This window comes from Caretta caretta, chromosome 3 (assembly GCF_965140235.1).
Source record: "Caretta caretta isolate rCarCar2 chromosome 3, rCarCar1.hap1, whole genome shotgun sequence".
NCBI classification, from domain to species: Eukaryota; Metazoa; Chordata; order Testudines; family Cheloniidae; genus Caretta; species Caretta caretta.
The window spans coordinates 131,300,599-131,416,166 of record NC_134208.1 but is presented as its reverse complement, the minus strand read 5'-3'; the positions used below and the strand labels follow the sequence as shown (position 1 = coordinate 131,416,166).

General features: G+C 44.2%; 1 protein-coding gene across 1 annotated transcript; it reads right to left on the bottom strand.

The window, feature by feature from the left end:
• Positions 1–11,755: 11,755 nt before the first annotated feature.
• PGBD5 (piggyBac transposable element derived 5) lies at positions 11,756–112,499 on the bottom strand. Its single transcript, XM_048843909.2, has 7 exons — positions 111,860–112,499; positions 64,092–64,519; positions 57,927–58,061; positions 37,800–37,980; positions 29,703–29,900; positions 20,922–21,027; positions 11,756–17,459 (listed from the first exon to the last, which is right to left on the bottom strand). Exons 1-7 carry the CDS (start codon positions 112,488–112,490, stop codon positions 17,264–17,266), a joined length of 1,875 nt encoding a protein of 624 aa, XP_048699866.2. The 5' UTR covers positions 112,491–112,499; the 3' UTR covers positions 11,756–17,263.
• Between the last annotated feature and the right edge of the window lie 3,069 nt (positions 112,500–115,568).

The window sequence follows — 115,568 nt, the reverse complement described above, 5'->3', positions numbered from 1 at the left end:
TGTGAAAAATGATATTCATATATTTGTTTAAATCCGCTGTGAAAAGTGATATTACTCAGCCTTGGCAAGCTGGGGGGAAAATTAAGCCCTGGATGAGGAGGTGGGTAAGGAGGCAGAGGGGTCAGGGGCAATGGGGGTTTGGAGGAGGCATCAGGGGTCGAGGTGATGGCAGGGAGTGAGGCCAGGGATGGTGCCCAAAACCCTGCGGCTGGGGGACAGAGCCTGCCACCGCATGGCCAGAGTCTGCCGCCCACCACCCTAGGGCTGAAGCCCGAAGCCCAAGCCCTACCGCCCTCGGGAAGGTGGGAAACTCTCACTAGTTGCCTGTTCCTATGGTGTTTGTGGCTCTGGAAGGGGGTAGGACCAACCCCTGCAGGCAGCCGCAGCGGAGGAGCGCACCCTCCTCCCCCCCATTACAGCCCAGGAGGCTGTGGCTGCAAGAAAAGCCCTTGGTGGCCACGTGCAGCCAAGGTGGCACTGTGGCAGCATTTGAGAAACGCTGTTCTAGGCATTCAATTATACTGTGAATATTTACTATCCTTGCCTCACCGTCTTTCATTCGAACTGCCCAGCTAATCCTGCAGAGTGCCTTTAGATATAAAGGTCTCCTTTCATCTACTACATCAATCCTGTCAACTTCATGGGCATGAAGTACATCATCAAGTTCCTCTTCCCTTTGCAAAACTGTACAGCTTGAAGATAAGAATAATTGTTAGATTTAATCATTAGTTTTTCCTATCAATGATTAGTCTGCAAAATATATAAATATTTCCTGAAAAGTTGTGAGGAAAAGGCCAGTCCGGATCTGAAGGTTTTGTTTAGCAGCATGAAGCAAAGCTACATTAATTGGATGTGCTGGGCAATGGATGTATGGTACACACACTTTGTATCCCTTGCCTGAAAGAGATTCTCTCAGTTTTGCTTGCAGTCCTACATGCGCTCTGATAATAACACTGGTCTCTTCGTATCCCGGTCCAGACATAATATTTGGGTTCTAATCCATACTTGCTAACTGGTCACACAAGGATGCAGCATCTGCCTCAGTTATTGCCACAAAGCTTACAACATGCTTTTTTATATCTACTTTTCCTTCAATGTGATCAATATTAACAAAGCAAAGCAAAATGCTCATTTGATCAACATAGCTAATATCCATGACTGCATCTGCAATCACAGGTGCTGACTTTTTTGTTTTTGCCGATGGGTGCTCCTCTCCGCCTCCTTCCCCTGCCATGCCAGTGGTGGGCGGAGCAGGGGCGGTGCTTTGGGGGAAGAGGCTGAGTGGGGGTGGGGCCTCAGGACAGAGCAGTGGGGCGGGGAAGAGGCTGAGTGAGGATGGGGCTTTGGGGTGGAGAGCAGGGTGGGGCCATGGTCCGGGCGCCAGGGCTCACAAAAGACTAATCCAGCCTTACAGGTGCTGAGCACCCTTTTTTGTGGGTGTTTAAGCCCCAGAGCATTCGGAGTCAGTGCTGATGTCTGCAATGACAGTAAAAAAAATTAGCTTCTTTGCAGCTATTAAGTAAGTGCCTCCTGCTTTCTGAGGCTAAAAGACTTAAATTCATCATTCATTGTCTTGATCAAGTATTTCATTCCCTTGGTGTCACTTATGTTTGCTAAAATTCTTATGTCTGTTAAAAGAAAAGGAGGACTTGTGGCACCTTAGAGACTAACAAATTTGAGCAAAAGGCTTTCGTGAGCTACAGCTCACTTCATCAGATGCATTCTGTGGAAAATACAGTGGGGAGATTTATATACACAGAGAACATGAAACACGGCTGCTATTCTGAAATGTCTGTTAAGTAGCTCAGTGATACTCACGCATATACAATTGTTGCTCTCCAGCACTTCATGGTGGTCATGGAAGGGGAAGACCTAAACTCGCTGAAGTTTTGACTGCATCAATCCATTTGTTAGTACTTCTTGCTGTGACCCTTCACGAACTGTAGAGCTTCCATATGTGACTGCACATGGTGGTGGTTCTGTCCACAAACCAACATTGACTAGCATATTTTTCCAAACACTGTTAACCCTTTTGATTTTTGAATTTCTCTATACCTGAACAACAAAGAAGTATGATAGTGTGCATAATCTGAAAGATAGGAGCATACTAGCTGCTTGATATGCAAATCTTTGTGTGGTATATTTTTCATTCTATAAAATGAAGATGAAAAACAGCTGCTTGTAGGAAAAAATGAAAACTCTCCATTTCGCAGATCTTTCAGTGGGCTGGCAGGGGACCAATATGTATATGCATGGAATCAGAGAAAAGTAGGGACCTTGATAGTCCTGCCCCAGTGCAGGGGACTGGACTAGGCGACCTAAGTATTATCGAGGCTGTCCTGGACAGGTGTTTGTCTAACCTGTTCTTCAAAACCCTCCAGTGATGGAGATTTCATGACCTCCCTAGGCAATTTGTTCCAGTGCTTAACTACCCTCGCAGAGAGGAAGCTTTTCCTCATGTCTAGCCTAAATCTCTCTTGCTGCAGTTTAAGCTCATTGCTGTTTGTCCTATCCTCAGCGATAAAGGAGAGCAATTTATCACCCTTCTTTTTATAACAAGCTTTTAGGTACAGGAAGACTGTTCTCGTGTCCTCCCTCCCACCCCCCCTCCCCCCCAGTCTTCTCCTCTCCAGACTGAAGAAACCCAATTTTTTTTCAGTTTTTCTCATGGGTCATGTTTTCTAGACCAGCGGCTCTCAACCGAGGGTCTGCAGTCCCCTGGGAGGCCAGGAGCCCTTTTGGGGGGCTGCGGAGCACCAGTGCTCTCCACGGGACAGAAGCCGGGGACCACAGAGCAGAATCCCAGAGCCCCAAACCCTGGTGCTCTCCATGGGGCAGAAGCCCTGAGATCAGGGGTGGAGTTGGGTGATCATGGGGGGCATTGTCTCCCCACCCCAATGCAGTGCCTTAGCCAGAGCCAGGCAGTCCTGGGAACAGCTCTACACCCCACCTCCTTCTCTTCCCCCTGCCCCTGAGGCCCTGCCCCCTGGCAAGGTAGAAGGCAGGAAGCTGGAGCTGGGCACTGTGGGGAGCTGCCACAGAGCGGGCAGGCGCAGGGTTCCCCCATCTGTGGCTGCTGCCAGTGCTCAGGACTGTGCCTGTTCCTCAACTCCCAGCCCCCTTTGACTGCTCATGCAGCCGGTAAGAGCCGCCTGGGCTGGCAGAGCCCTCCGGGAGCAGCGACTGCATAGGAGGCCCAGCACACAAGCCCTAGCTACCCCCCTGCCTGCACCCTGAGCTATCCCCCGCTTGCACACAAGCCCTAGCTACCCTGCTCCCTGAGCTACCCGCCTGCCTGCACACAGCCACTAGCTACACCCTGCCTGCACCCTGAGCTACCCCACTCCCTGCACACAGCCCCTTTGTTCACATGCTAGCCCCATCACTGACCTCCTATGTCCGTACACGCACTTGTGGGAGGCCACAGTTGAGTCCTGAATTCTAGAGGGGCCAGGAGTAGGGGTAGGGGAAAACCGGGCTCTCTTGCTCCCACTGGTTATAGAAAATTGCTAGAGCACTCTGGGACAGGGAAGCTAACGGGCCAAGCTGACCCAGACACGCATGTAAAACCAGATTCTGGACAAGTGGTGAGGTAAATTGGATGGTGGGATTATTGATGATAAGGTAGGGAGGATTGCTGGAAGAATGGAACGGTAAGGAAGGATTTGGAGGGGGGTGGGTGTTTGGAGGAGGAAAGTTCAGGATGCTGCTCCAGACTGAGCAGGCAGCATGAGAAGGTCGAAAGCCAAGAGTAAGAGGATGAAGGGAACAGTAAGGCAAAAGATTGGAAAGAACAAATGGAGATGACGTGGTGGGAAATTTGACCAGAGATTGGGGGGGGGGTATGGAGGGGGACGGGTGGGCAAGTTATGTAGGGCCCTTCTGGATATGCAGCTATCAGTTGGAAGACTGTAGATTGACTTCTGCAGGGATCAATGTTAAAATGTTGCTTTATTTCTGTAGTTTTTTTTTTAAGGCAAAGCAAAGCCTAATGCTCACAGCTAGTGTGGTGACTAGCTGGATGTGCATTTAGCATGTCTGGATACATTTTTTTCATTGTTTTCTTATGTTTCCCTCAGCGTGTGCATGCCAGGCATTGAGCAATGTGTTCTACCAGGGGTTTATAATAGTGACATGTTTCATTTTCCACTGATGACTTCATAAAGCTATGGACCCTTGGAGCTCCTCAGCAAGACCTGTAGCTTGGGTGTGTGCAGTGTGCCACTTGCCATGTTTACTACGCAAACAAGCAAGATGTAGCCTGGTTGAAATGGGGGCAGAAGCATTGCTGCTCACCAAGGATTTCATGCTTCTTGTCTCATCAGAGCAAAGGAACACAAGAGGCCACCTTCAGGTGGGTGTGGCAGTTGCCTCATGGTGGCCTGTGCTTAGACATCAGCCCTGTAAAGAGGGGGTGTAACAAAGACTCCACACAGGCCTGGGCATCCAGTGAGTTATATATCCAGAGTCAGAGACATCCCAGAGGCCTGGTTTTAGAGCTAATGGGCTGCTGATACCTTCTCACCATCTCCTTTTCGTTTCTACCAGAACTTAAGAGGTGCAGGAATGATGCAAAGCAGCCAAACAGGAAAATGAATGCTTGCTCTTCATTCCATTCTCTGGGGAGAATGTCTCCATTCCCACCTGTAATGTCTGCGAGAAGCTCAGGCAACAGGTCGAAAACAGAAGAAAACTCCTGGGTGGAATGGAGACAGGTGAAAGTGTTCCTGGCAAAGTGCCTTCTGGTCTGCTGACAAGGGTTCCTGTGTTTCACCCAGATGACGCAGAATCTACTCTCTGTATAGGAATAAACCGTCTGAAATTGCCAGCCACCCCCAAATTCTGCCAGTGCTTCTGTTGTGGATCTGCAGCGCCCTTTGGGGTTGGAATACAGTCCTCTCCTAAACAGAGATTATCATGCTATGATTTTCATGTTACAAACCATGGCCACTAGAAGCCTTGAAGAGGCCTGATTTTTAGAAAGTGTTGAGCACCTGCACTCTGAAAGTAAAATGTCTTTAAAATATCTAAAGTCGATCCCCTCAAAACCGAGGCACCTGCAGTCGTGATTCACCTTTTGAAAATCATGGCCTCAAATCTTCCTTCATGTGTAACTTCAATTCACAACTAAATCCCCATCTCCAAAAGTGGCCAGTCTAGTTCATCATACTCAGTCATCCATGTCTTCTGCCTTTTATCCCAGCCATATGATTTTAAACAACACATAGCTCTTGTAATTTGCTATTACTTATATCCATCCATATTCCCAAGGTATGGCCCGGTTGAACAACATGGAATGGAAGCCAGGACTAGCAGTCAGGAAATCTTGATGCTCCTTCTGGCTTCTCCAACAACTCAACTGTGAAATCTTGGGCAAATAATTTAGGCCCAGATCCTCAAAAGGTATTTAGGCTCCTAACTAAATCAGTGGAAATTAGGAGCCTAATTAGGAGCCTAAATACCTTTTGAGGATCTGGGTCTTGCTTTCACATTTCTAATTTGCACAAATGAAGATAGGATTTCCCTGCCTAACAGGGGTCTTATGAGGCTTAAGTCATTAATGTATGTCATGTGCCGTGAGAACCTAGGATGAAAGGTGACTTAGAAGTGCCTGAGTCTCTAATATTTAGGGATATTTTCTCTGCAGTATCTGTGCCTTGACATCTCCACTCCGAACCCCCTCTCTCTAGATGGGAAAGTAGAAGATGATCAAGTTGGAAAGCAATGCAAATGGGAATCTTCTATTTAGTTTAATCAAAATGTTAAATTGTGGAAATTAATTGAAAAATCTCTCAAGGTAGATTTGATGGGAGATTGAGTTAGCGCAGACCCCTGGTCTGCTATAGGTGGGTGGCGTTCTTTAGATGACAGTGCTGAGGTTGTGCATGTGTCTGGGTTTGTGTTAATCAGATTCTGGACTTCATAATTTCCCAAATTAAATTCCTCACTTTATTCAATTAGCATTTTAAACATTATTTGCATTGCTTCCATCTCTGATGATGCAGAATATTACATGCATCTTTAGCTGACGTCACTGTCAAAAGGTATGTGGGGAACAGAGAATAGGGAAGCATTATGGCTGCTTGGAGAGTTCTCAGATCATGATGGCAAAATGTAAACAAGGGAATTCTGGAAAAATGATTCCTGTTCCTAGAGCTGCTCAAGTATGTGAGATAATAGCAACCAAGATTGACTGGCCCAGAAGAAAATGGTTATGCTACCACTGCAGCTAATGGCTATTCCCCTCTAGCACGTTAAATGGCCCTACAATTTTCTTTCATGAAAAGAGTTTAACTTCTGTAGAAAATATTGACTTTGTTTTCACTATTAAAATACCTAAAAACCAAATACTTTTTTGATGCAGAAATGCTGCCATGGTGTCTCATGGTATCATTCTTCTCTATGGGGCATTTTCCCCTGCTGGACTACATCCCTCATGCAGTGTCTTTGCCAGGAGCTCCCATAATTCACCATGGTGGCTCAGCAAGAGGAGAAACTTTAATGCATCATGAGAAATATAGGATAGTCTCTCTGGCTAGACTATAGAGGAGAATGGGGGCATAAGGCACCATGATGGCATTTCCTAATTGAAATGTTCAGTTCTCAGCTAGAAGTTTTTGCTGTTCCCCAGACCCCTCCCCTCCCCCAACGTCCCAAGAAGTCAAATTTCTGTGGAAAACTTTGAAGAAAATTAAACTTTTCCAATGTTTTGAATTTTCCCATGGGGGGGGTGGGGTGGGGGAGTGCAGAATTCTGACCAGCTTTACTGCTAAGCTAGTGACCTCACAGAGAGGCACGAACCTTCACGTCAGCCCAACAAGGGTGAGGTGAGGAGCTAGTGACATTACATAAGTTTTGAGGGATGAATCGCAGCCTGTTACTGTACTTTGTATGGGACAAACCTTCTGTACAGTAGTAAGGCAATCAGGAGTATGGGGACAAAATAAAATCTTCCTTCATGGATTAAATTCCATATAGATGTAGGAGCTCAGGATTTGGCCCTTGTCCACAGTCTAATCGCTATCTCCATGCATTTTTCTTCCTGAGTTGTCTCCTGCACTGGGGGAGAAGCAGGGTTTCCACTCTTTGTGGGACAGTGTGTGGAGCTGGCCTACACGTCCTGTGGATCCCAGGCAGTGGGATACTTGGCCTGTCTGTATGGAAGCTGTGTGCCATTGGTGCTTCCTTACTCCCAGCTTCCCGGTACCCGAGGACATGCTGACACAGGGCTCATGCAGTCAGTGGTTGCCCTTGGTGCTCCTCTTAAAGGGAAGTTGTGGTGGTTGGTGTTCAACGATAATACAGATGAGCTAGCGTTTTTCCATGAAAAAAATCTGGGGGGGTAGTGAGGAGACAATGTGAGTCCCTCTGTTCCCTTCTCAGGTCCTTGGCTGTCAGGGAAAAGTCCTTGGGACAGCTAGAAAATGAGGCTGTGGAGATGGCCAAGTCCCCTTCCCATGGAAGAGGGGTGCGATCTTTGTGCAGGCCTCTAGGGAATGATTAGGCCCTCTGTTACTCATCTCTTTCTCAGGTAAAGATCCCATGGAGTTAAGTGAGTTTTGCCTGAGCAAAGACTGAATAAGGATGTCAGGCTTTGGGTCATAATCATTTTAAAGTGAGAGCATGGAGTACGGCTGGTGGGATTCTGTTGATCCCCTTTCAAATAGGAGACAGGAAATGCTACCAACTGTTTCCATCTCTTCCCCCCCCCCCCCCAACCATTAAAGAATGAGGCACAAAGAAGCAGCCAGTAATATTTTGACTGTATTTCAAAGTTGCTGATTGTAAACAAACTTTGTTGAAGAAATAAAATCACATGACAAGATTTCAGAGTGAGACTATAAATCCAATTTGTTGTTGTTGCCACACTTCACATTTTGGACCTCAGAATTTAGCTCATGGTGTACAAAATTTGTAAAAACTTATTGCAAGCGTGCCTTTGTGTAGAACAAAAACCATTGTCACAAAAACAGTTTCCTGCCACACTGAGAAATGCAGCTGTGGGCCTTACCATGCATAGGGACCACACACACGTTGTCTGAAAGATGTGTCTATTATAAAATTGCTCTGAGAAGTTTCAAACCAAAGAGAACAAACCACGCTGTATGTTTAATCAACGGTCTTTACAGTTTCAATAGAACTCTAGTTTTGGGAGAAAATGGAAGTTTGCAACTAAAATGCAATCGTTTGTGAGCACAGCCTGACAACAGTGGTGTACCAACTGCACTTACAGAACTATGGACTATCCTTGTGTTTCTGTACAGTCACTTCATTTGATGGAATGTAAGTTGCACAGGTTAAAAAAACATACCAATAAGGAATTATAGCTTGAAGGACTCCCTTGAAGAATCTCTATTGTTCCCATTACTACAATGTTGTTGTTCTTAATTCTCATCTTCAAACTATCCTAAGAGACTCAGTGGTGTTGTGACTCTGAGACCTATAACCGCTCAGCCTTTCTAGTCCAAACAGAGGCATAGAGTGCCACCCCCGATGGCGTCATTGTAGCTAGAGCAGCTGGATGCCTGGCTGTGTCAAAGAGATGAATCCCTGGCTTTTCTATTTAAATATGGGAGTGATAATGGGGTTGGGAAAGGGTCACAATATAAAACAGAAGGGCAGGTCGTAGAGCTGAACAGCTGGGATCTCTCTGCCCTCCCAGCCTCTAATCCTTTCATCTGATCTCTTCCCAATGCAGCAATGGGCTGCTGTATTACTTTTCACATCATTCTTTCTGGATTCTATTGATGATTTCCCTATAGGGGGAGCTAGATCCATCCCAGGTGTGACTCCATTGTTGACATCAATAGCCCTACAGCAGGCGATGAGTTGAGCCTAACGCTTTTAGTGTGCCCTTTTTTTTTTTCTTTAATAGTCAACATTTCTTCTCACTCTACTAATGTATTTTTATCTCTGTATTCCCCTACCAGATTCAAAGTTAGTTGGTAAATTGGAGAGTATGACCCAAGAAAACTAAACCAAGTTGTAAAATTAATTCCAACTGAATAATCAAGTCACATGCAACTTGTTGACCATCAAATAAGTAACGTCCCTCAGTGTTGTGGTAAGGTGTGAGCTGCTCTTTAATCACTTTTTGCACATACTTGGACACAGATTAATTGGAGGACAACACCACAAAGTTACTTTGACAGCAAGTGGGTTGGGATTTGGGATAGATGACCCCAGTGTGACTGTCTTGACTCCAAGACAAGTCAAGCTCCAACTTGACTGTCTCGAGGCTTTTTGTTCTTTGCCCTTTGAGACCTGTGAATACAGGACAAAATGATCTGCATAAAACTGTTTGTTCAGGAGGAGTCTGAACACTCTCACATGTGGAGATAGATGCAGCAGAAATGTTGAACCTCTGAGCCTCTTGGAATACTCTGTTCTTCATCTGCCCATGGCCTCACACTGGCCTCGTCTGTCCCCCTGTCCTTGTAGGACTGAGAGTGGCTCCTTCTAGAGCAGGGCCAGGACATGACACGGGTTTGAGTGTCACTAGGCACCCTTCCACCACTTGCTAATCCAGGAAGCTTGGAACCCCAACACTGATCTCTCGGTTCCTTGTTCCCTCCACCAGTTACCATGTCCTCCTTTAGACCAGCAGGCTCCAGGAGTTAGATTTCTTACGTCTACAATCAGGTTGTCCATCCCAATCCCATACTTTTTAACAAAGGGCCGTGTTCGCAGTAACACTAAATGACTAATTCTGCAGAGTGATGTTTACATTGTGACATTTTGACACTACACGTTGTATGAACCACCTTGACATCTAATACGAGTAGTTATATATTACCTTTTTTGATCAGTTTCAGTAGAGCTGCTGAGGACTACATGGGCATACAACAGACTATGTCAAGGTCCCATCTGGCAGCAGTCACATTTATGGGAAATACTGCTGCCTCAAAAAGTGCATTGGTGGATGTGATCCCTCTGATCTCTCTCTTGTCTTGGGAAGCACTGTTGGGGCTAGGCATGCAGTACCTTCCCAGTGACTGTGGTAAGTACGGTCTTTGCCAATTTTTTTAAAAAGATCAAAGTAAAACAGGATATCATTTGCAAAGTAATATAATAAAAACATAGATGGTCAACTCTGTCTGACCTCTCATCTTCCAGAATTAACTACTGCTCTAGAGAGGTGTATATCAAGAACTAGTAGGAAGATTTAATGAGATCCAAGGGCATATAACGGCTGAAATGAAGAAAAGTCTCTTTATTTTCTTATAAGGAAAAGCTTCCTAATGGGTGCTCTGTTAGCACACAGACCAGTTTCCCAAGCAACAAGGAGGAAACCCTAATGACTGGAACATTTTAAAATTAGATCAGCTAAAGTGCACCAATTCTACACTGTTCCCCAAGGAATAGATGATCTAACAGGGCCTTTCCATCTCTAGGTTTTAATGATCCCATGAACAAAAAACAGGGGGGGCTAAGGGTAGCCTTACATCCTAACCTGGACAAGGAGAAATGTAGTAAGGAGAACTGTAAATAGGATTACATCTGAGCAGATGATAGACTGATATTTGCAAAGATCCCTATTCAAAGGCAGGCCAAATATATACATATTTTAAACTACAACAAAGCTGCTTTGCTCTGTAAATGTTGTTGGCTCTTTGGAGCTCAGACTTAGATGAGCTCTTGGCTCCATGGGAATTCCATAGCAGAGAAGGATGGGAGATTTATTTAACCTAGACTTTTATTTTTTACTAGAGATAATTGTTAATAACAGTTTCTATTATTGGCTGGGTTGCACTACATTGTACATTGTTCACTGGATTACAGACCTCTCTTTCTATCCATGCTCTGGGCTCCCCCAGTCAAGTCAGCAGGTTTCCTCCAAAGTTCATTGAATTCAATGGGAATCTTTCCAGTGACTGCAGTGGGCTTTGGCTGAGGCTCACAATGCATTGTGAGAAATGAAATGAGTAAGGTGACTGAGTCATGTGGTCTTTACTCCAGAGGGGAAGGCCGGTTTTGTTAAGTTCCTTTCATTTATTTTTCTAGTTTAGAAAAATACATCTAGTTTGACCTCTGGGCCTATGAATAAAAACTATAAATCTCTTTAAAAATCACATGCAGTCCTAAGGACTGGGAGTTGGGAGAATCACCTCCACTTCCCAGCATTACCACAGACTTTCTCGTGTGACCGTGGGTAAATCACTTACCCTCTCTGTGTCTGTTTTCCCCATTTATAAATGGGGGGTGTTGATACTTCCTGCCCCCTTCACAGGGGTTCAGTGAGGGCTAATTCATGTTCATATTCTAAAGTACTTCAAGATCCTTAGATGGAAGGCATTACAGAAGTGCAAAATGTAATTACAGTGCAATATATTCCCGAAACCACCACTAAAATCAGCTCCTGACGTGACCCATATCTAAAGGAAGCATAGAATTGCCCTAAGAGAGGCTTCATTACCTGCCAACTCAAGAAAGCACCCATTAGGTAGCTGTTAGAAGAACAAACCTCTGTCCTAAAAGGAGCAAAGTAAGGGTTGCTGGAGGTCAGGAATGAAAATGCTGGTTTTGAGTCAGTGCCTTTGTGTAACCGTGGAAACAGAGAAATGTCTTTCTGTCCTTTGTGAGATGTATAAGAAACTAAAAATGATATCACTGAATCAATTATTTAGTGACACTGAGAAATCTGGGTTCTTAAAATATCTGTTAATGAAAAAGAGAGAGAGACCGGGATTAAAAGAGATGCTTAGACAGAACGTAGCCAGAACCACTGAGCAAAAAAGAAAACGGGAGAGATGTCTTTAAATCTTTCCTTTTCTTTTCAAGTGCACAAATGGGCTGAGATAAAAAGCAATCGGGTCAGAGTTCCAGTGAGCCCTTACAATACTTTTCCACGGTGGCGCAAGCTATAATACAACACTATTTGACACTGGCTTTTAGCTTCAGTGAACATTATATAAATGTTGCACACTGCAATGAGCCTTTTTTCAAATACTTGACTTGACAGGACATGAAAACTCCTTGGAAGAGGTGCTTTGCATAGAATGTTGTCTGCATATCCCACTGTCTGACTTTAATTCTTTGAAGCAGTCTGCATACGGCGGTGAACAAAGAATTTCCAATGCTAGGAACTGCACACTGAATGGAAAACAAATTTAACAGAAGAGGGACAACTTTTCCTCCCCTGATTTACTCCACTTTCAATGTCCCCTTCTGAGAGGTAGAGAGAAGCTGATCTCAGGTAGTTTGCATTTCCCTCAGTTTTTAATTAATGCTGAGCTTTAAGGTCTTTACCCAGAATGGCTTGAGGATACTTAACCTACCCAATCTCATGGTACAAGCCATCACACAAACCATGTTTACACAATGTCATTGGCATCCCATGCTCATACAAGGTCGTCAACAGTGTTCTTGCAATACTCTGACGCTTAGCCCTTTCCTTTTATTGATTTCTGAAACTAAGGAACAGCCATGTATTTCTGTGGTCGGGTGTGGGAAATTGCAAAATCTAATATACGGCAAGACTATGAGGTCTGAACTGCTGTGGACACTAAATTGTTTTAACCAAGAAAAGGTTTTTGTAATATTTAAAGAGAAACTGTGAGATGCTTTTTAACAACAACAAAACAAAACCCCACAATATTCCCCATCCTTCCTCCTGCCAGATAAATATAATGGGAAAGATACTGTGGATCACAGTCATTTTATTGGCATAGGCTAAGTTTTACTTTGGTGAATTTTGCTTGTAGGCTGTGAAACCTAGCTTTTAGTCATTTTATACAGGGTTGGGTGGGGGTATTTTGTTTGGGTTTTTTTTGGCTTATTCTTTTATTGAACATCTAGGCATCTTAAGGAAGCCAGTTCAAGGTCATGGGAGATGCTTAGGGGAGGGAGTGGGGGACTGAAACTCATTGCAAAGCAATACTTTGCTTCTGTCTGTTTCCCTCCTTTATGCAGGAGGGGAAAAATATAATTCCCTATAATAATCAGCTAGCCACTGTGTAATCGGTCCGTCAACACCAAATCAAGGGAGAACTACTCAGGAGCCAATCCCTGAGGTAAAACTAGTACCTGGTAAAATTTTAGCTCATGCAATCTGTATCGTGAGCAGAACAAGCCTGTGGAAAACTATTTTCCAACTATTTATTTATTTTAAAAGGCAGTTTCTGTAGTAGATGGGCCTGATCCACTGAAGTCACTGGAAAGACTGATGGTTTTGCATCAGACCCTGTGTTAGGCCCAAGCTCTGAGAGAATAGATGTAACGCATCTAGTTGGTCTGGAGCTTACTACTATAAAGTGCTGAGGACCTCCTGTGAGGTGCGGAAAGCCCTTAGCTACCACTGATATCAGTGAGAGTTGGGAAGCTCAGATCCTTATGGGAGATATTCAGCATGTTGCAGATGACGCTAAACTGGGAGGAGAGGTAGATACGCTGGAGGGTAGGGATAGGATACAGAGGGCCCTAGACAAATTAGAGGATTGGGCCAAAAGAAATCTGATGAGGTTCAACAAGGACAAGTGCGGAGTCCTGCAATTAGAATGGAAGAATCCCATGCACCGCTACAGACTAGGGACCAAATGGCTCGGCAGCAGTTCTGCAGAAAAGGACCGAGGGGTTACAGTGGATGAGAAGCTGGATATGAGTCAACAGTGTGTCCTTGTTGCCAAGAAGGCCAATGGCATTTTGGGATGTATATGTAGGGGCATTGCAAGCAGATTGAGGGACATGATCATTCCCCTCCATTCGACATTGGTGAGGCCTCATCTGGAGTACTGTGTCCAGTTTTGGGCCCCACACTACAAGAAGGATGTGGAAAAATTGGAAAACGTCCAGCAAAGGGCAACAAAAATGATAAGGGGACTGGAACACATGACTTATGAGGAGAGGCTGAGGGAACTGGGATTGTTTAGTCTGCGGAAGAGAAGAATGAGGGGGGATTTGATAGCTGCTTTCAACTACCTGAAAGGGGATTCCAAAGAGGATGGCTCTAGACTGTTCTCAGTGGTAGCAGATGACAGAACGAGGAGTAATGGTCTCAAGTTGCAGTGGGGGAGGTTTAGGTTGGATATTAGGAAAATCTTTTTCACTAGGAGGGTGGTGAAACACTGGAATGTGTTACCTAGGGAGGTGGAGGAATCTCCTTCCTTAGAAGTCTTTAAGGTCAGGCTTGACAAAGCCCTGGCTGGGATGATTTAGTTGGGGATTGGTCTCTTTGAGCAGGGGATTGGACTAGATGACCTCCTGAGGTCCCTTCCAACACTGATATTCTATGTTGGAGGATTGAGCCCATCCTTTCTCAGCAATGTTCTTACACTGCAGACAAAGGAAGGAAGGTTGCTCTGATCAGACGGTTGCTATGGGGAAGCTGTCTGTTTATGAAAGTTCCAACCAGATCTCATCCCCATGTTCTTTCCTTGGTAATTCTAGCTATGTAACTAGCACCAACTCTTCAGAATAAATTTTGGCAAAATTTTGACGTTACAGGGCACAATGAGCATGTCAACTACTCTTTACATGATCGTTTAGCCAACCATGTTTGAAAAATGTTGGCCTAAAGTCAGGCATCACGATGAGGGGCTGGATTTTCAGAGGTTGAGAGTGGTGGGTTCTGAGCATTTCTGAAAATTTATTTCTGTGCTGTGCTTTAGGCAGCCTATTTGAATATTTTGGTCTTTGAGATAGGTGGTATTTATTAGCACTCTATCAATCTATTTCTGCCAACTACGGCGTAGTATTAGGTAAACAGACTACCTCAATTTCTATGGGGCTAAGCCTGGTTTCCCTGCAAACAAAACAGGTCTTGAAATCTCTTTGGGGGTCTACAACCAACAGTACCACATGATGGTGCTCTGATGTGATAACACTAGAAAGCAAATTCATGCTGTGACACACAGATGTTTTTGCTGCTATGTGATGAAACTGTTAAAACCACTGCACTTTGAAAGGCCATATGTAAAGCCAATGTTGTAATGTAAATGTAGGGTTGTGCTGACAATGAGTAGGGAATAAAGTGGCACCACTGGGCATGGCCTGTCATATCACAAAACTCTTACTACTGTTAGATTGAAATACAGTGCCAGCCTGGATCAGACCCAAGGTCCATTTAGTCCAGTAGCCTGTCCCTGGTAGTAGACAATACCAGATGTCTCAGAGCAAAGTGTAAGAATCCCATAGTAAGAAAACATGGGATAATCTAATTTCCATTAAGATTTCATCCTAATCCTTAGAGATTGGTGTAAAGCCTGAGCATGCGGTTCTATATCCCTTCCAATACTCTTTTTTGTTTGCATTAACTTTTCTACCTCTATATCGTTGTCTTATCCCTGAGCGTCCAATTGCTCCTTTGTTCCATTTTATTACACAGAAAATGCATTGTCTTGTGTTATGATGTCCCTATACAACACAGGAACTAACTGGTCCAGTGTGGCTCTAGGCCTGATAATGGAGAGGAATGTTCTGCTAAAAACTTTTGGATGCAGGTGACTCTCCATGTGCAGATCTTCCTCCTACACAGAACTGGGCATTTGTCTGTCTTCCCAGAGGGCTGAGACTGGATTTAGAGACCCTTCTGAACTAATGAAGACCTCTCTGGTCAAGTAAAGTTTGTGTGAAACCCCCCCGCCCAAAATCCAAATTTTGGAACAACTACTTGTGCCCCATAAAAAACGAGCAATGACTAGCATGTAAAACTCCCATCAAAGTCAGAGAGCTTTTCTATTGCCTTCAGTGGGAGTTGGCCCAAACCATCCATAAAGAGAAGTTGCATATTATCTGTACCCTATAAATTAGTGCATTCCCATATGTTCTACCATACTAAAGTTTTAACTGTAGTATGTCTCCTAGTTTACTGGGTTGTGGATTTAATCAATCAATAATAATATGATGAAGGAAGAGCAGTATTTTACTCCAGTGCTGGGGTTTTGCCTCCTGCTATCAGATCTCTCTCTCCTTTCGCTTTCCCCACTGAAGCGTCCTGGTGGCAGCGAACCCAGTATTGTGTTGAAAACATTCAGCCAAGCAGTCTTGTCAATACTAGGCATTGGCACCAGGCTGCACTAATTCTTAACGGTTCTAGCTTCCAGAGAGTCCCTCAGAACAAGGAAAGCATTTGGGTTTTGTTCTGCTTCAGTGAGGTCAATGTCTGGTTGCACCTGAACTGTTTTTTACAATGACACACTATTTTTCTAAACATATAATTTGCAAAACTACAGCTACTGTGACGCATCTCAAATTCTAAGAAGGATTCCTACAGAACACCCAACCGTGAAAACAGAAAACGCACTGCTATTGGTGAACAATTTTTTCTTGCCAAAGGTGTGTTAATAGGAAATGAAGATCTAAGATGAAAAATATGTCTTGATATTTAAAAAAAAAGGGGGGGGGAATGAAAAATATCCATAGAAATTTAAGTAAAACAGTCCATTAAGGTAGATCTTAAGCAACACTTAGAAGAACCTGAAGCTACAACTGAAATCAAGGAAAATCTAGTTGTTTTAGTTGTTACACTCTGAGATGTCTCACCCTGCACGCAATATGGAAGCTATGGTGGCAGGCAGTATGATCATTTATTTGTTAAACTTTATGTATCAATTCAGCTTTCCCCATGATTCTTAAAATTTCACTCAGACTTTTTTTTTTAAAAAGTTTGCCAATATGATTAATTTTCCCCTAAACTTTTTATTCCTATACTGCAATTTGATTGCCTTAACACTTATTTAAAAAAAAAAAAAAAGCTCTTAATTGTTACTCAGTCTTGGTTGTCTTTGCTTGTTACAGGTCAATCTGTCAATATGTGTGTGAAGAACATATAAATCTGTTTCTCTTTAACCATGTCATGATTCCTTACAAGGTGTCAGACACTGTCATCCATGACACATTGCTTGTCCCAGAGTTAAAGAACTCCAGACAGGGCAGAGTTTTTGTAATGCCCACCTAGGACCACTGAGCTACATCCCTTTGTGGCAAGCTCGTGGTGAGCCCTATGGAAGCCTTACGAGATGACCGTGTTCAACAGATATGGCAGACAAATGGCTACTAACTTAAATCTTTTTGGATGGACAGGTACTCGCAGAGCATTCACAGATGCAGTTGTGTGTTGACTTTTCCTGTGCCTCTCTCTGTAGGACACTCAACAGCCAGCTGCTACTTTTAACAACGTCTCTACCCCTCTACTGGCATCACTGTCATTTTCCTACAGGGAGCAGCATTGGTGATGTCATGACATTCCCTGCTTTGACATTCCAGAGCTGTGGTCTCCTCTTCTGCTCCCCCTCCACCCCAGTCCTAAGCCACAAGGAATAATGCATCAATGAGAAGGTGAGGTGTCCTCCAAGCCCAGCAGCTCCTTTATAAGTCTCTCACCAAACTGTGCCCGGCTGTACCTTTTCACGTGATAGGCATCTGACATTTTGTACAGGATGTAGGCATTGTTTATGGCAATGCTGATGGTAAACCAGAATACTTGTTGCCAGGTCTTGTTTGGTTTATGAGAAATGAAATACCTATGAAAGGGGGAGAGAGAGAAAAGATAATCAACATTCAAACCCTTCTACGTATGTCCTGCTGGGAGGCAAGAAAAGTGACCTCAGACATTCTGCAGGCCCAGGAGCTCTCATTGGGACGCTATGCCAGCTGTTCATTGTTACTGTCTTAAGGGACATGTTCAACAATATGTTTGATAACTCTTTGTTGTAGTAGTTATGAGAGAGTCTCTAGTCTCCCTTTTTGGTGCAATGTTCGGTTGTCTGTCTTGCATTTTTCTGCCCTCATCAGAAAGTCCTACTCCAAGGTTGCCGATAGATCACATCATCAGGGCAAAAATGCACAATGGAAAAGCCCTGTTTTGGTCACCTAGCAGTGCAGGATTGGTCACTGCAGTACCTTCAGTCTCCATCCAGTTTTCAGTGTGTCAAGTGGTGGAGCTTCCACCACTTCCCTTGGCAACCTATGCTGTAGCCAAATATTTCTCACTTGCAGGAAACTTTTCCTGAGATTTAGCCTAAATTTTCCCTCAGTTAACTTCATACCATCAATCCTACTTCATTCCCTCGTACCACCCCAAATACTCATACACTGATGTTCACATCCTTCCCATGCTTGTAGACTTGTGATTCCCACCCCATTATTCATTGGCTTGCCAATTTGTATTAACGAATCCGGTTAATCCCTCTGTCCCAATGATTTCTCTTCTCTAAACTTCCTCCAGTTGCTCAATATCTTTCTGGCAATGAGATGCCCAAAATGGAGTCCACTATTGCAGTAATATACAATATGGCAATATAATAGTTTGCCCCTCTCTCCCAAACAAGTTCCCCAAATAGTGCTCAGCAGGCAGCTCTTCCCCTTACAGTACTCCACAATGAGGCATTTGGTCTAGATCCTCAAAGATATTTAGGTGCCAAACTCCCACTGAAATCAGTGGGAGTTAAGCACCTCAGTACGTGCTGTACTAACTCCCAGAGAAAGTGGGTAATGCTCTAAGAGCCGTGTTCTGGTTACAGTTTTCAAAACTGCTTCAGGTTCAGCACCAAATCACAACCAGGTCCACCAGCTAAAACAGCAAAAGCCAGAGGTCCAGATTTGCTGTACAGCACCAGTTGCTGTGAGTCTGGGGAAAGCTTATGGCTTAGTAAGCATTCTTTTCTTTGTTGAACCAAACCATGATGCGATTTGAATTTATCCAGAACCCATTTCCTTTGTTTTAAAAATGGCACATTTTACTGACTTCCTGTCTGAGAATCTGCATGTGTATTTGGAAGCAACAGACCTTAGGGATGGGGGAGGGCCCAGTCAGTCACCTTGCGCATTGTCGTCTTTGTGCAGAACTGTTTCCTTAGCCCTTATATTACTGAGACCTAATGCTAGGCTGGCGGTTGTATACAGGGATTAGGGGTGAGCTCCACAAAGGGACTTGGGTATTGCAACATTGAACACTATGGCATCTAACTTCTGGGCACCTAGAAAATCAGTGGAACAACCCTGTGATCTGCAAAACTGAGTTAAGCGCCTAGGCTCCCTATAAAAGGAATGGGGAAAGACCGGTGCCTAAGTATGTGATCCACAAAGCCAGCATGCTAGGTGGGGAATAGCCTAAGCTAGCCATTGGGAGATGCGTGCTAAGGGGTGTGTGCTAAGCCTCAGGCAGAGGAGGGAATTGAATGTGGGGGTCTGATCTCCCAGGGGCATATTCTAACTCCTGAACTAAAAGTTACAAGCTCACCGCCTCTTTCTTTGGCTGGATTTTGAATGGGACCCAATCCAATCGTGCTCAGAGGCTACCTATCCGATCAGATCTCTCACATGACTTAGATGGCTGAACACTTGTCTTTCCCTGGTTTGTGACTTACTCTAGGGCTTAGGCAGATGCCTAGAGGGAGGTACCGGCCTGCATGCCCAGAGGCAGAAACTTAGGCGCCAATTGAGTTTAGGCATCTACAAGGTTCAGTGGAAGTTTTGTGGATGGCAGTGGACCCAAGACTGGGACTTAGCCAGCTCAACCTGCGACTTAAGCACCTAATGCCTTTCATGGATCCCAACCCATGTATAGATGTAATAAAATATAGCTCATAAAATGGCTGCCATAACTGTGCTTCACTGAATGCTATCTGCCAAAATACACCTGTGATCCAGTGTACGACCAGAAAGGAAATACACGGAAATGTCTATTTAGGGTCATCATCCAAGCTGAGCAAAAAGCACTAACCAAACCGCCTAAATCGTGAAAAGTTTATTTTTAAAGAAGTCTCACGTAGTCATTCAGCCTTAGCAAAATGGTCATGTAAATTTGCCAAGTGAGGCACAAAACCTACTCACATATTCTTGCCATTAGGATTATCGGGGCAAAAAAAATTTTGCGAACCCACAGGAAGACAGCTACTTGTCCATGGCAAGAAAGCTTGTGTACAGCTGATTAAGGTGCTCTTAGTAGCACAGGTAAGGAACAGGGTTTTTTAATGGCCTTTTAGGCAAATAATATCCCTTAAAAATCAAGGATACAAAAACAACCCCAGATAGGCAAGGAGGAAATTAAGAATCTGTGAAAGGACCTGCCCAGCTCCAGGGAAAGTGCAGAGGCTGCTAATTATGGAGAGTCCTGCAGCTGATGCTCACTAAGGGTAGACCTAGAGAAGGCAGCTATAGCAAAGAAACAGAATTTCTCTTGCTCTTGTAGTTATGACCTGGATCAAAGCTGCTGTAACTGGTGCCTGGGTGCAGCTGGATTATAGCACGGTGAAGCTGGTGACTGACAGGGTGCTGGAAGGCAGTAGAAACACCTGGTAGTCTTAGGCTATGTCTACACTACCACTTATATCGCACATGGGTGTGAATATTCCACCCACTGGGCAACACAAGTTACACTGACCTAAGCACTAGTGTGTCTCCCACCAAAATAGCTTCTGCTGCTTGCGGAGGTGGTTTTATTAAGCCAACAGGAGAACTCTCTCCCGTGAGCACTGAGTGTTCACCAGACGTGCTGGTTTGGCCCTAAACCCAAACTTTAGCCTAAACCTAATGTGGATCCACCACCATCTTGGTGGTTCTCTCTCAAATGGCTCTCTAGCTATGTCATTTAAATACTCCAAGGATGCAATTCTCATGGTGTTTTGCCTGACGAATGGACAGACAGGAGTATTGCAGTGCTGTTTTGGATCTGGTCCAGCTTTGCTGAATTATGCAAGATGGGAAGCGGGGAGGAAAGGATATTCTGAGTTTAATCAGTACTGTTGTTCATATCTAACTCCTACACAAATTCCCAAGATAATGGTCAGCAGTGCAGCTTGCTCCCCCTAGGAAAATCATATGCAAAGAAATAGAGCCTGCTTCCACTTGTTCTGAAGTCTGAGAGTTTTGCCATTGAATTTAATGAGGGCAGGATCGTGCTCCTAGTCTCTCCTCAAAATCCAAGAAAGGTTCAAATGTCCCAGTAACAGGGGATTCACCCACACACCATCCCACCCACTTACTTGCTGTATTTGTCGTCATATTTGCAGATATAGCTAAGATGAGCAGCAAAAGCTTCTACTGCCAACGGGCATGGGATCTCGCCACTTTTTCTCTTAATTATAACTCCTGCATCAATTAAAAAAAAACAAAACACAGCCATTGAGTCTTAACTGTTGTGTTAGCATCAGTGTTACCCCCTATAATAGACTGTCTGAAAAGGGGATTTGAGACCAGCTACTTAGTCTGCCAGCACTAGCAAGAACCTTCTATGCCGAAAATAAACCTTGTTGATCCTGAATTTGCTTTCCTTCTCCCACCCCTCTTCTCAGTCCAACTGGCACCTGGAAGATGGTATCATATACCTTGCTAGTAGTGTGCAGGCCAAAGCAGCTGTGTGGAAGATGCAAGAGAGGTTGTTTTTTAAAAAAAAAAATGGTCAAAACACAAACTTGAACTCTTTCCAGAGCTCCAACTATGGGCCCTTCATGGTGGGGCACCTGTTGGTCAGATTTCATGTGGTGGTGATTGCTTCTTGATGCACCATTATCTTGTTGACATGCTAAATCCGAACTTGCAAAAGTTCAGCTTTGATTCACTGGGACAGAATGCTGTGGGTTTGGATTCTGGTGTGTACTGTTTGTCTAGCCCTTCTTCATGGACTGTGACGCTAGCAGGTACTGAAGAGCAATGGTTACCATGGGATGTGATGATCACCTCTGTTGCAGTTGTAAGCCTTAAAGTAGTGGGGTCTACAGGGAGCACTGCAAGCCAAGCAGCTGGTGCCAGACACAGCTGCAAACTGTCTTAGGCTGGTGTTATATGCTGCAGACACCACCTGCTCACCATGATTCATCCTTAGGGTGAGACACTTCCCCTCTTCCCAGCTGTACTGCCTCCACACTGTCTTTGCTACTGCATTTGTATCCAGATCTCTCTCACTCCTGCAAGGAAACTGATGAGACCAGTGGTCTGGAGAAGGGAAAGGTTCATGAAGCATGGTTAGAAGTCCAGTCCAGGCCTGCCTGGTGTGATGGGGTGAAGAGTCAGAGAAGCATTTGTAATTAATTTCCAGATGTCTTGTATGAAGTTTCTGCCGGAGGCACTTGTCTGTGCTCTGTTACCACCCCGTGCCCAAGGAAATGGGACTTGTGCTCATTTTGTAAATAAACCATACTAAAAAAATCCTGGACTCCACGTCACTGAGTTCTGCTTCAAGCAGGGACACTGACACACCTGTTGCTGCTCAGCAAAGGGGCAATACAATTTGCCAGGCAGCAGTAGGTTTGGGGGCCTCAAAGGTCATTTTCCTGTTTGGAGCAGAAATCTGACACAGAGTCTGGTATTTTCTCCATATACATTTAGGGTGGGATCCACAGAGGGACTAGGGTGTTGCAATCCTCAGCATCATGGCACCTAGAAAAAAAATCACAGGAACACCACCATGCTCCACAAAGCTGAGGTAGGCGCTTTATTTCTCCCCATTCATTACGCAGGGAGCCTAGGCACCTAAGAATGTGATCCACAAAAGCCAGCATGCTAGGTGGGGTGCAGCCTAAGTTAGCTAATGGGAGATAACAACAAGGGCTGGGTGCGAATCCCCACCCCTCTCTTGGAGATAGGGGCCTGTATATGGACTGCAAGGAGCTGCCTAACTCTGCTTCGGGATCCATGAACGGTAACCAGCCACCTCAAGTCAGGCGGCTTAGGCACCTAACTAATTTCTTGTGAGAATGAGGTAGGCGCCTGCCTCACTCTACACACAACACCCAGTGGTGGTAATGCAACCACCTACCCCGTAATCTTTAGCCCAGTGGTTAGAGCAGAGATGTGAGGAAAACCCAGGTTCAATTCCCCACTCCCTGCCAGAGGAGGAGAGAGGATTTGAACAGGGGTTTCCTGCCTCTCAGGAGCATTTGTTAACTACTGGCCTATTTGAACACGGGGCTCCCCCAATCTCAACCTGTTAAGGCTGTTTCACTGTGACTAAAGAATGATTAGAGCGAGGGAACGGGGCCTGGGGTCTTCTGCCTCCCAGGTGGATGCCTTAACCACTAGACTACACAACCATTCCCCCTCTTGTGTTCTCTCTGGCCCAATGTTCGTTCCACTCTGGATAAATACTTAAATAGTCATGGGGCCAGAGAGTGAGAGCCTGGGTGTGAGTGAGGGAATGGCTCTGTAGCCCTTTGCTTAGGGTACCCACCGGGGAGGTGGGGCTTCAAAGCCTGAGCCGTAACTTCCAAGCACTATCTACACAGCTATTACTACAGTGCTATTGTGAGCTTCACTAGTACGGTCACTCTGGGCTGGGAGGCTCACTGCTGTGGGCTGCGTAGATATAACCCCAGCGACTCCAGGGACTAATGTCATCAGGCAGCTTTTTTCAGTTTTCACTCAGGCCGGACTAGCCCCAATGTTGACTGGCTGTTTGTTCCATCTCCCTCCCTCCCAGTCATGTCACCCTCACACCACCTTGCCTCCATGCTCCCCTTCTTCCTGCCTTCTCCCTGTCTTTGTCTTTCTGTTTAAATGTATCCCCTCCTAACTAAAACCCTCCCGAGGACCCACTTTTAAATCAAGATAGGATGTTTTGCTAAAAGCTCTGCTCTAGGAATGATTGTGGGGAAGTTCTCTGGCCTGTGCTATACAGGAAGTCAGACTGGATGATCACAATGCTCCCTTCTGGCCTTGGAATCTATGAATCACTCCTTGGGGGGGAAAACTGTGGCACTAACATGCTGTTTGCAAACCATCATTCTATTCTCTCTGCTGCTGTTTTCTATTCTTTTCCCTTAGGCTTTGTCTGTCTGGTGTATTGAAACTGTAAACTCTTCGAAGCAGGGACTGTCTCTCTCACTCTGTACGGTGCCTAGCACAATGGAACCCTTTTCTTCACTGTGTCCTAGGCACTATCCTAATTCCTCCTGGAAGGCAGTTCTGCTTGGCTGAAGTTACTGAGACACATAGGATTAAGGTGCCTTGTGTTTGGTCCCACTTTTAGTCACTGTCTCATTTTGGATGAGATCCCAGAATCCTCCTGGCTCTCTGGTCTTTCCTGAATCTTCTAAACCATTACATTACTTCATAAGACATCCAGACCAAAATTGTTACTCATGTTTTGATTACAGGCTTGAGAATTAAATTCCTTTGGCTAGAAGTCCAATTCCCTCCATTATCTTTGACAAGTCCCTTATGACACCCTACTTGGCAGGCCCTGTTTTGAATGTAAGACTCACAGCACATACTAGGTGTCATATTTATGACTGATCCATATGACTATTTATTTGAAGTCTTTGAGTGACAGATTTTAATGAGTCCCAAATGTTGTTAGAGCAGAGTATGAGGCATAATAAGTGTAAATATAACATGGGGGACAAGGGGGGAAAAATCCTTAAAGCTGACAAAACCAATATTTCTTATTGCCCTAACATACCCAGTAAGGGTATTTTAATTTTCTTTGATGGAATAGTCCTTAAAGATCTGACTGACTGTGTGAAGAGAAGATTGTCTTTCCCCTAGTAGGTCTGGACAGTATAAGATCTGTTTAGTGCAGGTGTTTTTGGTGAAACTTTTTTTGGATTTTAGAATTTCCTTTGATTTGCCTTCCACCATTCACTTCCAGTAAAAATGTGTGATTACAGCTACATGGGCACCATGTACTCAATCTTATTTTCCATTATAGACTGTTTAAGTGTTTCTATTTCTGGAATGTGAATAGGTTTATCTTCTAGCACAGAGGTGGGCAAACGTTTTAGGCTGAGGGCCACATCTGGGTGGGGAAATTGTATGCAGGGCCGGGGCAGGGGGTTGGGATGTGGGAGGGGTGTGGTGTACAGGAATGGGCTCAGGGCAAGAGATTGGGGCAGAGAAGGGGTGCGGGTTGTATGAGGGGACTCAGGGAAGGGGGTTGGGGTGCAGGAGGGGTGTGAGGTGCAGCAGGGGGCTCAGGGTAGGGAGTTGGGGGGAGGGGTGCAGGAGGGATTCGGGCTCCGGCCCGGCACCGCTTACCTAAAGTGGCTCCAGGGTGGCAGCCTGCCCTGGCCCCATGCCACGCCGCTCTGGGAAGCAGCTAGCACCACGTCCCTGCGTGGCCCCTGGGTGCGGGGAGCACAGGGCTCTGTGTGCTGCCCTTGCTGCACCGCCAGGTACCTCCCCCGAAGTGCCTATTGGCCACGGTTCCCCGTTTCCGTCCAATGGGAGCTGCGGGGGGGGGGGGGCGGTGCCTGGATGCAAGGACAATGCACGTAGCCCTCTGCCCCCCCGCGCCACGGTGCCAGCCGCTTCTGAGAGCGGCACCACAGGGGACAATCCCACGGGCTGGATCCAAAGTCCTGAGGGGCTGGATCCGGCCCACAGGCCGTAATTTGCCCACCCCCTGTTCTAGCACTTCACAAGCTTGGTTCAAGCCATTGGTAGGAGGGGGCCTAGCAAAGTTCCCCAGAAGGAGGCTGGGGTGGCACAAATTGCTCAAAACTTTGGCACTGCCTTGGAAATCCCTCTGGTCAACAATGCTCCAGTAGATAGCCCTGGCTGGGAGGTGGCATGGCCAGGATACATGATGATGTGCTCAGTCAGCAGACCCTCATAAGGTGTCTTTGCTAACAGGGCTCCTATGTAGCCCTTCCCCTGGTGGAGCTCCCAGGGAAGTACTGTGTTGCAAACCCTGCTTGATCTTTCCTGGGTTGTGAAGAGAGGTGGGCAGTGCTGCTAACTCTTGTGATTTTTTTTTTTTTTTTTTGAAATCACAACTCTTATGATAGTGTATGTGGTGGTTTTCCCTTAATGCTCCAGCTCCTGGCATCATGTGATTGTGAGAATCTCAGCTTTTATTGGAAGGGGAGGGGGGAAAGTGAGCCACGGTTACAGAGAAGCTTGAAAATGTGACCCAAGCGCATGCTAAAGCTTCAGCCACCAGAAGGCAAATAAAACCACCCAAAATGTTGGGTTTTTTTGTTTTTAAACTATGACTTTAAGCCAATCCCTGACTCGTGATTTTTGAACAGTAGGGTTGGTAATCCTAGGAGCAGCTTTCATCTTCTGGGGCTGCTGTTGGGGTGCGTGCACCAAGAGGGGTGAACAGAGCACTGCAGGTTCGAAGTTCTGTACGGATATCATCTAATAAATCCTCAAAGTCCCATGATGTAAGGCAATGCGTAGACCTGAATTTCCATAGTTTTAAAAGGTCTGAAGTCTAATTCTACTGCAACGCCTTCCCCCATCAGTGAATTCGCGTGAAGGGCATTTGGAAGTTTAGGGCCAAAATCCTCAACTAGTGTAAATTGCTGAAGTCATTCAGTTTGTTTTATAATAAATTATTCTGCTTCCCTCCAGACTTTCAGGTTCTGGCCCTTTTATGAGCTAAACATTTCAGAGAACTAATTCAACGTAAGTAGCGAGGGCTGCTCCTCCGCACAGCACCCTCTGGGCCCAGAGCTGAGCAGGGAAGAGCCTACTTTGGGGGCACTAGTACCCATGCAGTGACTTTTTCCTCCTCTGTCCACTCCCATTTGTGTGGCATTTGGGAAAGGAGGGAAGACACTGCAAGAGGGAGCCAGCCAAAGACTCACGCCAACAGGAGAAGCTGTTAGAAGGAGCCGCACAGTGAGTGCTGGGCTACTTCCACAGTTTTGACGCTGGTCGTTCTCTGCCCTGCACTGATTGGCTGTTTGCCCCAACCTCTCCTGCCCCCTCCTATGGTCTGGTCACCTCAGCCTCACTCCATCTGCCTTCCACGTTCCTCAATTTCATCTCCCCTGCCCCTTCCCCCTCTCTTCAATGACTCCTCTCTTTATCTATCTGTTTAGTTAACCCCCCAAATACCTAAACACCACCCAAAGTTACACCCATAATCACCACCTCTCCCCCCACACAAATTGTGGCACTAACATGTCATTTGCACCCCATCACTCTGTTCCCTCTGTTTTGTGTTCTATCCCTTTCCCCCGCTGTTTGTCTGTCTGGTCTATTTAGGTTGTATGCTCTCCAGAGCTGGGACTGTTTAGTACATAGGCATGACCATAATACAGACAGTAAATTTTTAAACTTCTCCCCTTAAACTACTTGTTTAAGAAAACAGAATTTTGTTTTGTTTCTTAATGTGGAGACAACACTTAATGTCTGATAGCAGAATACGCAAGTTACTTATTTGTGCAGTACTGTAAATGAAAGGCTTTCAGTCTTTAGCATTCATGAGGATGATTTCTGACAAACTGGTTCAAAACTTTCATAATTCACACGCTACATCTAAAAATGGGATTCATAGATTGGTTTTGACGAGCATTTCTCTGCAATGCCTCTCCACAGACTTGAGTGGAGTTTGTAGTCAGGACCCAGGTGAGATTCCCTTTCTCTGTTTTTATTTTATGTAAAGTAAATAACTAGGTCATTACTTGTTGCCTCCACCTTTGCTGAAATCCTCATCCATGTCTCAACTCGCTCTTGTCCTCACTATAGCAACTTCCTTCTCATGTCCCCCTGGGTGTAGTAAGCTGCTGCCTACTTTTACAGGCAAAAAGCTGTGATACCATGGCTCCATTCTCAGACTGTTCCACTGGCCCCCATTCACCTCATGCTTCAGTTCAAAGCTGCCTTCCATTTACTTATTCCAGTCTACATCACTGACTTGTCTCTCCCTTCTTCCTTCCCCACTCAATCCACGTGCTCACCAATGGCTTTGCTACAGTCTTGCCACACTTTGTGTGAAAGACTTCTCTTCTGTGCTCCTGACATTGGGAAGAGACTTCTTGGGCCACATCCTTAGTGGCATAAACTGGCATTGCTCCGTTCACTTCAACTGAGAGATGCCAATTTACACCACCTGACAATCTGACCCTCTACCAGTCTCACTAAGTCTCTCTCCTTTTTCAAATCCCAAGTGAAGTCTTTATCTTTTCTCTCTAGTCTATATCTCACATTTTTTCTCACATTTTCTCTCAATCCGCTACAATTCATTTAATGTTCTTTATTAAGAACCCCTGTGAAGCATTTTGGTGAATATGTACTTCAAAGGTCTTGCATACCATACAGGCTAAACTTTGTAAACCATGATCATGTTCTGTAAATGTAATTACATGAGTTTATACTGGCTGAGGTTCTGGCCTCATCTATGTACCAGTGTGAGACTTTACAATGAGATGGGTCCTAAACATGTGCAGATTTTCACACCCATGCATAAAATTTGTTGCCTGTGTCTGCTCTGCTTCTGCTAAAGGGACATTCAACCAGTTTATTTGTAAAGGTGGTGGTGACTGTTAAGCTTTATAAATAGATTTTTCTTTTCTGAAACTTGTTTTTAGTAACTGTAGCCGAAGACAGCAGCTTTGTGCTAGTGCATGAGAACCAGGTGATGCTCATTGACTTGACTTTGGTTTAATTACTCCAGTTGCATAGTCCAAATATGCAAAAAGCAAAGATAATGATGATCATAAATTAGCTTGTTGAACTTAATTCAACTTAAATGTAAGGTCTTGTTAGAAAGGCTCTAATTCTGTACTGAGGGTGTCTTGGAGTCTGAGTCTGTAAATATACAGTAACTTTATTTAATTCCATGGGTTTCAATCGAACTACTCATGTGTAACTTCTTTCTCATGTGTGTTTTTAGAATCAGGCCCTAAGACACCAACCCTTTCAAGTTATCTGCTTCTCTTTTTAGTTAAATAAATGTTCTCTTGTGACATATAATAGCATTCAAAGTAGTTACCAGTTCCCTAGCTCATTGTATAAAGGTTAGGATGTGTGGTGAGTTCTGATAAATGAACCCCCAATTCCTGTGAGATTTAGCCTTATGATGTGGCTATGCAACACTTAACTACTGTGACTGGCACCTGAATACCCTAAATTCTGTGCAAGTTTTTGAGAATGTGGGTTAAGCACCAAGTTACCTTTTGTAAGCAGTAGCACCTTAAATTTGTAAATATTTAACATTCTTTCAACTATAATTTTGCTTTTTGTATTTTACTCACTTTGGGCAATAGAACTACAGGAGACTTTAAATGGACGAACTACTCTTTAAAAATGTCCTTTCATGTTGGATTTTGTAAATATTTTTTCAAAACCTATACTATGCCTAAAGATCTTTGAGTCCCTTAAAAAACCCCTCCCCTATTAAGATCAATTTCAGCTGAGTCTTTAAGAAACTACTCACAAGCTAAACTACTCCCAAATATATCTTTGGCTGTTCTGGTTTTCTTTTTAGCAGCTGCACCATCAGTTGAGTATGCAATGGGAAGACTCTTGACAAAAGCCATTTGTATGTGACAAACGGCTTTTAAATCCATAGGAAAAACTAACTGTAGAATCTGGTCAAAGAGTTTTAATACTTGGTATGGTTCTTATTGGTCCAAAATTTTTTATGCATTTAGGAGTTACTCTTTACAAAGACTTATCATGCAATTATCCCACGAGACACCTTGTTACGTATAGTATTTTAACCTCCGTTACAACTCTCTACACCAGCACAGGTCAGCTGGGATATGTATAACACCAAAAAGGAACAGCTCTCTACTGTGCCAGCTAAAGGAATAACTATTGGCTGGTAGCATTAGTAAGCTTTTTTAACCTTTATGCAGAGAAGACATCAGTTGCAGACAGAACACTTTTAGCCAGGGTTAACGTAGATTAACTAGTACTTTACGGACAAGAGCAAACACAATGGAAATAAACTGTAGCATTAATGATCATCTAGGATAATTATCAAGCTTCTTGTCTGGCGTTATCAAACTTACTAAGTGTCGTATCTTGCCTTGTCACCTATTTTGAAAAACTTGGTCACAGTACTTGTAGTGATACTGCTGACTGCTCACCTTGTTGAACTGGAGAATAGGCATTAGTGAGAAAACGAAAATGCCCTTTGTTGTACCAGCAGATCAGGGACATGTTTCCCTTCATCTTTATTCTGTACTGCCCTCTGGACTGAGGAGCATCTGGGTTATGCAGCATTGATGGAGGTAGGCCTGTGCAGTCACTTTTCCTGGAACTCAGCAACCCGCAGCAATAAATTTCTGCACATGAAAGAGAATAAATTCTCATCAGCACACAATCCTATAGGTTTAGACAGAAATGACAGTGGGGCTGTCTGACCTATTTGACTGGAGGAAGAACTAAGCCAGTAGATACATAGGCTGGCCAATGGCCGAGGATTTCCCTGTGATATCCAGGACCACTCTTTCTTTTCAGGCTCCAGGAAGAAATGCATTCATACACAAGTCCAGAGAGCCAGTTCTCCAGGTGATTAATATGATACACAGGGATTTAATTAAAAGGGAGAATATAGACTGAGTAGCTGAACTTCCTAACAGTGAGATCTATTCGGTTGTGAAATCTCCTCCCAGGGAGGAGGTCACATTGCTTGGGGCATTCAGCATTAGACCGGACAAAGTAGTGGAAGACGTGCTCTCTTCCATGTTTAACGATGCTGACAAATTGGAAAAAAGGCTTTAGCCTCCTTAAGTTGTCCGAAATGACCCCCATGGTGCCTTTAATCCTAGTGGCTGACAGCTTTTGGTACTAGCAGATGACAATTTCCTAGCAGTACAATCTTGTCAACGCTCATCAATTCTACCCTCCTTCAACCATGACAAAGGGACTAATGAGTAAATTCATATGTTGTGAAACCCAGACACACGTCTCACTCTAGCAATCAATGCAGCTACGTGAGAATAACCAAATAATTTAATGCGCATTAATAACAACAGTGCCTGACTTGTGTTGAGTATGTGATAAGAAAAATATCAGAGGGTTAAATCTTCCATTCATCTGATTAATGTAAAGAGCATATAGTAATAGAATTTCTTGCTATCAGAAGAGAAACTCTGCACAGGAAATTTAGTCAAAGAAATCCCCAAATCAAACAGCTGATTAACTGGATTAAAGGATCAAATCTAGCTTTGGTCAAGAGTCAAATCTTTCAGTATTGAGATACTCTATAATCTGAAGCAATGTCCTCTTCCTGATGTGAGCTTTACAAAATCCAGGAAATCTTAAATCCAAATCTCCTCACTGTCTCTCTAGGCTTTGTTTTGACTATATGGAGGGAATCGGAGTACACAAATCTGTGTGTATATTATACTTAGACTGATCCACTTAGGTTTGTGTATTCCACTTAAACTACAGCAGCCCAAAGCTGCTATTTCAGGTAAAACAAACTAGGTCTGTCAACTGAGAACACTGACCTAAATTTTAGAGTCTAATATCTACTTATTGAACTATCGTCCTTCAGCAAATAAAGAATATTAAAAATCAGATCACTTGATCAAGGGGAATAGAGGCTGTTACATACTATGCATGCATCCGATGAAGTGAGCTGTAGCTCACAAAAGCTTATGCTCAAATAAAGTGGTTAGTCTCTAAGGTGCCACAAGTCCTCCTTTTCTTTTTGCGGATACAGACTACTCTGCTGTACTCTGAAACCTGTCTTCTGCCTTTGTTCTGGTATTCTGTACGCTCTTTGGAGCAGTGGCAGTCTTTCATGGGGGGAGGGGGTTCTGTTTGTATAGCACCTAGTGTGGTGGGGTCCTGGTCCTTCACTAGGGCTCGTAGGTGCTATGGTAATACAAAATAATCAACAGTGCTCATGAATTGATTGAAAGAGTAGCAAACAATTGGCAACTGGTTCTTGAGATTTCCCAAACAGTGCTTTATAAAACCAGAAAAACACAGGCTGGGAGACCACAGAAATATAATTTTTTTAAAAAAATTACAGCTGTATTACATTTTTACATAAAAATATAATTGTTCCTGTTGCCCCAATAGTAAGAATGGAGCCGTGGCTCTTCGATTAGAAGACATGAGCTTTTTAAATGTCAGAATGGAAAACCAACACATCAACTTAGCTATCTGATTTTTGGGGAGGAGCTGTCTAATGCATCCTATGTGGTCTGCCAGTTCTGATCTCTCAACCACTGGACTTTCAAATAATAGAAATGGCTGGAAGGGATTTGAAGAGAGAGATCTCTGCACTGAGGTGGGACAAGGGTACATATGATATACATAAAATATATGCTAAAAATCCTCTTGCTACCACCATCTCTGAAACTTTCTTTAACAAGTCTGTGACCACCTAGGATTTTAGTTGTCACTATGTGCCATTGAGAGTGTCACTGCAGCAGCAGGATTAGAACGCTGATCCTCCTGCTCCAAAAGCACAATCCCTTAACCGAGAGAAGAATTTCCTTTAGCTGTTACAATATAGGATCTATTTTCAGAGTAACAGCCCTGTTAGTCTGTATTCGCAAAAAGAAAAGGAGTACTTGTGGCACCTTAGAGACTAACCAATTTATTTGAGCATAAGCTTTCGATTTAGAACAACGCTTCCTCAGCTCTCGTCCCCTAACGCCCCTACTCTACTTGCGCTATATTGATGACATCTTCATCATCTGGACCTATGGAAAAGAAGCCCTTGAGGAATTCCACCATGATTTCAACAATTTCCATCCCACCATCAACCTCAGTCTGGTCCAGTCCACACAAGAGATCCACTTCCTGGACACTACAGTGCTAATAAACGATGGTCACATAAACACCACCCTATACCGGAAACCTACTGACTGCTATTCCTACCTACATGCCTCCAGCTTTCACCCTGACCACACCACACGATCCATTGTCTACAGCCAAGCTCTGCGATACAACCGCATTTGCTCCAACCCCTCAGACAGAGACAGACACCTACAAGATCTCTATCAAGCATTCTTACAACTACAGTACCCACCTGCGGAAGTGAAGAAACAGACTGATAGAGCCAGAAGACTTCCCAGAAGTCACCTACTACAGGACAGGCCCAACAAAGAAAATAACAGAACGCCACTAGCCGTCACCTTCAGCCCCCAACTAAAACCCCTCCAACGCATTATTAAGGATCTACAATCTATCCTGAAGGATGACCCAACACTCTCACAAATCTTGGGAGACAGGCCAGTCCTTGCCTACAGACAGCCCCCCAACCTGAAGCAAATACTCACCAGCAACCACATACCACACAACAGAACCACTAACCCAGGAACCTATCCTTGCAACAAAGCCCGTTGCCAACTGTGCCCACATATCTATTCAGGGGACACCATCACAGGGCCTAATAACACCAGCCACACTATCAGAGGCTGTTTCACATTGCTCGTTCAGAGGCTCGTTCACAGAGCAATGCCCCTCTGCCATGTACATTGGTCAAACTGGACAGTCTCTACGTAAAAGAATAAATGGACACAACTCAGATGTCAAGAATTATAACATTCATAAACCAGTTGGAGAACACATCAATCTCTCTGGTCACGTGATTACAGACATGAAAGTCGCTATTTTACAACAAAAAAACTTCAAATCCAGACTCCAGCGAGAAACTGCTGAATTGGAATTCATTTGCAAATTGGATACAATTAACTTAGGCTTGAATAGAGACTGGGAGTGGCTTAGTCATTATGCAAGGTAGCCTATTTCCCCTTGTTTTTTCCTACCCCCCACCCCCACCCAGACGTTCTTGTTAAACCCTGGATTTGTGCTGGAAATGGCCCACCTTGATTATCATACACAATGTAAGGAGAGTGGTCACTTTGGATAACCTATTACCAGCAGGAGAGTGGGGTGGGAGGAGGTATTTTTTCATGCTTTGTGTGTATATAATAAGATCTTCTAAACTTTCCACAGTATGCATCCGATGAAGTGAGCTGTAGCTCATGAAAGCTTATGCTCAAATAAATTGGTTAGCCTCTAAGGTGCCACAAGTACTCCTTTTCTTTTTGCGAATATAGGGTCTATGACTCACTGAATGGCCATTTTAATTCTCTTCAGCAGAGGGCAGTAGTACAGAGCCGCTCGAGCAAGTACATTACTGTTCTTAGGATTGCTGAGGTCTGAGGGAGGTAATTAAGTGCAGCCTTTTCTTAAGCTCACGTAAGCTTGCAAAAGACTCAAGCAGCTGTTTTGCTCTTTTCACAAGAGAATGGGAACCATCTTGCACATCTCTCAGGAAAAAATAATGAAGCACCTCCTTACATAACACAAAGTGGTGACAAATATGGTAGCTACAGATTTACTATCACCACTTGCAGAGGATGGCATATGTAATTTGTGAAGGTTTTTAAAAGCTGTAATTAAAACAACCAGTTGCTATGGTAATAGCAGCAATAAAAATTAAGCCCATCTGGCACAATGGTGTGGTCCAAAATTAATTAAATGCTTAACATGTTTTATTAAAGTCCAGAAGAAAATGAAGTTTTACAGAATTCAAAAGAAGTCTGATTGAATGGGCCGTAGTCCTGCTCTCATAAGTAGGGCCCTACCAATTTCACAGCTGTGAAAAAACATGTCACAGATCGTGAAATAAGGCTTTCCCTGTGAAATCTGACCTCCCCCTTGCTGCAAGTCCCTGCCGGGCTGGGGAGGGACAGAACTTGTCCTTCCCCTGCATGGCCGCTCTCGGGAGTAGATCAGACCCACCTCCGAGTGCCTCCCCCTGCTACAGAGCAGCAACTCTGGAGGTTCCTGCTGCTGAAAGTGCCCGAGCCAGGAGCCTCCTAACTGTGAGTCTCCACTGGCCCGGAGGGGGGGATGGGACTTCTCCTTCCCCTGCAGGGCTCCTGTGGGGGAGAAATGGGGCAGATCAGACCCACCACTAGGTACCTTTTGGGTTGGGACTGCCACAGTTACAACGTTGTGAAATTTCAGATGTAAACAGCTGAAAACTTGAAATTGATCAATTTAAAAACACTCTGTCAAATTGATCAAAATGGACTGTGAGTTTGGTAGGGCCCTACTCATAAGTTAATGGTAACATTCTTTCTTCAGACGGAAATGTAAGAGGGCTTCATCAGGGATGCTGAAACAATTTTTATAGTGGGGGTGCTGAGAGCCATTGAACCCAACTGTAAACCCTCACTATGATGGAAACCACTTCAAACCAGGGGGTGCGGCAACACCCTCAGCACCCCTAGTTCCAGCACGTATGGGCTTCATTCATACAGGGCCCATTCCAACTGTCATTTCTATTTCAAACTAAAAAAGCAGCCCACAAAGTCTGTGCTTAGATGGGGAATCTCAAGCAGCTCAGTGGTTCAGCTCACAAACAGAGGCATCTAAACTTCATGAGTGAGCTTGAATCTCACCAGGGCAGGCTCTCATATAACATTTCTGGTATTTCTACTTCCAGTCACACCTGAAACGCCTCGCAGAATTGCATTTCCTGTGCCATTTCAGTGCCTGGTTCCTTTTCTACTTGGAAACCAGAAAATTATATATCTACCTTTATGACCATGGAGCATAAAATAGACTTACATCAAGTTCCTTTATAGAAACGGTCAGAGAGATGTTCTTATTTTTCAGAAGACGCCCATGGTGGAAACCTAATGAGTTCTTGGGAACTGAGTGTTGCAGACATCCTTTTATATTTCCAGAAACACTTTGTGGTGGTACAATTAAGGTTATTACTAATTTCAGAACAGTAATATTGTAGTTGTGAAACAGAGAGAGGGGAGGTAATTTTATAGTGAAGGCTCCACAAAAGCCTTGACCAAAGATTTCCAAAAGTGAACAGTGGTTTCTTGATTGATTGGTGCCTATACTCTGGATTCCAATGGAAGGGACTCTTAAAGGCCCTGACTTTGAGGACAGGAGACGAGCACTTTCAGAAAAATCAGGCCCTTTTAAGGTGTCAGTTCAGGCACCCAACTACTAAGGTGCCTAATAACTAGTTTTGTTTTGGTTTTTTTTTGTTAAAAAGTCTTGGTTCAAATCTTTCCCCACTGCCCATGTTAAAAAAACAACTATGAAAGCATTGCAAAGATGGATGAATAGAAATTCCTTTGACTCAAATATTTGTGAATTTTTTTTTCTCCACCTCTATTCATTCAGCTCTAGCCCAGGAACTGTAATTTCCCTAGAACAACAAAAGTTAATCCAATATGTTAGGAATGTGTCTTAATTTTGCAAGGTTGCTCTCATCCTCTATAGCGAAGCAGGTTCCTCAGGTTTTCTCATGAGGCTCTCATCCTTATTTGCATTTTATCCTTGTGTGGCTTTAATTCCCCAGCTAGGCATTACTACTGGCTAACAGATCACTGATCAACCTGATGCCACTGTTCGGCCTGAATGCATGAAATTGGCACACACCAGGAGAATTGTTTTCTATGGGGGATGCTAGGCCTTCCACTGGCAAATCTCTGCTCGGCTCCAAATTCACAGCTAATGCTGCGGGATAACAGCAAGTGCTGACTATAGTACATTACCTTTGGCTCTGTGGGTAGGGTCGGAATGCACAATCTCCTCCAGGGCTCTTGATTGACTTCACCACTGTTGTGACATGTCAAAGGTCTGATTTCCCTGAGTGTCCCATAAGCCTTCAAATTCTATATGCCGTGCCAAGCCAGTGAGCTAGCCTTTATCACCCAAAACATAAAAGCCAAATAACCCAATGTCCCTGTTTAACACAGTGCGTTAATGTCCCCACTGCAACTGCTTTGTAAGGAGCACCCAAGCTACTTACCAAAAAGCTAGTAAATCTGCTCTGAGTCTCCCAAAATTAAATTCCCAATTCAATACCCAGGATCATTTCTGCTAGTGAATGGAATGCAGAGGAAGCAGTTGTCATGGATCACAAAATCGCATGGAGCCTCATAACAAAACATGAACCAGGAACTGAAAATGCTGCATAGGGTTTTCATTTTTGATCAGATAATGTACCTAACTTTGAATCTCTAGAAGGCATTTAGTGTGTCCGCTACCTGTTAACAGTTGGTAATCTGAGTTCTCTTCAGTGCAAGGCCCGTGAGTAGTTAACTACTGTAGCTAATCTGAGTTACCTGTGAGAGAGAGATACTGTGGTGGTTCAGTAGCCAGGATTCTTCTCTACTGCGATTCCAGAGACAAAATGGAGAATATTATCCCCTTCTTTCTCTTTCACAAATCTGTCAGCACAAAGGATCATTTTCCAAGTGTCTCAGTTTTAGGTCTAAGGATCTAGTAATCCCTTATTTCAACTGAAATGGCTTAAGTGTTTATCTACAAAGGAAATTCTTCTTGATGCTAGAAATTCAAATCTTGTTTACAAGGGAAGACCCTGGTGACTGGAGAACTAGTGGAAAAAGTTGCATCACTGGAAAAGAATTTAAGCTGACCGGTTCGTGGGGGAGTGGATGTTCACTAACTGTTTTAAAATCTTTGGGTTTGATTTTCAGAGTGGGAACATCTACGACTACAACTGCAGTCAATGGGAGCTGTGAATGCTCAGCACATCTGAAATTCAGCTCACTTGTACAACACCTATTTAACACCACGGATTAATGGGCACTTGGGTCTAACTCTAGTCTATACCTATGTCTGTACTGGTACATGGGCAAACCCTTCTAGTGTAGATGCAGCTTGTATGGGCAAAGAGTGCTTTGCTATCAACTGTCTCTACCATAGGGCTTGTACATTAAAAAATAAAATGGCTCCCCAACTGACATTATACTGGCAAAAGTTTCTGGGGTAGACCTTGCCTTAGTTAAAGGCTCAGCACATCCCCCCCCCTCACCCACACCCACACCCCTTTCACAAGTAAGAACTCCTACACATATAGAAGACCCCCAAGAAGTCCTCCAGGAAAAAACCCCAGGAATAAACAGAGTCTAAATTCCTAAGGTAAAAGAGAAAAAAAAATCAGAGCCCTCTATTCTCCCCCCCCCCCCCACTTTTTTTTTTAAGTAGCCTTCTTTCTACATGATGAAGACTCAAAGGAAAGCTCAAGATCAGCTTAAATAACCTCTGCAGGTCCCCTTGTAATGAACAGACTAAGTTACCCTCAGGATTTCTCATGGCTACGTGAGGAGATAAAGCCTCAATCAAAAACACTTCTGGGTTATTTGCTGACTTCTGGCAGCAGGATAGTCACAAGCCTGTCAGCATGAGCAGTCAGTGGATCAGCTGTCACAAACCTTGCTTCTCAAACTCTTCAAAAAGGTTCAGGCTGGTAATGCTAGGGCCAGTGAAGATGATGTAGTTTTTTCCTGATGCATTCTGACAAAGGCTCTTGGCCACCATACTGTGGAGTTGGGGCTTGTTCTTCAAAGCATCCAGTCCGTCAGCACCGCCTCCTTCTTTTAGATGGACATAAATCTTAATGAGCAAGTAGAAACAAGAAGACAAGGCAATGTGGTTAGAATGAGTCTGGCAGGAGCAATGCAGTTGCCAAACCCCTTGCTTGGCTTTCACTGGAGAGGAGTTGAAAAATAAAGGCAGTAGATACCTGTTTAAAATGTAACCCTTAATAACCTTTTATGACTGTTTGCCTTTAAATGACTTTGGAATAGCTGGGGCAGGTCTGGAATTTTCTGCTGGGGCGGCTATTGGGAAATACAAATCTATGCCTAAGATTAAGGGCTGCTTGAGGTTGCTGTTGCTATTATGTAGCTGGAAAAGCATTTGTCTGGCAGCAATAAACCATGACTCCTAAAGAAAACTGTATGTTGTGTTGATCCTACATAGACTTCATTGTTGTCAGTAAAGGGAGAACTTGGGACCTTCTGCTCCGAAAACACAGGCCTCTACCAGATGACCAGAAGGAATCTGTCTGCTGGCTTTACTGTAATGGCATTCAGCTGTATATTCTCTGGCAGCAGACACTAATGGGTGACATGACCACGCTGATGCCAGCATGACACTTTCTCCAGTACAAGCCAGTGGTGTCCTTACATACCAACCCTACGTTCTACCTGGAATCTTCAGGGATCACTCTAAGCCCTGGTCTATACTGCGGGGAGGGAGGGGTCGATCTAAGTTACGCAACTTCAGCTACATGAATAACGTAGCTGAAGTCGACGTACTTAGATCTACTTACCATGGTGTCTTCACCACAGTGAGTCGACTGCTGCTGCTCCCCCATCGACTCCGCCTGTGCCTCTTGCAGCAGTGGAGTACAGGAGTTGACGGGAGAGCGCTTGGGGATCACAGAATCATAGAATATCAGGGTTGGAAGGGACCTCAGGAGGTCATCTAGTCCAACCCCCTGCTCAAAGCAGGACCAATCCCCAATTAAATCTAGTCTAGATGCGACAAATCGACCCCTGCTGGATCGATTGCTGCCCGCCGATCCAGGGGGTAGTGTAGACAGACATACCCTAACTCTCAGCATTTTTGTCCAGATCATGACTTAGAGACAACCCATCAAAACAGACTGAACAAGGGAAAAAGGGTGCATTAAACTGGCTTTAACAGTCTTAAGCATCTGGCTCCTTTCTAGCTGGCTACAATCCTTACGGATACTGTATTACTGCCACAGCATCTTAAAGCTAACAGCTACCATTGTCCAGGCAATGTTCCTTCTGTCCTTCATAATACTCGGTCACCATCCACACAAGGCCATTTAAGTGGATATGCAATGGCAGGAATGGTTTGCCTCTAGTTAAATGAGTTGCTGATGACCTTAGTCCGATTTGCAAGTGGACAAGTATGTATAGCACAACTGGCCTGCTTGTTGAGAGGTGGAGGATTGAAATGGCACAGAGGCCAGACCAGTGTCTCACTCTGCAGATGGTCACTCTGGGAATGGTTATGACACGTTAGTTGGGCACTAGGGGAAAACTAACAATGGATGTAAGCTATCAGGCAGCAGCAGAGACAAAAAAAAATTTCAAATACTATACAGTGCCTGTATTGCATCTTAAAGATAGGCACATCTGGGCTGCAGGTCCCCACCCTCACCCCCTACTCCCTCATGGCCCGGGGCAGCCACTTACAGGTAGGAGGCAGTAAACACTGTTTTCCTCTTCCCTGCCCTGGGCTGGGAGGGGGACAAACTTGCAAGCTCAGAGCCGGGGAAAGAAACTTCCTGAACTGCTACTGAAACCTGTCCTGGAGTGTAAGCTGCTGGAGCCCGAGCTCCTGCCTGCATGTTACACTCTGGAGGAGCAGCTCAGTTTTAAAGGGCCACAGCCTGCACCACGTGCCCACTGACACTGCAGTGCCCCAGGGTGCCTCACTCATCACCCTTGCAGCCAGGGAGCTAGAATCGGCTGCCTGTCCCCACCCTTACTCGCCAGGCAGCCCTGCAGAGCTGTGAGCCCTTGCTCTGTGCAGTTCACCCCGAGGAGCACCCCACGGTGTCTTGTTCAGAGTTATGAACAACCTCCATTCCCGAGGTGTCCGTAACTCTGAGGTCTTACAGTAAACAGGGGCCTTTGGTCTTGAAAGCTGTCACACCAGCACTTCCACCACTGCTAAACTTATATGGGCCATTTAGTTAATTCAAAAAAGCATATCCGGCAGAAATCAGTTCCCAGCAGACTCTGCTCAGCAGTGGAAAGCACAGGAAAGACAGACTTTTCAAAGGTGGTGGTGATGAAACCAGGTGTGGCTATATTCAATGGGCTATTCATTTGTATCTGAGGTTGCAGGAAGATATAATTTGCGTTGTAAAAATTCTCAATGGAGTGTGTGGGGGAGAGGCAACATGGACCCCACAGCCAGCAGGGAAAAGGACCTTTAGCTGGGGATATATTTCAGAAGACTATAACGAGAGGGAGTGAACCTCTAGGTTACCTTTCACCCGAGGAGACCTGGAAAACCGGTGCCTTTGACTCTTTGGGGATCCTGGCTAAGAGGTAATCAGCTATTGCTGGAAAGGTACGATTGATGAGGAAGCTACTTTGAACAAAGTCTGTAGCTTGTTAAGTTAGGTCTCAGCCATTAGAAAGTATATTTTTACTATTGTTTGTTTGTAGCCATTTCTATCTTTATCCCTTCTATTTGGTATCACTTAACCTGTGTCCTTTTGTTAATACACTTGTTTTATTTTAAACCAAGTCAGTGCTATGTTTGAAGGAAGGGGTGTGTATACCCTAGTTAAGTTAATAAACTGTAATGTACTGACTCTTTAAAAGAGCAGAAAACTTAATATCTTCTGCAAATGTACAGTGGCAGGGGCTGTGCATTGCAAAGATACATCTCTGAACAGTTCAGAGGCTGAATTTCACAGATTGTTACCTGCTAGGTGAGGTTTGGGCCAGGAAAGCCTTGAGGAGTTTTCTGGGGAGAAAGACAGACTAGTGTGGCAGGGAGCTGACACACACACCGTCTAATCACCAGTAAAGCTCACTCTTGCTGAGGCAGAGAGGTAACATGGCTGTGGGTACCCCAGCAGAATGTTACATCCATGCATTCCCATGGGAAACTACATTATCTTTGTGTGTCAATCTATTTCCAGAAGCAAGTCTAGTCTAAAGCACAGGCACTCTTACAAAGACCGTGGAAGTGATATTTCTCAAGTCTCTGGAAAATTCATTTTACTGTGTGACATTTTTCAGTAGCTATGGATCAGTTGCCATTGCAATTAACCACTGCAGTTTTTCATAGCACAGTCTGCTGCAGAGACTATAGTCCAACAGCCATCTCCATCTTGAGGAGCAGCCACCGGCTGTTAAGTGTCTGTTTCTGCAGCCATTGTACCCCTAGCTGCTGGAAGGGAGAAGGAGCTTTCTCTAGTCTTCCTTCTCCCACCAGAGTCTCCTGAGATTTGTTTGGGAAGTTGGTAGGCTCCACTTCTTTTCCTTTCTCCCAGTCTCTGCTATTTATATCCTCTTCCCTCATGAAAATCTCTGGTGCCTGCTTTAGTAAGCCGAGTAAACCTGGCATGACTCTTCTCCGTGAAACTGCTGCCCATATGGTTGTGAACAGCATCAGTAAAACTAAGAATCACATTACTTTCACTTTGCTGTTGCGCAGGAAAACCATGAGCAGCAGCAGAGACACTGGAACTGGGTGAAGTCTCAGGAAAAAAAGCACTGTCTTGGTTCATGTTTTGAAGGTTATTTTCCCAGCCCTGAGCTAGAAACAATTAAAATTTAAATTCTGCAGAAATTGCCTCCGAAAACTTCCCTCCCACTTGACAGTGGTGAGTGGATTGTTTTTTTAAACTCTAGCTTAATTAACATTTGGAATACACTTTGAGATGCTCAGGTGAAGATGCTATAGAACTGCAAGCAGTGTTGTTAATGACCAAGGCTAATTGAAACTGAGAGAATCTTTTGGGAGGCTATGGAAAAAAGTTGCTGGAGCATTCTCTGAGTAAAAATGCACACAAATGAAACTGCCCAACTTCATGGGCTTTCTTTCTGATCTAAGAACTGAGCTTGAGAATATATTTAATGAGACTCCTTGCATTTGTGCATTCTAACTGCCAGTTATTAGAAAAAATATGACGCAAACAAGGCACTGCTTTAAAAAAAAATCTAACAAACCTCTAAACAGAATTTAAGTTTGATGGAAAACTTTTTTTTTTTAGCTGCCTGATCAACAAATGGACAGACAGTTAACTCTCCTGTAACTTGGCCCTTGAAATATAAATTCACCCCATGTTTTTTTTCCCTCCCTCTTTCAAAGTAAAGCTGGTAAATCAATTACAGCTTAATGAGAGAGAAGCTTGTTCTATGAGATTTTTGTGTGATAGTGAAGTGATACAAATTCTTCAGTACACCTTCCCAATTTCCTTTAATACAGATTTTTTAAGGGTACTGGAAATAGTTCCTGTTTTTTAATATTATGAAGAGTTTGAGCCAATTGTATAGACCAGAGGTGGAATCAGAACTGGACAGCAGCATTTAACATAACCTTTTATATTGTAGAAAAATCCCACATACAGCTAATGTGAGATGCTATAAGAATTGAAGAAATATCAAGGCAGGGGAGGCAACAGGATCTAGTGAGTGAGGCACTAGACGCAGGAGGGGTGTGTTCTAGTTGTAACTCTGCTACTGACCTGCTGCATGATTTTAGGCAAGTCACTTCACCTCTGTGCTTGTTTTTTGTTTTGTCTACTTAGATTGTAAGCTCCTCAGGGCAAGAACTGTCTCTTATCCTAACACAGTGGAGCACTCCAATACAAATAATTAATAGTAATAGTAGGTTAGTAATGTAGAAAGGAAACCCATCTGGGTTGAACGACTCTGGGCTAGAGGTAAACAATTTTTTCTCTCTTAATCTTTGACGTTTTCTCAGACTCATTTCTCCCATGATAAGCAGTTAAAAATGGGAGCTCAAACACAGAACCAACACAAGGGACTAAATGACTTATATATATCTAGAATCAGTGAAATTTCAGATGGCCATTAATGAAAATGAAACACACTGTTGGGCTAGTGAACATTCTGCCAGTGAGTGAAATGAAATGGGAAACCAACAAAGTCTGGAAAAAAAAACAGATGGCTCATGGCAAACTCAGGGAAAACACTTAATTCCATAGAACTTGAGTGCATATGGACTCAGAACAGACTATTAATCAGCATATTGTGGAATAGGATAGCCCTCGGATGCCAGAGCAATATGCTGATCTAGTACAAAAACCAATAGCCCCTTCCCCTGCCACCTCCAAAAAAAACCCCCAACCACATTCTGGAAATGCTGGGCTCACCTGATGAGAGGTTTATTGGAAAACACATTACAGTTTGAGAGGCATTTCACATGGTGGCAAGAGAATGGGAATTCAGTCACCTGATTGTCACCAGGGGCTTGTCTACATTTGAAATGCTAGAGAAGCACAGCTTCAGATGTCCACATTGAAGCACTACAGTGGCCCACTACCTATGCTGATGGGAGGGGTTCTCCCTTTGGCTAGGTAATCTAGCCCCCCCTTCCCCCCCCGCCAAGCAGGGGTAGCTCAGTTGAAGGAAGAATTCGTCTGTGGATTTTTCACACCCCTCAGTGACGTAGCTAAGTCAACAACTTTTTCCAAGTAGACCAGGCCTCAAAAATTCCCAAGCAACTATGTTTGGCTGAGAAAACAATGCAGACTGTTAAAAGGCTACTGGGGAAAGAAAGACCATGAGAGATGAGATGCCGCCGCCACCACCACGGCTTTAGGGTCTTGGAATAGACATTAGCACTATAGGCCAATAATGTTCCCCAGCACCTGTGCTGATGATTTTACCTTGTGGAAAATCATTCATGCGAAGGATACACAGGGTCTCACTAGAAGCTGGGGAGCAAAAATATACAGCCAGGACAAAAAGCTACATTATGACAGATCTGTAAAGTTCCCTAGAAGCTAAATATAAGTGATTCTGTTGATATACAAAGCTCCGATGGCAAATGTAAAGCTACTGTGAAGCTGCAAATTCCACATTTGTACAGAATTGAAACACCCCAGGGTACAATTCTCAGATGAAATACATGACACCTGAAAAGAGCAATGGAAGAAGTAATGAAGAGGAGACAAGATTATGACTGGCATGGGCTGTTCACTAGCTCCCAGTATGCATCCCCGCCCCCGTGAGAGTACAGAGCAGGACTCTACAAGTACGTATGGAAGCCTGGCTCAGCAATAGCTTCTACAAGAGACACTGCAACTGTCAACAGTGGCTGTTTCCCAAGTCTATCCCTGCCCCCTTCTCTCACACACACACACACACACTCACTCACTCTCTCTCTTCATGGTCCCCCGAACACGTGCTGGTTGTATGGAGAGGTTTCAGTGGAGAGAGGAAGGCGTATGCTGACCTGGAGAGGCAGCATGATCCAGTGAATAAAACACAAGCCTGGGCATAGGAAGACCTGGCTTCTGGCCCTCATCCTGCCTCTGACTCACTGTATGATCTTGAGCAAGCCACTTAACTTCAGTGCCTCAGTTTCCCCATCTGTAAAATGGGGATAATAAAAACATTTGTCTGCATTGGTAAAGCACTTAGAGATCTACAGAAAGAAGTGCTATATGAGAGCTAAATGTTACTTATTAATAACTTTTCCCCCTCCCCTCCTTTAAGTAGTTACTAACCAAGTTCAGCTGGCATTTGTACTTGGTCATCCCCTTTGAGACATCTAGCAAAAGGAATGACAGAGCCTGAAGTGTCCTAGCATGATGAAAAGCTTCGACAGATCTGTTTTGAATCCTTTAGTAGCAGGGCTGCAACAAGGGTGGCCTGAGTGGGGCAGCCGCCCAGGATACAGAGCCACTGGGGGTGTAAAAATGGGGCAGCACACAGGATCAAAGGCCCAGTGGTGTCAGCCCCCACCCTTGCAGGATCAGGCCCAGTGGTGTCCGGCCAGAGCCCAGGGTGCTCAGGGCTTCCCTCCCTGCTGGATCGTGGGGCAAGTGATCACAACCAGAGCAGGTTCCTCAGCACTAAGACCCTGGTGGGATGGCAGGCAGGCAGGATGCTGAGTGCCAGCTTGGCTCCTATTGAGCATGCTCATTGCTCAGTAACATCTACTAAAGCTGCTGCCCTTGCTGAGAATTAAAGTTAAAGGGAGGCAAACTAGGGGGGGAATGGGCAGGGTCTGACCAGGGGGTGGAAACTGACTGGGCCGGGGGTGGTTGGGGGGGTGTCAAACAGCAGGAGGCAGGGACAGGTGAGGGACTGAGGAGCAAAATTTTGGGTTGGAGCCAGGGTTCAGGCCAGGGTTGAGGTGCTGCCACATGGTGGCAGAGAGGGTAACGGTTAGCCCAATGGGATGAGCCACCCGCCCTGTTCGCAAAAATGCAGAGCTGGGGGGAGGAGACAGAATGGCTTCCATGCTTAGGAGGAAGTGTTCGGAGAGGAAAAATTAAGAATTCCCGGGTTGCTTGCAATTTACAGCTAGGGGAAGCCACAGTAGAAACAAAGAAGTAAACGTTGCACAAGTAAAACATGCCTTTTTAGTCAATAGTCAGTAGGGATAAAACACGTCCTGCTCCCTGCTTTAGCTGCGTTTTCCTGTTTCTCTGACCTACCCTTACTTGTTGCTGCCCCAGCCTCAGTCAATCTTTGTTAGAGAGACTTTTGCAGTCTATGATGATTATTCCATCCCCATGCTGTTGGGGGAAGACTTGGCCAACCACGTGAAGCTAGCCAAGAGACCCAGATAGAGCCAGTCCCGGAACAGGCAGTAGCCGATAACCCTACACAAGAGGCTCAGCCGGAGCCTGAACCCCAACAAAGTGCACCAGCGGAGAGTGGTTCACAGTCATCGGAAACAGCCCCATCCCCTACATCGCTTCAAGAGGAACCAAGCCTAGGTCCACAATCCAGTGAGGAACTGATGTCTCCAGCATCAAGGGAACAGTTCCAGACCGAATAGGAAGCAGGTGAAAGCCTCCAGAGAGCTTGGACAGCAGCCCGGAACAACCCACCGCCTCTCAGCTCTTCTAATTGATCCAGGCTTGTTGTAGAAAGAGGACTTTTATACAAGGAAACTCTTTCTGGTGGACACCAGGAAGAATGGCATCCTCCGAGACAGTTGGTAGTTCCAACTAAGTACCGGGTACTTGAGCTTGGCCCACAATCATCCTAGTGGCCATGCTGGGGTGAACAGGACCAAAGGTCGTTTGGGGCAGCAATATATGTTCCTCTGTCTCCACACTTAGGTGTCAGAGGATACTATAGGGATGTTAAACGACTGTGTGAAAAGTAATGTGGCAACTAAAAGTATCATATTGTAGCTTTTATTGTCTATATACTGTACTGATATGCAAAAATAAATGCATTATCATTACTCTAATATTCTAACTCATTATCTAAAAAACCCCATAGAGGGCACAAATGTGCTTGCTCCACTTGCCCAAGGTGCTAAAATGCCTAGTGACAGCTCTGGTAGTGCCAACAGTCTGCAGTGAGCAGATGGGGGTGTAGTTAGCACTATTAAGTGACCTATTAATCACTTACATTTACACAGATCTGTTAAGTAAAGCATTCCAGAGTGTTGGTGAGGGAGAAATCAAGAGAGAGTGAAATCAAAAGGCACGTCTAGGGTTTTGATTTAAACAGTGTCAGCAAATGCTCTCAGAAAGAAGAAGAAAACCCTTCCACCACAGGACTGTAGCCAGAAAACTGCACTTAAAGTCTTGGCTTAAAAAGCACCTCAACAGCAATAAATACATTGGGAAATATATTGGAAAAACAGCCTGCTGGCTCTGCTTGTAGGACAGACAGCAGGCCCAAGTTCAAACCCAACTTCAGTGTTCCTTCTGTAAATTTGGCATTCCCTAGAGGAGGCAAATCCAATCTGCAATGCCTGTAGTAGTGCTGCTAATAATTCACACTTCAAGTGCTTTCCACCTGCGCTCTCCATGCACTTTACAAACATTCATTTATCTGCAGCAACTGTGAGGAAAAAGTCCAACAATGTAAGAAACTAACTAGTGTGTGCATGCACCAATCTGAACTACTTAGCTCTGTCTCATCAGCCGTGTATGGCTGATAGATTCTCCTGTAGTTTTAGCTTTTGGTGCAGAAGAACCTGCAATGTAGGGCTTCAGTTATCCTGAAGGAAGTTGCCCTGGAATGCAGTACATCTTTTTGCAGGACATCAAGAAACCAGATCGTGATGATTGGGAGAATGGGTTGACAGCAATGGAGTGTGCCTTGCACCTGGAAAAGAATGTGAACCAGTCACTCCTTGACCTGCACAAGCTGGCAACGGACAAGAATGACCCTCATTTGTGTGACTTCATTGATGTAATGATGTAATCCTGGTTTTACAGATGGAGAAACTAGGCATCTCACTTAAACTCTTTGCCTTAAAGTGACAGCATAAATCCAAAGCTCCTGTCTCCCACACTTTAACCGAAAGACCCAACTTTCCGAAATGAGCTGTAGCTCACGAAAGCTTATGCTCTAATAAATCTGTTAGTCTCTAAGGTGACACAAGTACTCCTTTTCTTTGCAGCTAGCTATCAAAAGAGTTAATTTTCCAAAGAACAGAACTGTTCTGCCTCACTTACCTAAATAGGCTAAATGTATTGATACTAATGATGGGAGAATGTTAACAGGATCATCAGATTGGAGGCTGTGCTGTGGTTGCAATTCTGTATGGCCACTGCATGGTTAAAGCAAAGAGTAGCTCTTTTCCCAGTACAGCAACTCTAATGGAACAAAATACAAGCACACTAAACATTGCTTTTAGCACTCGATATATAATATTCATAACATGGAATTGTCATAAATATAAAGGGAAGGGTAAACCCCTTTGAAATCCCTCCTGGCCAGGGGAAAGCTCCTCTCACCCGTAAAGGGTTAAGAAGCTAAAGGTAACCTCGCTGGCACCTGACCAAAATGACCAATGAGGAGACAAGATACTTTCAAAAGCTGGGAGGAGGGAGAGGAACAAAGGGTCTGTCTGTGTGCTGCTCTTGCCAGGGACAGAACAGGAATGGAGTCTTAGAACTTTTAGTAAGTAATCTAGCTAGGTATGTGTTAGATTATGATTTCTTTAAATGGCTGAGAAAAGAATTGTGCTGAATAGAATAACTATTTCTGTCTGTGTACTTTTTTTGTAACTTAAGGTTTTGCCTAGAGGGGTTCTCTATGTTTTGAATCTCATTACCCTGTAAGATATCTACCATCCTGATATTACAGGGGGGATTTCTTTATTTCTATTTACTGCTATTTTTTATTAAAAGTCTTCTTTTAAAAAACTGAATGCTTTTTCATTGTTCTCAGATCCAAGGGTTTGGGTCTGTGGTCACCTATGCAAATTGGTGAGGCTTTTTATCCAACATTTCCCAGGAGAGGGGGGGGGGTGCAAGTGTTGGGAGGATTGTTCATTGTTCTTAAGATCCAAGGGTCTGGGTCTGTAGTCACCTAGGCAAATTGGTGAGGCTTTTTACCAAACCTTGTCCAGGAAGTGGGGTGCAAGGTTTTGGGGAAGTATTTTGGGGGGAAAGACGCGTCCAAACAGCTCTTCCCCAGTAACCAGTATTAGTTTGGTGGTGGTAGCGGCCATTCCAAGGATAACGGGTGTAATATTTTGTACCTTGGGGAAGTTTTGACCTAAGCTGGTAAAGATAAGCTTAGGGGGTTTTTTTCATGCAGGTCCCCACATCTGTACCCTAGAGTTCAGAGTGGGGGAGGAACCTTGACATGGTGGCGCAGTGGTGGGATTAACCTGAAATCATCTGAGATCCAGTTGAGATTTTTTGAACTAGAAATACAGATTTTAAAAAGGAAATTTTTTTTTCTTTGGAAAGAAAGTCCAGAAAGCAGCTTTGAAACTGAAAGCAGCTTGGTTTCTCTCTGCTTTGTGGCCAAGCAGAGACAAAAGGGGATTATCTTGTGAATTGCAGGTTTTTTTGCCTGGAGGCAGGGTACTTAACTCCTGCAGGGAAATTCACAGTCTTCCAACCCATTGTTTTTTTTTTTCTTTTCTTCCTAAAAGTAAATAGGGGGTGTGTGTTCTACCCATTTGCTTTTTCTTTGGGCTGGGTAAGCAGGTTTCCAAGCAGTTGGAGGTTTTTTGCTTTAATTTGGGCCCAGAGCAGAGACAAGGGAATTGTCTTTTTCTGTAGGCTGACAATCACTATCAGAGAATAGGTATTCTATTGCAGCACAGCAAAATTTTACAGCCAAGTTTTGTTTGTTTATTTCTAAACCTCGGGTGTAAAGTTAGTTAAAAACAGAGAGGTTAGAATGACCAAATCCTCAGCTCGACTTCAGCTGGAATTAGCCAAATTTCAGGCTGAGGAAAGACAAAGGGAACATGAAAGACAGATAGAACTCATGCAGCTGAAGAAGGAACAAGAAATGGAGGCAAGGAAGCATGTGGAGGAGGAGAGGGAAAAAGAGAGGAAGCATGTGGAGGAGATGGAGAGGATAAAGGCCCAGCAGAATATACCAACAAACCCTAGCAATCCTTCTCCAGGTACCACTTCCCATCCCAGAAAGTTCCCCACCTACAAGGCAGGTGATGATACTGAGGCCTTCTTAGAGAACTTCGAAAGGGCCTGCCTTGGGTACAACATCTCTACTGACCAATACATGGTAGAGCTGAGGCCGCAGCTCAGTGGACCCTTAGCTGAGGTGGCAGCTGAAATGCCTAAAGAACACATGAACAAGTATGAACTGTTTAAATCCAAGGCGAGAGTCAGAATGGGGATAACACCCAAGCAGTCTCGTCGGAGGTTCAGAGCCCTAAGGTGGAAACCAGACATGTCATTTACCCGACATGCCTACCACATTGTGAAACATTGGGATGCCTGGATATCAGGAGCAAGTGTTGAATCTCCAGTAAATTTGCCCTTCCTAATGCAAATGGAACAATTCTTAGAGGGTGTTCCTGAGGAAATAGAAAGATACATCCTAGATGGGAAACCCAAAACTGTAATTGAGGCAGGAGAGATTGGAGCCAGATGGGTGGAGGTGGCAGAGAAGAAGAAAACTGGTCGCAGTTGGAGCGGAGACCAGAAGGGACCACCCCAGACCACACCCTATTACCGGGGGCCGCCCAAAGCCCCACCTACCTCCCAAAGAGCCCTCCAGACCCCTTATCGTCCCACCACCCCGTTCTCCAGCAGCCCTCCTCGCCCCAGTGACCCGTCAGCTGGACGATGTTTTAAATGTAACGAGCTGGGGCATGTAAAGGCCAACTGCCCCAAAAACCCCAACAGATTACAGTTCATTGCACCGGAATCACACCAGAGGTCCACAGGCCCAGATACCTCCCAGATACCCTTGGAGCGGAGGGAAACTGTGAGTGTGGGCGGGAAGAAGGTCACCGCGTGGAGGGACACCGGAGCACAAGTGTCAGCTATCCATGCTTCCTTAGTGGACCCCAATTTAATCAACTCAGAGATCCAAGTGATGATTCAACCCTTCAAGTCCAACTCTTTCAATTTGCCTACAGCCAAGTTGCCTGTCCAGTACAAGGGCTGGTCAGGAATGTGGACTTTTGCAGTCTATGATGATTATCCCATCCCCATGCTGTTGGGGGAAGACTTGGCCAATCATGTGAAGCAGGCCAAGAGGGTGGGAATGGTCACCCGCAGCCAGGCTAAACAAGCCGTGAGGCCTAGCTCTGTTCCGGAAACTTCTATCAGGACCCAGTCAGAGGTGATGGACCTGGACCCCAGGCCAATGTCTGCAACAGCAGTAGTGGATCCAGTCCCAGAGACCCAGACGGAACCAGTCCCAGAACCGGAACCAGCCGAACAACCAACACCAGACCCCGTGTCAGCACTGAATCCAGTACTTGCAACCTCAACAACGGAGGGCCCCACCGAACCTGAACTGGCAGCAGCCGATAACCCGACCCAAGAGGCTCAGCCGGAGCCTGAATCCCAACATAGTGCACCAGCGGAGAGCGGTTCACAGTCAACAGAAACAGCTCCATCCCCTATATCGCTTCCAGAGGGACCAAGCCTAGGTCCACAATCCCATGAGGAACTGATGTCTCCAGCATCAAGGGAACAGTTCCAGACCGAACAGGAAGCAGATGAAAGCCTCCAGAGAGCTTGGACGGCGGCACGGAGCAACCCACCGCCTCTCAGCTCTTCTAATCGATCCAGGTTTGTTGTAGAAAGAGGACTTTTATACAAGGAAACTCTTTCTGGTGGACACCAGGAAGACTGGCATCCTCAGAGACAGTTGGTAGTTCCAACTAAATACCGGGCCAAGCTCTTGAGCTTAGCCCACGATCACCCTAGTGGCCATGCTGGGGTGAACAGGACCAAAGACCGTTTGGGGGGGTCATTCCACTGGGAGGGAATGGGCAAGGATGTTTCTACCTATGTCCAGTCTTGTGAGGTGTGCCAAAGAGTGGGAAAACCCCAAGACCAGGTCAAAGCCCCTCTCCAGCCACTCCCCATCATTGAAGTTCCATTTCAGCGAGTAGCTGTGGATATTCTGGGTCCTTTTCCGAAAAAGACACCCAGAGGAAAGCAGTACATACTGACTTTCATGGATTTTGCCACCCGATGGCCGGAAGCAGTAGCTCTAAGCAACACCAGGGCTAAAAGTGTGTGCCAGGCACTAGCAGACATTTTTGCCAGGGTAGGTTGGCCCTCCGACATCCTCACAGATGCAGGGACTAATTTCCTGGCAGGAACTATGAAAAACCTTTGGGAAGCTCATGGGGTAAATCACTTGGTTGCCACTCCTTACCACCATCAAACAAATGGCATGGTGGAGAAGTTTAATGGAACTTTGGGGGCCATGATACGTAAATTTGTAAATGAGCACTCCAATGATTGGGGCCTAGTGTTGCAGCAGTTGCTCTTTGCCTACAGAGCTGTACCACATCCCAGTTTAGGGTTTTCCCCATTTGAACTTGTATATGGCCGTGAGGTTAAGGGGCCATTGCAGTTGGTGAAGCAGCAATGGGAGGGATTTACACCTTCTCCAGGAACTAACATTCTGGACTTTGTAACCAACCTACAAAACAGCCTCCGAACCTCTTTAGCCCTTGCTAGAGAAAACTTACAGGATGCTCAAAAAGAGCAAAAAGCCTGGTATGATAAACATGCCAGAGAGCGTTCCTTCAAAGTAGGAGACCAGGTCATGGTCTTAAGGGCGCTCCAGGCCCATAAAATGGAAGCATCGTGGGAAGGGCCATTCACGGTCCAGGAGCGCCTGGGAGCTGTTAATTATCTCATAGCATTCCCCACCTCCAACCGGAAGCCTAAGGTGTACCATATTAATTCTCTAAAGCCCTTTTATTCCAGAGAATTAAAGGTTTGTCAGTTTACAGCCCAGGGAGGAGACGACGCTGAGTGGCCTGAAGGTGTTTACTACGAAGGGAAATGTGCTGGTGGTGTGGAAGAGGTGAACCTCTCCATGACCCTTGGGCATATGCAGCGACAGCAGATCCAGGAGCTGTGCACTAGCTACGCGCCAACGTTCTCAGCCACCCCAGGACTGACTGAACGGGCATACCACTCCATTGACACAGGTAATGCTCACCCAATTAGGGTCCAACCTTACCGGGTGTCTCCTCAAGCTAAAACTGCTATAGAACGGGAGATCCAGGATATGTTACAGATGGGGGTAATCCGCCCCTCTAACACTGCATGGGCATCTCCAGTGGTTCTAGTTCCCAAACCAGATGGGGAGATACGTTTTTGCATGGACTACCGTAAGATAAATGCTGTAACTCGCCCAGACAACTATCCCATGCCACGCACAGATGAACTATTAGAGAAACTGGGACGGGCCCAGTTCATCTCTACCTTGGACTTAACCAAGGGGTACTGGCAGGTACCGCTAGATGAATCTGCCAAGGAAAGGTCAGCCTTCATCACACATCTCGGGCTGTATGAATTTAATGTACTCCCTTTCGGGCTGCGAAATGCACCCGCCACTTTCCAAAGACTTGTAGATGGTCTCCTAGCGGGATTAGGAGAATATGCAGTCGCCTACCTTGACGACGTGGCTATATTTTCGGATTCCTGGGCAGACCACCTGGAACATCTACAAAAAGTCCTTGAGCGCATAAGGGAGGCAGGACTAACTGTTAAGGCTAAGAAGTGTCAAATAGGCCTAAACAGAGTGACTTACCTTGGACACCAGGTGGGTCAAGGAACTATCAGCCCCCTACAGGCCAAAGTGGATGCTATCCAAAAGTGGCCTGTCCCAAAGTCAAAGAAACAGGTTCAATCCTTCTTAGGCTTGGCCGGTTATTACAGACGATTTGTACCGCACTACGGCCAAATCGCTGCCCCACTGACAGACCTAACCAAAAAGAAACAGCCAAATGCTGTTCAGTGGACCGGAAAGTGTCAGAAGGCCTTTAACAAGCTTAAAGTGACACTCATGTCTGACCCTGTACTAAGGGCCCCAGACTTTGACAAACCGTTCCTAGTAACCACAGATGCATCCGAGCGTGGTGTGGGAGCAGTTTTAATGCAGAAAGGACCTGATCAAGAATTCCACCCTGTAGTGTTTCTCAGCAAAAAACTGTCTGAGAGGGAAAGCAACTGGTCAGTCACTGAAAAAGAATGTTATGCCATTGTCTACGCTCTGGAAAAGCTACGCCCATATGTTTGGGGACGGCGTTTCCACCTGCAAACCGACCATGCTGCACTAAAGTGGCTTCACACCGTCAAAGAAACTAACAAAAAACTTCTTCGGTGGAGTTTAGCTCTCCAAGATTTTGATTTCGACATCCAACACATCTCAGGAGCTTCTAACAAAGTGGCTGATGCACTCTCCCGTGAAAGTTTCCCAGAATCAACTGGTTAAAATCGTCCTTGAGATGTGGAAAATATTGTTAGTCTTTATGTACTTGGTAGTATATTTAGAGATGCATGTGTCTTATTAACTCTGTTTTCCTAGAGCTCCAGGAAGAAATCCCAGCCAGTGTTTCACCCTAGCTGAGATTTGGGGGGCGTGTCATAAATATAAAGGGAAGGGTAAACCCCTTTGAAATCCCTCCTGGCCAGGGGAAAGCTCCTCTCACCCGTAAAGGGTTAAGAAGCTAAAGGTAACCTCGCTGGCACCTGACCAAAATGACCAATGAGGAGACAAGATACTTTCAAAAGCTGGGAGGAGGGAGAGGAACAAAGGGTCTGTCTGTGTGCTGCTCTTGCCAGGGACAGAACAGGAATGGAGTCTTAGAACTTTTAGTAAGTAATCTAGCTAGGTATGTGTTAGATTATGATTTCTTTAAATGGCTGAGAAAAGAATTGTGCTGAATAGAATAACTATTTCTGTCTGTGTACTTTTTTTGTAACTTAAGGTTTTGCCTAGAGGGGTTCTCTATGTTTTGAATCTCATTACCCTGTAAGATATCTACCATCCTGATATTACAGGGGGGATTTCTTTATTTCTATTTACTGCTATTTTTTATTAAAAGTCTTCTTTTAAAAAACTGAATGCTTTTTCATTGTTCTCAGATCCAAGGGTTTGGGTCTGTGGTCACCTATGCAAATTGGTGAGGCTTTTTATCCAACATTTCCCAGGAGAGGGGGGGGGGTGCAAGTGTTGGGAGGATTGTTCATTGTTCTTAAGATCCAAGGGTCTGGGTCTGTAGTCACCTAGGCAAATTGGTGAGGCTTTTTACCAAACCTTGTCCAGGAAGTGGGGTGCAAGGTTTTGGGGAAGTATTTTGGGGGGAAAGACGCGTCCAAACAGCTCTTCCCCAGTAACCAGTATTAGTTTGGTGGTGGTAGCGGCCATTCCAAGGATAACGGGTGTAATATTTTGTACCTTGGGGAAGTTTTGACCTAAGCTGGTAAAGATAAGCTTAGGGGGTTTTTTTCATGCAGGTCCCCACATCTGTACCCTAGAGTTCAGAGTGGGGGAGGAACCTTGACAGGAATGAAAAATGGGGATAGGGAAGTAGAAAATGAGAGAGAAATTTTAAACCTCCAGAAAGCTTTAATTTGAGTTCTTTTGTCCAAAGTGGGTTTGCCTATGCTTAGCTCATATTCTTACTTGTTTTAGCTGAATGGCTGAGCTACACGAGAAAGACATTAGTAACTGAGAGGTGGTGCTTTGCTTAGGAAGTTCTGAGGCAGACATGTGGTACAAAATGGAAATTCATCTGAAAGCAAGGACCTGAATTGCCAACTCTGGAATCAAGTTATTCATAGCACAGGAGAGAGAGCTGGGCCAATACTGTAACATAAATGAATGTGCTTTGAGTGTCTTTAAGCACCTTTTTATGTTCCATTAAGTTTCTAATGAATTAGTTTGCTGGCAGGAATATTACCCTGACAGCAAACTATGAAAGCATATTATAGAATATTCATAGAGAATGAATGTAGAACCTGTAAATATGAATATTTGTTTACATTAAAATCTGATTCAGAGTTCTGCTCATCCAGTTAGGGAGCAGACCAAAACCACATGATCATTCTGAACAGCTCAAATTTCAAATACTGAATGCTAGCAACAAACTCGTCGGTGAGCTACACACCAAGAATTGTTCACAGAAATGATTCAGTGAATAACTTCAAAAAACAAATGTAAGCAAGTTGACCTGTTTGTAGCTCGGTCCTCTTCTGCTTACAGGGGCCCAATTAGTTGAATTACATTAAATTTCCTCAAAAAGAAAAGGAGTACTTGTGGCACCTTAGAGACTGTTTTAGTCTCTAAGGTGCCACAAGTGCTCCTTTTCTTTTTGCGGCTACAGACTAACACAGCTGCTACTCTGAAACCTGTCATTAAATTTCCTGTATACAATATGTATAGTGCCAAATTCTGCCCACAAGCAAGTGACCATTGTTCCCACTGAGATCATTGTACATGTATGGGTCAGAGTGGAATTTGGCCCCTTGGTGTTACAGCATTTTGTGCTGCATTTGCCTGCATATGGGAGCTTCTTTTTTGAGAACACACAGGAGGAAGCTTGGTCACCCATTATCTATCAACATGCTTTTATGTTGGCAGACTTGCAGGATGGGCGTGGTGATGTGGAGGGAGGGAGACACAGAACTTTCCTCTTATCTGGATCTATAATGTCTTTATACGAAACTCAGCTAAAAACCTTTTTTTTGGTACATTAAGAAAAATACTGTTTTACTCCTTCACAGAACAGCAGGCAGTCACCAAGTAAGTGTCTGGCTTCTGCAAGGCCTCTGTGACTGTGTCGGAGAGCGGGGTGATAGTGCTGATCTTGGTACTTAAAGTCTGTAGTTGATACTGTAATTGGCAAAATCCTGTACGTTTTCTATTTTGGAATGAATGTTCATGCTTCTCAGTGTTCGCTCTCACCTATTCACATAATGGAAAGGGCCATTAAGGAGCTGCTGGTGGTTGTTTGGATGCAAGTCAGGCATGAGTGTCAACTTCATAATTGTGAGAGAGCATCTGGGTCTGATCCTGTGAGGTGCCGAGTGTCCTCTGCTTCCACTGACTCATCCATTTAAAGAGCGCATTAATGGAGAAGCCTGTGGGATAAAATCTAATTACAGCTCAGCGTATCTGAAATCTGTGGCATGGCTGCTGTCTTGTCAGGTTTTTTGGATAGATCTGTGAACTTTATTCTTCTGTCTCTGTCCCTATTGTCCTTCAATAATACCCTGCATGTACGAGAAGGAGAGGTCTCCTTGGAGACTAAGTACACTACTGCTGTACTGCATGTTGCCTTCCAAAAGCCAGTGAGTGGAAACTCCCAAGGTTGCTACACAATGTTAGCAGCCCCAGGCAAGGAACCACGCAGCTGCTGACATGGTACAGGAGCATCATGGGAGTTGTAGTTCCATGTGTGAAGGGCCGTTCCCCGCCCCCCCCCCCCTCTCTCTCCTCTGTGGGGCCCCTCAGAGCCTGGGAACACAGGCAAGAGGCAACCCCCCCCCCATCCGCTCTCACACATACACATTTCCCCTACTTGAGTCCCCCCACTCGCAGCTTCTCTGCCACCCGGTCTCTCCCCAGCCCTGCCTTCGGAGCTTGGTCACCTTTCAGCCATGCCAATCAGGACAACGGGGGTGGGTGGTTGGATGGGACAGGGAGCCCTTGCCTGGGGCTGCTGGGACAGAGAAAGCTGCTGCTGACAAAGCTGACTGGGGGAAGTATATGACTCTAGTTTTCTCCCCATTCCTTTGTCAGGCTATTGCACCACTGAAAATGCAGACCTTTATTTCCAGCTAACCTGTCTTATAGAATAAAATTCTTTCTTGGAGAGCTATCCATATAGCGTACACCATTGGTGACGTGGGCCAGAGTTTTCAAAAGTGCTCAGCACTCACAATTGGGGCCATTCCCCCATCATCTAGACACCAAAATAAGTGGCTCTGCCGAAAAATCTAGCTCAAAATGTTTTATAAAACATATCCAACCAGAAGACTTAATTTACTTACATTCAAGCTCTTATATCGTCATCTTCAGGTAATGTCAGATTTTCTTTCTTGGAGGGCTAGGAGGGGGAACCTAATATACTGGCCACAGAATGCAGGCCATCAGGATGCTACACCTTGACTAATTCTATTGCATATATGGATACAACTTGAACTGTCTGATATATGCAGTATTATGCTTGGAGAAAAAAATTATTCAATTAAAGAACAGGAGAGATCCCTCATATCTTTGGGATGGCGAGATTCCCTATTGCTTTGGCTTGGCTTTATTTTTTTTTTAATTATTATAATGCATTTAAGGCTGGTAGCCAGTTGGATAGCTCCAGAAACAGAAACCCTCTATTTAGCCACAGAACAGGTATAGCATGGGCAGTGGCCGTACAAGCTTCCTTTGATGGTACTAGAAACGGTATTAGAAACCGTACTAATCCATCTGGAGGTACCATCTGCAGGGGTCAGAGGCCTGGTTCAGTCTCCAGAGCCCATTTAATCCTCAGCCTCTGCTGAGACTGCCAGCAGAGCTGGCAATTCTGATGAGTCTTGTGCACACACCTGTCTGCTAGAAATTGCACTGAGACCAATCTACCTGACAGATGAAACCAGTAGATGAGCACTGCCGAACCCACAGGCTGAATTTCCGCTTTTTCCTTTTGCGTAGCTCCCGCTCTGTGCATGTGGCAATGAAAACTGGGTCCTCATCGATCAGCGGTTCATGTAGCACCTATGATCAAAATAAGTTCATTAAAGTACTGTTAGTTCTAAACAAAGTAAAGTTTCCTGAGGCAACGCTATCTCTCTCTGTGTCATGATTGCACTTTTGCTCAGTTCTCTCATCTAGCAGAAGCACCATGGCCCATCACCACAAGCCAAAATGCTCTCTTGAGCATGGAGGACCATGTGAAAGAAGTGAAGTGCTTAGGAGTCTATCCACCCTAATTTTAATTGTCCCCAATGTTGACATTGGACTGCATTCATGTCTTCCTCGTCACAATGTTATATGCCTCTCCAGGTGATTTATAATGTGAAACTATCCCATGACAACTTCAAACACATGCTTATTCATAAAAAAACGTTATTTTATTTTGCAGAGTGTTTTTCGTGCCAATTATATCCTATTGTATTTTGCAGATTTACATGACATAGTTATTGAGCAAGGAATAACAAACAGCAGAGGGGGACACAAATTAAAGAGGTACTCAAGGGAGATAAAGATGCTTTCTGAGGCTACTTGAGGTGAGATGGAGATGAAGGAATTTTGTTCCTGATTCCAGGAGCTGCAGAGGAGAAGGCTCTTGCACCAGCAGCAGTGAGATTCTGTGAAAGGACACACAGGAAGCTGGGCTAGATGAGCTGAGAGAGCAGGGACAGGAATATAAAGAGGTAAGTTCTATGATGCAGACTGGAGCAAGTCCATGGAGTGTTTAAAAATGGGGCAATTTTGTACCAGCAATATAGTATGAATGGGGAGCCAGCAGAACTATCTGAGGATGTGGATTATATAGGTTGTGCTTCTTTAAGTGTGTGTGAATAACAGCAGCAGCAGCATTCTGCGCGTGCTGGGATGTGGTAATGCCATAAAACCGAAGGCACAATAGTCATGCTGACTGGAAAAGAAGACATGAAGGTTGGACACGATACACATTTTCAAAGATTTGTACTGGTTGCAAAATGGCTTCTATTAAATAAGACCATAGACATTTCCATACTGGAACAAGATAACTGATCTATCTGACAGTGGCTAGTCCTGGAGGCCTCAGAGAAAGGTGGAACAGCCCTGACAGTCAACCTTAATTCCAGCGCTTCCTACCTCAAATGTTTGACTCGGCAATCTTAATATTCTTTTAACATAATATTTTTGTGTGGAATTCTTTACAAAGGTGGAGTTCCTTTAGTGTTCCAGGAGTTACTTACAGAGGAGTGTTCCTATCACTCCTATTGCCTTGTGGGCCGCCACTGTGGGTATGCACAGTTGTGTAGTGTGAGGACATAAACGTAAAGAGCCATGCTGTAAGCAGTAACTATAGAAATCCATGACTGGGAAGTCCCTCTTTTATTAAGCACACCCTGGAATACATCCTGGTCCCCTCTGGTACCTGTGGAGGATCAGGAACTCTATAACCACTCCATATCTCCCTTTCCTGATGATAAAAAATAAATAAAACCAATTATCAACTGTGTGGGTCTTATATATATATTTTGAATTGTATGTGCACACAAAATAAACTTCAATTTAACAGGTGTATTCATCTGTATGCGTCTAATTATAAAAAAAAAAAATCAGGGCACTTTCTTGCAATTCCACTCCTGCATTAAACATGCGGTGCGTGTGGAGATGTGGCACAGCCCTGGGTAAAGCCACCTCACAGGTAGCCATTTGTCTCTCAAATATTGAAGTTAAGACATCATTCCTTCAATCCAGAAGAGAGAGAGATGTTCTCAGTCCCGTGGCTGCTGCATGCCTTCATTTAGACACACTCCAGGTTTTAATGGCTCATAAAACATTCACGGCACCATCTGAAAGCACTCTTGCAAAATGTACAGTTTACCTACAGAAATATAGATGAAGATGTGAGGAGGCATGCAAATTCTCCTGGCTGTTGGGGAAGCTGCAGTTGCCAGCCCACCTAGTGCCAGTTATCCCCAAAACGACTGAACCTTCTTCTTCCTTTAGGATTGAGTCAAATAACTTACAATTTAAGTTTGCACAACACTTTGAGATCCTCAAATGAAAAGTTGCTACAAATGTGCAAAGCACACTGCAAATATTAATTCTCTCAACACTCCCTTGGGGTGGATATTTATATGTATTTTGCAAATGGGGAAACTGAGGTACAGAGCGGTTGTGACTTGCCCAACATCTCTCACTTAAACATCTGGTACAAATCTATATTCAATCATAAGCCTTCCTAAAAAAGGAAAAAACAACAAAAAGGGGGGTTGGTCAGTTATTTATTTCCCTTTCTCTAGTTTCTTAAACTGGCTATTGTTTAGTACTTCAGTGTATGGGTGGGGGGGTGTACAATGTACACATACATCCTCTACTGGACGGAATCTGCACTGCATAACAGCACCCCAGGTCCTATACTGGTAACAGCTAACACAGATATCCTTGTAGAGAAAGTGGCCAGGTAAGCCTCTGTGCCTGTGGAGCAGAGGCTTCGGAGATCTGACCCTGTTGTCACCAGAAAATTCTGAGGACCATGGTATGTGACATAGCAACAAATGCTGCAGGCCTAGGCACCCATGGATTTGTTATAATACATTCTCTTAGAACTCTTATCAGAACATCCTTCTGCCATCAAGCTTCCAACCTGATACAATCTTCAGTAAAGCAAATAGTACCCAAGTGGCAACAGATGAAGCATTGTCCCCAGTAGTTGAGCCTCAAAACCCCCTTCCCGCTGGCTTTTTCAGGTAAAGACAGTGATTTCTTTACATGCGTTTGTTGGGGAGGGATGGGATACTAGGGAAATTCTCCTGTTCTAAACAATGTGATCCAGATTCTCAGCTGCTTTAAAATCTGTGTAATTGAAGCTAATGGCGTGACAACAGGATCTGGCTCTCTGTTAATTGGTTCTGTACTTTCAATAACTTCCCAACCTGGCGCAGGCGGTATTATTTCCTCTATGTACATTTCTGTTTGCATTATCATATGCTAAATATACCATAATACAGGGGTAATCAACTAGTTTTTGTCAAGGTCCAAATTTCTTGTCAAAGTCCAGACTCCGGAGAGAAGAATACAAAAAACAATAACAATAATAAGTAAATAAGACTTCTATGCATGTTCAAAAGCATTTGGGGGTCTAGATTTGGCCCACGGTCCACCTGTTGACTACTCCTGCCACAGTACCATGCTCTGTTTACCTCATTCTTCAACTTTGGATATTAGCTTTCCATCCCCTTGTACAAAAGGAGTTCACAAAATCCCCAAGTGTGATGTCTTCTGTAGCATATGCACCGCAAAAGAGAGCATGCAGAAGTTTAGCATTCATTTAAAAATATATGATGTGGATTTTGGGATAGGAGACAGGAATTTGTGTCTCTGAAAAATGGTAAGCTGCCCCAATAACACATGTAATATGATGCCCCTGGGTAGGTTATCATCAGCAGGAACTGAAGGCAGGACCTCAAGCATGAGCCTTTACCGCCAGAGCTAAAGAACTCAGGCTTCATAACTCCAAGGCTATACCAGACTCACAAACCTCCTGTGGACTAGCAACAAGAAAGTGACAAGCACCACAACCTTAGCATTGATTACACAAACCATCCAATCAAGATAACAGAAAGGAATTGAAAGGCAAGAATACACAACTGTTGGGGAGGCACGGATGGGGGGAGAGAACTGACAGGAGATGGGCCTGTGCCAAAACCCCTGATTTGGGGACCACAAGATTTGAGGATACTATAAATCCAGATAGATAAGAAGGCTGCAGCTTGGGTACCAAAACCTTTTTTTGTTTTTTTTTTGTTTTTGTTTTTTTTAAATCCAGCCAGTAAAAACATATTGGTGGACACACAATTACCTTGGCTGCCTTAGGAAATGTTAACTCAAACTATCCAGAAACAAGTGACAGAATAGAAACCTCTACACACAAAATAGCACCCCCCAAAGTTCTCCAAAAATCCCTGGGTCAGAGAAAAATGGGGGGTTTTCCACAACATAATTGCCATAGCTAAAAAACAGGACACATCCAACAGCCTATCAGAATGAGCTCTTTCTTGCCATTTCCCCTTGTATCTGTTCAACAGGATTAGTATTTATGTTTTCGCTTGGCCTTTAATTCTGGATCTGATACTTAACCTTATTATACCATCTGCACCCTGGGCAATTCCCAGTTAGAGGGCTTTTTTCCCCCCTCTTGCTTCAAGCTGGTGGAGCCCCAGTCCCTCAGGATGTTGGGTATACAATTCCTGTTGACTCCACAGAGAGCTAGAGCACTCAGCCCCTTGCAGGATCAGGTCTGGATTGTACTTCAGTATGATACTTATTCTTGTGATTGTCTTATTATTTTTAAGAACAGACTTAAAACCTCTTTCTCATGTCTAATTTTTTTGATGCAATGTTGTGATGTTTGATGTTCAGCTTGATACGGCTGAAGGGTGCTTTATAAAATCAACACACACGTTGACAAGGGAGCCTAGGGGTGGGGGAAATGGGAGCGAAGAATGGCTGTTACCTTAATAAAAAAAAAAAAAAAAGAGAGAGAGAAAAGACTCTCCGTACAAAACATAGCACAAATATACAGACTGCGTGCAGAGATTCAGACACTTAGTCATCGCAAACGTGGAACAGGTGATTCTATTGATTAAGTTTTCAGACCTAGTATGGGGGGGCAGTATATGTGGGAATCACATTACTCGCTAATGGGATTTGTGCTTTTCAAATGTCCCACAGGAATCCAACGTTTTGAGCATTTACAAACACAGTGATCAAGCTTCTAAGCCCTTGATTTTTGCACCCACTGAAGTCAATGGGTGGGATGTCCTGTCCTTGGAATGTTTTCTGTGTTTGATTTGCTGTTTTGCCTTGGCATCAGAGACAGCACCTTGCCAGTGTGGCCTAACATGAAGAGTTCTGTCTTGTGGCTCCTACCTCAAACTGATTAATGTCTGGACCATGAGTTGCTGCACTGTCCTGAATTTTAAAGCCACAATGGTTGGCTGGTATCTCTCTCTTCTCCTACGAAACAGGCAAATTTCCGTTATTTACTACTCAGCTCTATTTATTTTTTGCCACACTTCAATGGCAAAATATTTGAGATAAGACTTGCCATACCGGGTCAGGTCACACATCCACCTAGTCTGGTATCTTGTCTCTGATCATAGCCAATACCCAATGCTCCAGAGGAGGGCAAACACTCCTCTTTTTGCAATACTATAGCACAGGAGACAGACAAGAAAGAATGTCCTTTTGCTGCTCTCCACAATAGATCAGCTTTGCACGCTGAAAGCATGACCTTGATTAAAAGGTATTTCAAGTAGAACATTTTGAATTACATTTGTTTTATTATTTTCCTAAACTCCTGAAGGTGGGAAATAGAATCGTCCACAGAGCTGTTTGCCATATTTAACATTTTGTGCTGTGGATGGAAGAGTGGATGATATAGGTTGCGGGTATTTTAAGTTACATTTCCTTGATCTTGGTTTATTTGGTTACTTATCAGCTTGTGTGGCAATAATCAGATAAGTAACGGTAACAATAATAGCACAAGTTTCCATGTTTGGTTTCTCAATGTCTTATATTAAACTTGCTCAGTTTACAAGCCTGAAGTTTCCCCCCCAACTGCAACCCGAACCTGGGATCTAACAATCCAGCTGGGTTCTATCTGCCTTCTACACCAGCACCAATAATAAAGAGTCCACAGTTAGAACTTGGTTGACATTTTTGTCGGCATGCAGGCAATAAGATCCATCGCTGTGGGGCCAACAACAGTGAAAACATGTTTTGATCAGTAAGGCAAAGAGACATGGCTCAAAAGACAGAGCCAAACCCTAAGTGGCTGGGCACCTGCAACTTCTACTGTTTTGAGAGTTGCAAGCCTCTCAGATTCTTGCTCAAGAGAGCACATGCGCAGAGCTAAAAGGTGTCACTTATACTCAGTCATAGTCACACTGCATTGTGTCTTCATACTGTAATATCTAGCTCTCTCTACAGGTAACTCTGCAGTTTCGGTATTAATGGTCATTGGTAAATAACCTAGAGTATGTAGTAAGCTAAGATTTCAACTGCCAATAAGTTAACTCTTACCTGGGTTTGGGAAGGCCTAAAAGCAGAGTCAAAGCCATACTGCAGAGAGTCCAGAAAAGGCTGAATTTTGTAGAGGCCATGTGTCATCTGGCTGGAACGGAAGGCCACAATGTGGAAGTACTTCAGGATTTTCTCAAACCGCGGCTGTGTCATGATCAGCGCTATGCTCCTGTTGCTGTAGAAGCCACTGCTCCAAATGCTGAGGACGGACTCGCAGTGGTGAATGCTTGTTGAGATCATGTAGCCTAGGAAGGCTTTCATTTCTGTTAGAGTGACATCCATCCAGGCATCATCTTTGCCAAATCTCTCCTGGTACTTCTTGGCATACATGTTGGTTTGTACCACCATGTTCTTTAGTACATTGTCAGGGACAAAGAGCTGAAAAAAGTCCATGGCACTGGCAGTTTGGGGCATTTTACGGGTTGGACCTAGAACAAAAGTGGGGAAAAAACAAGCTCATTTTTGATGAACTATTCATCATAGTGGTTAGTTAGATTGATAACTAACAACTACTAGATTATCCAGTCCCTTGCAGGAGAGTTTCCTACAGTACAGTGTCTAGTCTACACAAAGTCCCAAGTGATGGGATTTGGGCCACTTCCTTTGTTAGACTATCCCACTGAATAACCGATCTGTGTCAGAAATTTTTTCCTAATATTCAACCTTAGTTTCACATAATTTTTTCTGGTTACACCCCATATATCACTCTAAATAATTCCTCTCCCTCTTCAGTATTTATGCCCTTCAGCTAGTTATAGACTGTCACATTCCCTCCTAGGCCTAGTCTACACTTAAAATTTAGGTCAACATAGCTAGACCCCTGAGCAATGCCAATCTAACCCCCAGTGTAAATGCGGCGAGATCGATGGAAGAATGCTTCCGTTGACCTAGCTACCATTGCTTGAGAAGGTGGCGCCCCTACCGCAGAAAAACCCCTTCCATCACCGAAAGCTGTGTGTACGCTACAGGGTTATGCTGGCATAGCTGTAGTTATATTGCTATCGTCCCCGTAGTGGACACATGGCCTTAGTCTCGAAGCCAAGTTATACATATTTAGCCGTCTTCATCTTTCCCCATATATCAGTCCTTCCAGCCCCTAATTGTTGTCATTGCTCCTCTCTGAATTCTCTCCAGTTTGTCTATCTTCTAAATAAGATGGTACCGCAAATGCAATATTCTAGGATCAGGCACATGACAGCCATATTGAGAGAGATTCTTGCCTCCATGCAAGGTGACATAATTCCCCTGCAGTCAAAACTTGAATGGCTTTTTTTTGCTCCTGTACTGCATTTCAAGCTCCTGTCGAATTTGCTGTCCATTATCAGCCCTCTGTCTTTTTCCATGTTCTCTCTTGGATGCTATTACCACCACCTTGCTGGTTACTACATACACATTGGTGCAACATTACATAAATCACCACAGTATCTAGGCCATGGTATCTGTGAATCTGATTCGGTACCCTCTGAAATCTATGGAATTTTTGTCATTGACTGCAATCAGAGCAAGATCAGGCCTTTGTAGAACAAACTAAAACATCGTATGGACAAGCTTTTCTATCTTGCATTATATATGATTCTTGTTGAGATATGTTCCTTATTTAGCACATCACCCACATAACGAAGGAGAAACCTTGCACTTCCTCCCTTTAGTTTGTTTTTTGACTGAACTGCAGAGAAAATGGAAGTTTTCAAGCCTTTATTTTATTCTAACAGGAAAAAAAATACAGTGAACACTGAATTAGTCTCTAAGGTGCCACAAATACTCCTTTTCTTTTTTTGAAAGCATACTGATTACTGTTATGAGCCTTAGGTTCTTAACTCAGTACCATGTCTCCTACACCCTAAGCATGTGTACAGGCTCCTGTCCCTCTAATGACTTTTGAGCAGACATTAGCATTTGAAATTCTGGTTAATAACAGGAAAGTGTTTTCCTTGCAGTACGTGACTACTTGGGTCCTGATACAGCTTGAATGTCAAAGGCTTGAAGAAGAGAAGTGTGAAATCCTGTGGCTTTGTATCAGAAAGATTCATTAAAACCTCTTTTGGTTTTGGACTGCCTGGTTTGTACTCCCTGGATTTCTCCTTGAGGGCTTCCTCTTAACTTGGCAATAACAAAGTCATCACGGGCTAACTTGGCATCAAATTGTGTTTGCTTTACATACCTTGTTTCGGCTGCAGTCTCTGTTAAGCTCAAGCTATTTAGTTATTGCCTAGTAAACAAGAAGAACCTTTAGGATATTCTAACTCCATCAAAAATGACACACAGAATGTTAAGGTTGCAAAATTAAGCTATCAATAGTCAGGAAATGCCGGGGGGGGGGGGGGGGGGGAAGAACTTCTTTTATGAAAAAAGCTAATACAGGTAGAATTTTATATTCTAGTAAGTGATTATATTGTATGCAAAATAGTGCAGACTTAAAAGCAGCTGAACTGTTATACACTTTACCAAAACAGGAAAAAAAACCACCGTGCAGAGTGCAAGTGGAAACTTTTATCATAAATAGTGCACGTTTTTCAGATGTAACTGAGAACAAGGAGTTATAATGGATACATTTATGTAGCCCAGACTATAACTGTTGTTGCTGTTCCTTTTATCATCATAAAGCCTGTTACAGAGGAGTTCTCTTCTTACTATCAAAGTTCTGTATACCTGCTCGCCCAAACCAGATTGAAACGATTTCTGCAAGGCAAACTGGCTTACAAAGGATCATGTAGTACAAGTCACAGAGCACAGTGCCATAGGGTGACTGAATGCACCCCTGTATTAAAATCATACATACCACTGTAATAATCTTTGTACGAAATATGCCTTGAGGTATCATTTGAAAATTAACAACTCGTTGGTCAATAATATCATGGTGAAACATATGTTAGGTTATTAACATAAACTGAAATTATGACTGAAATGTGTTTACCAGACAAGTCTGGGGGGGGGGGTAAACCTGTTTCTCAAAGACAGAGGACAAGCTAACACTTCTCCCCAGGTGTCATCAAAGCTGACTGGCAATCACTGGTCAAATGGCCATTATTGGCAGCCAACGGGGGCATGCGCAGATCAATCTGCATTTTAGCAACAACAACATAGAATCTCTTTCACCACAAGACTCCCCATCTCCATCCTCACAGCTAACAGGAACTTTATCTAGGAATAACTCTCAGGAAGATGCATTTCAACAGGTGACAGGACTATAACAGTGAAGGCCAAAACCACCCCACAGACTCTCTCGCTCACTCTTTCACCTAAGACGACAAAGGAACCAGCCCTTTAGACTTTGGGGGCAGATCCTGATATGAGAATTTGGTCAGCTATGTTGCTGGGAACATATGGTAAGGGATTTTACCTTAAACCAGATCTAATTTAAGTTTAGTTAGTAAAAAGCATTTTATCTTTATTTCTCTTATAATCATTTCTGACTTCAATACCTCACACTTGTACTCACTTAAAGCCTCTTTGTAACTAAACTTGTTTTATTATTTAATCAAAACTAATCCAATGTTGTGTTTAAACTGCATTGTTTGGTAACCCCAATTAAAGTAGCAAACTGTTGTATACTGACCCCCTACAGGGGCTATGGACCTATAACACCTGAACTGTCCATGAAAGGGCTGGACAGTGCAGGACACATGTTTTGGGGGGAAAAATTGGGACTGGGAGTGTGTTGGGGTCACCCTGCAGATAGTAACCAAGGCTGCAGGAAGCAGCATGTATCTGGTGCTTACTGACAGGCTGCTGGTGTCAGAGTTGCTGGATTAGGGCTGTGGCTATACACAGAAACTCAGGGTTTGACCTGCATGCTGGTGGGCTGATTGTGAGCAACCCAAGTTGTGAGCTACAGCAACAAAGCATTGTGAGGCACCCAAGGTTGCAGGGCAGGTCATGACAACACCTCACTAGTTTGGACTGCACCCCAGAACATGATACTCAGGAATTACCTGCAAGCTGATGTTCAGGACAGCTGCAAAGGAAGGGCAGCACCAAGCAGCTGGGAGAGAGAAAAGGGATCAATGCCATGTTATGAAAACGTTTACATTTTCTTTTGGATATCACTTGACTAAGCTTCACTGTTGCCCACTAGATATGGCTCTTTGATAACATGACTTATATAAGTAGTCTTGCCTAGTTATACTCCTGGGAGAATTCTGTGCCACTGTGCAAGCGCAGAATTAATATGTCCTGCAGCATAAGTGATTCTGATGGGGAGGTAAAAGGAAGTTGCATTTACACCTTTTGCCCAGTAGGAGGCACCAGAAGAGAGAGCAGCAGGCTCAGGGGCCCAAGCAGCCAGCCTCAGAGAGGGAGGGCAGAGCCTGCTTTACTCACTGTGCCCTGCCAGTAGGGCCAGGTGAGGAGGCACAAGATATGGGGGGGACAGTCAAAGTGGGGCACACAGTGTTGCTGAGGTGTCACACAGACTAGGGTTCAGAAGGAAGAGTAGGGAAGACTGAGGTGGGGGTACAGGAGCTAGTGGGGTAACGGCATTGAGCCCGGGGCTGAATGGGAGTGGGAGTGAAGGGCCACATGAGGACAGAAGAGAGTGTGGGGGTTCAAGGACACATGGGGACATGCAGGGACATCCTTAGGCATATGCAGCATGTATGGAGCAAAAATTTGGAGCATCCCTGGGTCTTCGTGTCCACCCTCCCACCTCTTCCTATCCTGTTTTGACCCTTCCTGCAGGCTCCCACCAGAGCTGGCTGCTGCAGCCTGATGAGTCTTCCTCCAGAGGGGATCTAGTAACTTAAAAGTGAAAAAAAGGTCTTCCAGCCTGCCAGACCTATTAGCACAACACTGAAACTGTTAAAGAGCCATTCAAGTGATAATGAAGCCATTTAATAGGCATTTGCCAACCCCCAGGTATATACTATCAGTTTCTGAATTTACTGACAAAAACAGTTGCGCATTTACTGTGATATTTACTCAGAATATGTTAGTCTACAGGATCTTAGTTTAAAATTTGCTTTAAAAATATTTCATTAGTTTGTTGCTGAAGATTATAAAATCACATCTCTTAAAAAATCCTTGCACAGATTTTTAGATGCTCAATATGAGTATTCATCTTTAGCCTTAAATGCTTGGATCTTCAGACATATCGTTTTTTAAATAAATCCTTCAAAAGACCACCTTTATCTAAAATACACATTTTAATTTTAATTACTATAGTACAAAAAACTTGATTCCAAAGTCTTCCTGTCCTTTCTTGCCACCCCTTTCTCCCTTCACGCCCCTGTTGAAGAGAGCCCTTAAAGTAGGGTGACCAGATGTCCCGATTTTGTAGGGACAGTCCCAATTTTTGGGTCTTTTTCTTATATAGGCTCCTATTACTCCCCATCCCCGTCCTGATTTTTCACATTTGCTGTCTGGTCACCCTATCGTAAGGGGACAACACCCCTTTCCTTCCAGATAGCTGGACAAACCAGTTTCCCTTTCTTTACTTCTATTTGATGATCTACACCTCTACCCCGATATAACGCGGCCCTCAGGAACCAAAAAATCTTACCGTCTTAGAGGTGAGACCGCGTTAGATCGGGGTAGGGAGAGGAACCACTCCCCGCCCCAGCTCACCTCTGCTCTGCCTCCTCCCCTGAGCGCGCTGCTGCCGCTCCGCTTCTCCCTCCCTCCCTCCCTTCCAGGCTTGCCGCGCCAATCAGCTGTTTGGCGCAGGAAGCCTGGAAGGAAGGAAGGAAGGGCAGGGGGGAGAAGCAGAGCAGCAGGCACACTCAGGGGAGGAGGCGGAGGTGAGCTGGGGCAGGAAGCGGTTCCTCTGCACCCTCCCCGCAGTTACTTGCTGCGGTCCCCCCCGCGCCCCCCGCCCCAGCTCACCTCCGCTCTGCCTCCTCCCCTGAGCGCGCCACCGCCACTCCGCTTCTCCCCCCTCCCTCCCAGGCTTGCCGTGAATCAGCTGTTTGGTACGGCAAGCCTGGGAGGGAGGGGGGGAGAAGCGGAGTGGCAGCGCGCTCGTGGGAGGAGGCGGAGGTAAGCTGGGGCCGGGGGGGCCGCAGCAAGTAAGGGGGGGGAGCGCAGAGGAACCGCTTGTGGTAACATGAATTTGGATATAACGAGGTAAAGCAGCCCCGCTCCCCAGAATGCTGCTTTACCGCGTTATATCCGAATTCGCGTTATATCGGGGTAGAAGTGTACTTTTAAAAGACCCCTCCAGCAAAATCCACACCTTAGTAAGATATAAAATCCTTTGTTATGCCTAAAATCTTTGGAAACATTTTTTAAAGTCGGTGAAGTTTCATAAACATATATAGATTCATAGATTCATAGATATTAAGGTCAGAAGGGACCATTATGATCATCTAGTCTCACCTCCTGCACAATGCAGGCCAAAGAATCTCACTCATGATAAACCTCTCACCTATGTCTTTGCTACTGAAGTCCTCAAATCACGGTTTAAAGACTTCAAGGAGCAGAGAATCCTCCAGCAAGTGACCCGTGCCCCATGCTACAGAGGAAGGTGAAAAACCTCCAGGGCCTCTTCCAATCTGCCCTGGAGGAAAATTCCTTCCCGTTCCCAAATATGGCGATCAGCTGAACCCTGAGCATATGGGCAAGATTCACCAGCCAGATACCCAGGAAAGAATTCTCTGTACTAACTCAGATCCCACCCCATCTAACATCTCTATATATTGTTATGGAGATCACACGAAGTAAATTAGTGGTCCCTTTTTCTAAAAGCAATGAATATTGTTATGAACACACTAAACCTCTGTGTCTGATTAATTTAAAATGCCTTTGTTTCAGTGAGTTAAATATGTAGTAATCTGGAATGATTACTTTATGAAGGCTTAAGAGTACATTTAAAATACAAAATCAGCTTAGAAATACTGATTAATAAAATGTAAAACAGAGAAGAGCTGCATCATGTATTCCATAATATTTAATGTTGTATTCAGCAGGACAGCTGACTTGCCCTTACTACAAAGTTTTTGCAAATAAATCTCTGACAAACTTCAGTGTATATCAAAAAACCTGTGATTGGCATTTTTTATTCCCAAATTTAGTGCTTTTAATTAGGTACCTTCTGCATGTCCAGTCTTCACCATCTGGCATGCAGTGGAAAACATGCTCCATTTTCTTTAGAAAGAAATTGCAGAAGAATGTTTTTTTCAAACTGTCATTTGCTTCATTTGGGTTCAGGGATTTGGCTGGAAGCGGGTGAGCAGGAAGGGGGAGGGAAAAGAGGAGGGAGACAGTGAGGAGAGGAGGGGCCTGGGGCCGAGCAGGGGTGGAGTATGGGCAGGGGCCACAGGCAGAAGAGGTGGGCTAGGGAGCTAGCCTCCAGAAGCGGCAGCTTCACCCACTGCCCATGACAGCAGGTAAGAGCGGGTCGGCTCCCGCACACCCAGCGCATGCTGCAGTGTCCTTAGGCAGGGGCTGTCTTCGCGGTGCCGTGCATTCTGCGTGAGGGAGAGGGTACGGGGTCTCTGCAGGGAGCTGGACTCTCTGCCACTGTGAGGCAGGCCGGGTTGCTCGGTATCCTTTGCTGCCTCGTCCCTCCCTCCACCCGCCCCCAGGCTGTGAGCCCGGGCTGCCGTCGGGCATAGGGGCACCAGTTTAATAAGACTGTGTAAGGCCCCATAAATCCTAAGGACAGCCCTAGGGACATGTGCCTGACTTAATGGGAGAGGCTAGAGGTCAGCCTGGGTCTGCATGTGAGAGGCTCCCCAACTCTCAAACAATCGCCACTCTGCAAAAAAAAAAAAAAAAACCAAAAAAACCCCAAACAACCCTGTTCCATATTTCTCCCTCCCATACCCAACAACCCTCCAGGTTCATGGCCAGGCTCCTTCCCTTTCCCTCAGCTACTCCATTCCCCCAAGCCTTTGCTCTGCTTCTGAGGAGTGGGGGAAAATACAGTTCTGCATTGTAGTGTAAATGAATTATTACTCAAAGTTCTGTATTAATATGCCTAGTAAGAAATGTCAAAAAACATTTCCTGTATTTTTTTTTTTGCTGTCTGTATTGTTACAGGCGTACTTGCTACTAGGTATTTTGAAATAAATTACCAAAATAATTGAAGCTGGCATGATTATATTATGTTATTTTGACAAATAAAATATGCAAAATTTTAAAATATTTTGTGCAGAATTTTTAGGCGTGAAATTCCCCCCTAGAGTACTAGTTATTGCATTCAGCACTAGGACCTTGGCACCCTACAGGGGGTGACGAGTGAGGCAATTTTGTAATCCCTGCCCTTAGGAGAAGCAGGCTGGGAGCAGGGGCAACAGGTATGTTCATATGGTAGACGGCTTTATGAAGGTGAATATTCTGTTCCTGAGACATTGGGATATTGACAGTATGTAGATATTGGGCTTCATTTTCAGAAAGCTGGTTATGCAGTCAGGAGCACAAAACAGTCAATTTTGTGTGTAATTACATTTTCAGTAGCTGTCACTTAAAGTGCGGTTCTGCCTTGAAACATGATTATGTAAAAGCAACACCATTTTACTCAACAGATCTGCACTCTATGCTCATACAGAGTCCTATTTGCTTTCTTTGGTGACAAAAAATAAGATTCTACTACTGTCAGCCATGCAGAACCCACGCAGCTAGGGAAGAATTAACTAAATTCATTTCTGGCTTGCACGTCAACATAGTTGTTGACTAAATGTCATTTGCAAGGCCATCTGTCCAACTCTATTGTCTTTAAAAAATCATTGGTCATATTTTACCAATGAAAATATGGAACCCGACAAGGATGCTTTTAGAGGGTGTGTTGTTTTTTTAAGCACAATTGTACTTTAACAACACAAAACCTGTTACATGCTGAAATGACCAGCCTAAGATAAGTGGGCAAGCTTCTTTAGTTAATTGTTGCCACACGAAAAATGTAGCACACATGTATTTTCCACAGAGGGAGCAAACTGTGCAATAAGCCTTGATTAGTGGATTTGCACCTTTAAGTAATTACAAGTTATAGTAGAACCTCATTTACTTGAACCACACTTATCCAAAAGTTATCTTTTGCACTGAGGAGTCCCTATTTATCCAAAATCTTATTTAGCTGAAAAATTATAAATCTTCTGTTATCTTTGAATAAATGGGACTTTATTACACTGAAAAGAGTCCTGGACTAGGTATTTAGAGGGCATATTAGGAAACAATTATGGACAGATACACGTCCATTTGCAAACTCAATCTTAAAATTATTTTCAAATACACTGGCACCGCCATTGCACCAAGGGTTTTTTGGTTTGTTTTTTGAGGCAGCGGGGAATTCCTGAGTCCATAGCTACACAGGTAAATTTAAGGAACGGGGTTTGAAACAGTTTCAGATTACACCTGAAACCTACAGGGTTAAATTCAGGAGTCTTAAGAAGCAATCTGGATTGAGCAGTGTGGCTTATGTAAATGAAATGAGAGATTTGGTGGATAAGTGGGTGAGGGGGAAATGTATTACAAGCTTTGAAGGAATGTGTGATTTGGTTACTCAGGAACAATTCCTGAATATGTGCAGTGATGATGTAAAACAGTATTTGTGGGACAAAAAGGTGGGTGCAGCGGGTGGATTGGCTGGGTTTGCAGACTCTTCCGAGCAGTCACAAGCTGCAATTAAGCACAAACCGCAGGCAGAGGGGTACAGGGGCGGGTGGAAAGCAGCATCACCGTTTTCCCTCTGGGGAAAAGGAGGCGGGGCATTCATCTTCTGTCAGGGTTCCCTCCCCACTCTGAACTCTGGGGTACAGAGGTGGGGACCTGCATGAAAGACCCCCTAAGCTTATTCTTACCAGCTTAGGTTAAAAAACTTCCCCAAGGTACAAACTTTGCCTTGTCCTTGAACCCTATGCTGCCACCACCAAGCGTGTTAAAGAACAGGGAAAGAGCCCACTTGGAGACGTCTTCCCCACAAAACATCCCCCCAAGCCCAACAACCCCCTTTCCTGGGGAGGCTTGAGAATAATATCCTAACCAATTGGTTACAAAATCATCAACGACCCAAACCCCTGGATCTTGGAACAATGGAGAAATCAATCAGGTTCTTAAAAGAAGGATTTTATTAAAAAAAAAGAAAGGTAAAAGAATCACCTCTGTAAATCAGGATGGAAAATACTTTACAGGGTATTCAAGATTCAAAACACAGAGGATCCCCCTCTGGGCAAAACCTTAAAGTTACAGAAAACAGGAATAAACCTCCCTCTTAACACAGGAAAAATTCACATAAAACAAAAGATAAACTAATCCGCCTTGCCTGGCTTACCTATACTGGTTGAAATATTGGAGACTTGGATTAGGATGGGATGGAGAAAATGGATTTCTGTCTGGCCTCTCTCAGTCCCAAGAGAGAACAACCAAGTAAACAAAGAGCACAAACAAAAACCTCCCCCCCCCCCCCAAGATTTGAAAGTATCTTGTCCCTTTATTGGTCCTTTGGGTCAGGTGCCAGCCAGGTTAGCTGAGCTTCTTAACCCTTTACAGGTAACAGGATGTTGTCTCTGGCCAGGAGGGATTTTATAGCACTGTATACAGAAAGGTGATTACCCTTCCCTTTATATTTATGACACTTCCCCATTCCCGTTACTCGTCCCAAATCTCCTGTACAAGCAGAGGAGCCCAAGAAGTGCTATCATTGTAAGTCCACTAAGCACCTGAGGAATAATTGCCCCTGGCTAAGAGGGAACAGGCAGCAGGTAACACATGAAGCTGCTTCTTCTCAGAGCCAGGCTGCTGCCTCTTTCCACACAGGATTTGTAAAGGTTGCTTCTACACAACCAAGCAGTGAGCATATGCATGCTGTTAAACTTAATGGGAAAGTACTCGTTGGTTTAAGGGACATGGGATCAGAGATTTCTGTGGTCAGGAGGGACCTGATCCAGGAGAAGGATTTGTTGCCAGGGAAAATAGCAGAATTAGAACTGGTGGGAGGTAAAGTCCTTGTACCTTTAGCGAAGGTGCACATGGAAACTGGTTGTTTGCAGGCTGAGCTAACTGTTGCAACAGTGGCACACATTTCTACTGGGAAATGATTTCTCTGATGTAGCAGAATCTGTCACAGGGTTGGTAAGCAGCAAGAAGGAAACTTGCGCTAAAAGCCACAGAGTGGGGGGAAAGTCACATGGACTGCTGGGGGAATAGGAGGGTGTCTCTTAAATTCCTCAGTAGCAGTGAAAAATGCAGCTTTGGGGGCAGCAATGGTCCTAACCAGTTCCTGTAGCCCCGGGACTCAAGGTAAGTCCCAGATGGAGGGGCTGGACGAAACCAGCTCCTGTCCCGTGACCATCTGCCTAGGGGAGGGGAATGTTCCACTTTGTAGCAGGGAGGCCCTCCCGGCTGTTGACTGGCAGGAAGTTGCAGGTCAACAGGGGACTGGGCCTGCCCTGGAGCGCACAGAGACATGTGTCCCGAAGGTGGAAGTCGGGTCCCTGGTGACCGCGGTGGTGGGAACGGACCCCAACGACTCTAGCTGGAAGCAAGCCCAACCTGAGTGAAAGGGGAAAAAATTTTCTGGCCAGTGTAGGGTCTGTCATAGCTGGTAGCTGTGAGCCCACAGCTGGACCAGGGTCACCTTCCCTTTTGGGGGACACAGGAGTGTCTGGCCCAGTGAGGGGGCCCAAAAAGGGAAGTCCAGATGGAAGGTGAGGGGAGACCGGAGGGTCTGCCCACCTTTTGTAGGAAGGCTCTTTCCCAGGAGGAGGGTGAAAAATCTCCATTTAAAATGCCAGACCCCTCTCCTGTGGATCAGGTTTTGAGGGAAGACTGGGGGTCAGATCTCCTGGAAGGGGGAGTCCATCCAGCTAACCTGTTGGGGGCAAAGAGTGGGGTGGCCGAGGGGGATCTTACCCATCCAAAGCACTCCATTAAAGAATGTTATCCTTCCACCCTTGTTAAAAATAACAGTCTCTTCAAGGCTAGGGGAAGAAGAACTCTTTTCTTGGGAGGTTTCAGAGTAACAGCCGTGTTAGTCTGTATTCGCAAAAAGAAAAGGAGGACTTGTGGCACCTTAGAGACTAACCAATTTATTTGAGCATGAGCTTTCGTGAGCTACAGCTCACTTCATCGGATGCATACCGTGGAAACTGCAGCAGACTTTATATACACACAGAGAATATGAAACAATACCTCCTCCCACCCCACTGTCCTGCTGGTAATAGCTTATCTAAAGTGATCATCAGGGCGTGGGGTCAGACCCAAAGAAATTCCAGAGGGAGGGGCTGAGGGCAGGCATGGTTGCAGTACACCCTTTCCTTGCCAAAGCCTCAAACACATGTCTGAATTAAAAGCCTTCTCCAAAGAGGCAGAAGAATCTGCACCGGAGCACCTACCAGGGTACACAAAGAAATTGGGAAATGCAATAGACACTAAACAAGCTAAGTTGTGTAAACAAAGCCTGTCCGCTGTAGATTTGCTGTTAATCTTGTGTCTTTTGCTACTTCATCTATGAGTCAAGACGAAGGAGTTAATGCTAGCGGTAAACGCTTTAACAAAGTGGGACGTACATGAGTTGTGGAAGAAACTGTTATACATGCTAGGGATGGTGACAAGACAGCCCCACAAGCATGTTACTTTTCAGCTTATACCTGTAAACAGGCTGGAAGCTTGGCACAGCAGCAAAAGCATAATGGGCCCACACTGCTGTGTGGAAGGGGAAACTAAGGCACACCGCCTCATGGGATTGGTGGCTAAATGTCAAGACATCTACACTTTAACAGATATTGCTGTCTGCATTCTGTTAGCAATACTACACCCCAACCTGTTTTCAGGCACCAGGGGACCAGGAACCCCAAACCTTGCTCGAACACCTATGGATGACATCATATGGTTTAAAGGTACTAAAAGGGAGAGTGACCAGAGGATTTTACATGTACTGCCTCCACCATGGACAGCGTCCAAGTCGCTGACAGTAAGTTCAGGAGGAGGGTTTGACATTGCGCCCCATAATGCTTTATGGGAATATGCTTATAAATTTATATATGACATGGAATAGGTTTTATCCTACATATGCCATTTAACGTATCTCTGTAAAGGTTATGATCTACTAAATATATTCATCCTATTTGTATGCATGTATCATTTTTGTATTCAAAGTTATCAATATTGGCTACGTACTTGTTTAATTTTAAGTAGCCTCAATGAAGCAGTTGGTCAGCTTCCTGAGAAAAGACTATTCTCAGTAAGTAACCAATCAAGAAACACTTAAACTAACAATGAACTTGGAGATGCCAGTCCACATCAGAGCTTTCCCAGGAATGTGGCCTGGCTGGTGAGGAACTCAGTCATGCATGGACATGTGACTTGCCCATGTGACTCCAAAACTCCATCTTGGAGCTGAATTCTGGATAGGAGAGGGTCTCCACCCAGAAGAGAGTCTATTTAAGCCCCTGGGAGACCCTTCCATTTTGTCTTCAGCTGGCTCAAGAGATAGCCTCTCTGCTCCCAAAGGACAGTAACCACAGGGGTGTGAGTGATTGCTGGACCTAGACTAGAAGGAGGCTAGTCTATAAAAGAACCTTACTGGAACATCTCTGAGGGTGAGATTTCATCTGTATTCAGTTTCTTACTGTATTAGGTTTAGACTTGCGTGTTTTATTTTATTTTGCTTGGTAATTCACTTTGTTCTGTCTGTTATTACTTGGAACCACTTGAAGCCTACTTTTTGTATTCAATAAAATCACTTTTTACTTATTAGTTAACCCAGAGTATGTATTAATACCTGGGGGGGCAAACAGCTGTGCATCTCTCTCTCTCAGTGTTATAGAGGGCGAACAATTTATGAGTTTATCCTGTATAAAGCTTATACAGGGCAAAACGGATTTATTTGGGGTTTGGACACCCCTGGGAGCTGAGTATCTGAGTGCTGGAGAGAGGAACACTTCTTAAGCTGTTTTCAGTTAAGCCTGCATCTTGTGTGGGACGTGGCTCAGCCCTGGGTCTGTGCTTGTGGCAGGCGAGCGTGTCTGGCACAACCAGGCAGGGTTCTGAAGTCCCAAGCTGCCAGGAAAAATGGGCTTCCAGGTAGTCCCAGCACATCAGATGGCAGCCCCAAGGGGGTTTCCTGTGGCCCAACCCGCCACAGGCACCACATGAAATCCGCTGCAGATGGCTGAAACAGCAACAACTTTCAGGACAAGTTGGCTTAATTTTATACTTTGCATGTGGAAGTAATGTCTATCTCAAAGTCAAACAACAGGGCAATGGCCCCTTAATCACAGGGGGAGAGGGGGTGGAAAAATCAGTCATGAAGACAGTGAGGAAGCAAAGGCAGAGAAAGCTACACTGGAAACCTGATTCAGGAGTAGATATGAGACCCTAGCCCTTATACTGCGTGCACTAAAAAGAGTGAGCTCTGGCTTTAATAATGCTTACTGCAGCTGCCGGCAAGCAAGAAATAAGTTGTAAAAATGGTAAAGCATCCAAGGAGGCTTAGGAAAACAAATAAAAAAAAAAAGAAACAATTTAGGTCTTGATCTTACAAATGAGAATAGCAGACATGGTTCCCTGCATCTGCATGGAGCCCCACTCAGTATGTGCAGGTGCTTCACGGGGGCTCAGTACAGGACTGGGCCCTTAACAGTCAGCCCCCCAACACTGCCACACAAATGACATTCAGCAGATAATTCATTTGAATTTCACATTTTGAATAAATTACTTTTTTCTCTATTTGCTTAGTTAATAAGGCTGGGAAAGCAAAGTGCTTAGACTAACCTAACGAATTTCATACATGCAAAATTAATATTTGACATCATTCCCCCAGTTATCATTACCTTCCCACCATTAATAACTCACCAACAGAGTTTATAGACTGAGAGCAAGAGATTTGGCAAAGTACATGTCACAGGGCACTTCTTCAGCTACCCGATGAGCAGCACTGCCTACACTGCTTACAAACACACACAATCTGTTTTTTTTCCACCACATGCACCTCAGCCCTCCGTTTCAAACCAGAAGAGGCCATAACATGGGTACATAGCAGAAGAAGCCTTTCACAGAGCTTCTTTCCTTCACCTTCCCTTTTACTTCCTGTTCTTCCCATTACAAAGCCAATTGCCTCATTAGCTCAACAACTGCCACCAAGTGTCAGTAATCCATCCCCACCAGAGTAACAGGTTGATTGATTCCAAGTAAGCCTGCAGCTCAGTGACCAGGGTGTTACAAATAGCACCCTGTCACAGTATATTGCTAGGCACTGATGGGATCCCAAACTCTCTCTACCTTTGAAGCTTAAATAATGGATGAAAAATTATGCTGGCGTTTACAAATCACATGCTCTTCTGTCAAAGACAAGAACAAATCCCTATTTGGGCTGTTACATAATAGGTTTCCTGTTCTCATATAGCACATAGCATACAGCAAACTTTGAAATGTCAGAATTTCCTGTGGAACAGAAATTCAGTTTTCCAACCAACCCTGCTCCCTGTAGCTTGAGAGGAGTTCACCATTAGTGCATTCATCCATTTGTAACTCTGACATTATCAGGTAATGGGAAATTTAATTTGCAGGACTATAGATTATAAACACTAAAGAGTGTTTATTTCTTCTTCTGCATTTCACTCTACTGTATTTCAGAGGTTTCACCCATTCTCTTGAGACTAAGCAGCAGTATGTCCAAATCTGTTTGGTTTTTGGAATATAATGCTGGATATTTTATAAACATGGAGCCAGATCCTCAGCTGGTGAAAATTCATGTAGTTCTATTGAACTGGCAGATCTTTCCTCTGCCAGAATCTATGCTAGATTAATTTCCTTCTGGAAATTCTTATTTTATATCCCTGCAGTTCCAATCCAATCTCTCTTAAAGGGAGAGCACCCTGCCACAATATACTTTTGGTTTTAAATTTGTTTTCAGGTTAGTTTGTTTCAAACTACTTAGTGAAATATGACGTGACTGCATCTGCTAAAACTCCAAAAGTAAATGGCTCTCTGACACAATGCTTCCATTCTGCATCTGTAATGGCATCATAAAGAACTGTTCAGAACATATTCCAGTTAATTGCCTCCCTCCCTTGCCCCACAGCATTAAACCTGATTGTTTCCTTTATAGCGCTAGCAATAAAGCGATCCATACATGGCATCCTGAGTATTACCCATAAAAAGAATTTAGAGCTGGTTGTTGTGGGCTAAAGCTGAATGCAAAACTGCATGTTTAAATTCTCTAGCTCCCCCTGAAAGATAACATTGCACCAAGGTACGGACAGCATTGGTTCAGTTCTAAAGATTGCTACATTTCAGCCTCTTACCACCGCAGCAGAGTGAAATAATCTAGGATGTGTTAGATTAAATAACTTACTACAATGAATGCTGGTTCTTTGCCAAACATTATGACCTGATTCTCCTCTTACTTATGCCAGTATAAAATAGGACTGATTCTACTGAAGTCTAAACTGTAAACCTGGCGTCGGTAAGAGGAGAATCAGACCTCTACTATGTAGCTCACAAAGAGGGTGGTCTTGATGGCTTATAATTTTTTTCTTTACTGAATGCACTGCATGTGTGTGAGAGCCCTATTTAACCCCACAGGTAATGGTAAAACCAGCTTCCCCAACTCACCAGTGAGCCTCCATGCTGCCCATTCCTTGCTCAGCCTCACTAAGAACTAGACTTAGAACACCAGCTACATTCAGATGGGCCAACAAACATCCAGCTGCGGTCTGCTGCTGCACCCAATGAAGTGAACGGGAACAAGACTGGGCTGCTAAGGGTAACAGCTTTTGGCTCTCAGTCAAAAAGTTGACATTGGTTGTGTGCTATGCTATATACCACCAAATGGTCTTAGCATGAGGGACGGGGATAAGGGTGCTCTGTGGCAGCCTTTCATATAACTATTTTCTTTTGTGGATTTAAGCCAGAACTTAAACATTTAATTAAATATATTTCCTTGTGTTTATTATTTTAAAAACAAACTGAACCTTCATGCTGTAACCAGTGAGTTGGAAGGAACAAAAAGCCCACAGCTGATAATGCTGATGTCTTTAATTATATGTATAGCTTATTTCTAGTGGGAGATCTGCCAATCAGTATTATCAGCACCCAAACAGGATCTATCCTCCTGCCACCTGTGCACAAGGATTTACGGGTAACATTATACAAACAAAGCTTAAGGCAGCACGGCTGACATTAAAACCAATACTATATGTGTCAGCTTACATCTTATACTGTACTTTGTGCATTTATTTATCATTTGGATACAGGACTAGGAAAATATACTCCTTGTCAACTAAGCTTCAGCTTTATTTTTTCACTGTTCCACTGCTGATGATCCATTCCCCCTTTTTGTATTGCTGCATTTTTTTTTTAATCGACACCGCACTGCACTCCAACATCAGGACACATCTGCTGCATCTGAGAGTCCAGCGGACATAATCTGTCAGAATGTACCTAACAGGTCAGGGGCAGCTTTCAAAAGGTTAACTTCATACAGTAGCTCTACTACTGTGTTCAGCAGACCATAAACAGAGCGCTTCCACAGCTGCACCTACAGCCTGATTTGTGGAGGTTTATGTGGCGTATATCTTCAACGCAGCACAGAGACATTTTAGAGCAGTGTCACTCCCGTTATGATTAAAGGGACTCACAGCTAAATCCCCAGCATATACTGTTTTGGATTGGAAATATCCCTTTATGGGAAGGATCTAATCTGTGAGCACTTACTGAGATAAAGTACCTTCAGGCTTCTTATTCCTGGGCAAAATATGAACCAAGAAGCAATATATTCAATTCTATTGCTCATCCTTCACTGGAATCATTAAAACCTGTCACTTACTAATACTCTGTAACTCTTAAAAAAGAATCTGCCCTACCAGCCATTCCCAGCTCTTTATTAGGACCCTGCTTACAAAGGAGAGATTTGTGTGTGAAGATGGGAAATGGCACACTATGTCTTCCATGCCAAGGACCAGGACGTTTAATTTGTCATTCATAAATAAAAGTCAATGAGGGAGTGACCCATGTAATGAGATGCTGAAAGCTTTGAGGTTAATGCCTACATTTACATGCAAAACACACATGCCACAGGACCTATTGCTGTTAGTTAATCTCATGAGGGACTTGCATGGGGCTTTGTTCACAAACTGATTTTTAAAAAACTCAATGCAAATCACCTGGAGTAAAAAAGTAAAATCAATTGAAAATCCAGACAGCTCAGCAGTAGTTTAACTAGAGCTGGGGTTTCTACCTTTTTAAGCAACAATACTAGTTAGCCATACTTAGGGCTTGTCTACACTACAAAATTAATTTGACTTAAGTTAGGTTGACCTACAGCCACTGCAGTAATTAAGTTGGCTATTGGTGTCCACACTACTATCCTTCTGCTGTGGTACACATCCTCATCAGGAGTTCTTGCACCGTCTGAAGTGGGGCACTGACAGCCAGAGTGTGGGGGTACTGACAGCTACATGGGGCTCACAGCTCCCAGGCCCCGGGGTAACACCCGGATCTGTGAGCCCAGCCAGTGGCTCAGTTTCACAGTAGGGAGCCTACCAGCAGTGAAATTGACATTCTTGTGTGTTTCAAAGAGGCTATTGTCTCTGCTGGGGGCTTACAGCTGGAGCTGTGAAACTGACAAGAATGTCAATTTCACTGCTGGTAGATTTCCTGTGCTGTGAAATTGAGCTTAGCTCACAGCTCAGGTTGTCACCCCAGGGCAGGTGGGCTTCAGCGGTGAGCCCCAGTGCCAGGCTGATAGCTGCTGGGGGGTGGGGGGACACTGCTGTGAGCCTGGCACTCAAACTATCAGCACCGGGGCAGGTGGGGAGGGGGACCCAGCTGTGAGCCCAGCTCACAGCTGGGGGAGGTGGAGGGCGGGGGGGCTAGCTGTCAGCCCCATTTAGGGCTGACAGCCAACAACCAATGTAAGTAACACAGTGTGTACACAGACACCATGTCGCCCTAACAACACTGACGTAAGTGCTACGCCTCTCATGCAGGTGGAGTTATTATGCCAGTGTAGCGGGCCACTTACTTTGGCAGAAGCAGCATTGTAATGTAGACATTGACATAATTAGGTAGACATAAGCTGCCTTACATCAACCTAACTGTGTAGTGTAGACCAAGCCTCAGATCTCCATAGTACCTGTCAGCGCTCCTCTCAATTTTACGTGCTCTGATGTGGGTTGGAACGTGACTTTCACAATAGTGAGACATGGATTTGAAGCAGTGCAAGCACCATCACGTGTTAGAACTAGATGAGGGCCTGAATCAAAACCTCAGTTCCAAACATCCTCCAAACACGGGATTTTGCTACTCTGTGTAGTAAAACTGAGGAAATTCCAAACCTGGCACAGAAATCAGAGGATGAGGCTTCTCTTGGAACTCGAATATTGCCTACAGGATGGGGAAGGGGGAGACATTATAGGGCTCTCTCTTCTCTTGAAAACTCATAAGTATAAAATACATTCACCCAATGCTCGAACCTCTGGGACCCTCAGCTGACGACTGAACAGACTCTGCTGTAAGCCTCTCTAACTAGTTTAAGGTCATGAGATTTTCTGTAGTTCTAAATCCATGATTTTTCCTACAGGGGAATCAAGTCAAAGATATTTGTCTAGCTAAAGAGAAGCTTGTGTGTGCACTCTCTGTTAGGGAAAGAAAAGTAATCATCTCTGCAATCAGATAAACCAACGCCACACTGGAGATGAAAGGGTTAAGGAGCAGCTCTTGGCCCAGGTAACCCCACCCTGTTGCACCTGCAAAGCCTGCTCTATGTACTCTGTGCATACATGTGTGTATTCTCCCTGTCCCTGCTCCTTTTCTCCTCCCCCATCTCTAGACGCATTTTTCATTGGGTACGCTCTCTGCTGTATTTTTGCCCTATTCTTCCCATTGGATTTTCCACCTCTCTCTGTTGCTTTTCCCATTCTCTCTTTGGCAGAACACAAACCCAACCATCTGGGTTGTTTGAACTTCTGAACTCACAATCCCGGAGTGGCCAAACAGGTTTGCCAATCCCTCCTATATACCATGCATGTAAACATTCTTAATCCTTTTACCACATGGAATGCACCCTGAGTCATGCACAGCTGACTGCTTAGTCTTTCCACTAAGCCTGCTAAATGCTAAATTAATCATTCCTCAATAAGAGGCAACAGTCTTTCTTCAGTGGTTTTTTAAATGTACAAGAGGTGCAATTATCAGTGCAGAAGCACTCCTGCACCCAGTGAGCGGCAGCCTACACTTTTGGCATGCACGTGGTAAATCCATGGTGAAGTGTGCATGCAGTTACATTTCCGGGGGAGGCTTTTGGGGAGTTGCAATTGCACAGAGAGAGGAAAACACAAATCACTGACAAACAATATGGTGAAGACAGAGCGGTGTCTAGAAATAGCATCCGATTCTCTCAGCAACAGAACACCACCTCTGCAACCTCTTCCCAGTGCCCGTGTGCAGGAAGCATAACTGATCAGCACCTGTCACGGCGCTTCTGTCAAGAGTCTGCGGCTGCACTGCAAAGCTGTCACAGGGCCATCAGAGTGGGGGCTGGGCCCTGGCAACAAGCTCATGAGGAGTGGAAATCTTATAGTACCCTCAATGACCTCTCTTATGAGGGATGGTTTGTCATTTCAGACCCACAGTCTGCTCCCTCCCACCCATTTTCAATGATTCTACATTGCTGAGCTCGGAAAAGGAAATCAAGTCACTCACAAAACATGCAGTTTATGCAACAGCCATGAACATCCCCATGAACATTTGCTTAAGTACAGTGCTGGTGATGGGCTCAGGCTTGACAAGCCTGGAGTGATAGGCAGCACCAGGGCAAGTTTCCCCACACTGCCCTGCCGACGATATGTTCCAACTCTGAGATCACGTCAACTGAGATTCAAATTCCATGTCCATTCAGTGTTTTCCTGCTCTGCTTAGACTACCAACACTGTGACCAATTCATGCCCCAAACCCACATTGTTTGAAGATCCCTACGCTCCTTTTGGATCCGCAATAGCAGGAACTGTAATGTCCTGCAGCTTGTAAAAGAAGGAAGCAATACACATCCCTCATTATGAGTGTCGTAGTAGTTACAGAAATAACATCTATGTACCAGAACAGTGGCTCTCAACCTTCCCAGACTACTGTACCCCTTTCAGGAGTCTGATTTGTTTTGCATACCCCCAAATTACCCCTCACTTAAAAACTACTTGCTTACAAAATCAGACAAAAATGTCACAGCACGGTTACTGAAAAATTGCTTCCTTCCTCATTTTTACCATATATTTATAAAATAAATCAATTGAAATATAAATATTGTACTTACATTTCAGTGTATAGTATATAGAGTAGTATAAACAAATCATTGTCTGTGAAATGTTAGTTTGTACTGACTTGGCTAGTGCTTTTTATGTAACCTGTTGTAAAACTAGGCAAATATCTAGGTGAGCTGATGTACCCCCTGAAAGACCTCTAAGTACACCCTGCTTGAGAACCACTGTATTAGAGATTTCCAAGCACTTCATGAAATAGGCACATTAAAATGAGAGATTTGAGGGAACTCCTTAAAGTGCTTAATTCAGTGACCGTCTCCCAGTAGGAAGGAGAGAAGGCATTTAAGAAGCTGAAGAAAGTAGAGCCAAGAGCATGGCAAGCATCTTTTTTGCCCCTATAAACATACTGGAACCCAAAGCTTCATTTCCTTTGGCCTGTGATGGTAAAATGGCATGTGTTATATCAGCAGCTAGAGCAGGGGTGGGCAAACTTTTTGGTCCGAGGGCCACATCTGGGTATGGAAATTGTATGGTGGGCCATGAATGCTCACGAAATTGGGGGTTGGAGTGCGAGAGGGGGTGAGGGCTCAGGGGGGGCCAGAAATGAATTATTCAGGGTGTGGCAGGGGGCTCCAGGCTGGGGCAGGGGTTTGGGGTGCGGGGGGATCAGTGAGGACTCAGTCTGCTGGTACATGTTCTGGGGTGGGGCTGAGGATGAGGGGTTGAGGGTGCAGGAGGGTGCTCTGGGATGGGACCAAGTGGTTCAGAGGGCGGGAGGAGGATCAGGGCTGGGGCACAGGGTTGGGGTGCAGGAGGGAGTCAGGGGTGCAGGCTCCAGGCAGTGCTTACCTCAAGCAGCTCCCGGAAGCAGCAGCTTGTTCCCCCTCCGACTGCTACGTGGAGGCGCAGCCAGGCGGCTCGGCCCGCTGCCCCGTCTGCAAGTGCCGCCCCTTCAGCTCCCATTGGCCATGGCTCCCGGCCAATGGGAGCTGCAGAGGCGGCGCTTGGGGCGGGAGCAGCGTGCAGAGCCTGCTGGCTGCCCTTACGCATAGGAGCCGGAGGAAGGACGGACATGCTGCTGCTTCCGGGAGCTGCATGGAGCCACAGCACGCAGGGAGCGGGGCAAGCCCCCTGTTGGGGCACCAGAGCAGGGCAAGCCCCGGACCCTGCTCCCCGGCAGGAACTCAAGGGCCAGATTAAAATGTCTGAAGGGGCGGATGCAGCCCCCAGGCTGTAGTTTGCCCACCCCTGAGCTAGACAAATTTAGATTAGGAAGTCTTTTATTGTAAAATATTCAGAGCAGAAATACCACGTGTTTGTTTGGACAGTGCCTTCCACAAAAGGGAACCCTGAGCCTTAGTGAGGCTATTAATAATTAATAGTAATTTCCTTCTCTATATCCACAGGTTTATGGCATCTGCAGATGGAAACGCATGTGACAGAAGGTCAGCATGTACTGGCTGCATCCTTCTCTTACAACTGGTAAGTACCCATTGTGTTTTTCTCCAGTTTTCCCTTTGTTATTGCTCAGGAGAGGACACACTCACACAGATGTAAAGATGAAAATTATTAGGGATGCACCCAAACTGAACCTCCAGATCTGAATTCTGCAGAAATTCACCTCTTGATTCACACCTGAACTTTAACCCTCTCTCTCTAGTGAGTTGAGTTAAACTTTGGAGAAATTGAATAAAAATTTTGTGACTTGGACTCCATCTCTCAAAATTATATAAGGGTCAAGGCCAACATTAATGGAATGTTAAGATGAAATTTTAATTACACAGAAATATGGAAATTTCAGATTTAAGGTTCTGAATCTGGTATTCACAGCAGAAATATTGATTAGAATGTCCTGAACTTTTGAGAAAGTAAAATGTTCGCCTTAATCATGAAAACGGTGTGGTGGCATTTGTTTTCTTAATTGTATTTACAGTTTGGGTGTCTTAAAGAAGAAATCTTAAAATTTTTCCCTTGTTAAGGCTTGTTTACAATCTCAGACTATACTTTAGTAAACCTTATTTACTCAGCGTGAAGTAATATCCTGGAAGTTTTATGATTAGGAGATATTACACCATGCAATTCTGATCACCACCTAGAAAGCAAGCAATGTCTTTCTCTGGGGCAGCACATGAAATCAGCTGATGCTTTCTTTGGAACTGCCTGAACACCAATGAATGCAAATATGCAGTTAGAACAGGGGACTGGGAGTTTGAGCTACTTGGTTTTTTACTCTGTCACTGACTTCCTGCATGAGAGGAGGCAAGTCCCATTTTCATTGGGGTTTCAGTTTATCCTTTTCCTAAATGAGTGATAATAGGATTTGCCTCTCTTTCTTCCTCTTCCAGCCATCCACCTTCCTCACTTTTCTCTTCTTCTACCATCTGGTTCTTATCCTCTCCCTGACTTGTCTTTGCTAGATTTTCGTTCTCCTTGCTTTCTCATCCCCTCTATTCTCTATCCCCTTTCTCCCTTCCCCAACACTGCATTTTGCAAAGGCTGCCACACCTTCTTGGAAGCCTCCATTCTCTAGTAAGCATCATTCCCTTAAGTGTTATTTCAGTGATGGGGAGCACAGGCAACTTAGGCTTATACTCGTAAGAGTCAATCTTGAAACGGCTGCTTCCATGGTTCTTGCTTTGAATCAAATGTTTACTCTCAGATAAATGGATGGTCAGCCCAATTTGTGCTGAGTGACTGTAACGTCCAGTGACCAGTAGGAGAAACACTCTCCTGTGCAAATCACAGGGAATATGGACTTAGGCTCTAGTCCTCAAAGGTATTTAGGCACCTAACTCCCATTGAATCAATGGAAGTTTAGGCACCTAAAAACCTTTGAGGACCTGGGCCCTAGATCTCATTTCTGATCTTTATGTTTGCAGTAGCTCAAAAACAATGCAAGGTACCAACTCCCCCTTATGTCCACAATGAGTATCCTAAGTCTGTAATGTTAACACACTAGTGATTTTGTGTGTTTGTGTTCCTACTTAAATATACCAGTTTTCTGAAGATTGGGGGTTTGTGCCAAACAACCAGTAGAAAGATACACACACACACACACACACACACAACACACAAAGCAGAAAAAGTCAAACTACCTGTGGCTGAGTTACATAATTGAAAGAGAGAAATTTTATTGGAAATATCCCCATTATTTTCTGTTTCAAAGTCTACATTATACTTCATGACAAGATAAAAGGTTTCACCCCTCACTTATTTTCCGACAATGGAGTATACAGCTGACTGTACCACAAGTAAACAAGCTGCACTCAGCATACAATACTAAAGATGACATCAGTCATGAAATATTTAATGTAATTTTGATGGCTTAAAAAAAACATAGTAGAACCTACTTGTGGAAGTGGATGAGGGAGAAAATGTATGTGTTTAAGTAGTTTAGTCCAATAAAACAATATTTTATCTTATGGCAGAGATGTGTGATGCCTGATGTTGATAAACTGCAGATTTCAATTCAGTTTTTAGTTTTGTCCAGTCTTTACCAATGAGGAATTGCCTGAGAGCTCTTACAGAATTTTGGTTTTTAGCGCCCCTTGAAAGAATGATTTTCTCATATGCAAGATTATTTCCTCTGCTACATCTTCCCTCTGTTGTAGAGCATCAAACTCACTTTAGAATTTTTCCCATTTAAAACAAAGAGCTTAGGGTTACGTAAGCAGGTGAGTTATTACTCCCACAGTGTAAAAAATTTCCCTTCCTTGTCGTTACCAGCATATGTGAACTACTGTAGATCTTCACCATCGTTTGTTCTAAAATTCTGAGAACTCCCCTTCCACCCCCTCATTGTGACACTTCCTTTGTCAAGTCAGTTCCCATCTAGCAGAGAAATCCAAGATCCCAAATGCCTGTCCCCTGGAAGTAACAGCAGAATAGGTGGTTGCTTTTCCAGCAAGGATAATGGAGATGCAGCTTCCTCTTTGTTCACAGCAATGAATCCTTGCTTTTTCCCTCTGAGCTGCCTTTCATTTTTTTTGAATTGGTTTTAAATATCTTTTGATCATAGAACTGAAAGTCGCCAGAGACCCAAGCTTCCCTACCCTTGTTAAACATCCCCAGCTCAAGTCAATGTGTGCAGGAATAGCCTGGCAGGGAAGTCATGGTAAATCAATATAAAAGAATACAAAGCTCCACAGGAACTGTCCTGCTTGTATGCCTTGTGAAACTAACCCACTACCGCTCTTTTTATAGGATAGCTGAGATTTGTGTCTTTGTGCCTTCCCCTCCTTTCTTTCAGCTCCTTAGTGGGATGTTCACAAAGAAATTTCCTGGTTAAGCAACAGTTCTCTAATTTCCTGCCAATTGATTTTTTTTTTTTTTGGCTGACCATTATCCAATTAAAAAAAAAAGTGCCTCACCTCAATGCCAACAGCTTGTTCATACATCTTTGATGTGGTTCCCTGGTTTCTTGTTAATTGTGCATTTCCCTGAATAGGTAGCATTTCCTGTGTCACACCAACAAGTGTTTGCATTTATCCTTTCGGGTCTGAATGCCCCAGCTCCCATGATGTTTAGTGGGAGGTGACAACATTGTGCTCCTGGGCAGGGCCAACCCCTGGTCTTCACAGTCGGGTGTCAGCCAGTCCCAAACTTAAGAAACTAGAATATTTCCAGGGTGGGGGCAGGGAGGTGAATTTAGTGATTTTCATCACAGCTAGCCACGACTTCCACACTTGTTACTGTTTAGGGCAGATAGTCCAGAAGTACCGTATAGAAGTGGTCACTCCGTGTCTGGATTGAGGCACCTTGGTAGGACTGTGTAAGAAAACTTGTGTTATTGCTTCCCACACAGCATCTATTCTGCAATTCAAAACTTTGGTCTCCAAGTCTGTCAATCAAGAACCTTTCATCAGAACTAAATTCGTTTAAATAAAGTAGGGCTGTCAAATGATTAAAAAAAATAATCGCAATTAATTTCACTGTTAAAGAACAGTAGAATACCATTTATTTAAATGTTTTTGGATGTTTTCTACATTTTCAAATATATTGATTTCAACTATGTACAGTGCTCACTTTATATTATTTTATTACAAATATTTGCACAATAAAAAACAAAAGAAATAGCATTTTTCAATTCACCTAATACAAATAATGTAGTGAAACCTCTTTAACATGAAAGTTGAACTTACAAATGTAGACTTATGTACAAAAATATAACTGCACTCAAAAATAAAACACTGTAAAACCTTAGAGCCTACAAGTCCACTCAGTCCTATTTCTTGTTCAGCCAATCGCTCAGACACACACATTTGTTTACATTTGCAGGAGATAATGCTGTCCCCTTCTTGTTTACAATGTCACCTGAAAGTAACAACAGGTGTTTGCATGGTACTGTTGTAGCCAGAGTCGCAAGATATTTCCATGCCAGATGCACTAAAGATTCGTATGTCCCTTCATGCTTCAACCACCCTTCCAGAGGACGTGTCCATGCCAATGACGGGTTCTGCTCAATAGTGATCCAAAGCAGTGCGGACCGATGCATATTCATTTTCATCATCTGAATCAGATGCAACCAGCAGAAGGTTGATTTTCTTTTTTAGTGGTTCAGTTCTGTCGTTTCTACATAGGAGTGTTGCTCTTTTAAGGCTTCTGAAAGCATGCTCCACACCTCTCAGATTTCAGTCACAAATTTAATTAACGCATTTTTTTAATGAGCGTCAGCAACATAGAAGCATGTCCTCTGGAATGGTGACCGAAGCATGAAGGGGCATATGAATGTTTAGCATATCTGGCACATAAATACCTTGCAATACCAGCTACAAAAGTGCTGTGCAAACAGCTGTTCTCACTTTCAGGTGATATTGTAAATAAGAAGCAGGCAGCATTATGTCCCGTAAATGTAAACAAACTTATTTGTCTTAGTGATTGGCTGAACAAGAAGTAGGACTGAGTGAACATGTAGGCTCTGAAGTTTTACACGGCACTCAAAAAAACAAAACAGTTATGTAACAAAACCAAAAAAAAAAAATCTACATTTCTAAATTGCACTTTTATGATAAAGAAAAGTTGTGAATTGCACTTTCATGATACATGCACTACAGTACTTGTATGAGGTGAATTGAAAAATACTATTTATTTATCGTTTTTACAGTGCAAATATTTGTAATAAAAAATAATAGTATAAAGTGAGCACTGTACCCTTTGTATTCTGTGTTATAATTGAAATCAACATATTTGAAAATGTAGAAAAACATCCAAAAATATAATACATTTCAATTGGTAGTCTATTGTTTAACAGTGCGATTAAAAGTGTGATTAATTGCGATTAATTCTTTTTAGTTAATCGCATTAGTTAACGGAGATTAATCGATAACCCTAAAATAAAGGTGTTGTGGGCTAGTGAAAGTGGCATAGCAGATTCAATTCAGCAAAGTATTTAAGCATGTACTTATGTCCCATTAGCTCCAGTGAGGCTACAGGCATAAGCACTTTTATATCAGTATAACTGCATCCACACTCGTGGGGTTACCCTACTTTGACTGTAACAGTATAGTTAAAGTGGTACAATATTTGTATTTAGAAGAGCATGTCTGTAAATGCTTTCCTGGATCCAATGCCTAACACACTAGAGTAAAATCCCTCAGTATTCAAAATTTAAATTTTAATCTGTGTCATTAAGAAAGAAAATGGGATTTAACAGTTTTCTCTTGGTGCTCTAGTGGAATTCATCCACAACACACAATCACTGTGCAATAGGCTGTCTCATATAACTAAAATAGAATTAGTGATACATAGACTAGAAAGATAAACTCTGACTTTGCCATTAAACCACCAAACTCTACCTACTACGGTCTTTCCTGCAGTTCCCATTCTTCTCTGGGGTTCTTATGACACTCTTTATCACATCAGTGTATCTTGTTTACTCGTCTCAAGCTTAAGTAATCCAATATCTCTCAGTCATGATCTTCAGCAAGCATGAATTTTCTCTCTACAGATTTTCCTTCCAGCTGTAGAGCGTGAAATATCAACTCCTCCATTTGCACCCAGACCTTCTACTGAAAGGTATTACTTTAGATCTTTAAAAATCTAAGGTGATGCCTATAAAAATGCAAATGTTCGAACTGGGACAATAGCCCAAACAGATGTCCATGAGTATTTCACTTAAATTTCTGTTGGTCAAGCCTATGCCCCTTCCATATTCAGTTTCCATGAACATTTGAGCAGATGAGTTTTACTCACACAAATGCATAAGGAGAGAGACAGTGATGGCTCCTTCCTCCCAGGAGTTTGGTGACTGTGGGTATGTCTACACTGCAGCTGGGAGGTGTAATTTCCAGTTTACGTAGATTTACATGTGCTAGCTTTGATTGAACCAGTGTGCTAAAAAGAGCAGTGTAGCCACAGTGGCTCATGCTAGCCACTTGAGTACATGCCTAGAATCTTGGGGCACGTCTACATTACCGCTTAAGTCGATCTAACTTACGTCACTCAGGGGGGTTTAAAAGACACCTCCCTGAGCGACGCAAGTTACAGCGACCGAAGGACTGTCCACACCGCCTCTTGCGGAGGTGGAGTAATTATGCTGATGGGAGAGCGCTCTACCGTCAGCATTGAGCGTCTTTACCAGATGTGCTACAGCAGTATAGCTGTATCGGTGCAGTTCACTGATGTAGCGCTTCTAGTGTAGACCTCCCTATGATGGTGCCTCCCATAAGGCTTTTTGGAAATATGCTTATGAATGTATATATGACATAACTGGAATATGTTTTATGCTACATATGCCATGTAACATATCTTTGTAAAGGTTATGATCTGCTGAATCTATTAATCCTATTTGTATGCATGTATCATTTTTGTATTCGTAGTTATGAATACTGGCTTGATTTCTAAGCAGCCTTAGTAGAGCATTTGGTCAGCTTCAGGAGAAAGGAAAGTGCAAATTAGATACCCAATCAAGAAACACTTAAAGGACAATTCATCTTGGAATGCTCCAATCCACAAAAGAAGTCTACCTGAGGACATTCAAGGAAGCATGTGAACCATGGCTGCTACCCTGTAAGTTCTGAGTCATGCAGAGACATGTGACTTGCCCATGTGACTCCAAAACTCCATCTTGGAGCTGGACTTCACATAGGAGAGAGGAGGGGGTCTCCACCCACAAGAGAAAGTCAGTTTAAGCCCATGGGAGACCCCTCCATTTTGTCTTCAGCTGGCTAAAGAGAGCCTCTCCACCCCCAAGGATATCTGAAAGAAACTGGAACAAAGGAGAGTAACTACAGGGGGTATGAGTGATTGCTGGACCCAGACTAGAAGGAGGCTAGTCTGTAAAAGGAAGCTACCTGAGTTAGGATTTTTATCTATATTCAGTTTTATTACTGTACTAGATTTAGACTTGCTTGTTTTATTTTATTTTGCTTGGTAATTCGCTTTGTTCTGGCTGCTACTACTTGGAACCTCTTAAATCCTACTTTCTGTATTTAATAAAAATCACTTTTTACTTCTTAATTAACCCAGAGTATGTATTAATACCTGGGGAAGGCAAACAGCTGTGCATCTCTCTCTATCAGTGTTATAGTGGGCAAACAATTAATGAGTTTGCCCTGTATAAGCTTTATCCAGGGTAAAACATATGTATTTGGACCCCATTGGGAGTTGGGCATCTGAGTGTTAAAGACAGGAACACTTCTTAAGTTGCTTTCAGTTAAGTCTGCAGCTTTGGGGCACATGGTTCAGATCCTGGGTCTGTGTTGGAGCAGACTGGCGTGTCTGGCTCAAGACAGGGTGCTGGAGTCTCAAGCTGGCACGGAAAGCAGGGGCAGAAGTAGTCTTGGTACATCAGCTGGCAACCAGGGGGTTTCTGTGATCCAACCCGTCACTGTCCCCTTGGACAGGATTGTACTCAGTTAGTCCGAGCCACTGCAGCTATGTTATTTTTAGTGCATTAGCTCAAATCAAAGCTATCATGTGTAAGGCGGTCTCCACAAGCTGGAAATCACTTCCCCTGGCTGCAGCATAGACATATCCTGTAAGTGGAGCCAGGGGATGTCTTCATTTGTGTTTGCACACTTACGGTTGGCTTTTCATACGCATACTATACAAACTGGGCAAACAGGGGCTCGCATAAAGGTTCAAACCAGACCGGGAAAAAACAGAATGTGATTTATCCTGGTTTTTAGATCTTATGACATTTTTTGGTCCGACACATGATTTTTGAACACAAGAGGTTGGCAACACTGAGTGAATCATTCTGCAGTTCTATGTTTTGCTTCAGTAAGAAGCTTTCAGCGTGACTGTTCCCAGAAACAGACGTGGATTGAGAAAGAACTTCCCCTCCTTGACAAAACTGATCTGTTTTCCTTTGTGATTATTAGTTTGGCCGATCTTTATCTCTGACAAGTTTACTTTAATTGTCTTTGCAGTTTTGATCGATTCATGCTGACTAGCAGGAAACTCCAAAATACATGCATGGGAGCCTAAGTTCAGTTTCTTCTTCAGTATTTTTTCCCCTTGTCTCTTGAGTAACGGAGGAATCTTCCTTGATATCACATTTCCAGGCATCGTTAGCAGGAATAACAGCATCACATACTTTCTCATATATTTCTATTGCATTTGCTTAAAAGGACACCATCAACTGAGAAAAAAAATTCACACATCTGCCTGAAATTTTTTTACCTGCTATTATTGCAGATAACCTCTAAGGTTACTGTAGTTGAAGGAGAACAGAGGGGGAAAAATCCTGGTTTTTTGAGAGGAAGGATAGACTCATGGCTAAGATTGTGATGTACTACTCAGAAGATCCAGGTTAAATTGTTGGCAGTGCCACAGACCTCCTTTCTGATCTTGGGCAAGTCACTTAGGCCCTGATCCAGCAAAGCACATGCTTAACTTTAAGCACGTGAATGGGACTACTCTTACCCTAAAATTAAGCACCTACTTGAATGCTTTGCTGGATTGGGGCCTATGTCTCTGTGCCTATAAAGTGGGGATGCTAATCATACTTCCCTACCTCACAGTGTTGAGGATAAACTCTTTAATTTTTGCAAGGCACTCAGACCTAGAGTGATGAGATCATAAGAACCTAAACTGTCTCATTTTGTTCCCTATGCACATTAGACAGCACTTGGTTTATAATCATTTTCACTGTTTCCCTTGTGTGGTCGTCAGTTCCACCCAAACAGAAAGAGTTTTTTCCACAGAGAAACAGGGAAGAGAAAAGCATTTTAAATACGAGAATGTGATAGTAAAACCACAAAGCCTGTCAGGGGAATTAATGGCAGCCGATGACTAGATTTACCAATTCAAGATTCAAACCACAGAATCCCACTATAAGGGTCAGTTAGACCAGGGGAAGCACAGCTTGACCCATTTCCTGCTAGAGTACAGAGTAAGGCAGGGCCCAATTCACTGTTACTTGGCACCTTGTGCAGCCATTCACACCAGTGCACAGTGAAAGGAAATGGGTGTAAAACACTAGTATCTGGTAGCTTTTCACACCTGCTTTCCACCAGTGTAAGTGACTACACAAGACGCAGGGTGACAGAGAATCAACCAGCTCCATAAAAGAAGGAGAAAGAAAGGAAAGTAACAGAAACACCAGCACTGCTTGGAGAAATACTGGTGCCCACTTATTTTTGCTCCCTTCTTCCTTTCTCAGGGACTATAATTTCGTGACTCTGAAGGAGGTTGTGTAGAGCAGGTCTGGGGGCAAAAGCCAGAAAGAAAATTAAGAGTGACTAGAAGACCCAGCCCAAAGAGAAGAGTACTACTCAGAAATCATGGTCCAAATTCTTGGCTCAGTCATCTTAATTACGCATAATTGGTTTCTCTGTAGGCTGGGTATCTTCTTTCACTTGTTTTCCCTCTCTTCTGCAGCCCCAGGATATATATTTTTATGATCTTTCTACCTCTGCAGAGAGATTTGGGACAGGATTTTTTCCATACAACTCAAATTTAGATGCTGATTAAACACTTCTTTGTATCCCTACATATTTTTTAGAATGCCCAATCCGTTCACGACTCACCTAGATCAAAGGTGCACGATAAAGTGCATTTATCACATGGCCATCTCCACCACATATGTGGCAATTTCTCTTATTTAAGCATCAGTGTGCTTTGTACTGTAAATGAAACAAAAATACACACAGTCTCTACCCCAAAAACCTTACAGTCTAAATAAGACAGACAGAGAGGAAACAGGCTGTTACAGGGAAGACCACAAGAATTAAAGACTAGGATAATTTTATATCTCATTTTACATACAAAATGTGTTAAAAGAACATTGCAATCTTAATAAAGTCAGGCACTCAAAAGTTTGGAAAGGCCAGAATTAAGGTCACAATTTGGCCCCACTAAGTATATGCATTATGAAACAGTCTTTAATTATATAATTACATACTATTTTTTCCTCCTCTACACTGCCTGGGCCCAGCAGAGGGGTCACTGAGAGCACAGGAGAGACAGGCTCCCAACTCTCAGTTCAGGTGCCAGAACCAGGGCCCAGAGCTTCAATTGCAAAGCAAGCCTTGCTCAGCCCCAGCCTGGAACGTGCCCGGTGCAGAATATTCAGGGTATTTAGCTGATAAAATCCAAGCAGTCTTTACTGAGCAGGTGTGAGCTGCAATTTTTCCAGTGGCTTATAACTTGGCCAAAAATGGGTGGATTTTCACCGGCACAGCAAAAGGCACATCCCTAACACAAAGGCCACTCCCCAGCCAAATTTAAAGCCTTTGCACCAAAGCATGGGGGAGGCAAGCTAGTGCTTTTCAAAGAAAAGGTCACCACTATTTTCACATGGACAAAACAATGTCTTCTTCCCTAGCCTCATTCTCAGAAATGGCAGAATTGTTTTAGCTGAAATATAAAAAACCCAAACAAACAACCCCAACCCTGAGGCAGACATCTGCCATGGAAAATTTCAGCCCAAACAGTTAAAGTATAACAAAAAAGTTATAAGCAAGTGAAAGCAGGGTATTATAGTGGGAAGTGTCAGGCAACGTTAATAACAGGTACTGATATCCCGACACCACACACACACACACCCTGATAAGTTATTTTAGTAAGTATAAGATATAAACATTCCCTTGGAAGCCAGTCTGGAGCATTCTAAGAAGTGCAGTGCTACTAGACAACAAACTAAATCCTGTAGCACAGTCAGACAGGTTAGGGAAAAGCCATAGCACTGATTAAAAGGAGTCAGTGGATACAGATAACTTTGAAGTAAAGGTTAGCACAATTTTGGTGGCGTTCTTGCTTCATGCTCCATTCCAGATCAAAAATATTGTGCTTAGGAGTTTTTCACCAGCCAGTCTCAGCATAAAAGAAATGGATTCCTATCTTTGTCTTTTTTTAATCTTAGGGAAAAATGATGTATTAGAGCAATCGGTGATCCACTGCTTGAAGTCAGCCCATTTCAGGTCAATATCCAACTGTCTCCCTTTGTACCAATCTTTCAAAAAAGGTAGATGTGGAAAAAAGAGCTATCAATAAGTCAAAAGGCACGTTCAGTCTGTATCCCACAATTTCAACATATACCCACAAAATGCTATCAGATCCTTCCCCTTAAAGTAGGGGACTACGTTCTGATGTCTAAACTTTTTATTTTTAAACTAAGATTTCTTTCATTGATTAAAAAGGCACACAGTCTTGTCCTTAAAAAAATACTAATGGAGAATTCAGTGGTGGTCCAGTTTAGGCAGCAGCATTAGCAGCTTCAAGGATTTATTTCATATTCATTATGTATATGCCTAAAAACCCCTCATTGCCTGCTATTGGTTTCATGACACAAAAATGCTTTATTGCACACTATTTTGGACCGACAGTCTGTCCCCAAAAGCAAACTCCTCTATCAGGTTAGTGGATACAAAGTTCAAAATCAGTGCAATGGCTTGCATCTTCCTCTCTAGAGGTTTGTGAGTAGTCAGCTTTCCTTATACAACTCTGGAGATGCCTATCTTCCCCCATACCCCACCACCACTTCATCACTGGTTCATTCTGGAGCCACCATTCTTTTGGTTAATGTTCATGTGGAAGAGCCTCACAGCAATTGTCATGAGAGGTGAAATTCACCAGCACAGGGCCTATGCATCACTTAAGCCATATTTTGAAGGCTTAAGTGGGTCGAAAGAGCATGGTTGCCAGTCCCCTAAACATTCATAAAATACTGAGACAGGGCTGCCAAAGTCTTGAGATTGGCTTAAAAATCATGAAATAAAAGTTAGATTTCGGTTGCTTTTTATTTGCCCTTTGATTTGAGAATGTAGGGTGCCCATGGCTCATTTTCAAACATTTCTCTGAAAACATGAAGGCTAGAAGCTTACTGTTTTTTAAATGAAAACTGGGATTCTGATGTAATCACTTGAATCTGAGCACTGGGGCATTAAGAAAACCCCCCACCTAAATTTTCACAAGACTTGCGATAAAAATTGCAAGAGTTGACAACAGTAAGGGGCACATAAGCCTTATACTGGCTCTCTACACAGGGGAACTTTGCCCTAATGGAACAGAAAGACTTCTACTTTGAGGTCGGACCAGATGATCAGAACAATCTCTTCTGGCCTTGTAATCTACAAATCTACTGAGCGTGTAAGAGACTCTTTTCAGAGGCTGTGCACATGACTTCCTCGCTGTTCCCAATCCAGGGGAGCAAAAGTTATATAGACTGAATGGCATGGTACTGCAAACACTACTTCCCCAATGCTTGCATTTTACCTTAAAATGCAGAATCTGTGTACTACATTTAGAAAATACAGCAGTGCAGATACAGCCGCGATCCCAGATCCCTCCCAAAATGGCAGAGTAAAAAATCCAAACCGGGATCTGAATCTCGCAAATGAGCCTTTACCAGTTTAATGGACCAAACTAAAACCCCACGTTGGCAGCCATGAACCCTGAGGCGTTTCCAATCTGAATGCTGTGGCTTCAGCCCGCCTCTAAATGCAACACAGAGGAAGATTCTGCTAGGGGAGCAGAACAGAGACTACTTGAAATAAATAGAAGGCTTGGCTATGCAACCTGTACTTTTAGAGAAATACCAGGCCAGACCCTCTGATGGTGTAAATCAGGGTAGCTCCATTGATTTCAAAGAGCAATAATGACGCAAAATCCCTTTGGGGCACTCTCACCACAGAATGAATCTGTTATATCAGATGTTCTTGCACTGCTGTCTCTATTACATGGTGGGGGGGGCAGGCGGGGTGTTTCTTATGGAGCATTTTGGTCCACAGAGGCACTTTTGTCATAGTTATTTCTTCTGCAGTAATGCACTGAGGCTTCATTGTGCTAAACTCTGCACACACAATGAAGAGATTACAGTCTAAACATCTGATGAAAGGCAACATGTGGATACAAACAGCAATGGAAAGCACAAGCTACCAGAAATGCAGTAACACTATTTCCTGCTAATTATAGGCCACTACATAACACTTCTAGGGTATCTAGAAGGCTTCTCTCAACCCCTCCCCTGCAAAAAAAAACAAAACACCGGTACTTTGCACAGCTGCTTCATGCCTTTCTTTGTCAAGTATTTCTCTAATGTAAATTCAGCCCTGGTCAGCTTTGCAGATGTCCCCCACACTGAAAAGGCAGCAAATGCATGAGAAGACAGGATGAAACCACAAAGCAAGCTGAAAGGATTCTAGCAATGCAGACATCAGGAGAGGCCTACGGCCAAGGAAAGCAAATAGACAGCACAGATGGCAATCTAACCAAGCAGCAACACCCTGTTATTTTTCATCTTTTCAAAGCTGTCCTCTCTGATGCAAGCAAGAACAATTGCTGCTGCACAGGTGGTGTGTAATCAGTGTGGGAAGGATTGGTAGTTCTTTTCAAGCAACTGACAATGCTTAAAAGTTTGAGAATCCTTGTCTTAGATTGTTACTACGGCTACGATTATGTCATGGAGGTCATGGAATCTGTGACTTCCAGAGACCTCCATAATATTTTCCACTTCAGCCCCACAGAAGTGGGGCTGGAGCTCTCAGCTGGCAGCCCTGCAGCTCCTAGTTGCCAGGCAGCAGGGGGACCCCACAGCTCTCAGCTGGGGATAGGAGTCCCCCAGAATGTGCTGAATGTGGCGGGGGGACCCCCAGCAGCTGCCCAGCCCCTGACCTCTCAGCTGCCGTGGGGGGACCCTGCAACTCCCAGCTGCCACAGGTGGCGGGGGGAACCCCGGAACCCCAGCAGCTGTGGGTGCGGGACCCTCCTCCCTCCCCATTTTGTCAGGGATATTTTTAATACAAGTCAGGGACAGGTCATGGGCTTCCATGAATTTTTGTTTATTGCCCATGACCTGTCCATGACTTTTACTAAACATACCCGTAACAAAATCTTAGCCTTAACTGTTACTAAAGATGACACCAGACAGCGAGTCAGTGCCCAGTGATATAGAAATAGGTGGAGCAGATTTTGTCTTGGAAGAGGGTCATTCCTTATTACTCTCACGCATACTGCATATCCACCTACTGTCAGATGGAGAAAGCAGGATGTGACTCACTTTAGAGCAGTGGTTCCCAAACTTTAACAACCTGTGAACCCCTTTCACTAAAATGTTAAGTGTTGTGAACCCCCTCCTAAAAATGAATATTTCCAGAGATTTTCTCCTTTACCTGAGTATAAATTATAAAAGCAGTGGTCTTGGAAATATAAAGTTAGTTTTTAGGACATGCTTATTACACACTATTATTATTTATCATGACAGTATTTTTATTACATTATGAAAATGGCAACGCGCTTCCAAGATCTGACTCCCATAGCTTGTATCACTTTGAATAAGCCTGTTCTAAGACAAGGCTCCTATGTTTCATCAAGGAGTATCAGACGTGAACCAGCATGAAGGTTTTTAAGAAGCCAACTCAAAGAGTCCCTCCTACACAAGCACTCAGGTCTTGAGCAGTCCAGGCAAACAACACACGTTACAACAAAGCTTAAACTTGTTCTTCATAATAATTTTTAAAACAATAGCAGCTGCCTATTTAATTTTAAAAACAGCAAAAAATATCCACCTCCCTTTCCATTTCTTATAAGGAGCCTTGAATTTAAATCTCATCAGTGTGATAGATATGCTTTCTTTGATCTGCTTAGCTCTTAGAAGTTTAGGGGCTCCGAGCTGCTGGCCCCATGCTGCCCCCGGGATCCCTAGGGACAGCTCTGTCTGCCATTAGGGAATTTTTTCCCCCGAGAGCCCCCTGTAACATTTCTTGAAGCCCCAGGGGAAACCATGTGCAAGTTAGCACCATGTAGGTTGCTACTGGTCACTGTCTCTTCCTCAACAACCCCAACTCAGGGGAGCAAGCTGCAGGGAATGAGAAGGCAGAACCCAAATGCATACAGCCCCAAGGCATTGCATTTGTTGCTTCCCAAAGGATAAGATTTGTTATACCTTAAGTTTACAAATAAGGCAAATAGAAGTATTTAATATGACAGGTTTATGTGTAGAAATCAACCACGCTACTGAATTAATGGAGAACTTGAGTTTGTTTGGTTTTCTTTAGTGAGCCTATCAAGTGACAAACAGTCCAGCAACCCAGAAACAACTGGGATACGTGGCAACAACATTGAAAGTTTGATTTGGGATTTATCCACAACCATACAACATATTCAGCAGTATTGGATCCGAAACCCCTCTGGTTTTCCAGGCTCAGCTCATCTGAATCTTTTGTTTTGATTCAATGTAAAAATAATTCTATTGATAATGGGCCCTGCAGAACTTAATTTCAAGCCTTAAGGAACAGCATCCTTCCTTCTGGAGAAGTTTAGATGTCTTCTCCTCTTTCAACCCTTGTGAACTGTGTGTTATACAGAGGAAACTGAATATGCAAAAAAACAAAGAAATGAACGAACAAACAAACAAAAACCACACCACACTGTCACTGGGAAAGGGTTCTGAGTCTGGGAAAGTAAAGTTAGACACGCCATATAAGATTATTAATTTATCTAGTCTGGCCTCCTGGTTCTAGCAGTGGCCAGTATCTAACACAGCAAAAGGAAGTGATCATAGAATATCAGGGTTGGTAGGGACCTCAGGAGGTCATCTAGTCCAACCCGCTGCTCAAAGCGGGACCAATCCCCAACTAAATCATCACAGCCAGGAATTTGTCAAGCCTGACCTTAAAAACTTCTAAGGAAGGAGATTCCACCACCTCCCTAGGTAACGCATTCCAGTGTTTCACCACCCTCCTAGTGAAAGTTTTTCTTAATATCCAACCTAAACCTCCCCCACTGCAACTTGAGACCATTACTCCTTGTTCTGTCATCTGCTACCACTGAGAACAGTCTAGATCCATCCTCTTTGGAACCCCCTTTTAGGTAGTTGAAAGCAGCTATCAAATCCCCCCTCATTCTTCTCTTCCGCAGACGAAACAATCCCAGTTCCCTCAGCCTCTGATCTCCCCATTCCCAAATGCATCTAGCCATTTACACAATGAAATACATGGAAAAAGTTGTGCATCTGGAATCACCGTTACAGAAAGTCAATTTATGCCCTGAAACATAAAAGTTGATTATCTCATCTAGGGCCTAACTCAGCAAGGCCCTTAAGTATGTGGGTAACTATCTGCATCTGAAAAGTTCCATATACATCGGTGGGACTAATCACATTCTTAAAGCTCCACAGATGCTTTAAGTGTCTTGCTGAACATGGGCCCTCGTTTGCACAGCTACAAGAGTTGTTCGTAGTCAGAAAGTTAGCCAGCACTCTTAAAAAATACAATGGTAGTATTTGACTTGACTTTCTTCAGCAGTGAGTTCCACAGATAAACTCTAAAAGAGCTTCATAAATGTCTGAGTGGGATAATTTTACAGGTTTGCTTCCAGTGACAGGGGGGTGTGCTCAGTGACTCAAGAGGTACCTTCTGATCCTACAACTTATGTTCCTAAAACTAATGCTTCAGCCAGTCACGTTTAGGGGTCAGGAAGGATTCCCACGCCTGCTCCCAGTGTACTTTGTTCCAGCCACATTCCTTTCTTTGAAACAGAGATGGCCATGGCTGGAGATGGAACACCAGACAGGGACAGCCAGTCCTCTGAGGTAGCACATAAGTCTCTTTTTCAAATGCTTGGCTGCTGTGTCTTGCTCACATGCTCAGAGTTATACTGATTGCCATTTTCACGGGCAGGAAGGAATTTTTGCCCCCGGTCAGATTGGCAGGAACCTAGAGGAGTTTTTTTCATCTGTCTTCCTGTGCAGCACAAAGTGCAGGTTGCTTACTAGGATCATCTGAAAAAAGAAAAGGAGGACTTGTGGCACCTTAGAGACTAAAATTTATTTGAGCATAAGCTTTCGTGAGCTACAGCTCACTTCATCGAATGCATGCAGTGGGAAATACAGTGGGGAGATTTTATATACACAGAGAACATGAAACAATAGGTGTTACCATACACACTGTAACAAGAGTGATCAGGTAAGGGGGGGCTCATCTGAGTACACCTCACTAAATCAATTCCCTGCAATTGCAGGGGCCCCAGACATTGGTGCATCACAGTCCCTCCTACTGTCTGTCTGTGGCACATAGTAGGTAAAGCCCCATGAGGGCTGTAATACTTCAGCATAATGCAGGTTATTGTGCACAGTAAAGGGTGGGGTTTAGCGGCCTGTGATGTGCAGGATGTCAGACTAGATGATCAGGGCCAAAAGGGACCACCTGAACTCTCACTCTGAAAGACAAATCAATACTTTAAATTTGTCTCTCTTTAATTTAATCTACTTGGTATCCATCTGCTTCTGTGCCCTATGCAATCAGAGATCAACCCCTCTTACAACAGCCAGCTGTTAAGTCTCTTTTCTGCTTCACAAGAAACATCATAACATAATAGTCTTTTATACCAATTCTTCCTGTTCAATGTACAACTTTTATTTTTTTCCCAAGCAAGGCCATGTACAGTATTCTTTGCTTCAACATCTCTCTTGTGTACTCCTGTCTGACATGATTTTCCGTCCTCACAGAGTGCCTCAGTGAACTACATTTAGGGTTGAAAGGGATAAGTTACACATGATCTACAGAGCTTATACAGTCCCCTCCTGCAGTACAAACTGTCTAACGGGCTGAAAGAATTCACCTTCCCTATCTGAGACTGCATTTTCTATCCTGTCAGGAACTCTCCTGCTGTGCCTCCACATTAAGAGTATTGCACATTGATTAGGAATTGTGCAAGTCCTCTTCTGCTTGGCCTGAAAACTTGAAGTGTGTCTGAGAGGTTCTTTACATGAGTGAAGATCAGCTCCATAGTGTACTACTCATCCCTCCAGTTCTAGTCTGCAGTCACCTCCTGCTCCTTCTCTCTGATTGTCAAACCAGAGCATCTTCTCTGCTTGTCTTCAGGGTACAGCCTGTACAAGCAATTCCTAGGTCATAGGGTTGCCCAAAGTATATATGGCTGCTCTCTCCCCACTCCTCACCCTCTGGCTCCGAATTGATCAGCTACAGCTTTTTATTCTGGTGAATGCAAGCAATGTCTATTCAACTATCAAATAAGATACAGGAACGAACACAGTTTTGCGCATTTTATCAATACAAATCATGTGAAATTCTATGCCACATCTGAGGAAGGAGATGTGGAAGGCCAGGAGTTGGAAGAATGCTTTAATTAATACACTATTAACATGTGCCTGCAGTTTTCCTGGTCTTCTCCTTAGGAAGCTGCCAGAGACACCACTACTGTGACAAGATATGCTAAGCAACCATCATAAGCTTGTCCCCCTCCCACGCACACAGAAGATCCACTGTATAACCTGGCCGGTCATATTGGCTGAGGGGAGAGAAAGTGGATCTAACACCCTCTCCTTTAAGAAATATGAAATGGGAATGATAGATTTGTCTCGGCAAGGATGCTCTCCCTGAGAAGAATGCCATGCCACAAGAAAGTGAAAGGACAGATGAATCGGAGGACTATTATTCGACTTGTCCTTGCACCTACCTTTGGAGCACAGCTATTCTCTATTTTAATGTGTTCTGCTTTGACAGTACTAACAGAGGGACAAGTTAACCACAGAAGAAATATAATATAAGAGTACAACGGGATGTCTTTATTAGTTGGCTTTGATGCCCTGTGCCAAGGGTCCCTAACAATATTTCAGCAATCACCATACTCTCACTGGTTTCTGAATGCAGGAAGGACAGATATTATAACAGGTCTTCTCGGGGAATCCGATTATATCTATTGTTAACATTCCTTTGAGGTGTGCTTCATACTTCCCTACTGGGGAAGCCATATTTGTGCAGGATTCATTGTGTTCCTACTGAATTTGGTGGGATGTTGAGCATGGAAGGAAATGTTTCAACTGAGTGAAGCCTCCAGCATCTTTCAATTCTGTGCCACCTCGGCAAGTACTTTCTGTGAGCTAAGTCTATACAGACTAACTAAGCTAATCAGTGATTAGTACCCTCAGTCTCAGCAGAAAACTGAATGTACATGGAAAGACCACCCGTTCACACCACAAGGTGGTCTCTGCAGTTCAAGTTTGAAACACATTGACAGGGCACTGCTGTTTCTTATGGTGTTCCTGTATTGTGCAGAGAGAGGACCGTACTTCCCAGAGCTGCTCATCCACTACCTTTAAATTACCACTTCATTCACTTTAAAAGGAGATGGGGGATCATTTGGCCACATGCAAGAGATCAGTCTGGGAGTAAACATGCTTCTCCTATGCAAAAGGCTACAGATATATTGTGAAGAAGAGCCCTTAATCTGCAGTGTTTACTGACTTTTGGGTATTAAATACAAAGTATGAATGCTTGCCATTTTAAGAGCAGAAAATCTGGTTCTTCTACCCAGTTTAAGTAATGAGCATTTTGCTGCTGAACTTGAACATGAATAGTGCAAAGTGGGGGAAGGGAAACGATACCTAAATTGCATTACATTTTAAGATCAGCAAGGTTGTCTTGCACTGAAATCAACACTATTAGCAATGATGGATGGAGAGAAATCTGCTTTTGGCCCAATAAAACCTTCAGAAGCAGTTGTTTAGATTTCATAAGATCTAGAAGATACTGAACCTTTGCTAAATAAAGATGTGGATTATGCTAAACATAAAATCTTTTAGATCATCCTATAGACATTTCCTCTGACATCTCAACAGATGCATTCACCATCATTCTGCAATTCTGAGTCCTATTACTGTATTATTTATTATATAACAAACACACCCAGGAAAATACTGAAGAGAATTTATCCAAAAGTGAATGCAAAATTATTTCCTATAAATATTCTACACTTTGAAATAATTTTAGAGTTCACAAGTCAAATAGGCCAATTTCTCTGATGGCCTAAGTAGGCAAAACACCATTGAAGTCAGGGGAGTTTCACCCACATTCACAAGCAAAGAGCTATTTGGGCCAAATTCTACAGCAGAATCTGACACAAATGAATAAGTGATGCTCAAATATTTTTCCACCTTCTGCAGTGTATCTTTCCTGCTATTCTTGAACTGGACCTTTCTTTAGAGATTTTGTATCACCCAGAATTCCAGATTCTTTTCAAGATTCAGACCAAAATTCCCCTCCTTATTACAAGCCTCTATGAATATGCTGCATCCTACCTTGAGCTCTCTCTCTCTACTCCCACCCTGCTCCTCTAGCACTGGCTTCTTCTGCCTTTCCATGTGATCTCACTATCTCTGACTCTCCTCCCTTCTGCACAGTCTTCCTGTAGCTCTCTGCTTAGCTGAGATTCTATTCTTTGAAATCTCAACTAAAAAACCCTTTTCTCCTTCAGCTATGTCCCACCATCGCCCCTTCAGTTACTATTTAACTCCTGTAAAATTGGATTATGCTTTGGATTGGAATACATTGGAATACAGGATGTATGAATGACTCCATACTAACTAAATATGTTGTATTATGAGGTTCACTAGAGACTAGATGGAGGGAGCTAAATACATTTTCCTTATTTGAAAGGAGCCAAATTCATTTTCTTTATTTGAATAACAGCAGTGCCAAGAGGAACCAATGAAGACTGAAGCCCTATTGTATGAGGCACTATGCAAACATAGTAAGAGACAGCCCCCACCTTGAAAAGCTTACCATCTTGTAACCGTCATCCATCCAACTGGAAGATGGTTCATTAACCATCTACACAAATGCATCTCTCCCCCTCCTCAGCTGACCCAACTTCAGTAAACATTCTTCAGTAAAGTTAAGACTGGAAACTCTAACTTTAATGATCGCATAATCAAGGAGACAGATTGCATGTCTCAGATGTGTTTAGTCAGTGTTTATACTGCTGCTCTGAATAATTTAATCTGAGAAGTGGACACGGCCCAATGTAATATATTTATAATGGAGTAAAGCTGCTTTAATGCACACCTATAAACAATTCTTTTCATTGTTGTTTTTTTTGTTGGCCTTTGGTGAACTAGCAGAAAAAAAGTGAAATGAGAATTCTTTAAAGTAAAATCTCTAATGCTCACCAATGTGTTTTTTCAGCAATGAGCTGCAGATGCAACTAATATTTAACTGGCTAGCTCCCAAAAGATGTGGCCAGTTAACTGCATTCATCAGAAGCTATCCTTTGCTTCCTGACATGCATATTTAGAGTGTGCTACGCTGCTGCATGCAGTCCTAATTCTCATCTACCCAGCAAAAGTGATCTTCTGCATACAGGGGTCAAGTCACATCTGACAACCACTTTGTGATAAATGAATGTTTCCTATAATCTGGCTTTTAGAAAATGTTTTTCCCCACCATAAATGTAGGTTAAACTCTGCCCATGGGCTCAGGGTTTCTGCCCCATGGGGAGCACCAGGGCTCGGGACCCCAGGATTCAGCCCTACTGCTCCCAGCTTCAGTCCCATATGGGGCGCCGGAGATCAGGGCTTCAGGGGGCATCGGGAATAGGGGCTTCAGCCCCGCAGCTCCTGGCTTCAGCCCATGGGGGGCACTGGGTTTCAGCTGTGGGGTCCTGTGGCCCCCCTGAAAGGGCCTGCAGACCCCCATGGGGCTGCAGACCCTTGATTGAGAAGTGCTGATCCAGTAGATATAGTGTACTTGGACTTTCAGACAGCTTTTGACAAGGTCCCTCACCAAAAGGCTCCTAAACAACATAGGCAGTCATGGGCACTCTCATGGATCAGTCCCTGCTAAAAGATATGAAACAAAGGGTAGGAATAAAAGATCAGTTTACAGGGTAGAGAGGTAAATAGCAAGGTCCCACAAGGATCTGTACTGGGACCAGTGCTGTTCAACATATTCATAAATGATCTGGAAAAAGAGGTAAATAGGGAGTTGGCAAAGTCTGCAGATGATACAAAATTACTCAAGATAGTTAAGTCCAAAGCTGACTGTGACGAGTTGCAAAGGGTTCTCACAAAACTGGGTGACTGGGCAAGAAAGTGGCAGATGAAATTCACTGTTGATAAATGCAAAGTAATGCACATTGGAAAACATAATTCCAACTATACATACAAAATGATGGGGTCTAAATTAGCTGTTACCACTCAAGAAAGATCTTGGGGTCATTGTGGATAGTTCTCTGAAAACATCCACTCAATGTGCAGCAGCAGTCAAAAAAGCTAACAATGCTAGGAACCATTAGGAAAGGGATAGATAGTAAGACAATAAATATCATAATGCCACTATATAAATCCATGGTACACCCATTGCATGCAATTCTTGTCACCCCATCTCAAAAAAGATATTTTAGAATTGGAAAAAATACAGAGAAGGGCAACAAAAATGATTAGGAGTATGGAACAGCTTCTGTATGAAGAGAGGTTAAAAAGACTGGGACTGTTCAGCTTGGAAAAGAAATGACTGGATGGGGGAGGTTATGACAGAGTTATATAAAACCATGAATGGCATGGAGAAAGTGATAGGGACGTGTTATTTACCCTTTTACATAACATGAGACTCAGGGGCCACCCAATGAAATTAACAGGCAGCAGGTTTAAACAAACATAAGGAAAGTATTTCTTCACACTATACAGTCAACCCGTGGAACTCATTACCAGGGGATGTTGTGAAGGTCAAAAGTATAACTGGGTTCAAAAAAGAATTAGACAAAGTTCACAGGAGGATAGGTCCACCAATGGCTATTAGCCAAGATGGTCAGGGATGCAATCCCATGCTCTAGGCGCCCCTAAACCTCTGACTGCCAGAAGCTGGGACTGGATGACAGGGGATGGATCACTTTATTATTTGCCCTGTTCTGTTCACTGCCTGAGGTATCTGGCACCAGTCGCTGTTGGAAGACAGGATACTGGGCTAGATGGACCATTGGTCTGGCCCAGTATGGCCATTCTTATGTTCTCATTCAACCAAGTTTTTGCCAAAGCTAATCACTATTATAGATACTGTATGCAGTTCATGCCACAAACAGAACAAGAAGCAGCAGAAATCTCTCTCAAATCTACTAGTAGGTGGAAGCAGTCTCTGTATTACCAACTCTCCTCGCTCCAAAGACTTCTGTGTTCACTTCTGTCTCCCACAAATCAAATGCCTTCATTTCTAAGGAAATCTGAACTCATGAGCTGATAGGTCATCAACTTAATTTTCTTTTTTCAAAGAAGCAATGAAAATGTCAATCCCATCTCTATATTAAATGCATATCACTGCTTTAAAGTTACACAAATGTATACACTAGCAAAGGCAAAGAATTTAAATGTTAAGTTATTTCATCCTTACTTAACTCCATGAAAAGTATGGTCCAAACTGTGTCCTCAGATATGCTTGAGAATTAGAGGAATCCAAGATATCCACTGGAGTTCTCTTTAAAGACCCACAAGAGTTTTATATTAGTACGTGATGTTTAATATTTTACAGTGCCTAGACAGGGGAGCAGCAACCTTTCTTGCTTTTGTTAGTTAACACGTCAGTCAAAAATAATGTTACTGTAATATATTATTTGGAGCTTAACTTTGCTTGGGGGTTCTTTTTACATTAGCTTAAAAAATATATACTTCCTCTAGCTCTGTTTTAATCCACAGTGTGGTACAGGGAGGTTTGTTGAAGTGCACTTTTTTTTTCTTGAATCTTCATTTATTTGTTAAATATAGACTTTTCTCTGATACTTCTCATCAACATTAATGAATTAAGCCTGACAATCAAGAATAGAAACCAGTGGGGTTGGGCTAGCAAATATCAAATTGGACAAGATACCAGTAGCAGAGTATGGTAACATCTCAGAGCTCACATATAAACCTATAATATATAGTATTCTATTTGATTGCTGTATTTTTTACGTTCTGCAAGTTTTCTTTACATGACTTTTTTTTTGCTACATACACAACGTATCATTAACGCTGTGGACTGATGTTGGAATGACTCCCTATAAACCACTATGACATCTCACACAGATCATTCTATTAAAATCTCCATACCATGCATTGCCATAATACATCAGATCACTGCAGTGAGCTCTCAACGTTTACTTTATCAAAGACCTGTGTGGCAATGTGTAGGACTGAAGATGGCTTTGTGGTAAGGACAAGGGTTGAGGAGCAGAGTTCTATTTCCAGGGCTGCCACAGACTTCTTGTGTGATCTTGAGCAAGTCACTTAACCATTCTGGTCCACAGCTTCTTCCAGCTGTAAAGTGGGTATAATAATACTCCCATATTCCTATATCATAGGCCATGTACATGTTAGGACACACAGGCTGAGCAGGATCTCCAGCTTCTAACTCCAGCAAAGCAGCAGAGATTCCCAAGGCTACATTGTATAACCTGCCATGTTGTTCTGAAGATCACAAAATTATCAGGGGAGAAGAAAAAGGACAAAGTGTTCATAATCAGTCACATCCCGCCTTCCATAGGTCTTGTTAGACACCATTTCATCTAAGTCCAGGCAATTATCCAGTTACTGCATAAATACAAGCCATGACTTATAAGGACTAAGGTATGAAAAAAGCCAGTGCCCTGAAAGAGGGGAGCTATCCTTTATCCTAATTAAATCAAATAAAGCTTTCAGCCCGTGCACAGGAGAGATATTTCTATACTCCGGCCTGAAAGGCAATGATTGAACAGCCAGCCCTACCCTGCTGCTGCTCTTGTGCAGATGCAGCGAGCTCTCACTCTTCCCGAAAAGGGGTTGTTCTCTCCCTCGTGACTAACACGCACGGTACCATCGGCCCGAGGAGCGATTTGTTTAACGAGGCCAAAGCGCAGTCAGGTGGCAGGAGTCGGCAGACCGACCGCACTCTCTCAAACTAACCCTGCAGATCCAGCCTCCCCTTCCAGGGGGTTTCGGGCGCCAGGCCAGGGATGAGCAAGTCAGCCTGGCTCTCCCGCACGCTGCTACGCCCGTTACCCCGCCCGCTAGTTACAGTCGGTGCTCGGGACATCTGGGGCCGAGGCACAGACCGCAGCGGGGAGGGAGCTCCGCGCCCTTTGACCTGCACAGGGCTCGGCGGAGCTGAGCGATCCGGGCTCTCTTGCAAGCAGCCGCCCGGGAATGAGAGCTGCTCCCTTCCCGGCCTCTGACCAAACGGCAGAAGTGCCTCCCCGGCTGCACCCGCCCTCCTGCCCCTCAGCCTCAGGCCCTGGCTGCAGCCCCCACATTAACCTTCCCGCCGGAGAAGGGACTTGCCCTGCTCCTCTCGCCTGCCTGCCGGCCGGGGCCGCCTCTTGAGCATTATCCGCAAAGCCCCGTCCCGTTGCTCCCCGCCCCCCCGCGGGCAGCAGCCCAGGCCCCCCCGCCCCCAGCCCGCGAGGGAGGGGGCTCCCCCCTGCAGGCGCCACCCCGCTCCCCAGCCCGCCTGTTACCGAAGCTATCCTTGAAGTCTGGGGGTGGGGCGTCGCGCAGGGTCGGGATCCAGCCCCCCTCCTCCTCCTCCTCCTCCTCCGTGGGGCCGGGGCTGCAGCCGCTGCCGGGAACCTGCTGCCGCTCCGCCGCCAGCGCCCTGGGGACACGGCGCCCCCTGCCCCGGGGGCCGGGCCCCTCCGCAGCCGCGAGCTGCTCCTCGTCCTCGTCCTGGGAGGAGGCGGAGCGGGAGTCGGCCGAGGTGCTGTAGAAGGGGTTCCCGCTGCTGTCCTGGCCCGACTCCCCGAACACGTCGTCCGAGATCTGCAGGCTCTCGTAGCGGGAGCGGGCCGCCTCCAGCAGGGACAGCGCCTTCCGCCGCGGCCCCCCGCCGCCGCCCTCCGCCATCATCCCCGCCGCCGACAGCAGCAGCAGCCCCCGCTCCCCGCGGCCCGGCTCCGCCGCCTCGCCCGGCCGCAGGCAGCAGCCCAGCAACGCGAGCGGCTCGGACAGCGAGGCAGGGAGGCAGGGAGTGGCAGACCCGCCGCCGCCGCCACCCAGCCCTGCCTCCCTCTGCCGCCCGCGCAACCCACCCCTGTGTGTGTGCAGGGACATGGGGGGAAGGAGCCAGCTTAGCATCTCCAAATACCACATCCAGCCAATTATAGCCGCAGTCCTCACCCAAGAGGTGGGGTTATATGGCCGCCCCGGACGGCCTGGGCCCGCCCACGCCCCACCCCGAAGGGGCGGGTCTCGGCCCATTTAAAATCACAGAGCCCCTTTAGGAGAGCCGCCGCCGGGAGAGGAGGGGGGCCCGCTGCGCCTCGGACTCCGTGAGACCCCCGGAGGAGGGGCGGGAGTTCTTCCGCTCTTCCCCCGGCAGCGAGCCGCCCTGCGGGAGCTGCGCTTCCTCCCCCACCCCGCGGCGCACGGAGCTGTCCGCGGCCTGGGGTGCTGAAGCCCACCCGCCCCTGGAGCCCCTCTGCGGCGCGCGCGTCCAACTTGCGGCTGAGACTTTTCAGTGACAATCGGAAGAGACTGAAATCACTCTAGCTCCTCGGGGTGTGGCGGTGCTTGGTACTTAATGGCTGAGAGCCGGGAGCGGGATTGTCACAAGCAACAGCAACCCGTGGGAGAAGTAGGAAGGACACAGAAAAGCACACAGGCCCTTAAACCGAGTTGAGACGTAGGAGGGTCATAATGATCACTATCCTATCACACCTTCTTCGTGCAAAATAGGATGTGCAATCGCTTTTGCTTGCATTAATCTATAGCTGAGGTCTGCAAGTCCCTTTCATATTGATGAGAGCCACCTTAATGAAAGATGAGTGCAAACACTACTGGGCCTAGGGAAAAATGGGAGGAGAGGAAAGGTCACACTATCAGTATCAGGTTTCAGAGTAGCAGCCCTGTTAGTCTGTGTCTGCAAAAAGAACAGGAGGACTTGTGGCACCTTAGAGACTAACATATTTATTTGAGCATAAGCTTTCGTGAGCTACAGCTCACTTCATCGGATGCATACAGTGGAAAATATAGTGGGGAGATTTTATATACACAGAGAACATGAAACAATGGGTGTTACCATGCACACTGTAAAGAGAGTGATCAGGTAAGGTGAGCTATTGCCAGCAGGAAAGAAAGAAAACCTTTTGTAGTGATAATCAAGGTGGGCCATTTCCAGCAGTTGACAAGAATGTGTGAGGAACAGTTGGGGGAAGGGGGAATAAACATAGGGAAATAGTTTTACTTTGTGTAATGACCCATCCACTTCCAGTCTTTATTCAAGCCTAATTTAATGGTGTCCAGTTTGCAAATTAATTCCAATTCAGCAGTCTCTGCTTGGAGTCTGTTTCTGAAGTTTTTTTGTTGAAAAATTGCGACTTTTAGGTCTGTAATCGAGTGTCCAGGGAGGTTGAAATGTTCTCCGACTGGTTTTCGAATGTTATAATTCTTGACATCTGATTTGTGTCCATTATTCTTTTACGTAGAGACTGTCTGATTTGGCCAATGTACATGGCAGAGGGGCATTGCAGGCACATGATGGCATATATGACATTAGTAGATGTGCAGGTGAACGAGCCTCTGATAGTGTGGCTGATGTGATTAGGCCCTATGATGGTGTCCCCTGAATAGATATGTGGACACTGTTGGCAACAGGCTTTGTTGCAAGGATTGGTTCCTGGGTTAGTGTTTTTGTTTTGTGGTGTGTGGTTGCTGGTGAGTATTTGCTTCAGGTTGGGGGGCTGTCTGTAAGCAAGGACTGTTCTGTCTCCCAAGATCTGTGAGAGTGATGGGTTGTCCTTCAGGATAGGTTGTAGATCCTTAATGATGTGCTGGAGAGGTTTTAGTTGGGGGCTGAAGGTGATGGCTAGTGGCGTTCTGTTATTTTCTTTCCTGTCCTGTAGTAGGTAACTTCTGGGTACTCTTCTGGCTCTGTCAATCTGTTTCTTCACTTCAGCAGGTGGGTATTGTAGTTGTAAGAATGCTTGATAGAGATCTTGTAGGTCTCTGTCTCTGTCTGAGGGGTTGGAGCAAATGCGGTTGTATTGTAGAGCTTGGCTGTAGACAATGGATCATGTGATGTGTTCTGGATGGAAGCTGGAGGCATGTAGGTAAGTATAGCGATCAGTAGGTTTCTGGTATAGGGTGGTGTTTATGTGACCATCGCTTATTAGCACCGTAGCGTCCAGGAAGTGGATCTCTTGTGTGGACTGGTCCAGGCTGAGGTTGATGGTGGGATGGAAATTGTTGAAATCATCATGGTGGAATTCCTCAAGGGCTTCTTTTCCATGGGTCCAGATGATGAAGATGTCATCAATGTAGCGCAAGTAGAGTAGGGGCATTAGGGGATGAGAGCTGAGGAAGCGTTGTTCTAAGTCAGCCATAAAAATGTTGGCACACTGTGGGGCCATGTGGGTACCCTTAGCAGTGCCACTGATTTGAAGGTATACATTGTCCCCAAATGTGAAATAGTTATGGGTGAGGGCAAAGTCTCTACATAAAAGAATAAATGGGCACAAATCAGACAAAGAATTATAACATTCAAAAACCAGTCAGAGAACACTTCAATCTCTCTGGTCACTCGATTACACACCTAAAAGTTGCACTTCTTCAACAAAAAAACTTCAAAAACAGACTCCAAGCAGAGACTGCTGAATTGGAATTAATTTGCAAACTGGACATCATTAAATTAGGCTTGAATAAAGACTGGGAGTGGATGGGTCATTACACAAAGTAAAACTATTTCCCCATGTTTATTCCCGCCCCCTAATGTTCCTCACATGTTCTTGTCAACTGCTGGAAATGGCCCATCTTGATTATCACTACAAAAGGTTTTTTTTCTCTCCTGCTGGTAATAGCTCACCTTACCTGATCACTCTCGTTACAGTGTGTATGGTAACACCCATTGTTTCATCTTCTCTCTGTATATAAAATCTCCTCATTGTATTTTCCACTACATGCATCCGATGAAGTGAGCTGTAGTCCATGAAAGCTTATGCTCAGATAAATTTGTTAGTCTCTAAGGTGCCACGAATACTCCTTCTCTTTTTACTATCTATATCAGTGGTTCTCAAACTTTTGTACTGGTGACCCCTTTCACATAGCAAGCCTCTGAGTGCAACCCCCCTAATAAATTAAAAATATTTTAAATATATTTAACACCATTATAAATGCTGGAGGCAAAGCGGGGTTTGGGGTGGAGGCTGACAGTTCACGACCCTCCAGGTAATA

What these genes read in the sequence shown, in the direction of transcription:
- PGBD5 (XM_048843909.2), bottom strand. Translation starts at nt 112,490, where the DNA reads ATGTGGTATTTGGAGATGCTAAGCTGGCTCCTTCCCCCCATGTCCCTG. An exon ending in AGACTTCAAGGATAGCTTCG is followed by an intron (nt 64,520 to 111,859) that starts GTAACAGGCGGG and finishes CTTTTGTTCTAG; the next exon opens with GTCCAACCCGTAAAATGCCC. An exon ending in CTATTCTCCAGTTCAACAAG is followed by an intron (nt 21,028 to 29,702) that starts GTGAGCAGTCAG and finishes TAATTGATGCAG; the next exon opens with GAGTTATAATTAAGAGAAAA.